Source organism: Engystomops pustulosus, chromosome 6 (assembly GCF_040894005.1).
Source record: "Engystomops pustulosus chromosome 6, aEngPut4.maternal, whole genome shotgun sequence".
NCBI lineage: Eukaryota > Metazoa > Chordata > Amphibia > Anura > Leptodactylidae > Engystomops > Engystomops pustulosus.
This window is the reverse complement of record NC_092416.1, coordinates 101,292,676-101,402,067: the sequence shown is the minus strand read 5'-3', so window position 1 is coordinate 101,402,067 and position 109,392 is coordinate 101,292,676. Positions and strand designations below refer to the sequence as shown.

General features: G+C 42.0%; 1 protein-coding gene across 7 annotated transcripts; it reads left to right on the top strand.

The window, feature by feature from the left end:
- The first annotated feature begins 3,304 nt into the window (after positions 1-3,304).
- LOC140064052 (uncharacterized) lies at positions 3,305-83,221 on the top strand. Of its 7 annotated transcripts, none has more exons than XM_072110487.1 (7): positions 3,305-3,439; positions 10,107-10,152; positions 12,641-12,722; positions 59,559-59,907; positions 60,287-60,339; positions 60,692-61,427; positions 81,686-83,221. In XM_072110487.1, exons 4-7 carry the CDS (start codon positions 59,595-59,597, stop codon positions 82,948-82,950), a joined length of 2,367 nt encoding a protein of 788 aa, XP_071966588.1. In that variant the 5' UTR covers positions 3,305-3,439; positions 10,107-10,152; positions 12,641-12,722; positions 59,559-59,594; the 3' UTR covers positions 82,951-83,221. The 7 variants fall into 7 exon arrangements, with proteins under 7 accessions (XP_071966588.1, XP_071966590.1, XP_071966587.1 ...); XM_072110489.1 differs by having other exon boundaries at positions 12,638-12,722; positions 60,695-61,427; XM_072110486.1 differs by having other exon boundaries at positions 12,638-12,722.
- Positions 83,222-109,392: the final 26,171 nt, after the last annotated feature.

Below are 109,392 nucleotides of genomic sequence, written 5' to 3'. Positions count from 1 at the left end.
TACACTGACCATCACTGAGTATTAGGAGCTGAAGCAGCAATAAAACTATAAAATTGTAAAGCATGGGGTTAAAAATGATCTGTATTTTGTAAACATTATTAGGGGATTAAAATGTCATGGTTAAACCCCTTTAAGTTTCAATGTTATTCAAAGTAGAGGGGCACACTACCATTTTATTACAGGTCTGTATCTGTGTGTGACATCCACAACATTTACTTACCCGTCTGCGGAGTTCACAGAAAGTGCATTGTCCAATGATCACGAATTCTACGGCGATTCATTAAGATCGTGCGACCGATATCCTACATGTCCGCCAGAGTTAACCTTCTTCTTCCTAGTGTATGTAAGTGCATTGGATTGCAAAGCAATTTGAATGTTAAATCCTGCGCTCAGTCCGAATCAGTCGGATCGTCCAAAGGCATGCCCCCCTATTTTTGCCGCATGAAAGCAAGCTTAGCTGCGCCAAAATCCAATTGTGTGTGACACAATCCCCTGCTAAATACCCATTACGGCTGTGCAATCCCCGAAAATGTTGATGCGGACCCTTAGTAAATAAGCCCCATTTTCTTTTAACCCCATAATACTACATCATGTGTCTGCTGCATTGGGTTGGAGAGGGCTCACAGGCTGAGCCCCCTACATAGCTGGTAAATGTTTTTGCAAGCGTTTGCTAAATGTCTGATCAATCAAAATATAATAATGGTTATTCCCAGCGTTTAAATAGTAAATTGAGCCAAAGTCCATTTTGAAAAATAGTCCCAAAATGGTAGCAGTTGCAACAACATCCAAAGTTGCAAAATAAAGGACACCACTTAAAGCTCTATACACTGAAATGTGATAAAGTAGCGCCAGAACATGGCAAAATTAAAAAATTTTGTACAAGAGATTTTAATTTTTGTAAATCTATGAATACATTATAAAACCTATATAAATTTGGTATCCCCGTGATTGTACCAACCCAAAGAATAAAGTAGATTTGTGATTTGGGGTGCTTAGTGAAACACGTTAAATCCAGGCCCACAAGAAAACGTTGTAAATGCATTTTTTCACCAATTTCACTACATTTGGAATTTTTTTCCCACTTCCAAGTACACGGCATGGAATATTTAATACTGTCACTATGAAATGCAATTTACACACAGAGGGAATCCAGCTCAAGGACAAGACTGGGTTGGAGTAAAAACATATTTTTTTCTTTATTGAGACATCAAGGAAATCCACATATATACGATAACAGAGGGAAAATCAGATTTGCTGGATTTGGTGGACTTTGAACGAAGTTTATCCGTGCTTGGACTCCCAGTATCACGCTGCTAAGCCCTCAGGTGAGCTGACTCTCCTTCACACACACACACACACATATATATACACTCACCGGCCACACCATGCTAGTAACGGGTTGGACTCCCTTTTGCCTTCAGAACTGCCTCAATTCTTCGTGGCATAGATTCAACAAGGTGCTGGAAGCATTCCTCAGAGATTTTGGTCCATATTGACATGATGGCATCACACAGTTGCCGCAGATTTGTCGGCTGCACATCCATGATGCGAATCTCCCGTTCCATCACATCCCAAAGATGCTCTATTGGATTGAGATCTGGTGACTGTGGAGGCCACTTGAGTACAGTGAACTCATTGTCATGTTCAAGAAACCAGTCTGAGATGATTCCAGCTTTATGACATGGCGCATTATCCTGCTGAAGATAGCCATCAGATGTTGGGTACATTGTGGTCATAAAGGGATGGACATGGTCAGCAACAATACTCAGGTAGGCTGTGGCGTTGCAACGATGCTCAATTGGTACCAAGGGGGCCAAAGAGTACCAAGAAAATATTCCCCACACCATGACACCACCACCACCAGCCTGAACCGTTGATACAAGGCAGGATGGATCCATGCTTTCATGTTGTTGACGCCAAATTCTGATCCTACCATCCGAATGTCACAGCAGAAATCGAGACTCATCAGACCAGGCAACGTTTTTCCAATCTTCTACTGTCCAATTTCAATTAGCTTGTGCAAATTGTAGCCTCAGTTTCCTGTTCTTAGTTGAAAGGAGTGGCACCCGGTGTGGTCTTCTGCTGCTGTAGCCCATCTGCCTCAAAGTTCGACGTACTGTGCATTCAGAGATGCTCTTCTGCCTACCTTGCTTGTAACGGGTGGCAATTTGAGTCACTGTTGCCTTTCTATCAGCTCGAACCAGTCTGCCCATTCTCCTCTGACCTCTGGCATCAACAAGGGATTTCCGCCTACAGAACTGCCGCTCACTGGATGTTTTTTCTTTTTCGGACCATTCTCTGTAAACCCTAGAGATGGTTGTGCGTGAAAATCCCAGTAGATCAGCAGTTTCTGAAATACTCAGACCAGCCCTTCTGGCACCAACAACCATGCCACGTTCAAAGGCACTCAAAGCACCTTTCTTCCCCATACTGATGCTCGGTTTGAACTGCAGGAGATTGTCTTGACCATGTCTACATGCCTAAATGCACTGAGTTGCCGCCATGTGATTGGCTGATTAGAAATTAAGTGTTAACAAGCAGTTGGACAGGTGTACCTAATAAAGTGGCCGGTGAGTGTATATATATATATATATATATATATATATATATATATATATATGAAGTGCAATTTGTTACGCAGAAGAGCTCATATAGCTCCTTACATGGAAAAATAAAAACATTATGGATTTTTGAAGGTGGGGAGTGAAAAATGCAAAAAGAAAAAGGGCCTGCTCATCAAGGGGTTAAGCAGTCCGTATTCCTACTCCTGTCCATATTTGCGGCCTGTTTTTTCCCATAGAAGGCTATGGAGCTGTGAAAAATACTGATGCCAAATAGATGTCATCCTCATGACTTCTGTAATTGTAAATCAATTGCTAGGTAACACAAAATCTAGTTAATGGAACAATTCAATGACATAATTTGCCATCCTTCTGTATTTTATACAGACCGAAAATATGTTGGAAAAACACTTGTCACTTGGACTGTTTTTTTTTTCCATAAGGGGGAGAAACAGGAGAAAGACTCTACACATACAGAAGACACAAACGGGCAATAGATATTTTGTCCTGTGTGCATGTTGCCTAATTTACACTCAATGAGGAGTTTGGCTATGCAACACTATTATCAATCAAAGAATGAGAAAACTTGCATTGACAGTTAACTATTTTTTTAGTTGCAATATGTTTTTTAAGACTTCTATAGTCATCTGTGAAATGGTTAACAGCATCTCAGAGAAACTACATTACACTGAGTGTAGTCGACTGAGTAAAGGAAGTAGATCAGCCATTGGCTGCACAAAGCATGTGATTCTATGTAACATTGCTGAAATGAAACCTAAGACACAGAAAAGGAAATGATTTGTGTTGTGTTGATTTATCCTGCTAAACCTGTCTCTCAACGCTGAAGAACACCACTGCGTCCTTGTCTGCAGGATAAAGTATGGGAAGTATATACCACTTATTATATAAGTAGCAATTATTTTTTAGCTTACCTACCTTTACCTGAATTTGCTGAAATACTGTAAAATGTGTGTACTTTAATAGCTAGGCGTTTAGAATACTATTCCTATGACATATGTTTAACATAATTCCAGGCATTCTAGTGATGGCAACCAGGACACTTTAGGGAGGGATTATCAAATCTTTGATAGGTCTGATGTTTGTCGCATCTCCTTAATTGGACCATTTTTGTGTCTATTTTTTGGCAGCTGGCAACTCCATGCTGTCCGGATAACATTATGTGCATCTGTGACACTCATGCCAGTGTTAGAGGTGTGTAGAGCAGACCCAATTGCACTTCTCTGTTGCTCTAAAGGACACAAATGTCATGTGATAATGTCATAACATGCCACCCTTGTCCCTGCACAGAACTGCGACCCAGGAGACGAGCTGAATACTCACTAACATATATATTAGACTGCATTATATATCCGCACAATCTGGAAATCAAAATACACAAATATGAACACCAAGAGAATGACAATGATACATATGACCTCTATAATATACAACCCCAAATTCACAAAATGCATAAATGTAGTATAAACCAAACCATGATAGCCTGATACTGATTCCTGCATTGGATGTGACTGGATATCTAAACAAAAAAAGACAGTGGAGGGAAAGGGGTTGAGGATGTCCCACACTTATTGTTATGTATAGGGGCTTTCTCGGGGATGGCTGGTATGCAATAATGCTCTTCTATAAATACCTGTAAAATCACAATAAAATGGATAGCAGTTGTGATAAGATTGCACAGGGGCTACGTCCCACATACAGTGCACGTGTGCAAAGACAACGTTTTCGAGATGAGTGTTAAAGTGTCGGGCCCATGCGCATATGGCTGGTGTCTAGTTCTATATGCTTATTCATCACAAAGTGTACATAGATCAAGTCACCAAGATGCAGAACAACACTTGAGAATAAATAAACAAAATATATATGGTAGTCTATATGTATAAAAAAAGCATGTATGAAAAACATGCCTGGTGCATAGTTACATGGCCCATACCAATCAATAAACATATCAACCCCAAGTGCCAAAATGACATTATGTATATATAATATGAATGATTTGATTCAATAAAGAGTTATTGTCTTTGTTATATTACACATGTATTTTTCTATTTTGATTATTAGAACAATTTTCATGCATCTATCTACATGTGAATATTATCATATGATTGTGCGAGTCATTCCATGTCACACCAGCTACGGCGGTTTCAAGGATTGCTAGGAGATGTACTCTTTTCTATACAGCTGGGAATTGGTGATATGAATGATAGTACCAGTTCTATGCTATGTGCACCAGTGTACGCAGTATGAGAGACATCTAAGGAGTTGCTCTTGCATGTAGTGGACATATTTTTTTTAGAAATGAATTAATAAAATTAAAGTTTTATACCCTACTTCTTAATGAACTGGAAAGGCAGGCTGTCAAAAAAAAAATAACATGTAGATAATTTTGCTAATTTATTAGAGCCTTTGCTCAGTATTGAGTAGAAGCACCTTTTGAGCTAGTACAGCCATGAGTCTTCTTGGAAAGGATGCAACAAGTTTTTCACACCTGGATTTGGGAATCGTCTGCCATTCTTCCTTGCACATACTCTCCAGTTCCCTCAGGTTGTATGGTGAATGTTGGTGGACAGCCATATTCAAGTCTCTCCACAGATGCACAATTGGGTTTAAGTGTGGGCTCTGCCTGGGCCAGTCAAGAATGGTCACAGAGTTGTTCTGAAGCCACTGCTTTGTTATTTTAGCTGTGTGCTTAGGGTCATTGTCTTGTTTTAAGGTGAACCTTTGGCCCAGTCTTGGGTGCAGAATAATCTGAAAGAGGCACACTCTGCCACAAATCCCAGAATGAAGCTCAGCCACAGTGATTTTGGGGTTCTTCTTTACCTCTCTCACCATGGCTCTTCTCCTATGATTGCTTAGTTAGGCTGGACAGTTAAGTCGAAAAGGAGTTGTGTTTGTCCAAACTTCTTCTATTATAGAGGCCACTGTGCTTGTAGCAATTGTGAGTGGAGATTCTTTGTGCCTTGCCACAGCTCCTTGGGCGGTTTTCATACTTCATGGGGGAGATTTATCATAAGTTTCTGAGGTAAAACTGTTCTAGTTGCCCATGGAAACAAATCAGAGTGCAGCTTTAATTTTATAAACAGCTGTGGGAAAATGAAAGCTGAGCTTTGATTTGTTGCCATGGGCAACTAGAACAGTTCTGCTCTAAGAAAGGTTTGATAAACCTCCCCACATGATTCTTCCCTGCTCTGAAATGCACTGTGAGTTCTGAGGTCTGATATAGACAAGTCCAATCAGTTTAATTACACACAGCTGAACTCCAGTGAAGGAGGAGAATCATATCAAGGATGTAACGGTCACACAGACAACTGGACAACTGCGCAGCCAACCTACAGCGGGGTCTCCCGCGCTCCACAGCTCCCCAAGCGCCATAACGGTCATAGAACCGTATTCACACCACCGCAAGCCCAGAAATCTGTGCCTGAAGAAGGTCTGATGTTATAAGACCGAAATGTTGCATTCATTTTGGATTGCCGATTCACTATAATAAAATATGCAAATCAAGTATCACAGGAGTACCAAGTTTTTTTCAAGATTTATTGGGATGACAGCAGGAACACAGAGGAACACTGGCAAAGCTGGCACGGAACTGGAAACACTGCTGGACTGAAGCCCTGGAAGGCACAGCAGGAGTCGTCTGGAAACGCTAAAGGAAAAGGAATGTCTGGAAATGCTGGAGGAACAGGAGTGCCTGGAAATGCTGATGGGCAATCACTTCAACAGGAACCGCTGTGGGAAGCGAGGTGTGGAAACCTTGGAAGTTCCGTTAGAATGCTGAAGTTTCGGCCAGGAAGGAAGGGAGGTGCTGGATTATAAGGGCTGAGCCGGATTAGCCAGCGCCAATCAAGAGGACGCTGGCCCTTCAAGGCTGGGAGAGAGGGCGCGAGCGCCCTAGCAGCGGGAGCGTGCAGCCTCGGCAGCAGGATCGAGGATGCGGCCTAGTCAGGAAGCAGGCTCGTGGAGAGGTAAGGCCGGGGAGCACAGCGCCACACCGTAGCGTGTAAGCTAAATATGAGTATCACAGAAAAGGGTCTGAATACTTATGACCATGTGATATTTCAATTTTTCTTATTTAATAAACTAGCTGTAGCTCTCGGCATTGCCCGGGATAGTAAATAACTAGTCTCGGGCACTCTCATTCCAGTGACTATAAGTCTCGGGCTCTCTCATTCCAGTGATTGTAAGTCTCGGGCTCTCTCATTCCAGTGACTGTTGGTCTCGGGCACTCTCATTCCAGTGACTGTTGGTCTCGGGCACTCTCATTCTATAGACTGTTGGTCTTGGGCATTCTCATTCAAGTTACTGTCAGTCTCAGTTACTCTCATTGCAGTGACTGTCGGTCTTGGGCACTCCCATCCCAGTGTCTGTTGGTCTCAGGCACTCTCATTTCAGTGACTGTTGGTCTCGGGCACTCTCATTCCAGTGACTGTCTGTCTCGAGGACTCTCATTCCAGTGACTGTCTGTCTCAGATACTCTCAGTCCAGTGACTGTCAGTCTCGGGCACTCTCATTCAGTGTCTGTCTGTCTCCGACACTCTCATTCCAGTGACTGTCAGTCTTGGGCTCTCTCATTCCAGTGACTGTTGGTCTCGGGCACTCTCATTCCAGTGACTGTCTCTTGGTTTCCATGGGCAACTGGAACAGTTTTATCTCAGACATGTCAGATAAATCTCCCCCTATGTCTGTATCCCTATCCATCTTGCCTAACACACAAGTTGTCTTCTACTCATTGCCTGTAGTAACCAATCAAAGCTCACGGTCCAGCTTCCAACTGCCACAGCAGCAGCAGACGATGGCTTCTGTATGTGATGGTTAATAAGTGGGGTTTGGAAAGCGCGGGGTGAAAATTTTGGCTCAAAACTAAGAATAAGACTAAGTCTACGAAATTCCCTGAGTCACAGACAACTGTGCAAAATTTGGTGATTGTAAATGTGACGGTACAGATTCCTTTAGCGGACATACATACACACACATTGGCGCTATGGGTAGAAAAAGTGGGCAATTGTCTGCTTTCAAAATTATATAGATTTTACGGGTGCCTTTACTTTTTAATCTGTTTTATTGATATATTTTGCAGGTTGTGACCGTCTTAAAATTTTTATCTGAAAAGCAGATATTTAGTTATTTCAGTTTTAGTGATATGATGATGATTTATTTATGTGAATATATCAATATAAGACATTTGTGAACTCTACACTTGTCCATCTATTACATTTAGGAGATGTGAAGGTAAATATTTTCTGTTTTGAGCACATATTTGGCCATCAAAGTCAAATTTTAATTATTTTTTATAAAAAGTTTCAGTTTGAATCAAAATTGCATGAAGGCGCCTATGTCAATAAACTCTTTAATGCAATTTTAAAAATGGGGCAAGTGTCAGCATTCAGAAAATATGTGGTTTGCAGTGGTTTACTTTAATTCTTTTTGCTGTAACTTCCATTTTATTTGTAAACGGCAAAATTGTAAAAATTGCTCTGACCAATAACATGACAAAATATACAGAAATGCCTGGCAGTGAAAGGGTTAATACCCCTTGGTTGAATTCCTTATCATCTATCTCCTGTCTATATATCTATCATCTAGCTGTCTACTTATCTATCTCTTATAATCTGACCATTTATATATCTCACTTTTTCCCTATCTATTTTTCTATCTTCTATTTCTCTTCTACTGTATTTATCTCTTATATTCATCTACTGTGTATATAATCTACTTTATAGTTCTTCATCTAGAAATTTCTATCATCTTTCATATTTATTTTCTATCATAATAGTTATAATTAATAATTCCTTTATTTATATAGCGCACACAGATTATGCAGCACTGCATAGAGATTACCAAATAAGTCCCTGTCCCCCATGGGGCTCACAATCTAATCAACCTACCAGTATGTTATGGAGTGTGGGAGGAAACCGGAGGACCCACACAAACACAAAGAGAACATACAAACTCTTTGCAGATGTTGACCAGCGCTGTAAGGCTGTAGTGCTAACCACTGAGCCACTGTGCTGCCCATCAATCTCCCTATCATCTCCAATAAAATTCTCCCATATTACAGATTGTTTTACCATACTAAAGGCAGCCTCTTACTGACTGTGACTGGTCATAAAATAGTTTATTTTGGTGCTCCACTTTTAGTTTTGCCCAGGGCTCCACTTTGTCTAGAACCAGCCCTGCCTTTAGAACACATGCATACCTATAATAGGTTAAAAAAATTATATGTATCTATATACTGTCTCAGACTGTCACTGACAGTCTTTTAAAATCTTTTTTGACACTCTCATTCCAGTGACTGTCTATGACACTCTCATAATGGTGACTATCTCTGTCACCGACTGTCACTTCGTCTATGGGGAGATTTATCAGAAGTATCTGAAAGCAGTACAGTCTTTTCTCCAAGGCAACCAATCAGAGCTCAAGTTTCATTTTTGCCTATAGTGGCCAATCACAGCTCAGAGCTCATATTAATCACCTGTGGCAGAACACAAACCAATCACGGCTCAGCTTTCAACTGCCATAGCAGTAGCAGCAGACAATGGCTTCTGTATATGGTGGGTAATAAGTGGATTTTGGAAAGCGCAAGATGAAAATTTCGCCACAAAACCGAGTCTATGACGTTTCCTGAGTAACTCAAATTGAGTATAGGCAACTCAAAGTGCCACACATCCCCAACAAGTTCATGTATGAGAAAACAGATAGGATGTGCAAAAAATGGCTATAAAACCAATTAATTGACAAAAAATAGAAATTTTATTGCATACACTAAGCACTATCATTTAAATCATTTAAAATAAGCACACAAGAATGTTGTGCTGTAAACAGTGCATGACAATAACATGCTCTGTTGTAATATCCCCCCTTTTAGATCATGGTGGACCTCTACTTGGCATCTATTCAGATAGAGAATTATGTAAACAATGACTGACTGTGCATTTGTAACCCTCAATAGAAAAGGTGCAACAGATGTCAATGAATGATACCTATATCCAAGGAAAAAATTCAACAATATGCAATGTAAAAGAAATGATATCACCAAGTATTGTGTGGAGGAGATGCAGTGCCCCACGCGTTCCACCTCTGATGTGGCTTCCTCAGGGTTATAGAGTCTAGAGCCACAATGTAATGTGTGGGTGGGCATATGTACGGATGCAGTGATCGTAACTAAGATACAATATGGGCATGTTGCTAAATGCCTAGTCCGGCAAGTTAAGTATTGGGAATCATGTGATATTCTGTGTGCCTAAAAAATATAGAATTACTGCATAAATAGGAACCCAATACAAAAATGGTAAGGGAAAATAGAAGGAAAATATATCGGTAATCTAAGGCAGGCTACTTACAATAGAAATATACAAGTATGTACATGGTAACTATGGTTAGCATATAAGTACAAAACTGCTGTTAATAGATGTACACACTGATCATAAGGCAATACGTTTAGGTGAGTCACAATATTCCAATGGTGTTCTAGTGAAAAAACCTTGTGTTACTTGATTCCTCTTTTATCTTTTTTTGCCTTATTTTTAGGTGTCTGAAGAAAGGACCAGGATCAGCTTCCTCCAGGATTGTGTAGGTAAGTAATTTTCTTGTAGACGTGGAGCGTGTCCCCATTTTTTGTGTTGAATCACATCCATGAAGAAAGAATTTTGTTGGTGACTGTATATAGCCGTGAAGTTTCTTATTGTGTACTGGTGATGCACTCTCAAGGAAATACACTAGATGAACAAGAAAAAGAAGAAAACAATTAATTAAAAGTGCTTAAAACGACTATATTACACATGCAAACCTTGCCACTATGAAAAGTGTGTCATCCATCTTAGTCCTGCCCTAGAGTGCCCCAATTTTATATATAATCTGTCTCATGTAGGATGGTAATATTTATTTCTTAAATCTGGCAATTTATGCCTGTTCCTGCATCCAGGAACACCCTATCCACCCCATTTACTTGATACCACCACACTTTATGCAAGCGCAGCAAGCAAGGGATAACTATACCTTCTTGTAGAATCCTGTGAACTGTAACTCTTCATTCAATCCTTTTGGTGTCATAGAATTCAAGTTGTATATCCATCTGGATTCTCTTTGGAGTAAGATTGGGGTGACATCGCCTCCTCTAATGTTGGTAACTGTCTTCTCCAGACCATATATTTTCACCCCCTTACATTGGCTCCCATGGAAATTCATGAAATGTGTTGCCACGATGTTAGATTTTTATTCTGTTTGAAATGTTTCTTAGCCATATTTATGGATGAAAAGTGTTGCTGGATTCTCTTCTTTAGTGGTTGTGATGTTTGTCCCAAATAAATTCTGGGGCAGGTACACATTAATAGGTATATCACGTTTCTTGTTTTACAGTTGACGTAGTTTCTAAATTTATAATGCTTCTTGTCGATTGGATTCATCAATGTGTCAGTGTTGGCCATATGTTGGCAGATATTGCACTTACCACAGGCATATGTTCCTTTAATTTGATGTCCTCCTGTAGTATTAGAAATGGGTTGTATAAAGTGACTTCTTGTAAGGTGGTCCTTTACATTTTTGGCTCTTCTGGCCGTAAGGGTAGGTCTTGTGCTGGTGTAACCTTTCAATCTTGGCTCACTCTTAACACATTCCAGTTTTTGCCAAGAATATGATATAAATCCTTCCATTGATTGTTGTAGGTGGTAATGAGTCTTACCTGATTGTCCCTCCTTGTTTTTTTGGGTTTTGGTGTTAATAGCGTGTCTCTGTTGATTTCTCTGACTCGCATGTAGGCTTGAGAAATCACTTTCTTTGGGTAACCTCTTGCTCTCAGTCTGTGTGTCAATTCTTTCGCGTGCATTTTAAAGTCCTGTTGGTCACTGCAGTTTCTTTTCAGTCTTAACAACTGATTGTAAGGTATACCTTTCTTTAGGTGCTGTGGGTGAAAGCTATCGAAATGTAGTATATTGTTAGTATCGTCTTTTTTGCGAAACAGTGAGGTGGTTATTTTCTCTTGACATCTTGATACTCTCAAATCCAAAAATTCCACTGACGTTTCAGAAATGTAAGGGACCAATTTCACATTAATGGTGTTGGTGTTCAATTCTCCAATGAATTCCAAACATTCTCGTGTAGAACCCTGCCATAGAAAGATAACATCGTCTATGAATTGGTACCATTTGAGTACCTTGGATTGATAACTCGGCAATGGGTGCACGTGTGTCTCCTCCCACCATCCCAAGAAGAGATTCGCGTAGGAGGGGGCACAATGCGCACCCATTGCCGTTCCTGATATTTGTCTATAGTAGACTTTGTCAAAAACGAAGTAGTTATGATTTAGTACAAAATAAAGTAGATCCAGAATGAAGGAATCGTGCTTGCGGTCAGAGTTGACTTTTTTGTTCAAGTGATAGGCGACTGCTTTAATTCCTGTATCGTGTGCAATATTCGTATATAACGAAGGGTTTTGGAGTGTACTTCAATCTTTTGTAGCTGTTCTATCAAATGCATGGAGTCTCTTATGTATGATTCAAGTTGTAGAACCAGCGGCTGTAAAAAGAAATCGAGGTATATACAGGCATGTTCATAGAGCCCTCCTATCCCTGCTACAATTGGCCTACCTGGCGGTTTTGTCATAGATTTATGAATTTTTGGAACCAGGTAGAAGGTTGGAGTTACTGGTGCGTCACCTTTTAAATATGTTTTGTTGATTATGTTTTGATGCAGGGCCTCGGTAATCAGATGATCAATTTTGCTGTTGAGTGTATCTGTTGGATTCGAAGGGAGCCTGAAATAGAATTTTTTGATTTTTTGCTTCCATAGCGTAATCCTCCACTGCCCATAATACCACGTTACCTCCTTTGTCCGCCTCTCTGATTATGAATGTTTTGTTGAGGCTGAGTGATCTCAATGCCTCTTGCTCTTGTTTGGATATGTTGTTACCACGATTCTTGTAGTTCGTTAATGTCATGTAGGACTGTATGGAAAAATACATTAATGGCCGGGAATCACCCCAGTGAGGGGGTGGACTGAGATGGTAAGTGGGTGGGAAAATTATTACCTTCTTGTCTGGATAATATGTCCTCATTTTCTTTTAGCAGGTCCAACAAATCTATGAACACTCTTCTTTCCGTCTCCGTAAAGTTATCCGCCAAGGTTGGCTGTTGATACAAGATTTTAAAGGTAAGTTGTCTACAAAACATGTACAGGTCTTTTATAAAAATGAATTTGTCTAGTTTTTGCATAGGAGAAAAGGTTAGGCCTTTTTGTAAGACAGTAATTTCTGTCTCCGTGAGTCGATGTGAAGACAAATTGATGACTTGTAATGTGTCTTCCTTGTGTTTCATCATTACTTGTGTTTCTACCATCGGCAGTACCGTTTTGTTTGTTTGTGGCCTGTTGACGTTTCTCTGTGTTTGGGACCTCTTTTGCGAGTGTTGACTTTCTCTGGGTCTGTATCCACATCGCTGGCATCTGTTGATAAAAAAATTGCTTGATGCTGATTCCATTGGTGTTATTGTATCATTCTGTTTGTTGATTTGAGGAGACTGTTTGCGGGTGAGGTGTTGCCTGATCCTAAGTCTATTGCCTTTGTGGACCCATTTATACTCCCTTTTAAGCTGGTAGTCCCCTCTGTCCCCATTAAATTTTCTACTTTTGTCTTCTTTGATGTCCCTTTCATATTTTTCCAAAGTCTCCTTTAGTTTGCTTTGGATTTTGTAAGTTAAATTGTGTCAATTTGGATTCCAGTGTAAGAATTTTATTTTTTACCTGCTCTAGGAGCGCTCTGTCGTGTGTGAGTAGCATTTGAATTAATATGGTGGAACATTGTGTCAAACCTTATGACAGGGAGTGACTGTGCAAAATTTGGTGATTGTAAATGCCACGGTACAGATTCCGTAAGTGGACATAGACACACACACATACATTCAGCTTTATATATTAGATTAGCAAACATTTCTATCCCTCAGAGGTGTGTATACTTGGTGAGGGCTGTTATTGGAAAATATATATATATATATATATATATAAAATTTTGGGGGTGGAAGGCTCTTATAGAGTACTGTATACTGTTGGGGCTTTATATTGGGTTCTGTGTAAAATTAAAAAGAAGGGCTGTAGATAAATTCCTTAGAGTGTTATATATACCGTATATTCCGACGTATAAGACGACTTTTGAAGACTGAAAATACTTCTGTCTTGTCTGGGGTCGTCTTATACGCCGGTAATTGACCGCCCGCCGTGTATTCACGGCGGCGGTCGGGTCGTGCTGCATGGAGAGGGCTCACGGGCTGAGCCCTCTCCATAGCCGGTAAGTCTTTGCTGCATATTGCAGCAAAGGCTTACCGGTAACACCCGGTAACACCGGTAACACCTGCTAGCACCGATCGCGGGTGTTTTCACAGCGATCCGTCTCCATGGTAGCCTCGGGTCTTCCGAAGACCCGAGGCTATTTCGTTTTAACACCTTCATTACAATGTGCTGATAGCACATTGTAATGAATGAGGAGGAAAATCCCCATATACTGCCATACTGTAGTATGGCAGTATATGATAGGATCGATCAGACACCCTAGGGTTAAAGTACCCTAGGGAGTCTGAAAAATAGTATAAATAAAAATTTAAAAAAGTTAAAAAAAAAAAAAAAATTATAATAAAAAAACCTAAAATTGCAAATCACCCCCCTTTCCCTAGAACTGATATAAATTTAAATAAACAGTAAAAATCATAAACACATCAGGTATCGACGCGTCCGAAAATGCCCGATCTATGAAAGAATGATAACGGTTTTTCAATGCGTTTAACCCCATAACGGAAATAAGCGCCCAAAGTCGAAAATGGCACTTTTTTGCCATTTTGAAAAATATGAAAAAAATCTATAAAAAGTGATCAGATGGCCGTACAGTCATAAAAATGATATCATTGAAAATATTATCAAATTTCGCAAAAAATGACACCACCCAGTATGGTAACATTTAGAGTAAAATGGACGATGGTAATGTTGTTGTTGTATGCCTTATGTTTTCCCGCTATATACCTGCATGTCATAAGAATTTAAATTAAAAAAAGGACCATGTTAAATTCAAATCTGTTTTTTTTTAATTTTTACCAGTGTTTTGTATGCGTTGGAAAAGGGGTAGTCTTATATGGCGAATATATCTTAAACTCTATATTTTAACAGGAAAGTAGGGGGGTCGTCTTATACACCAGGTCGTCTTATACGCCGGAATATACAGTATATTCATTTATTAGGGCAGCTTGGAGAAATCATAAGTAGTCCATGTGTTGGAGTAGATCATCACCTGTAAGGTTCTAGATATCACTAATGTCCATGTCACTGACTGACTTACTAGTGTGTGAGACAGTGTAGTGTCAGTTATAGAGCGTCAGTGAATCAGGAGCACTGTGTGAGAACATTGTTAGTAATGTTGTCGGCATACTTTAATCAGGTGCAGGATTTGTAAATTCAGTATGGCTGAATATAGGAGGGGATTAGGGCTAGGCTTTTTTGGGGGGTGGAGCAGTTTTCCATTTTACCTCAAGCAGCAAAAAGGCTAGAATAGGCCCTGGATGAGAATACACAAACCTCAATGTTCGGGTCTTTACCGAACATTGTGGGTTCCAGAAAGCTGAACTTCAGCTAAATGTTTGGGGTTTGGTTACTTGCATAAGAGGCAGGGTCACATGAGCAACATCCCCCACCCCACCCGGGCCTAGCCTTTTTGGGCTTGAACGGCAGCTTTTTGGGCTTGGAGGCAGCTGGATTCCCTTTCGTGCGTGAGTGGCTGGCTGAGGGTGGCCTAGCACTCGATGGGGGTCACGGTACTAGAGGAACAGACATCGCCCACACCTGACAGGTATCTAACAGGTGGAGTTACAAGAAAGGATGGAAAGGCTGCAGGTGTAGGAAAGCTCTCCCTGGGGCAACCGCAATGTAGGTGTAGGGATCCCTGGATGATAGTAAATGGGGTGCCCTTGGTGTTAGCAGCTTTATGCAGGGATCACTCAGAGACAAGGGATGTCAAGTATAAAACCCACAGGTTGTTTATACTGGAACACAGCAATGGCCACAACAGCAGGAACAATTCAACTTATTCTAGGTTGCTGGTTGAATGGTGTTTGGCAGAGGTTGTTCACAGCTTGTCATAGGTAGCTTCAGGCTCAAGGTGAGAAGCTGGTATGCAGTGCAGTGCACTGCACTCAATCCGTATCTAAACTGCAGAGTCTGTGTAAACTGCATTGTTGTTTTCCTAAATTGCTTTTCGCTCCATCCATATATATACTGCAGAATTTGTGTTTGCTGCATCCGTTTATATCTAAATTATCTTTTTATGCTGTTACTGTGTTCACTCCATCTGTATATATCTAAACTGCTGGGTCGGTGCTTACTGCATCCTAATATATCTAAATGACTGTTACCACATTCACTCCATTTATATATACCGTATATTCCGGCGTATAAGACGACCTGGTGTATAAGACGACCCCCCTACTTTCCTGTTAAAATATAGAGTTTAAGATATATGCGCCGTATAAGACTACCCCTTTTCCAACGCATACAAAACCTTTTTTTTTTTTTAAATCAGATATTTCTTTATTTATTTTCATTTTAAGGAAGGTACAAACATTAAAAGGAAGAAAAACAATCCACCACCCCCCCTCCCATCCCACCCCAGCCAGGGCTATACAAAATTTTGGCACATTTAGCATATAACCATTACCGTCTTAGGTCGCCACGCAGGGCGATAAACAGGTTAGCTCATAGATGCAATAAGCTGTATACTGTTCAATAATGCATATGCTCAATAAACACTTAAAACATCACTTTTTCTCGCCTATTGTCCTATATTAATTTGTAACAGCCTTTCCATTAATAACTCTGCTGATACTACTCCCGGTGTATCCATCCATGGGCCCCATAACTTCTCATATTTACCTTCCGTCCTCCTTTTTTTGTATATATCCCTCTCATTTATTAGCATCCCTTCTACCTTCTGAAGGAATTCCTCCTTTGTAGGGGGGATCGGTTGAATCCACCTCGCTGCGATTGATTTCCTGGCCATATATAGTAACCTCCCTACCGCAGTCTTGCCTAGGTGTTCAAGAGCAATTTCCTCATCACAGCCTAACACACATGTCAGGACATTCCTGGGGACTGAGGTCATATACACCCTATCTATTAGTTCCAGCACTTCCACCCAAAAGGGTTGTATAACAGGACAGTTCCATAGCATATGTGCCATATCTGCTATTTCTTCAGAGCACTTTGGGCATGAGGCGTTTGATCGCACCCCGATATCATACAAAAATTTTGGCGTTCTGTATACCCTGTGGACTATATACAATTGTGAAAGTCTATTTGCTTCTCCCAATGAGATTGCTGGTACAACCTCTAGGATATTACTCCATTGGTCATCCGTCACAGGACCTACATCCCTCTCCCACTTGGCTCGGGCCCGGCTGTGAAAACCATCTAGAAATTTACACAATAACAGCTGATACAAAAGAGAAATAAGCCCTGAAGAAAGCCCTTCCTTAGCAATATTCTGAAGTAAGGGGTCTCCCTTATATACCAGGGGCTCCACTTTAGTCTGGGCTTCAAAGGCATGTTTCAATTGTAGATACCTAAAAAATTCATGGCTATGAGCTGGAATAGTTTCCTGTAGCTGCTGGAACGTCTTGATATGTGAGTCAACTACCAGTTGTGCAATCGTAAGCAACCCCATGCCTTCCCAAAAAGATGCGCACTCCAACGATTGGAATTCAGCCAGTCCAGGATTGTCCCACAAAGGTGTGCATTCAGTATAGCCATTCACTCCCCTAATCTGCTTAACCTTACCCCACACTTTATGGATCATAAGCTGGGTGTTTAGTTCCATTCTACCGGGCTTGAATTTCCCCGCTTCCAGTGCCTGTAGTAGATTCTTAACTCTTAGGTGATGCATAATTATCCGAGAATTCATGTCGGCTGTCCCAGCTACTCCCCATCCTTTAAGATGCTGTGTCTGTGCCGCCAAATAATATAGCCAAGGATTGGGCAATGCTAATCCTCCCTTTATTTTAGATCTCTGTAGCGTTTCAAGCCGTATTCTAGGATGACCTTTGTTCCAAATTAGTTCTCTGAACAAAGCATTTATTTTATGGAACCTAGAAAGGGGCAACCATATCGGGGCATTATGTAGAAGATATAGTAGCTGAGGCATTAATACCATTTTGATAAGGTTCAGACGTCCAATGACAGATAACGGTAACTTACACCACGCTTTAATCTTAATTTTAATCGACTCCAATCGTGGGGAAAGGTTAAGCTCCACAAAATCCGATGGGCGTGTGGTCACCCGGACACCTAAATACTTAAAGGAGTTCACAACAGGAATAGTGGGCGCTCTCCGCTCCAAGTCCTCATTTATCGCATCCACCGCCATTATGGCTGATTTATGCCAATTTATCAAAAGGCCAGACATAGCTCCAAATTGATCTAAAAGACCCATGGCAGCCGTCAGAGAGGTCTCTGTATCCCCCAAAAACAATAATGCATCGTCAGCATATAACGCAACCTTATTTTGCATTTGGCCATATTGAAAACCCCTAATCTCTGGCGAATTCCGTATCGCAGCTGCCAAAGGCTCAATAGCTATAGCAAAAAGCAACGGAGACAGGGGGCAACCCTGTCTCGTGCCACGGAACAACGGAAATGGCTCAGATAATGCACCATTTGCCCTAATCCGAGCCCTTGGTGCCGAATACAGCACTTTAACCCACGCTATAAATTTAGGCCCGACCCCCATGGCCATCATAGTATGCCACAGAAATACCCACTCTATACTATCAAATGCTTTAGCAGCGTCCAGTGTTAAAATAGCTCTTCTCCCTACATTAGCCGATGGGACTTGTAGGCTGAGAAAGAGTCTCCTAATATTGATAGAGGTGGATTTCTGAGGCATAAACCCAGTTTGGTCTTCATTTACTATGGTTGTAATAACTTTGATTAAACGATTGGCCATAGCCTTAGCAAGTAGCTTTACGTCTGATGTTAGCAACGAAATGGGTCTGTACGAATCCGGCATCAAGGGATCCTTGCCTTCTTTGGGCAGCACTACTATAATAGCTTCCTGCATAGATGGTGGAAGTGAACCTTTTACAAAAGCATCCTGAAATACTTCAAGCAGTTGAGGAAGAAGCGCCTCCCCATATTGTTTATACAGTTCGGCCGGTAGGCCGTCTACCCCAGGTGCCTTATCATTTGCCATCCCTCTCACTGCATCTTCTAACTCCTCCAGGCCGAGAGGCTGCTCCAATATATCCTTATCTTCTATAGATAATTTTGGAAGAGCCAGCTTATCAAGAAACTCTACTATATATCCCCTTCCGATGACTGACTCTGCGACTGATAGAGGGTGGAGTAGAAATCCGCTAGCACCTTCACTATTCCTGTCGTATCACAATGTATTTTCCCATTGGTGTCTTTCATAGCTGATATATGAGAAGTCCCCTGTTGTGCCCTAGTGATCACTGACAGCAGGTGTCCTACACTTTCCCCTTCTTCAAAGAAGCGCTGCTTGGCAAACATACGTTTCCTATTTGCTACTTCTATCAAATGGTTGTTTAAAGATGACTGCGCACTCCTTAATCTATTCTGAGTATCTGGGCTTGGATTCCCAATAAACTCCCTTTCTGCTTTCTCCATCTCCATATGTATTGCCTTATCTAGAGCTCTGGACCGCGTTTTGGTGACACTAATATTCTTCATTAACATACCTCTTATGTGTCCTTTAAGTGCTTCCCACACATTGGACAAAGATTCCGATCCCTCATTCTCTTCTATAAATCTACTTATCTCAGTTTCTAGGCCACTAGTCACACTGGGAACAGCTAACCAGAAGGGATTAAGGCGCCACAATCTATTCACAACCCTGGGGGCATCATATATGGATAGCGGTGTCAGTACTGGAGAATGGTTAGACAAGGAACGAGGAAGATATTGTACCTCACCCAATATGGGCATTGCCAGCGAGTTCCCCAGAACAAGATCTATGCGGGATAACGAGGCAAAGGTAGAAGAGCAGCAGGAATACTGTCTCTCTTGTGGATGCTGACATCTCCATACGTCTTGGAGATCAACTTCCTGTAACAGGTGACCAAACGGGGTCCTTCCTTGCTCCGGCTGACCTTGAGCAATTCTACATCTATCTAGGTGATACTGAGGGATATTGTTGAAGTCCCCAACGATCAAGCACGGTATCCCTGGGTATTTCGTAACATATTCCAGTATACGCTGGAGTACTACCCCGGAGTATGGGGGAGGGACATACACAGCCACGAGCACCATAGTACGCAAACCTACTGTGCAATATAGGCATATATATCTCCCTTCAGCATCCACAGTTTTATCCATACACTGAAAGGGTACATTTTTATGCACTAGAACACTAACCCCTCTTGCATATGATGAATATGTTGCATGACACTCAAATCCCATCCACACCTTATGTAACTGAGACAGACGATCTGTAATCATGTGAGTTTCCTGAATGCAATAAATTCCCGGCTGCTGTCTTAATAGATACTGGAATACTCCCATTCTCTTTGTGGGGTCTGAAAGGCCCCTGACGTTCCAGCTAACTACAGGAATATACGTAGCCATGTGACAATGCAGGTATCATAATCATGAACAATAGCGTTCTACCTATCTCATATTGCCATACAAATGTTTTAACCAAATTACAGCCCTGGCTATAAACTTTCAAACTAATACCCTTAAACCTTCCCCTCCCCCCTTGTACCCTTCCCCTTACAGTGAAAAACCTCCCATTTACAATGGGCGAACTCGTAATCCTATACCCGCCAATTGCCTTTCTCTCACCCTCCGTCTTTTTTTTATGTTTCATTGAGGGAATAACATTGCAGTGTAACTTTACCATCAAGAATTATAACATATACAGTGCAGTACAGTGCCCGCCATTTCGCAATCCCCCCGCCACTGACCAGCAGTGTACGGAAAGATTACAAAATCTTACGTTCCCCACAGCCCAATATATCAAAACTTATATTATAACTCAGCTGTAAGTCCGTATCTCGGTACACTCCTATAACGCATTACATCCGGACATCATTCTCAGTCCTGATCCTGTGTCTTCGCCTCCGAAGCCTTTATTTGGGTTTCATGTTGATCAAGCCATTCCAACGCAGCTCCCGGATCTTCAAAAAATTGCGTCTTCCCCAAGGCCACCACTCGTAGTTTAGCTGGAAATATCATAGAGTATATCACTTTCAGATCCCGAAGCCGTCTCTTTATATCGATAAACTTGGCCCTGCGTTTCTGAACTTCAATAGAATAGTCCGGGAATATTGATATTTTGGAACCATTAATAGACAGATCAGAATGTTCTCGGGCAAGGCGTAGGATAGTATCCCTATCCTTGAAATGTAGGACCTTAGCTAGGATAGGTCTTGGCCCGCGACCTGGTTGTAGAGGTCTTGTGGGAACCCGATGCGCCCTTTCTATGGCATACAGTGGAGATTTCTGTAGCAGCCAGTCCTCAATAAAGGCCGTTGAGTTTTGGCCTTCTACCTTCTCTGGGAAACCCACCAAGCGTACATTGTTTCATCTGGCCCTATTTTCCAGGTCATCCGCTTTTGACCAGAGGGCTATAATCTCTTGCTGAGCTCGTCTGGAGGCCTTTTTGCATTTCCCCATATCATCCTCAAAATCCGAGGTGCGCTGCTCCACTTCCGTGGTTCTTTCAGATATTTTATGCACATCATGTCTGAGCACTGTAAGTTCTTCCCTCATACCTCCTACTTGCTGCACCAGGGAGGCCATGGTCGCGTTACCTTTTGCTACAGCACGCATCACATCACCAATAGTGGGTTCCCCAGCTGTGGCAGGAGATCTGTGCTTAGGCCTCTGCTGCTTAGAAGATGATGCAGACTCCTGGCCATCCGAGTCATCTCCATCCGACGCTTGGGTGTCTAGCTCCGTGGGTATCAGCCAGTCCGCCTCTGCCGACTTTGTTCTTTTCCCCCAGCAGTCGAGCAGGCAAAGCGCTCCAGCTTGTCAGCTATTTCCCGCTGGCGTCTCGTGCTGGCTGGAGTAGCTGGAACAGACGCTTCAGCGCCATCTTGGAATTCTAACGCGCGGTTAGTTTTACCGCTTCCTCTGTTTTTGCTCGGCATTTTGAGAGTCCAAGACGGCTAGGTAAGTTGCCAGGTGGGTTACCTCTCGTTATGAGTGCCTATTACCGGGATTGTTGGGCTGCAGGCGGATAATAGACAGGATCCTTGGCGGGAGCTCTGCTCTGCACGTCTTACAGCATGCTTGGCTAGGCCACGCCCCCATGGTCCTTTTTTTAATTTTCTTATGACATGCAGGTATATAGCAGGAAAACTGTCGCTCATAAACATAAGGCATACAACAACAACATTACCATCGTCCATTTTACTGTAAATGTTACCATACTGTACCTTAAATTTTTATTTTATTAAATATTCCATGCCAAAAATTCCAAATGCAATGAAAATGGTGAAAAAACGCATTTGCACCATTTTCTTGTGGGCTTGGATATTACGTCTTTCACTGAGCGCCCCAAATGACATGTCTACTTTATTCTTTGGGTCGGTACCAAATTTGTATAGGTTTTATAATGTTTTCATACATTTAATTTGATATTATTTTCAATGATATCATTTTTATGACTGTACAGCCTTTTGATCACTTTTTATAGATTTTTTGATATTTTTCAAAATGGCAAAAAAGTGCCATTATCGACTTTGGCCGCTATTTTCCGTTACGGGGTTAAACGCAGTGAAAAACCGTTATCATATTTTGATAGATCGGGCATTTTCAGACGCGTCGATACCTGATGTGTTTATGATTTTTACTGTTTATTTATATTTATGTCAGTTCTAGGGAAAGGGGGGTGATTTGAAATTTTAGGTTTTTTTATTATATTTTTTTTTTAACTTTTTTTTATTTTTATTTATACTATTTTTCAGACTCCCTAGGGTACTTTAACCCTAGGTTGTCTGATCGATCCTGTCATATACTGCCATACTGCAGTATGGCAGTATATGGGGATTTTCCTCCTCATTCATTACAATGTGCTATCAGCACATTGTAATGAAGGGGTTAAAACGAAATAGCCTCGGGTCTTCGGAAGAACCGAGGCTACCATGGAGACGGATCGCCGCCCCCGATGATGTCACGCGCCCATGCGCCGCTATCTTTTTGAGGCTGCCTGCAGCTTTGCTGGCAGCCATCGCTGTGAAAACACCCGCGATCGGTGCTAGCAATATGCAGCAAAGACTTACCAGCTATGGAGAGGGCTCAGCCCGTGAGCCCTCTCCATGCAGCGCGACCCGACAGCCGCCGTGAATACACGGCGGGCGGTCAATTACCGGCGTATCAGATGACCCCAGACCAGACAGAAGATTTTTCTGTCTTCAAAAGTCGTCTTATACGCCGGAATATACGGTACTTAAATTGCAAAGTCCGTGCTCACTGCATCCACATATAATTAATTGCTGTTACACTGCATCTATGGACAGGGCCTTATTTGCTATTACCGGACAGCCCCTGTAAGTTCTAGGAGAAGGCTCGTCCTGATCTGTTATGCGCTTCCACTGAAATGCATGTAAACAATGCAAAACTGCAGGTACTTCTTACTGATTGCATGTGTTTCAATGGCAGATCACATATTTTTATTATACACATTAATGTTTTCTATTTTTTTTACAGGTTTTGGGACACTTTGGATTATTTTTCAAGAAGAAGATTTTACAACATCTAATAAAATGATCAATCAGGGGTCTGCAGGAATTTATATTTCAATAAAATATTTTGAAAAGCCAGATACAACCAGCAGCAGCAGCCTAGCAGTACCAGGGCAGGATGAGCCGATTTTACTGGCCTTTCCAGGCCTAGGAATACCAGCCTTCTGCCATTATAGGGCCAGACCATCAGTGTAGATGGTCTGTTCCTGCGGATACCCAGCTCTTCCCAACACCCCTGGTGGCGGTGGGTGCCAGGGTAATTATTTGGGGGTTGGTGCTAGCACTAATCCCCAGCCTTAGTAATGGTCGCCGTCTATAAGATAGCGAATATTACTAAGTCTTCAATGTGGTAAAAATTAAAAAAACTCAAACACAAAGAAAAAAATATTATATTGAAATAAAATCTCCCCACAGACACCTGATTTTATTAGATGTTATAAAATCCTCTTCTTGAAAAATAATCCAAAGGGCCCCGAAACCTGTGAAAAAAATAGAAAATATTAATATGTATAATAAAAATGAGAGTTATAATGCTATTTATTTGTCTTGTAATACTTACAGTGCTACCTTTCTGCGTGAAAACATATAATGGTGTCTCTGCAGTCTTGACTGCTTTTCTGTTAACATGCGCCAATAAGGGACATCTACCAGATTTATTGATGGTCGACTGTCCAAACTTACATGTTCGCTGTTTAGCAAAGTCACTGGTTAATTTAATATATATACCTACTATACAGGGGGGAGAAGGGGGGGGGGGGCTCATTTCGATTTTCGCCTCAGGCGGCAAAAAGGCTAGAATCGGCCCTTGTAGTATACATCTAAATAGCAGAGTTTAATTTCACTCCATCAGTATATATCTAAATTCCAGTCTGTTTACAGCTCTGCACAATATGATGGGTGCTATATAACTAGAACTTTATGTTATATTAAATTATTATATAATATTTTATTATTATTATATATCTAAATTGAAGAGTCTGTGTTCACTATATCTGTTTCTTCCTAAATTGCAGTGTCAATGTTCTCTCATTTTTATACCACGATATCCAGTTGTGGAATCAAGGATATTGTCAGACCCCTCTGAATGGGACCAGATTTCTGACTTTTATGCTTGAAATCAACTGCCGCAATTAAATTAACTCCTGCATTAAATTAACGCAAAACACCGGCGGCTCATTCCCGATCGCAGGCTTTACCATAGAAACGCTGATGTGATCGGGCCGCGGCCTGCCCCGGTGGGTGCGGCTTGGTCTGCGTTTGCAAATGCAGCCAAAATGGCACCACCCTTAAGCCCCTTCTACACTGGCGTTTTTCACGCGCGAGTTCTGCGCGTGCATTTGACGCGCAGAACTTGCATTGCACTCTGTCCCATTGTATTCAATGGCTCTTTCTCCATTAGCGTTGTTTTTGACGCTCGTGCTTGCGTTCGTTTGCACGCGCGTCAAAATCGCAGCATGCTCTATTTTTGCGAGTCACGCGCAATTTTCACGCCCCATTCAAATCTATGGAGATGCATCAAGAACGCATTGCACTCGCAATCATTGCAAGTGCAATGCGAGTGCAATGCGTTTTAAACGTAAGGGTTGCTAGGTGACCAGAATAACAGTATTTCCCTTGATCGCGAACGATCATTTAATTAAAAAAACACAGTGAAGAACAGTGAAGAATAGAATAAAACCAGTGAACACAGTGAAAACAGTGACCACAGGATCATTTAAGTGAAAAACACAGTGCAGAACAAAGTGCAGAATAGATTACAGATGTTTGGCACATCTGCTTACTTGTCGGGAGATACGCGCGGAACGGTGCGGCCAAAATAGCATGTGAAGAACAATATATATGTGTGAAGAACACATTGCAGATGTATTTAAACATCTGCAATTTGTTCTTCACACACATATATATTGTTCTTCACATGCTATTTTGGCCGCAACTGTGTTCACTGGTTTTATTCTATTCTTCACTGTTCTTCACATCTGCTAACTTGTCGGGAGATAATATACACGGGGAACAGTGAAGAATAGATCGCAGATGTTTGCAACTTATCAGAAGACATTATTTTTTAATTAAATAACCCATTTTAATCCCAAACCATGGTCCCTTTGAAAAATGCTCGATTCTCCCATTGACTCGCGCGTGAAAAATGCGCCGAAAACGCAAAAAAAACGCTAACAACACGCGCATGAAAAACGCAAAAACGCTAATTACTCCAAGGAAAAATGGAACAAAAACGCAGCCAAAAACGTCAGTTTTTCACGCATTGCACCCTGACGTGAAACGCAACGCTAGTGTGGAAGAGGCCTTACACTTGTCTTTCAGGATCAGTTAATTGGGGAAAGCTGGGTGTGTTATTTTGAGTTAAGTTTGTGTTAAGCTGTTGATTAAGTGATGGATGGTCAAAACAGTTGGCATCATCCACGAGCCCCTTTATATATTTACCCAGTTCTGATTAGAGGTTGCTGGTAATTTTCCTATGACACTTGTTGCCCATTTCCCTTGTTTGCCGTTTTGTCTATTTGTCTACGACCTCTGCAATGTTTACTTGATCATCTCATCCCAATTTTTGTACTTTGCTGCTATCATTGATTTGAACCACTTCGGCCTGACTTTGCTTGTGTGTCTTTTATTTTGTTTTGTCCTTCTGTATCTTGTAGTTTTTACTTTTCACTCATTTAGTGTAGGGATTGTTGATAATACAGTGTGTGTACATTTCTATATAGCAGGGTTATGTTTATCAATGATGCATCATCCGTCCGCACCAAATGTTTAAACGATGTTCTGCCATGACACCTCTGCTCTGCTGCTGTTGCTGACTGCTCTGCTCCATGATAATACAGAAATATCAGGATGCCACGGTCACATGTACCGCTAGGCATTCGTTCATAACGCGACGCTAACGCACAGGAGGCGGTCCTCGGGCAAAGCCGATTGAAAAGCCGATCGCATGCGTTTCTCCGCAAATGCATGTGCATTCGGGCCGAGGACCGCCCTCTGTGCTTTAGTGTTGTGTTATGAACGGACGCCTAGCGGTACGTTTGACCACGGCCACAAGCCTACTAATGACTAGCAGGCAAAGAACTTAAGGCAAGAAGACCTCTTATGTGAACTATTGGAGCAGAAACCTGAAATGGAGACAACACAGAACAGCAAGGAAGTAATGTGAGTAGAATGAGAATCAGTCCGTAACAGCTGGTTAATAATAATAATTCCTTTATTTATATAGCGTACACAGATTACGCAGTGCTGGACAGAGCTTGCCAGATCAGTCATCTTTTGATTAACCAGAGCAGAGCTTTAGGAAGCGATAGGTGTGGTGCAAATCAATCAAGGTAGCAGCAAGCATAAACCAGAGTTTACACTAGCAATCTGAGGGCGATGCCACCTGTGTCGTTTTGAACACGTTTTTGGTCCATTTTTAAGCAGTCCGTTATAAAAACATGTTTTACCAATTATCTTAATTAAAACTGGTCAAAAACGGATGCGTTTTGAAAAAAAATGCATGCATTTTGGACGGACTGATTACCCTTGGGGTGGTGGCACACATGGCGTTTAGAACAAGTTTTTAAGCAGTCCGTCCAAAAATTCATGCATTTTTGAAAAACGCAAGCATTTTAGGAAAACGTATCCATTTTTGACAGGTTTGACCAATTATCTTAATTCAAACTGGTCAAAACGCATGCATTTTCAAAGAGTGTTTTTTAACACATGCATGTTTTGACAGACGGGCCAAAATGCCATGTGTGCCATCACCCTTAGGCCCCTTTCACACTTGTGTTGCAAATCACGTCAGAGTCTGATCAGGATGTGATCAGGGTTTGTTCAGTCATTTTTCATCAGAGTTTAATCAGTTTTCAATAAGAGTTTGTTCAGTGTCTCTTAATGTGTTTTTCACTCGCAGATAACACGTGTGAAAAGGACTCAGGACTGAGCTCTATCTTTTCTATGGCAACTGATGCATGATAAATGCATTGCACTTTTATGTGTCTCAGAGTGCAATGCGTTTTTGATGCGTCTCCATAGACTTGTATGGTGCGTTTTTCATGTGTGTGACTTGCAAAAGTAGAGCGTGCTGAGATGTAAACACGCGTTAAAAAAACGTGCGTGTGTGCATGAAAAAAAAAGTGAAAAAGGCCATTGATTACAATGGGTCAGAGTGCAATGCAAGTTCTGCGCCTCAAAAGCACGCACAGAACACGCGCGTGCGAAACACAAGTGTGGAAGGGGCCTTAGGGTGAAACACAATGAAACAATCAGCACATTATCAGCTGTACTTTTATGTAGGAAGTTTGTTAAACTTTACAATTTTACAGAAATTAAAACTAAATGGAGGGTCTATTTGGAACTTTAAAAATGTTTCATTAATATGTTCAAATAGCCCTAAAATTTACATTCACTTCTGTTATGAAAAGGTGCTCCTGTTAGCACTTGTGATTTGAATCACATCAAATAATGTACAAATGATATACTTTCTGGTTGCAGGATATGTCCCATATATAAAAGATCCAATATTCAGCAATTAAAATGATTTCTTCTTTTTTATTCCATTGTGTTAAAATTGATACAGTATCAATAATGTTTCACGTAACAGATACGCATTTCCAAAATATTAACTCATGCCTAGCATACACATATAATCCTTCACATTTAACCCCTTAAAGGGGTATTCCCATCTGGGCATCCACATATAATTTAATTCATTTGCCATATGTAAACATTTCTTCAATTGGATGTTATTAATAAAAATGTTCCTGTGTGAAGATAATTTCTCATAAATGTAGTCATGTTGTCCCTTAGAAATGAGATAGCTTCCTCGGATACGACCACCCCGCACTCTGGCAGCGGTGGCCAGACATGAGCTATTGAGTCCTGCCTGACCACATGTATTCAGCAATCATTACCACAGAATGGATGTGGGACCTGGAGTAACTCCCGGACATTTCAAATACAAAAACCTTTAGATTCTTTGTGCACTCACTCCAGCAGAGGTGGTCGTATCCAGGGACACAGTCTAGTTTCTAAGGGACCATAAGACTACATTTATGAGAAATTATCTTCACACAGGTAAAAAAATGTATATATATATGGCAGATTAATGAATCTGGATGTGAATGCCCATATGAGAATACCCCTTTAAGGACGCAGCCAGTTTATAGCTTAACACTCAACCCCATTTGTATTCTGACATGCATCGCTTTATATGGTTATAACTTTCGAACACTTATCTAAACGATTCTGAAATTGTTTTTTCCCCACATGTTGTACTTCATTTTAGTGGTAAGTTGTGGCTGATAAGTTTTGCGTTTATTTACAAAAAAAGGAAAAATGAATAATTTTCCATTTTCCAAAATCATTGCGTTTTCAGGCAGATAGATAGACCACCTAAATAAGTTGCTGAATAACATTTCCCATATGTCTACTTTACATTTTCATAAATTTTGAAATGTCTGGATAATTTATTTTGATGTCGCGCGGCTTACAAATCTAATATCGAATTTCTGTATTTTCAGAATTGACTATTTTGGGGATAAATACTGTTTTGAAATTCGAAATTTGAAATTTTACATATTTAACATCAAGATCCCCCTATATAATCAACCCATTTTCAAATGTGCACCCCTCAAACTATCAGAAACAGCTTTTAGGAATATTGTTAACCCCTTGAGGTCTTCATAGTAATTGAATCAAAATGGAGGTGAATCAAATTTTATGTTAAACGTTCATTCAGCCCTAAAGTTTACACATTTCCAAAAGATAAAAAGAGAAACCCCACCATACAATTTGTGATGCAATTTCTCCTGAGTACAGAGACCGCCACATGTGGCCGTTACTTATTTTATGGGTGCACAGCGAGGTGCAGAAGGGAAGGGGCACCCTGCAGCTGCCAGGATTTTAGTTTTCTCCTAGCCTCCTTTTGTAGGCTATAAAATTTTCGCTTTTTCATTATTGGGCCCATGTGATGGCATTTTTTTGCGGGATGAGATGCTTTTTCCAGTGTTGCCATTTTGGGGTTGGTATCCCCTATTGTTGAAAATTTAGGAACTTTTTTTTAGGGCAGGAGTAGAAAAGTATCAATTCAGTACTGGATTTTTTCCTTTTTTTTCGGTATTCAACGTTTAGCCTAATAATCATGTTATCGTTATTCTATAGGTCAGTACAATTACGGGGATACCATACTTGAATATTTTTTCTTACGTTTTACTAGCATCTAGAGCATTTTTTTAGGATGACAGGTCATCTTTAAGCTAAATTTGCCCATTTTGGAAACTATACCCCTCGATAATTTATCAAGGAGAACAATCAGCATTTTACCCTTATGTGTTTTATGAGGTGCATGTGAGCATATTGCATCTTTATGTGCAAGATTATGGAGCAGAGCTGTGAGTGCATGCAGCAGAGCAGTCTGCATGTGAGCATGTCGCAGCACCTTGTGTGTGCATTTCTATATAGCAGGGCTGTGTTTATCAATGGTGGATCATCAGGCCGCACCAAAATGACTAAATGATGTTCTGCCATGAAGAGCAGTGCAAATGCTGTTGACTCCTCTGCTCCATGATATCTACAGTTCCCCCAGCTGAGAAGAGAAGCGGCTCATTGGGGGTCATTTACTAAGGGCCCGATTTGCGTTTTCCCGACGTGTTACCCGAATATTTCCGATTTAATCTGAATTGCCCTGTGATTTTGGCGCACGCGATCGGATTGTGGCGCATCGGCGCTGGCATGCACACGACGGAAATCAGGGGGGGCGTGGCCGAATGAAAACCCGACGGATTCGGAAAAACCGCCGCATTTAAAAAAAAAAATCTGTTGCGGAGCTTGCACTTATCTTCACTCAGCCCGACTCGGTGAGTGCGTTCCGATGCTTTTCAGCGCAGCAGCGCCGCCTGGTGGAGGACGGAGGAACTACCTTAATGAATCCGGGCCGGACCCGAATCCAGCGCAGAGAAGCGCCGCTGGATCGCGAATGGACCGGGTAAGTAAATCTGCACCATTGTCTTTCTTCTACTTCCTCTCAATGCACTTTATTGTAGCTGGTGAGGGGAGCCAAGAGATTCTCTTTCCATTCCTAGCGTTGAGGCTAAAGCAGCATCATTTAATCCCTCTGTGGGGGAAGAGATGGTCAGGTACTTCATACTTTGTGTAGTTGCATCTTTTACAGGCAGCAGTGAAAGCAAAATAACTAGAAATGCTTTACTTTACAAAGTGTCTTGTCATGCTGTTTCGGGCTCCCCACTTCACCCTATTCAGTATACCATATAGGGCAGTGATGGCGAACCTTTTGGAGACAGAGTGCCTAAGCTACAACCAAATGTATGTTGCAAAGTGCCAACGTGACAGTTTAAGCAGTAACCTATTTATCCCTGCTGTATCACATGTTTTAATTGTGTTGGTGTCCTGAGTTCACCAATATAATAGAAAGATGATGCAGAAATTTGGATTGTAGCTTCCCTCCTGGGTCCCCTGAAGAGGAAGAATTAGGGGATCCAGAGCAGGAGCTCAATGACAATCCACACTCTATTCACACCTTCTTGCTCCTCCTGTAGTCCTGGCAGCCAAGGATGTCACTTTAAAATACCGTAGAGCATGGCACATTCTGTGCTGTATTGGACCACAGGAGAAAGCCTTGAGTCCTATCTGGCAAACTCTCTGCTGGGATGAAGGCCTGGGTGCCTACAGAAAGGACTCTGAGTGCCACCACTGGCACCCGTGCCATAGGTTCGCCACCACTGATATAGGGTCTCCCCCATAGTACCAATCAATTGCCTTACTGTACTTTCCCAGCTATAAATTATTAATATTCATCCTTTCTTTCCTGTCAATGCTTTCCCATACTCATTACTCCCTTACAAAGCAATAATTTTTCATTTACCATTCCTCCTTCTGCTAATAAACAAATAGGAAGGGATAAATCATGCACAGTTATAATAGGAGACTTCAGCCACTTCTGTATCTGGATTACTTCTATGGCAGTTCCTGTCTGGAATGTGGCACAGGCTGTAGTAAATGTGCTATGACTGGCCAGCCAAACACCATCACACACAGACTATGGGGCACATTAACTTACTCAGTCCTGTCGCAATCCCTAATCCGGACGGTCCGACGAAGATGAAGCCTGGAACGATTCACCAACATCGTGAGCCCGAGATCCTGCATCTGTCGCTTCCGCGCTGAGGTCCGCCAGAGTTCACCTTCTTCCCGGTGTATGTGAGTGCATGTCTTGCGACACAACTTGCAATGTTAAATCCCACGCATTGTCTGAATCTGTCGGATCATCCAAAGGTCCGCCCCCAGATTTGTGTAGCGTGAAAACCGGCGCCAAGGGTCCAAAATCCGATCGCGTGCGCCAAAATCCCTGTTTAATGCGGCGCAACACGTAAATCATCGTGAAGCCCGACGAAATTGCGCTCCACGGACCCTTAGTAAATGAGTCCCTGTGTGTTTCTCTAGCTTCTTTTTCCTCCCTAATCAGAGACACCTTTTATTCACCTAAAAAGCACATCAAAGAACATGTGTTTAAAATAATATGTATAACAACATGTGTTTTGCATTGTAAGGGTGCGTTCGCACATTCGATAAGTCCTTGAAAAACTGCATCTGCAAAACTGACCATGTGAACCCACCTTTAATTATTATTACAAAGGTTAATACAAACAGAGACTCATCAGTGATGAATCGGGGGAATGGGAGTAGCACAATGCCCCTACAGTAGCCAATACTGTAACAACAATACTGTAGTCAACATAGTCATAGTCATTAGTTAGACAAGGTGCTCCACAGCAGCCGTATTTGCAAGGGACCCCAAAAGCACAGGAGCCAACATAGTCATAGGGCCCCCCAGCAGCCAGTACATTCAGTCCCCAACATACAGTATAGTCACAGCCACCCAGCAACCAGTATAATTACAGGGACCCCAGAAACCACTATAGTCACAGGGACCCCCATTAGCCCAGTATCCACTATATAGTCACAGGCACCCCCAGTAGCCAGTATAGTCACAGACCTCCCCCAGTAGCCACTATAGTCACAACCCACCCCCCAATAGCCACTATAGTCACAGCCCACCCCCGCAGTACCCACTTAAGATACAGCCCACCCCCAGTAGCCAGAGTAACTAATATAGTCACAGTCCACCCCCTAGTAGCTACAGTAACCAGTATATCAACTGCCCTCAAAGTAAAGTCACAGCCCCACCAGTAGCCATTATATTCAAAGCTCCCCCAGCATAGTCACAGCCCCTCAAGTAGCCAGTGTAGTTACACCAGACCCCTTTGTAGCCAGTATAGTCACAGCCCCCAAGTGAACACTATAGTCACATGGCCCCACCATTAGCCACTATAGTCACAAGGCCCCCACTATTAGCTATTATAGTCAGATGACCCCCGCCATTAGCTAGTTTAGTCAAAGGACTCCCACCAATAGCTAGTATAGTCACAGGACCCCCACCATTAGCGAGTATTGTCACAGGGCCACCACCATTACCCAGTATAGTCATAGGGCCCCCATCATTAGCCAGTATAGTCATAGGGCCCCCATCATTAGCCAGTATAGTCATAGGGCCCCCATCATTAGCCAGTATAGTCACAGGGCCTCCATCATTAGCCAGTATAGTCACAGGGCCTCCATAATTAGCCAGTATAGTCACAGGGCCTCCATAATTAGCCAGTATAGTCACAGGGCCCCCATAATTAGCCAGTATAGTCACAGGGCCCCCATAATTAGCCAGTATAGTCACAGGGCCCTCATAATTAGCCAGTATAGTCACAGGGCCTCCATAATTAGCCAGTATAGTCACAGGGCCCCCATAATTAGCCAGTGTAGTCACAGTCCTGCCCCACCCCCTGAGCACCCAGTAAATTAAAAAAAAAAAAAATTATACTTACCTCCATTCCGGCCGAGGTGTGCAGGCAGACAGCAGCTCACAGGACACTCAGGTGCAGCTCTGCAGGTCTTACCAGGCATCTGCCCTCAGATGCCGACACGATGGCTGCATGCATCAAGTGAAGTTTGACCGCAAAAGAATCAGTCTGGGAGGTATTTAGTAGTTCCGGCGGTGGTGGAAATAGGGGTCCGCCAGAGGATTCTCTGGTTCTCTGGTGGGGCAGTCCCATGCTGTGTGCCCACAAGTTTATGTAGCATAAATGTGTGTGGGTGCATGAAGCAGGGCTTTGTGTGTATGAATGTAGAATGCTGTGTGTGTGCATGTAGTAGAGCTGTGTTTGTGTGTGCATGTATCTCACAAAAATAACTGTCACATGACCTCCCTTTCCACCCTCCAGAGTAAGCCAAAGCAGCAACCTGCCCCTTTCTGTTAAGGAACTCTGAGAAATTACAGAGTTGGACTGTGAAGGCAGACAGGCTTTGTCCCCTCACCTGTAACAGAATGGAGTGTAACCTCCAGGAAACTTTTAAGACACACATGATTGTCTGTTTTTTAGGACCCCCAAACTTTTTTTTGCATAATAAATCACACTCTGTGCCTCACTCCTTTATCATCTTCCTAGTATTGCCCAATAGTATAACAGCCAGATTAACCTCTTTCCTTCCAGGGACATATTTCATACATTCTCACAGGTTGGCACCTCTATGACCAAGGACATATGAGATACGTCCTCCACTCTAGGAGCCATAACTTTGGATCCCTGGCACCTAGAATTTCATATGTTTTTTTAATCTTTTTTCTCCTCCTTCATATTAATCTAAAATTTTCTAGGTGATATTCACATTTAAAGTGACAATTTCGGGTGAGATTTTTATTTATAAAAATCAATCCCGGCTGCACTTTAACATAAGTTATCTTTTAGTTATATAAGTATTCTGGATTTGTAAATATTTTTGTAGAAATTTGGAATTTTCATGTTATTTTTGTATTTTATCACTGTTTGCTGCAAATTTGCATGAAGGTGATGGTGTATATTAATTAAAAAGTTACTTTTCTGTACATGGTAGTGATATGAAAAATTTAAAATAATGATATCTGTATGAATAATGCTTCTTGTTGCAATATAGTATACACATATACTGTACAACATATGAGTAAATGGCTCTCTCCAATGATAAGAATGATGTTTTAGTATTCATATTTTTTAATTTCCACATCTCTTTGTTTTTCATTTTTCAGCTTTCTTATGCCTCTCACTGATTGTCTTATCTGTTTACTTTATGTGTGTTTTCTAAGCAAAAATAATTTTGTCAGAATCAGAGCTTTTTACTTTGTGCATTGTATATTTTTAACACAATTGTAGATTGCAGCCAAATATTGCACCATTTTTGTTTAGGCATTTTTGGGAGTGTAAATTCTTGTTGACATTGTGTGTTGTGGTATATATAAATCTGTTCACTTTAACTTATTATTTTTAGATCCCTATTTATGTGTAAACCTCTGCTCTGAAAACAATTTTTAAAAATAATTTCTGATTGTAACAGTTGCATGATGGTGGTGCAGGCTGTCAACTGTTTATCAAGACAAATGCAATTGTCAGGTTGTCTGCTTTCAAAAAATTTATAGGTTTAAAGTTGCTTTTACTTTTTAACCCCTTAAGGACGGAGGGTTTTTTTCCACTAATTTTTTGCTTTCCACCTTCAAAAACCCATAACTTTTTATTTTTCCATGTACAGAGCTGTGTGAGGGCTTATTTTCTTCTCAGTGACTTCTCAGTGACATTATTTATTATTCCATGCCGTGTACTGGGAAGCTGGGAAAAAATTCAAATATTGTGAAATTGGCAAAAAAAATGCATTTGCTTCACTTTCATGTGGGCTCAGTTTTTACAGATTTCACTGTGCACTCCAAATAATACCTCTGCTTTACTTTTTAGTTCAGTACAATCATGGCAATACTAAAGTCATATAGGTTTTACTGCTTTTTAATTCACTTTCGAAAATTAAACGAATTAGTAGGAAAAGAAAAAAAATGACATTTTCTAACGCTAATAACTTTTTCATACATTGGTGTACGGAGATGTGAGGTGTCATTTTCTGTAAAATGAGCAGAAGCTTTCATTGCTACCATTTTGAGGACTGTGCAACATTTTGTTCGCATTTTATTATGTTTTTTATGTGATGTAAAATGGTGTAAGAGTCGTGTTTCGGACATTTGGGCACTATTTTCTTTTATGGGGTTCACGGCCGCCAATAACCATTTTTATATTTTGATAGATTAGACATTTTGAGACGCTCAAATCCAACAGATGGGGGAGCTAAGGATATGGGCACAAAAATCCAAATGCCACTGCAAAATCCTGTGCCCCAAAATGTAAGTATCAAAAAATACAAATTGGTACTATACTCACAAGCAATTATAAATATTAAATAAATTTTATTACCGTATATACTCGAGTATAAGCCGACCCGAGTATAAGCCGAGACCCCTAATTTCAACACAAAAAACTGGGAAAACCTATTGACTCGAGTATTAGCCGAGGGTGGGAAATGCATTGGTTACAGCCTCCCAGTATATAGTCTGCCAGCCCCTGTAGCATACAGCCTGCCCAACCCCTGTAGCATACAGCCTGCCCAGCCCCTGTAGTAGGAAAAAAAATAACACTGTACTCATCTTTCCGACGTCCCCCATAGGTCCTCTTCTGTCTCAGACTGTCTCAGACAGAAGAGGACCTATGGGCGACGTCAGAAAGGTGAGTTTTGTCTTTATGTTTTTCGTTGACTCGAGTATAAGCCGAGTTAGGGTTTTTGAGCACAAATTTTGTGCTGAAAAACTAGGCTTATACTCGAGTATATAAGGTAGTTATGCAAAAAATTATTAATAACAACAAATTTACATAGCATGGTAGTTGTACAATGGGAATACATGATTAAAAACAGTGCATAGCCACATACTAGATATGTCATTACCATACCAGGATGCCGGGGCTACACAGTGCACACCCGGTATCCTGGTATGGTAATGACTTTCTAGTATTGTTTTAGAGCTGTCCATGTTAGCAAGCTAAGGCTTGTATATAGCTGTCTTCTACCTCTAGTTACTAGGTCTCCTACTCCATACCGATTCATTTTATTCCCTATGGCACTTTGCTTGTTCTATATGTGGCTATGCACTGTTTTTAATCATGTATTCCCATTGTACAACTACCATGCTATGTAAATTTGTTATTAATAATTTTTTGCATAACTAATAAAATTTATTTAATATTTATAATTGCTTGTGAGTATAGTACCAATTTGTATTTTTTGATACTTACATTTTGAGACGCTGCAATACCCAACGTGTTTGTGATTTTTACAGTTTATTTCCTTTTACTGTTTATTGCTTTATTTTATTGAATTCTAGGGCAGTGGTGGTGAACCTATGGCATGTGTGCCAGGGAGGTGGTGCAGAGCCCTCTGTGCAGGCACCCGCACCATCTCCCCTGCCTTATCAAAGTCCATCATTGGAGCTCCGGCCAGGCAGTAAATAGTGTTGCACGCTGAGAGCTCCAATGATCCTGGCCCATTCCAGCCTGAAGCTGATCGCCTCTGCTCTCACTAGTTTTGCCTTAGTGAGACAGTAGCAGCCGATCAGTGCCGGCCCCTCCTCTTCAGTGGAAACAGAATGAGGAGTGAGACAGCTCACACAATGGAGCATACAGCAGCAAAGCACAGAGATAAGAGGTCAGGAGCTGCTGGGGCTGCTCACACAGAGAGCTGTGCACTTACAGAGGTCCTGTCAGGTGGCTTTTGGACACTAAACCAACTATAAATACTTGTTGTTTAGTGTCCCAAATCACCCTGTATGACAGCTGTCTGTGGCCACATATATATTTGCCTTTATCTGAAGTGGTCATCAGCACGAGTTCCATGCTGCATCACTGGCCGCGCTGTGGACAGATGCAAGTGTATAGGTGGCCACGGACAGCTGTCATATGAGTGATCTCAAACCACCTGTGCCTCCTCCCCACAACAACCACGTTGCCCTAAAAACCACCTGCCAAATATGATTCCCCAATCATTCACCATGCACCTTCTTTGTATTTACACTTAAACCCTGTAATGGAAGATAACATCCAAAGTTGAAACTGCCACTTTTTTGTTATTTTGCAACATATAATAAAATGTTAAGAAAAGTGGTCAAAATGCAATGCACATATAATTTGCAGGTTCATTCACATATTCAAACCTATGCAATCAATAGTCAAATTTTAGTATTTATCCAGTGTGTGAGTCCCGGGGCGCCACTATGTCTAAAACCGGCCCTGACTAGGACCATGGATCTGACAGGCAGTTTTATACTCGATGTATACTCATTCCCTTTGGATAGATTCTTTGTTGTGTGGCAGAGAGCCATCCGACAGCTTTAAGAATCCTATCTGAAGAAGATGTCCCATACGTGGCAGTCATCTATGATCAAGGCGCAAGGAAATTATGCTTAGACAAGTAAAGTGACTTTATTACAGTCCACTTTGTCTCAAACAAATGCAAACATTATCCACTGATATATGCACCTGATGTGATGTCACTAGAATTGATTTTTTTACCAAATTACCTGATTGGTCCTTTCGTGAACTGAAGACTACTGGTAATCAAATCATGAGCATTTAGTTTTTTTGCTAGAAAGGTGATTCTTCTTAAAAAATATTTTTATTAGAACCAAGCAGCTGATATAAAGTTCCATCATTGACAGTTAATATGCAAATACAACGCATACATGGGTTACATTTTTTACATTATAAAATGATGTAAGCATCCAGAACAGAGGATGACCATCTTAACAATATATAAAAACTACAGTAATAGGCTCGGTACGTTACCCAGAATGCTTATGTAGTAGTACATCAATTCCTTCCTGTTATAACATTATTTTATTGTCCTAAGTTGGGCACATAATAGTTTTAATCGCTGTTGCGGTCTAAATATCAGGATTCAAGAAAGACATATTGTGGTGAAGCTTTATAATAAGCTGTTTGAATCCACAAATGCCAGTTTTTATAATATGTTTGCTGATTACCTTCCATAAAGTCTACAGACCTTTCTAGGATACAGTTATTATTTACTCTTCTAGATAGCTCCTCAAGGATGGTATTTTATCTGTCTTCCAGAGAGTGGCTATGAGGGTGATTGGAGTAACACTTACATGAAATATATAATTTTAGTATCCCCTCCAGCATTTTTTCCACGTGTTGCCAGAATCTAGCCAGGATTGGGCAGTCCCCGAACATGTGTAGTATTGTACCGAGATTCCTGAGACACCTCCAACATTTGTCTGCGGTATATTTTGGACAATTTACTAGGAGTGTAATAATTTATACTCCTTATTCTTTACATGTATTGCTTCTAAATGGAGCTTGCACTTAGATAACATCCACAGAGATAGAGAAAATAATTTTACTATGACCGGAGCTCCCAATGTTACTCTTCTCCCTCGTTATTCCATCTTTAACCACCGATGAACGGCACTAATCCTCAGGTTCTCCTGCTGAAAGTATGTCACCATTCAGACTAGCACCATCGCACTTTCATTATCCTCCTTTAATTATATTGTAGCTGGAAGAAAAATATGCAGGCAGATGGTGTGGTACGTTCCAAGAAAGTTAAAATTTATTTCAGTTCATCATACTCACAAGAGTCAATTAAAAATGCGCATATCACAAGTCAAAATAGCGGGACGCTAGCTTTCATGTCTGCCCGACCCAGGGTAATCTGAAAATGAATTCCCAGTTCTCAGGCTCTAAAGTATGGTTCAGATCTCTCTCCCGATGTTTTATACACGGGGTCACGGTTTGCTCCTGAGATCCATATCCTAGGTCGCAGACGCACCCATGTGTCTCCCTGTGCCCCTGAAGCTAGTCTACGTCCTCACTTCCCTTCCCTGGCTCCATCGGCGGTCCCCGCTCTCTGGCGCCTATGTACGATTTATAAGGCTCTTTAAGATTTAAAGGGCCAGCGCACCGATAATAAGCACTGGCCGGCTGCCTGCCCTGATAAATTGCCAGCCTCTTCCTGTGTCCCCTGCCGCATCTTTGAAACTCATGCCTTAGAAAAAGCTTGTTCCCTATGTCCTGTGCGTTTTTAGTGATTTCCCATTGTGACCTCGATTCCATTCCTGACTTCGCCCCTGTGCTGCATTTCCTGACCTTTCGCTACGTCCCTGACTCTGATGCCCTGCTGCCTGCCCTGACCCCCTGCCTGTCCCCGACTCTGTCTCTTAATAATGATTCTGTACTTCGCCTTGTCCACCACCGTGGACCAAGTTGTGGCTGTAGAGCGACCTGGTGGTACACGAGCCCCAGAAGGAGAAGAGCCAACCTGTCTGCCATTATTTTAATGTATAATTTAAGGTCTGTGTTGAGTTCTAAAATTGGGCAAAAATTGGCTGGCCTATCTGGGGTTTTACCCGGTTTTGGGAGAGTGACAATGGAGGTAGATATCCCCTTTGGAATGTGTCCCATGGACTTAATTTTTTCTGCGGTAATGGGGGAGGCCATAGTTTCTGTCTGTTCTTGTGAGAGTGCCGGGAGCTTTACTGACTCAAAGAACATTTTAATTTCAGATTCAGATGGTTGAGTGGGGGAGCTATCTGCTTTAAGATTATATAGTGCTGAATAGTATTTAGCCATCACCTCTGCTATCTGATACGGATCAAACACCTTTCACCCTGTGCGTTTGAGATAAATGGTATTCTATTTTGTGCCTCTTTTTTCTTAAAGGAAACCTACCACTTGAAGTGGCAGGTATAAGAAGGAAATACCGAGCACCAGCTCAGGGTGAGCTGGTGCCGGAGCTTATTTTTGTTAATGTTGTAAACCGCTGTATCGTGATTTAAAACACTTTTTAAACTTTATAGCCGAAGCCACTTCGACGCAGGGAGGTACGCGCTCGGCGCTTACCATGCGCGCGGCTCTCCTTAACTTCCTATGTAGCCACGCGCACGGTCGCGCACAAAGTAAGCGCCGAGCAGGTACCTCCCTGCGCCGAAGCATCTTCGGCTATAAAGTTTAAAAAGTGTTTTAAACCGCGATACAGCGGTTTAAAACACTAACAAGAATAAGCTCCGGCACCAGCTCACCCTGAGCTAGTGCTCGGTATTTCCTTCTTATACCTTGCACTTCAAGTGGTAGGTTTCCTTTAAGTTGATTGGTTAAAATCCTACTGGCCTTATTTCCCAATGCATATTGTTTAGCTTTTAGTTTAGCGACATTTGATATTTGTGAGAGTCTAGTCGCTTTAACCCCTAGGCGCACCACGACGTTATACTACGTCCCCGGGGCTAGATGCTTAGCGCACCGGGATGTAGTATAACGTCCAGCATCTGGGACCGGCTCACGGCTCAGAAGCCGTGTCTAGTACAGCTGACACCGCGCTGTAACACCCGCGATCTGAGCCGATCGTGGGTGTTAACCCCTTACACGCCGCGGTCAAGCATGACCACGGCGTGTAAGGGTGTTCCTCCTGTGGATCGGATCCCCCGTGCCGCTTACCGGGGGATCCGATCCTCTTCTGGGCAGCCCCGAAGTCTGCCATGTGCTACGGGGCTACCCGATGTCCCTGCCAGTCAGATCCCTTCAGGGTCTGACTGTAAACTGTCTGAGCATGAGCCTGCATGCTCAGACAGTTTACACTGCTCTACAATGAAGCAGTTCAAGTTCAAGTAAGTAGAAGTAAAAACATGTAAAAACACTAAAATTAACACATTAGAATAAATAAAAAATTAATACATAAAAATATAAGCCCCTAAAATGACATTTTCCCATAAAAACACTTAATAAACTATTAAAAACACAAGAAACCGCCACATATTTGGTATTGCCGCGTCCATAACAATCTGTAGAAATAGGAGAGAAAAACGCAAAAAACGTTCCGAAAAAAGATAATTTTTAATTAATACCTTTAAAAAAATGATCTAAAAAGTGATTTAAAAAATGTTACGCACTCTAAAATAAGACCACTAAAAAGAACAACTGTTCTCGCAAAAAGTAAGCCCCTAACCAGATTTGTCAGCTGAAAAATAATAAAGTTATGCATATGAAAAGATGGTAATGCTAAAATGAACAAAATTGTCTCCAAATTAGTTTTTATACAGTAAAATTGAATAAAATACACAAAACCCCCACATATTTGGTATCGCTACGTCCGTGACAATCTGCATAATAAAACAGAATCATTATTGGACCAGCAAAATGAATCCCGTAAAAAAACCCTCAAAAACGCTGCGAAAAAAAGATAATTTTTAATTAATACCCTTTAGAAAATGCTCTAAAAAGTGATTTTAAAAAGTTACGCACTCTAAAATAAGACCACTAAAAAGAACAAATATTCTCGCAAAAAAAAACCTTAACCAGATTTGTAAGCTGAAAAATAAAAAAGTTATGCATATGAAAGTCAGTGATGCTAAAATTTACATATTTGCCTAATTGCTTCTTATTCAGTAAAATGGGAAATGTTTTTTTAAAAACCTATATAAATAAGGTCTTTTCGTAATCGTGGAGACCCATAGAATAAAAATAATATACTATTTTTACGGTACGGTAAACGGCCAAAAAAAGTTCCAAAAAATTGATGATTTTCATTTCCTCCACCAACAAAGAGTTAATAAAATTTCACCAATTAGCTATAGATGCCCCAAAATTATGTACCAGAAAAGTGCATCTCATGTGGCATAAAAGTAAGCCCCTATAGGTCCACAATAAAAAAACAAAAAAAATTATAGCCTGTACAATGTGACATATCAAATCTGATCTACATGGCGCCTCCTTCCCTTCTATGCCCGGCCGTGCGCCCATACAGCAGTTTACCACCACATATGGGTTATCAGTGCACTCGGGAGAAATCGGGTATCAAACTTTGCGGAGCCTTTTTTCATTTTATCCATTACAAATGCTTAATTTTCCACCCAAAATGAGTGTATTGTGAAAAAAATATTACAATTTGTAGACCACACCTCCATTTTGTTTTAACCCCTATAAAACACCAAGGGTTAACAAACTTATTAATAATGGTTTTTCATACGTTGAGGTGTGTAGTTTCCATAGTGTGGTAATTTATGAGTCTAGCTATTATTTAGGCCTCTCATGGTCAATGAAAAGTTTAGCAGGTTCATCTAAATATTAGTTTTGGTGATTTTCCCAAAAATTTGAAAAATGGCACCCAAATTCTGAGCCTCATAACATTCTAGTAAAATATGTGGAATCTTAAAAAACCATGCCAACATAAAGCAGACACTTGGGAAATGTAAGTTATGAATTTATTTGGGTGCTATGACTATCTGCATCAAAAGTAGGGAATTTTGAAAATAAAGATTTTTTTCCAAATTTTTGCCAAATTTCGTTTTTTTTCATAACTAAACACAAAAGATTTCATCCAAATTTTTAAACTAATTTGAAGTGCAATGTGTCACGAGAAAACAATCTCAAAATCCGCTGGATATCTCATAGCTTTCCAAAGCTATAACCATTTATAGTGACACAGGGCAGATTTGAAAAATGGGGCCGCGTCCTTAAGGCCAAAAGAGGCCGAGTCCCGTAGGGGTTAACTGGGATTGTAGTATGTCTGTGCGGACAAAATTTATTTTTATTTAGAGCGCTTAATAGCGAGAGACTAAACCATTCATGTAAACATAGCTCATCATTAACCTTTTTGTTTGCCACTGCTATGTTTATGAAATGTCACCTCATATATATTTTATGAGCGCACCATAGCCTAGGGCCCATAATCTCAGAGGTTGAGTTTAAAAAAGTCAGACATTCCATTCCGCGCTTTGTAATGAAATTTAGGGAGATGAATCAAAAAATGACTAAGTCCCAATGGATTGGAGTGGGTTTTTGAGTATTGCTCCTCTATTTCTAGATGAACTGAACATAATTTCTAGACACTTTTATCCTACTAAACAGTAAGCGGTGCGCTAAAAATAGGTAAATTTGAAATACATTTTATGAGGGTGAGAGAAAAAGGAAAAATCCTTTTCAATTGGATATTGTAATCTTCACACATTTATATAGGCTTCTTGATGGGTAAAATGTAATAGTTCTGATGCTTTATCCAGGTGTGTGGAATTAGAAGTATCAACTGTTGGCCACATTGGCATATCACATTAATCACTTCAAACTGTTTTTTTTTTTTAATTTGGGCTGTTTCTTGTTTGGAGCAAATACGGAGACTAGTGTGTAAATGGTGTTATTGACTGAGCAGTATCACATATCTCCCCATTGGGTCTAATATCTTGTCTATGAATATACTGTATATGCCACTAAGTTTCTGATTGCTATTAATACCCCTCTTTTCTTGTCTGTTGCTGGAGCGGCAAAAATGATAGGAAAGTATTTGTTTTGTAGGCGGTGTATGTAACCCTGATTTAGATGTGTCTCTTGGGCACAGAATATATCAGCCCTAGATCGGACTGCTCTTTCCACTTCCTCATCCTTTTATACACTCACTGGCCACTTTATTAGGTACACCATGCTAGTAACGGGTTGGACCCCCTTTTGCCTTCAGAACTGCCTCAATTCTTTGTGGCATAGATTCAACAAGGTGCTGGAAGCATTCCTCAGAGATTTTGGTCCATATTGACATGATGGCATCACACAGTTGCCGCAGATTTGTCGGCTGCACATCCATGATGCGAATCTCCCGTTCCACCACATCCCAAAGATGCTCTATTGGATTGAGATCTGGTGACTGTGGAGGCCATTTGAGTACAGTGAACTCATTGTCATGTTCAAGAAACCAGTCTGAGATGATTCCAGCTTTATGACATGGCGCATTATCCTGCTGAAAGTAGCCATCAGATGTTGGGTACATTGTGGTCATAAAGGGATGGACATGGTCAGCAACAATACTCAGGTAGGCTGTGTCATTGTACCGATGCTCAATTGGTACCAAGGGGCCCAAAGAGTGCCAAGAAAATATTCCCCACACCATGACACCACCACCACCAGCCTGAACCGTTGATACAAGGCAGGATGGATCCATGCTTTCATGTTGTTGACGCCAAATTCTGACCCTACCATCCAAATGTCGCAGCAGAAATCGAAACTCATCAGACCAGGCAACGTTTTTCCAATCTTCTACTGTCCAATTTCGATGAGCTTGTGCAAATTGTAGCCTCAGTTTCCTGTTCTTAGCTGAAAGGAGTGGCACCCGGTGTGGTCTTCTGCTGCTGTAGCCCATCTGCCTCAAAGCTCGATGTAATGTGCGTTCAGAGATGCTCTTCTGCCTACCTTGGTTGTAACGGGTGGCAATTTGAGTCACTGTTGCCTTTCTATCAGCTCGAACCAGTCTGCCCATTCTCCTCTGACCTCTGGCATCAACAAGGCATTTCCGCCCACAGAACTGCCGCTCACTGGATGTTTTTTCTTTTTCGGACCATTCTCTGTAAACCCTAGAGATGGTTGTGCGTGAAAATCCCAGTAGATCAGTGGTTTCTGAAATACTCAGACCAGCCCTTCTGGCACCAACAACCATGCCACGTTCAAAGCCACTCAAATCACCTTTCTTCCCCATACTGATGCTCGGTTTGAACTGAAGGAGATTGCCTTGACCATGTCTACATGCCTAAATGCACTGAGTTGCCGCCATGTGATTGGCTGATTAGAAATTAAGTGTTAACGAGCAGTTGGGCAGGTGTACCTAATAAAATGGCCGGTGAGTGTATATGCTGTTAAGCCAATAGGTAACAAATATAGACGGGCTAGATTACACCCCGCGTGGCTTACAGCTACAGTTAAAAGGGCAATTAATGAGAAAAAGAGGGCATTTAAAAAATATAAATCTGACGGGTCACCAGAGGCTTTCAATATTTACAAAAAACTTACCAAAATCTGTAAAAAGCAAATCAGCCAAAATACAAAATCGAAGACAGGTGGCTAAAGATAGCAAAACAAATCCCAAGAAAATTTTTAGGTATATCAATGCAAAAAAAAATGGGTCAGAACAGGTTGGACCCCTTTATTCTGAAAATGGGGCATCAGTGACTGGAGACTAAGAGAAGGCGGAGTTACTTAACCCCTTAAGGACGCAGGGTATTTTCGCTAATTTCTCGCTCTCCATCTTCAAAAATCCATAACTTTTTCATTTTTCCGTGTATAGAGCTGTGTGAGGGCTTATTTTGTGCGTAACAAATTTTACTTTCCGATTATGTTATTTATTATTCCATGCCATGTAGTGGGAAGCCGCAAAAAAATTCCAAATATGGAAAAATTGAAAAAAACTGCATGTGCGTCATGTTCTTGTGGGCTCAGTTTTTACGACTTTGACTCTGCGCTCCAAATAACACCTCTACTTTATTCTTTGGTACGGTATGATCACGTTGATACCGAATTTATACAGGTATTATTGAGTTTTAATACATTTTCAAAAATTAAACGAATGTGTACAAAAAAGAAAAAAAAATTTTTGCCATCTTCTGACGCGAATAACTTTTTCAAACTTTGGCGCATGGAGCTGTGTGAGGTGTTATTTTTTGCGAAATGAGCCGACGTTCTCATTTCTACAGTTTTGAGGACTGTGCGACATTTTGATAATTTTTTATTACATTTTTTATGTCATCTAAAAAGGTGTTAAAGTCGCATTTTGGACATTTGGGCGCCATTTGCCGTTCCGGAGGTCACCGCTGTCAATAACCGTTTTTATATTTTGATAGATCGGGCATTTTGGGACGCGGCGATTCCTAATGTGTCTGTGATTTTTACTATTTATTATATTTTATATCAGTTCTAGGGAAAGGGGGGTGATTTGAACTTTTAATATTTTATTATTTTTTTACATTTTTTAAACTTTTTTTTTTCTTTTTTTTCCCACTATTTCTTAGACCCTCTAGGGTACATTAACCCTAGATGGTCTGATCGCTCCTGCCATATACTGCAATACTACTGTATCGCAGTATATGTCATTTCTGCTCACTATACATTGCAATGAGCCACAGGCTCATTGTAATGCATGTGCAGAAGCCATGTATCCTCGGGTCAAACGAAGACCCGAGGCTACCATGGCAACTGATCGCCGCCCCCCGATTACGTTCGGGGTAGCGGCGATCGGAGGTAAGATGGCGGCTCCCATGCGCCGCCAAATTTAAAGTGCCGCCGGCAAAGTCAAAAGGTTGACACCCGCAATCGGTGCAAGCATCGACCGCGGGTGATAGCGATGGGTCTTTGCTGCGATATGCAGCAAAGCCCATTTCTGTATGAAGAAGGCTCAGCCCGTGAGCCTTATTCATACAACCTTCACAGCTCCATGGCGGATATATCCGTCACGGAGCCTGAAGGGGTTAATAGGTTTTTTATTTAGGTTTATACAATAGAAGAGAGAACTTCTGACTTGGGTGGTGCCAGTGCGGGTCATGCACCCTGTAATATACTAGACTGGCTAAATGTAGACATGATTCAATCTAAGCTCAATTAAATCAATGTGTACAAAGCTCCTGGACCAGATGGGTTACATCCCAGAGTTCTTAAAGAACTCAGTTCTGTTATTGCTGTACCACTGTCTAAAATCTTCAGGGATTCCGTAATGTCTGGTGTGGTGCCAAGTGACTGGCGCAAGGCAAATGTGGTGCCAATATATAAAAAGGGCTCTAGAACTTCGCCAGGCAATTACAGGCCTGTAAGCTTAACTTCCATTGTGGGGAAAGTATTGGAAGGGTTAGTAAAAGACTACATACTGGAGTATGTGACATCAAATAGAATAATAAGTGACAGCCAGCATGGGTTTACTAAGAATAGAAGTTGTCAAACTAACCTTATCTGCTTCTATGAAGAGGTGAGCAGATGCCTGGATGGAGAAGCAGCTGTGGATATTGTGTTCTTGGACTTTGCAAAGGCATTTGACACTGTTCCTCATAGACGCCTGATGGGTAAAATTAGGGCTATTGGTTTGGCAGAAATAATTTGCAATTGGATTGAAAACTGGCTGAAGGATCGTATCCAGAGAGTTGTGGTCAATGATTCCTACTCGGAATGGTCACCAGTTATGGTTATGAGTGGTGTACCTCAGGGTTCTGTGCTTGGCCCACTACTATTTAATTTATTTATTGATGATATAGAGGTAGGAATTAATAGCACTGTGTCTATTTTTGCAGATGACACCAAGCTGTGTAGTGTAATACAGTCCATGGAGGATGTTCATAGGCTGCAGGGTGACTTGGACAAACTGAATGTTTGGTCATCCACTTGGCAAATGAGGTTTAATGTGGATAAATGTAAGGCTATGCACCTGGGGGCCAATAATCCAAAGGCAAAATATGTCCTTGGGGGAGTAAATCTGGGAGAGTCCCTTGTTGAGAAGGACCTGGGGGTACTAGTAGATCATAAATTGAATAACAGCATGCAATGTCAATCAGCTGCCTCTAAAGCTAGTAGGATCTTGTCATGTATCAAAAGTGGTATGGACTCTCGTGATAGGGATGTAATATTACCACTATACAAGGCACTGGTTCGGCCACACCTGGAATATGGTGTCCAGTTCTGGGCACCGGTCCATAAAAAGGATGCCCTGGAGCTGGAGAGGGTTCAACGTAGAGCCACAAAAATGATAAGGGGTATGGAGGGTCTTAGTTATGAGGAAAGATTAAAAAAACTAGATTTATTTAGTCTGGAAAAGAGACGACTACGAGGGGACATGATTAATTTATATAAATATATGAATGGTCCATACAAAAAATATGGTGGTAAGTTGGTAAATCAAATCAAAAGACGAGAGGGCACTGTCTCCGTCTGGAGAAAACATGGTTTAATCACCGGAGGCGACTGGGCTTTTTTACTATGAGAACTGTCAATCTGTGGAATAGCCTGCCTCAGGCACTGGTCACAGCAGGGACAGCGGAGAGCTTCAAGAAGGGTCTAGATGCCTTTATACACCTATATAACATTGATTGTTATGTTATATAGAATTGTTTCCCCTAAATCCCTTCCTCATCCAATCCCTACCCTTCCTTGGTTGAACTTGATGGACAAGTGTCTTTTTTCAACCGTATAAACTATAAACTATGAAACTATAAGCCCTTTGACGTAGACTGATGTGACCCTAATCGCCATGACATGTGAATTATGTGAGTGCTGCTTATTCTCAGGATTAAAACGTACCCACTTTTGCGTATGTACTCACTTTTTACAGTGCTTATGTTTCTTACTACCGGCCATTTAACATGAATACAACAATAAAACAGAAAATACACAGCAGCAATATAGGTTGCCAAACTAAAACATGGTTGGTACCTATTTAAGGATCTATGGGGGTATACAATCACAGATGCCAGACACTGTATGGACTGGTATTACATTGTGACCTGACCCCAATTTTTCAGGACTTCATATGTCTCAGATGTTATTCCTCCCTGGAGTGACCTACTTATCCACCACACGTAGGTTATAGTGATCTTACAGTCAGGTATTTTTCGCCAAGTGCCATTCTTCCTCCACATGTAAGGGAGCTGAAGTTGCAGAGTCGTTCGGGATAGAACTCACCAGAATCAAGTCCCATTCTTTAAGGAACTGCATACGTTTCGCCAGCAATGTAAAGTTGCTTGCCTTCTTTGGAGATGATCATTTTTCTTGAAATCCCCATTTTTAGGGGATACAGTGGGACCGCATGATCTTTGCCGCCTCTTGGAATTCTCTCCTCCTCACCAATGTGGTTGCGAATAGGTCCACATACAAAGATATATCTTTAAATCTTTCAGATATATCTGTGTTATTTTATCCTTTCCCTCATGAGCTTATCTTTAAAATGGTGTCTCAGGCAATAAGGTTACAAAATAGTTAAGAACTCGGATAACACTTCTGGCTTTATGGAATCCGGGATCCCTGAAATGGAATGTTGTTCCTGCGGGAACAATCCTCCATGTCATCAATTTTCAAACGTAATTACCTTACTTTTTCTTCTTCCATATTGTTGCTCACATCCACTAACTCATTGTGGGCTGCTGTAAATTACACCATCTTGGTCTCAACATGTGACATATGTTCAGCCAGGAGACTGCATTCATTTTAAAATACTTGTATAGCAGATTGAATGTTGTTTGTAAAGAAGATCGTAGCTCTCTCAGCAGGGACTTTAGTAATCTTCTGATACAGTCACCGACTTGGCATTCGGTGAGAGAGCTGCAAGTGCTGGGCATTGCTGGCTCACCTGCTGGTGTGCTGCCTGTCTCGTTATGCCTCCTCCCGGGCTGCTGTGTGAGGTGTCGATGTCTGCAGGCAGGGACTGCTGGAATATCCTCACAGCTTGTGAGGGCAGAAGGGGGGAGTTATACACTGATGAGCGCTGGGATATCACCGGGGACCCCATGTATACTTTAAATTATGTGTCAGCTGCTTTTATGTGTATGGTAACTAAATCAACAAACCAAAAATATAAGGGATTAAAAACAAAAAAAAAACAACCGAAGAGGATGGGGCCTCCGTTGATGCAGTGCAATACAAGTCCATTCTGGGGTATCCTATCCTTTGGGTCCAGTCACAAATCCTTATGTGTCAGATGTAGAGATGAGCGAGCACTAAAATGCTCGGGTACTCGTTATTCGAGACGAACTTTTCCCGATGCTCGAGTGCTCGTCTCGAATAACAAGCCCCATTGAAGTCAATGGGAGACTCGAGCATTTTTCAAGGGGACCAAGGCTCTGCACAGGGAAGCTTGGCCAAACACCTGGGAACCTCAGAAAAGGATGGAAACACCACGGAAATGGACAGGAAACAGCAGGGGCAGCATGCATGGATGCCTCTGAGGCTGCTTAATCGTACCATTATGCCAAAATTTTGGGCAACAGCATGGCCATGACAGAGTGACCGAATGAGGCTAGATAGCATCTAAAACATGCAATAATTGACCCTGATACTATAGAAGACGGCATGCAGAGGCAGCGTCAGCAGCGGCAGGCTAGAGAGTGTCATGGCGACATACCCTAAATGGACTCAGGCTTCAAACCAATGGGTGGCAGAGAGGAACTAAAGGAGGTGAGCAAGAAGCGCTGAAATTATTTCCTATGTGAACAAAAGTTTGACGGTATATTTAGTCGATAACACAGCATAGTGGCGACATAGTGACCAAGTTCCATAACGTATCTGGTGAAACACCCGAAAAATTAGCCTGACACGGCTCTTTTGATAACGGGACGACATGTGGAGGCAGCCATGGAGACGACTTCCATGATTAAGAGCGACAGTATGGGGCATTCATATTGCGCTGCTATGATTGCAACTTCAGGTCTCCAGCATGGCGGCGACAGATGGGCCGAGTTCCACTATGTATCTGGTGAAACACCTGAAAATTCTGCCTGACACAGCTAGTTTGATAAGGGGATGATGTGCTGCATATCCTCTCGTGCTCCAGCGTCTGGGGTATAGAGAGTTGAAATGAGACATTGGTGGACGCTGTGGAGGATCGTGGAGGCAAAATGGACAGGAAACAGCAGGGGCAGCATGCATGGATGCCTCTGAGGCTGCCTAATCTTGGGATGGAGCTGGCGGTCCACTGCCAGGCGAGCTTTCGCCTGCCCAAGCCCCTGTCTCTCGGCTCCTCCCCACCCAAAATGGGCCTGGGGACCAGAAGCGTTTACTTTGAAAAAATTATAATTTTCAAAGCAGGCCGGGTCGTTTGAATATTTCACCTAGGAATAATGGAATAGCATAGTGGTTCTATTTTTAATTGTTTTTATGGAAATGGTTCCATGATTAAGAGCGACAGTATGGGGCATCCATATTGCGCTGCTATGATTGCAACTTCAGGTCTCCAGCATGGGGGCGACAGATGGTCCGAGTTCCACTATGTATCTGGTGAAACACCTGAAAATTCTGCCTGACACAGCTCGTTTGATAAGGGGACCATGTATGGAGGCAGTGAACTAGTAGTAGATTAAAGGTGCTGCAGTTAAAACTATGTTAGTTGGAACTTGAGATGGAGCTGGGGCTCCGCTTCCAGGCGAGCTTTCGCCAATCCAAGCCCCTGTCTCTAGGCTACTCCCCAAACAGCACTTCTGAGAACCTTTTGTATAAGATCAAGTGTAGTAGCGTTCTTATAAGTTTGGGTTATGGCGGGTGAGGGGAATGTAAACAGATGCGCAAGAAGCGCTGAAATTATATCGGTAAATGATAAAAGTTTGCCAGTATATTTTGTGGATTACACAGCAGGGTGGCGACAAAGTTAACAAGTTTGATGTGGAAGCCATGAAAACAACCCAAAATTCTGCCTGACACAGTTCGTTTGATAAGGAGACCATGTATGGAGGCAGCTATATGGACGACTTTTGGAGGCAGCTATGGCGATGACGTGTGGAGGCTGCTATGGAGAAAATTTAATTTGGATAGTGCCTGTATGTGGCAGTCCAAAAAAGTTTTCAAACCAGAGGAGCAGGTAGGTGGTCCTCCAGAAAAATTAAATAGATTGAGTGCCTGTATGTGGCACTCCCAAAAATTGCTTAAAACAGAGGACCGGGTAGGTGGCCCTCCAGAAAAATTAAATACATAGAGTACTATAGCTAGAGCCAGTTGGCCCTGGCAAAAAATAGCCAGTTTCCTCTGCGTTAGTGTACAAAGAGGAGGAGAAGGAGGACAATGAGGAGGAGGAGTGCATACATTATTCAGGTTGAGCTTCTTTCACCTGGTGGAGAATGAAAATCCGGAGAAATCCAGGCTTTATTCATCTTGATAAGCGTCAGCCTGTCAGCGCTGTCAGTCGACAGGCGTGTACGCTTATCAGTGATGATGCCACCAGCTGCACTGAAAACCCGCTCGGACAACATGCTAGCGGCAGGGCAGGCAAGAACCTCCAAGGCGTACAGCGCCAGTTCGTGCCACATGTCCAGCTTTGAAACCCAGTAGTTGTAGGGAGCTGTGTGATCATTTAGGATGATGGTATGGTCAGCTACGTACTCCCTCACCATCTTTCTATAAAGATCAGTCCTACTCTGCTGAGACTGGGGACAGGTGACAGTGTCTTGCTGGGGTGACATAAAACTGGCAAAGGCCTTGTAAAGCGTACCCCTGCCAGTGCTGGACAAGCTGCCTGCTCGCCTACTCTCCCTCGCTACTTGTCCCGCAGAAGTACGCCCTCTGCCGCTAGCGCTGTCAGAAGGGAAATAATGTTTCAGCTTGTGCACCAGGGCCTGCTGGTATTCATGCATTCTCACACTCCTTTCCTCTCCAGGGATGAGAGTGGAAAGATTTTGCTTGTACCATGGGTCCAGGAGAGTGAATACCCAGTAATCGGTGCTGGAATAAATTCTTTGAAAGCGAGGGTCACGGGATAGGCAGCCTAGCATGAAATCTGCCATATGCGCCAGAGTCCCAACGCGCAAGAATTCACTCCCCTCACTGGCCTGACTGCCTATTTCCTCCTCCTCCAACTCCTCCAACTCCTCTTCTTCTGCCCATACACGCTGAACAGTGAAGGACTGAACAATGGTCTCCTCTTCTGTCTCGCCAACATTCTCCTCCTCCACCTCCTCCGATATGCGCTGAGAAACAGACCTAAGGGTGCTTTGGCTATCAACAAAGGAATCTTCTTCCCCCGTCCCTTGTGACGAGCGCAAAGCTTCCGACTTCATGCTGACCAGAGAGTTTTTCAAAAGGCCAAGCAGCGGGATGGTGAGGCTGATGATGGCGGCATCGCCACTGACCATCTGTGTTGACTCCTCAAAGTTACTCAGCACCTGACAGATATCAGACATCCACGTCCACTCCTCATTGTAGACTTGAGGAAGCTGACTGACCTGACTACCAGTTCTGGTGGAAGTTGACATCTGGCAGTCTACAATCGCTCTGCGCTGCTGGTAAACTCTGGATAACATGGTTAATGTCGAATTCCACCTCGTGGGCACGTCGCACAACAGTCGGTGAGCGGGCAGTTGGAGGCGGCGCTGCGCTGCCCTGAGAGTGGCAGCATCTGTGCTGGACTTCCTGAAATGCGCACAGATGCGGCGCACCTTCGTGAGCAAATCAGACAGATTGCGGTATGTCTTGAGGAAACGCTGAACTATGAGATTTAACACATGGGCCAGGCATGGCACATGTGTCAGTCTGCCGAGTTGCATAGCCGCCACCAGGTTACGGCCGTCACACACAACCATGCCTGGCTTCAGGTTCAGCTACAGATCAGTCTGCACCGTGATGCCCTGTAATAGCTCTTGGACGGTGTGCCTTTTAAAGCCTAGGCTCAGCAGTTTGAGCACCGCCTGCTGTCGCTTAGCGACGGCACTGCTGCTGTGCCTAGAGCTACCGACTGATGGTGCCATGCCCACGGATGGTAATTCGGAGGAGGAGGTGGAGGAGGGGTGGGAGTAGGAGGAGGCATAGTAGGTCTTTGAGACCTGGACCTAGGTAGGCCCCGCAATCCTCCACGTCGGCAGTATATGACCAGCCCCAGGGTCAGACTCCACCAAGTTAACCCAATGTGCCGTCAGCGATATATAGTGGCCCTGCCCGGCAGCACTCGTCCACGTGTCTGAGGTCAGGTGGACCTTGTCAGAAACGGCGTTGGTCAGGGCACGGATGATGTTCTCTGACACGTGCTTGTGCAGGGCTGGGACGGCACATCGCGAAAAGTAGTGGCGGCTGGGGACCGAATACCGAGGGGCGGCCGCCGCCATGAGGTTTCGAAAGGCCTCGGTCTCTACCAGCCTATAGGGCAGCATCTCCAGGCTAAGCAACTTGGAGATGTGGACGTTGAGGGCTTGGGCGTGTGGGTGGTTTTGCGCTGTACTTCCTTTTGCGCTCCACCGTCTGGGGTATGGAGAGCTGAACGCTGGTGGATGCTGTAGAGGATCGTGGAGGCGAAGATGGGGTTTTCGCACGGGAGGTGTTTGGGCCCGGGGTCCTGGGCAGGGGGCTGACTAGCAGATGACACAGGGGAAGGAGCAGTGGTGTGCCCGGCCGGAGGTGAACGGGCTTGGTGCCATTGAGTGGGGTGTTTAGCATTCATATGCCTGCGCATACTGGTGGTAGTTAAGCTAGTAGTTTTGGAACCCCTGCTAATCCTGGCCAATCTTGGCACAGGTTGCACACCACAGTCCGTCGGTCATCCGGTGTTTCTTTAAAGAACCTCCAGACTTCTGAAAATCTAGCCCTCGCCACGGGAGCTTGACCACGGGAAACATTTGGCGCTGATGCACCAGCTCTGGCCCTGCCTCTCCGTCTGGCCCCACCACTGCCTCTTCCAACCTGTTCTGCTATAGGACTCTCCTCCGTCTCAGAAGCACTGTGTTCACCCGGCCTATCAACCCAGCTTGGGTCTGTCACCTCATCATCCTCCGATCCCTCAGTCTGCTCCACCCTCGGACTTCCTGCCCTGACACCAACTTCACCACTGTCTGACAACCGTGTCTCCTCATCGTCCGACACCTCTTTACACACTTCTTCCACTACATCAATAATGTCATCATCACCCACAGACTGCGACCGGTGGAAAACCTGGGCATCGGAAAATAGCTCAGCAGCAACCGGACAAGTGGTTTGTGACTGTGGGAAGGGTCCAGAAAACAGTTCCTCAGAGTATGCCGGTTCAAATGCCAAATTTTGCTGGGAGGGGGCAGACTGGGGGGAAGGAGGCTGAGGTGGAGGAGCTGGAGGAGTGCTGATTTCGGTGACATGGGTGGACTGCGTGGAAGACTGACTGGTGGACAAATGGCTAGAAGCATTGTCCGCAATCCACGACATCACCTGTTCGCACTGTTCTGGCCTCAACAGCGCTCTACCACGAGTCCCAGTAACTTGAGACATGATGAACATAGGGAGTGTAGCTCTGCGGCGTTCCCCTGCTCCCTCATCAGCAGGTGGTGTCTCACCCCGCCCAGGACCACGGCCTCTGACCCCTGCAGTAGTTGGACACCCTTGTCCACGCCCTCGTCCTCTACCCCTAGCCCTCGGGTTAAACATTTTCCAAATTAAAGTGTAAACTTTAAATTTATTTATTTATTTATTTTTTTTTTAACAAAACGATGCTATCCTTTTGCTATGGCTAGTTTCTAACCTACACTGACAGCACACAACTGGATTTTGTGCTGTGCCTGATGACTTTGAGTTATAAAAAGAAATAAACGTAAAAAAAAAAAAAAATCAGCAGACTGTGCCTAATTCAAATCAAACCCCTAATAAATTGTCACACTTCGGTGTTTGAGGTGGATATGCATGTCACTAAGAGCTAAACACAACGGTCGCAAGTCTCCCAGCAAATTCCTCACAATATGGTACTAGCTGCACTACTAATGCCAGCAAGCCCAGCCACAAGCAAACAAAAAAAAGGAAAATATAACGCTATTGTAGGCCTAAGTAAGCCGTTGGGGTTCTCCTATGGCTATTTTCTAGCCTACACTGAAAGCACACTGCTTTGCCAGATTACTTTGAGCTATAAAAAGAAATAAAGGTAAAAAAAAATAAATCAGCAGACTCTGCATAATTCAAATCAAATCCCTAATAAATTGTCCCACTTCGGTGTTTGAGGTGGATATGTGTGTCACTAAGAGCTAAACACAACGGTCGCAAGTCTCCCAGCATATTCTTCACAATATGGTACTAGCTGCACTACTAATGGCAGCAAGCCCAGCCACAGGCAAACCAAAAAAAAGTAAAATAAAACGTTATTGTAGCCCTAAGAAGGGCTGTTGGGTTCTTGTAGAATCACTCCTGCCTAACACTATTCTAATAGAACACCCTAACGCTTTCCCTGACCAGCAGCAGCTCTCTCCCTAGCAGCATCCAGACAGAGAATGATGCGAGCAGCGCGGGCAGGGGCTAGTCTATTCCAGGGTCACCTGATCTGGCCAGCCAACCACTGCTATCGACGTGTAAGGGTACCACGTCATGCTGGGTGGAGTGCAGAGTCTCCTGGCTTGTGATTGGCTCTGTTTCTGGCCACCAAAAATCACAATGGCGGGAGATGACATTTTCTCAAGCGGGCGAACTATTTGTCCGAGCAACGAGCAGTTTCGAGTACGCTAATACTCGAACGAGCATCAAGCTCGGACGAGTATGTTCGCTCATCTCTAGTCAGATGGTTGCTTTTTGCAGCTCCCTCAGCTCCAAGTCCAAAGTTTAAAATAAAGTACAACAGTAGGTGAGTGTATATGGTTATTCAAAATGACATAGAGTCCTGTTCCACTTGCTCACTGTTAGAACGTTGTCAGACCATAGGTATTGTCAGCTGGAAGCTCACAGCTAACACTAAGTGGGCATGCACAGTGTTTTTAGATGCTGGAGGTACAAGTCTGAAATGATGCGTGTGCATAGTTGGCACTCAAGATCTCACAGTACCTACATACTCCGAGAATGCTGGAGATTCATAGCCGGAATAGTGTACCTGTGCAGTAGGCACTCAGGATCTCACAGTGCCTACGTACCTCAAAATTAGCGGGTTACAAAAAATAAAGTCAGCAATGTTCACTCACAAATGTGCCTGTCTTAACACTAATTTCTGCAACATATATAATTTCAACAATAAATAATAATAATAAGATATTATATATATATATATATATATATATATACACTCACCGGCCACTTTATTAGGTACACCTGTTCAACTGCTTGTTAACACTTAATTTCTAATCAGCCAATTACATGGCGGCAACTCAGTGCATTTAAGCATGTAGACATGGTCAAGACAATCTCCTGCAGTTCAAACTGAGCAACAGTATGGGGAAGAAAGGTGATTTGAGTGCCTTTGAACGTGGCATGGTTGTTGGGGCCAGAAGGGCTGGTCTGAGTATTTCAGAAACTGCTGATCTACTGGGATTTTCACGCACAACCATATCTAGGGTTTACAGAGAATGGTCCGAAAAAGAAAAAACATCCAGTGAGCGGCAGTTCTGTGGGCAGAAATGCCTTTTTGATGCCAGAGGTCAGAGGAGAATGGGCAGACTGGTTCGAGCTGATAGAACAGTGACTCAAATCGCCACCCGTTACAACCAAGGTAGGCAGAAGAGCATCTCTGACCGCACAGTACGTCGAACTTTGAGGCAGATGGGCTACAGCAGCAGAAGACCACACCGGGTGCCACTCCTTTCAGCTAAGAACAGGAAACTGAGGCTACAATTTGCACAAGCTCATCGAAATTGGACAGTAGAAGATTGGAAAAACGTTGCCTGGTCTGATGAGTCTCGATTTCTGCTGCGACATTCGGATGGTAGGGTCAGAATTTGGCGTCAACAACATGAAAGCATGGATCCATCCTGCCTTGTATCAACGGTTCAGGCTGGTGGTGATGGTGTCATGGTGTGGGGAATATTTTCTTGGCACTCTTTGGGCCCCTTGGTACCAATTGAGCATCGTTGCAACGCCACAGCCTACCTGAGTATTGTTGCTGACCATGTCCATCCCTTTATGACCACAATGTACCCAACATCTGATGGCTACTTTCAGCAGGATAATGCGCCATGTCATAAAGCTGGAATCATCTCAGACTGGTTTCTTGAACATGACAATGAGTTCACTGTACTCAAGTGGCCTCCACAGTCACCAGATCTCAATCCAATAGAGCATCTTTGGGATGTGGTGGAACGGGAGATTCGCATCATGTATGTGCAGCCGACAAATCTGCGGCAACTGTGTGATGCCATCATGTCAATATGGACCAAAATCTCTGAGGAATGCTTCCAGCACCTTGTTGAATCTATGCCACGAAGAATTGAGGCAGTTCTGAAGGCAAAAGGGGGTCCAACCCGTTACTAGCAGGGTGTACCTAATAAAGTGGCTGGTGAGTGTATATATATATATATATATATATATAATAGTACTAGCAGGTGGACGTAACTCTGGTGATGGGTTCGGTCCCTTGTCGAATTCCCCGTCACAAGCTACCTTCAGCCGCTGTGCTTCAGCTCCCTTAAGGTGCGGGCAGCGTCTCTCACTCCTTCTTAAAGGAACAGGGCAATTCCCAGCTGGGCTGTAACACCCTATCAGCATGCACCACCCAGCATATAGTCCAGCATGCCCTACTCTCTGCGCCTGAGAAAGGTTGTTACTTAGGTGTAAACTTTCTGTATGTTGTGTGTCTCTCCTTGTCTTCCTGTGTGTGACCCCAACTCGTCCTCTGGCTCTGTTTATGCTCCGTGTTCCCTGGGATCTGACCTTGGCTTGTATTCTGAACCTGTGCTGCCTGCCACGACCATCTTTTTGTCTTCATTTGTGCTTGTACGCTGCCTGTCACAACTCCGGATTGACTCTGACCTCCCGCTCTGCCTGACTCCTTGGTACCATGTACCGGTCTCATTGCCTGCTGGGCCATCTGCTATCCACACTGGGACCACCACGAGAGGTAGCGACCTTGCAATATCTCTGCAGCTAAGTCTAGATCCCTGTATGGGGGTAAAGGGGTGAATACCAGAGAGGTCCAGGAGTAACACCCTTATTGTGTGGCCCAAATACAAATCAGTTGGATTGCACAGTGGGTTCACAACCCGCTGCTTGTCACAGTGGAGAAACTAATGAATACATACAATAAAAGCCTAGACATAATTCAAATGATAAACAGATAAATAAAACAATATGTAAAAATGTATATACTGTAGTATACCATGCTATTAAGTACAGATATATTGTATAATACATTATTTAAAATAGTATAATATAAGAGCATTTGTAAAAATGAGGGGGCGATATTATAATTAATATGATATTTTAGAACTCATAATAAGGTTGAGATGGCAATGAAATAGCAATCACAATATATTATTTTCTAAACTTTCATTTAATCCAGCTGGTAATAAACTTTGCCGTTTAAAAATCCAGTACATCTCTCGCTGTTTCAAATAGTTAAAACTCTGAGGCAATATGCTCAATTGGTCAATTTATTCTTCATAATTACATTAATGATACATGATTACATTTGCGTGCCTTGATACACTATGTAGAGAAAGCTGTTTACAATGTTATGCTTATGCTTATTAAGGCGTTCCCTTAATGTTTTTTTAATAAACCAAAAATATATAATTTTATATTAGACACTAATAAAGCTGGTTCAGTATAAGACTGTTAAGTAAAGCTCTTTAACTTTACACTGCCTAAATTTTGATGCCTTAATGTATTTAATACTGTGGAATGTCATTTGTGTGCTTTACACTTCAACTAGGAGAAGTCTTGAATTCTTTCTAGCAACATGAAGGGTGGGCTCCAAAAAATTTTTTCTCTAGTGCGCCAAGGTTCTCTAATTGAACAACGCCCAAGTGTGACTGCTTCTCTGTACTGCTTCAATTTATACTCCAGGTTTTCAATATGTTAGGTCTTTTTAGTCATGTTTGAGAAATGTTTCTCCTAAATTATATGTTTCTCTTAAATGAAATACATTTTATCACTTATTTCATAAGTTTCATTAATATTTTTTTCTTTTTTAAATTTTTGCTTCTTAGTTATACCCTTATCTACGTGATTTCTTCAGTTCTGCCATGGATGAAATTCTAAAGTCAGAGATCTTCCTTGTAGTATATGAAAAAAAAGAGGTTTCACTTGAAGAATTTGGGGGGCTATTTCGTCAGGTCCATGGTTATTATCTCAATTTGTCAAATTATGGTTACTCCTCACTGAAGACATTATTACATGACATGAATGATTTGGTTGAGTTAAGGACCATTGATGGAATAAATATGATAAGATGCAAGTCACGCTCAAGTCATCATGTAGTTGTTGCAAATGGGAACAATTTTCAAGCACAGCAGATCTCAGGGATTTCAAGCATACCGTCATCTGTACTTACCTCAGGTAGGAATAAACTTGCAATAGAATCAGCAATGGAAGAGGTAGGTAGTGCCCCTACCTACTTTATGGACAAAAATGTATGCAAATTGGCATTTAAAAGTTGCAAATTTGTGATTTTTAAAACAGTTTTCTGCCATAAGAAGATGATAAATCTTCTCTATTATACAAGTTAACTATAGATCCCAATAGCATAGTGATCAAGTTTCTTTCTTCAAAGATTTTGTTGTTGTATGCAATGAAATCCAAGAGTATCTATTACTGTAATGTCTATACATAAATAACACAATTAATATTAAAAACATTCACATAAACTTTGTGAGATACTGTAAATTAATTTGCAATGATAATGAATTCAAATAATGAATTAAATTATGTCTGGTAGGCCCTGTTATAAAGAAACCTGGGGAAACACAACCTATACAGAACCATATGAAGGTAAACATTAAACTTCTAAAACAAGACTCCTTTAGATTTCTTTGGCTGTATGACCATCCATTAGATTCAGAACTATAAAATGAATTCTACTGTAACTTTTTTCAGAATGTGGGATAATCAAAGCAGGTGTAGTTTATTTTTATTAGTTAAATATCCTTAATTTTTGCTTCTTTTAGTTTAGTTTTGGAAGTAGAAGTAGGTCCTACATAGACCAACATTGATTGTTCCACTTATAAAAAATTGATATTCATTTCTGATAAACCAACTAATCAGCCTTTTATTTAGCACTAACGTCTACTGTATACCTATTATTTAAATGTGAGTGTTTAAAGAAAATAACTTTTCTTTTTAGCAGGTCAGAACCTCAAAATCTACAACAGCCAACAAGTCCAAAGATGCATCAAAATCAAAATGCTCTCTACTTGCACAAAAAACTGATCATGCAGTTGGTTTTGTACATTGCCACCAACCAAAAAAAGATGGATTTTCTAAAAGCCTTAAAACTCCAACCATCAATCCTGTATGTGCAGGACAAGCTAGTGTTGCTACTGCTTCAAGTGCTGCAAAGAAAAGTAGGGCATATCAAAGAAGACAAGAAAGCAATGCCACATCTTCTAATCCAAAATCAGAAAGAAATATAACATCACTGCAAAATGTCAAAGCAGCTCAAACAAGGGCTGGACCAAACAGATCATATGCTTTTGTCTGTGCAAGCAATGTAAGCAAGAACCAGATCTTTCAAAATCAAAATCAATTGAATCCTAATCATATTAAATTCAGTGCAGATGTCATAGTGAATACTGCCAATGTCACCCTATCTCATCCTAAAGAACCCAGAACCTCAATACAGCCCAGCTCAGTTATCAAAGAGAACATTCAAACACTATTGAATCACCATGCAAATGGAATTTCAGTATTTCAACTACAAAAATTATACCTTTTTATGTTTAATCAAACACTTAAATCTAAGGGCTCAATTACTGTGAAACACCTCTTACTGGAACTAAAAGATGTGGTAAAAACAGAAGGTGTTGGTGTCCAAATGCAAGTGTATCCAGTTTCCGCCACCTCTGGCAAGGGAAATCACGGTAATTCTCTTATGTACACATCTTATGAAAATCCTACATGTATATACAGATGTAGCAAACTTTACTTGAAATTTATAGTATTTTTTTGTCCCAATTAGGGTTTGAGGATTAGGTTAGTTTTGAGGTTTTCTGAGGAACTCTCTTAAAAATGTAATGGTTATAAGGAAAAGGTGGTTTATGCATCATTTAATGAAGGAAAAAAGAAACAAATGCCAGACCTGTCTCTGCCAAATGTCTCAAAATCAGGGACCAAATTGAAGGGACCAGTTTATCAGTAGATAGTCAGAGCATTAAGACCAAAGAACGTATTGATAGATTACCAAAACTCAAAACAATGAAGCCCAACTTAGCCAGGGACACTATAGTGAGATTTGATTGTTTTACGAAACAAAAGTTCATACAATCTATACAACAAATCCCTAAGCTACCAGGACATATCAGAAAGTTTACAATTTTGGAGACTTATCCTTAAATTCATTTTTTGGATTCTGACTTGCGTCACTTTATATGGTTATTACTTTTGAACTCTGTTACTTATCAAAGTGATTCTGAGTGTTTTTTCTTCACATGTTGTACTTCATTTTAGTGGTAAATTTTGACTGATAAGTTTTGCGTTTATTTACAAAAAAATGATTAATTTTTGGAAAAATTCGCCATTTTTGAAATTCGAAATGATCACGTTTTCAGGCAGATAGATTTACTACCTAAATAACTTGCTGAATAACATTTCCCATATGTCTACTTTACATTTTCATAATTTTTGAAATGTCTGGATAATTTATTTTGATGTCACGCGGCTTACAAATAGATTATCGATTTTTCCGGATTTTCAGAATTTACTATTTTGGGGATAAATACTGTTTTGAATGAAATTTTACATATTTAACATCAAAACCCCTCTATATAACCAACCCATTTTAAATCTGCACCCCTCAAACTATCAGACACAGCTTTTAGGAAGATTGTTAACCCCTTGAGATCTTCATAGTAATTACATAAAAATGATAGTGAAATTTAGAATGGTCTAATTTCCAAAAGATAAAAAGAGAAAACCCACCACAATTTCATGTTATGAAATTTCTCCCGAGTACAGAGACCCGCCACAAGTGGCCGTTACTTGTTTTATGGGGGCACAGCGAGGCGCAGAAGGGAAGGAGGGACCTGCAGCTGCCAGGATTTTAGTTTCCTCATTGGCCCCTTTTGTAGGCTATACAATTTTCAGTTTTTCGTTATTGGAGCCATGTGACAGCATTTTTTTGTGGGATAAGATGCTTTTTCCAGTGTTACCATTTTGTGGTTGGTATCCCCTATTGTTGAAAATTTAGGAACTCGTTTTTGAAAGCAGGAGCAGAAAAGCATCAATTCTGTACTGGATTTTTTACTTTTTTTTTACGTGTTCGCTGTATAGCCTAATAATCATGTTATCTTTATTCCATGGGTCAATACAATTATGGGGATACCATACAGGAATATTTTTTCTGTTTTACTAAATTTGGCAAATAAAACACTAACGTGGGGAAAAAATCTATCATTTTTGCATTGCCGTCTTCCAAGTGGCATAACATTGTTACATTTTAGGCTACGGAGCTGGTTGATGGCTTGTTTTTTGCGGGACATGTTGTACTTTGCAATAGTAACATTGTGGAGTACATATGTTTTGTTGATCACTTTTTATTGCATTTTTTGTGGGATTCAATAGGTAAAAATCATTTTATGGCGAGTTTTTAAAGTTTTTTTTTATGGCGTTCATCGTACGGGTTCAATAATTACTTAATTTTATTCTATAGATTGTTATAATTTAGACTTGCTATGATTTAGACTTTTTTGGGGCTTATGGGCATTTTTAGTGATTTATAAACTTTTTTTTTTTTAACTTTTTTTTTAAACTTTTTTACTTGTTCCACCATGCGACATGAACAAGCAATCATCTGATTGCTTGTTCATGATAATACTCTGCAATACTTATGTATTGCAGGGTATTAGCAGTGTCAGTCTATGCACATGCATAGGCTGACACTGAGCCTTTAAGATGACGTCACAGAAGGCACTGCCTTCAGGCAGCTCTCGGGTCCCAATCAGGATTTATTATTTTCTTGTAGATAGAGAAGTTAGAAGTTCTGCCTGTGAGCTAAAACATCGATAATGTGATCAGTCAATGCACCAATTAAAGTATTTTACAACTACTGGACCACTTTGAATACAGGTCCGCTCATCGCTAATTAAATTTTATGTATAATCATGTGGTAATGAAATGATGTTGGTGGTGGTTAACCCCTTCCTGACGCGTGCTGTAATAGTACATCATAGCATATTGCAGCTGATACCCTGTTGTAACACTCTTGACAAGAGATTCCGCTAATTGCAGGTGTTAACCCCTTACACGCTGCAGTGCTTACTAGGGGTTTTGATCCTCCGATGGCAGCCTCTGGGCCCAAGAGGGGCAGGACCGGGCTGTAATCCACTAAGCATGCATAGCATGCTCAGTGGAGTACATTGCACAATGCAATACATCTGTATTGTACTGTGTTGGCTCTATTTGAGCTTGAAGAAGCTGACATTTCACAGTGACACAAACTGAGCATCACATGATGGGCACCGAATTTGTGCATTTCCAAAAATAATTGCAATTTCCATCTTGGGCATCCATTGCACATCATATTTGGAAACCAACTGTATGTTCTTTATGCTCACTATACCACTTCATGATAAACATATTTACACCTTGCTAGATTCTCCATGGGGTGTACTTTCCAAAATGGGGTCACTTTTAAGGTTTTGTACCACTAGGGCTCTCCAAATGCATCCTGACATATGTAAATTATTTCTGTTAAATTTGGTTGCGTACCAATACAACATTTTATATCCACATGGCATTTCTACATTCGTTTTTAGGAGTAGTAAGTAACTTTTTGGGCAAGATTTTCACCTTTTTCCTTTTTGGGCCTAAATTATCCTATACCTATAGGGGCAAATACACATATTATACCTTGTTAAATTCCCCAAGGGTTGTACTTACAAAAATGTTGACACTCGTTGGGGTTTTCCTCTGTTTTGGTACCACTAGGGCTCTCCAAATGCATCTTGACACATGTAAAGGATTTTTATCAAATATGTTTTTTTAACCCCTAGGCGCGCTAGGCACTACATGCTTAGCGCACGGGGATGTGCTATAACGTCCTGCTTCTGGCACCGGCTCACGAACGGAGCCGGCACCAGAAGCAGCGGCTGTCAGCTGTCAATGACAGCTGACAGCCTGTGCTAACACCCGCGATTGGAGCCGGCTCCGATCGCGGGTGTTAACCCCTTTCACGCCGCGGTCAAGCATGACCGCGGCGTGTAAGGGTGCTTGCGCTATGGATCAGATCCCCCGCGCTGCTTTGCGGGGGATCCGATCCACTTCTGGGCAGCTCCGAGGACTGGCATGTGCGCCAGAGCTGCCCGGTCTCCCTGGCAGTCAGACCCCTTCTGGGTCTGAATGTAAAGTGTTTGAGCATGCGCAAGCTTGCCAGACAGATTACACTGCTCTACAATAAAATAGTATTGTATAGCAGTGTATTGAACTTGAACCAGCGATCAGAGCATCGCTGATTCAAGTTCAAGTATGTCTAAGTAAAAAAAAAGTGAAAAACACAACACTACACATTAGAATAAATAAAAAATAAATACATTAAAATATAAGCTCCTAAAATGTCACTTTCCCATAAAAACACTTAATAAAGTATAAAAAACACAAAAACACAAAAAACCTGCATATTTTTTGCCGCATCCGTAACAATCTGTATAATAAAACAGAATTGTTACTGGACCCGCACGGTAAAAGCCGGAGGAAAAAAAAAACGCAAGATCATTTTTAATTAATACCCTATAAAAAATGCTCTAAAAAGTGATTTAAAAAATTGTTATGCACTCTAAAATAAGCCCACTCAGAAGAGCAACTCTTCTCGCAAAAAATAAGCCCTTAACCAGATTTGTCAGCCGAAAAATAAAAAAGTTATGCATTTGAAAAGATGGTGATGCTAAAATGAACAAGATTTTCTTCAAATCAAGTTCTTATTCAGTACAATTGAATAAAATACACAAACCCCCCACATATTTGGTATCGCTGCGTCCGCAACAATCTGCATAAAACAGAATCGTTATTTGAACCGCAAAGTGAACCCCGTAAAAGAAAACCCCAAAAAGCTAAAAAAAAAAGATCATTTTCAATTAATACCCTATAAAAAATGCTCTAAAAAGTGATTTAAAAATGTTATGCACTCTAAAATAAAACATAAAAATTTTCCTAAAAATTGATGATTTTCATTTCCTCCACCAACAAAGAGTTAATAAAATCTCAACAATTAGCTATAGATGCCCCAAAATTACGTACCAGAAAAGTGCAAACTGCACCTCCATTTTGTTTTACCCCCTATAAAACACCTAAAGGATTAACAAACTTCTTAAAAGTGGTTTTTCATACGTTGAGGGGTGTAGTTTCAATAAAGGGGTAATTTATGAGTCTAGCTATTATTTAGGCCTCTCAGTGTCAATTAGAAGTTGAGCAGGTCCATCTAAATATGGGTTTTGGTGATTTTACAAAAAATGTGAAAAATGATACTTAAATTCTGAGCCTCATAACATTCTAGTAAAATATGTGGAATCTTAAAAACCATCCAACATAAAGCAGACATTTGGGAAATGTAAGTTATGAATTTATTTGGGTGCTATGACTATCTGCATAAAAAGTAGAGAATTTAGAACGTTGAAAATAAAGAATTTTTCCAAATTTTTGCCAAATTTAGTTTTTTTTTCATAACAAAACGCAAAAGATTTAATCCAAATTTTTAAACTAATTTGAAGTACAATGTGTCACGAGAAAACAATCTCAAAATCCCCTGGATATCTCATAGCGTTCAAAAGCTATAACCACTTATAGTGACACAGGCCAGATTTGAAAAATGGGGCCGCGTCCTTAAGGCCAACAGAGGCTGAGTCCTGTAGGGGTTAAAGGCCAACATCCCTCTTACCCTCTACTGTTTCATAGTATTATAGTATATAAGGCCAGAAAAAGACACAAGTCTATCAAGTCCAACCTTTAAGAATTAACCTGTGATATTTTTTCTCTCCAGAAAGTCATCCAGGCCCCTATTGAACATGTGCGCCCATACAACATTTTATTTGCATGTGTAGGGTACTTCCATACTCGGGGGCAATAGTTTTAAACACTTTTGGGGGTTCAGCTTTTTTGAGCTTTTTTCTATTTAGGGATAGTATACCTGGGGCAAATAAACATATTACACCTTGTTAAATTTTCGAGTAGGTGTACTTTCCAAAATGGTATCACTTGTTGGGGTATTCTGTTTTGTACCGTTGGGGTTCTTCAGATGCACCCTGACAAATGTAAAGGATTTCCATCTAATTTGGCTTCTAATAGGCAAACATCTCTCTTTCTCTTCTGAGCTCTACTGTGTACCCATACAACATTTTATATGTACATGTGGGGCAAATTTATGCTAGGGAGAAATAGTTTTACACATTTTTTTTTAATCTTTTATCCCTTGTGGCTTACAAAAATTTTTGGTGAAAAGTTTCACCTTTTTCCATCTTTGGGGCCTAATTGGATCATAGACCTGTAATGGCAAAAACTCATACTTACTTACACCTTGCTAAATTCTCCAAGGGGTGTGATTTTGAAAATGGTATCCTTTGTTGGAGTTCTACTCTGTTTTGGTACCACTAGGGCTCTCCAAATGCTTCCTGACACATGAAACGTTTTCAGCCATATTTGTCCTTCAAAAAATGAATGGCACTCTTTCCCTTCCAAATGCCACCTTGTGTCTGTACAGCAGTGTACCGAGACAAAATGGGTATTTTCATACTCAGACGGACTTGCCCTAAGTATTGTGACATGCATTTTCCCTTTTTAACCCTTGTTTAGGTGCAAATCTTATTGTTCAATGAATATATTGTTGCATAAAATGAAATTTATCATTTCACTTACATTTATATTTCACCGTTATGAAACGTTCATAGGATTAACAAACTTCTATAAGGTTGTTTTTGATATCTTAAGGAGCACAGTTTCTAAAATGGTGTGATTTGTGGGGATTTTCTATCAAGTAAGCCTTATAAAGTCACTTCTAACTTAATTTATCCCTACAAAAATAGATTTTGATGATTTTCCAAAAAATCTGAAAAATCACACCTAAAGTTATAAGCCTCCCAAAATCCCCAAAAAATTAAATTATGTTTGAAAAATGATGCCATGTTAAAGCATACATATGGAAAATGTTAGTTATCAAGCTATTTTGTTGATAAAACTATGTTTCCAAAAATAGAAAATTTTTAATTTGAAAAACATAATTTTTTTCCCACATTTTCACCAAATTTCAGTTTTTCATAAGTATGTTGCCTCAAATTCTCAACCTACATAATTTAGAATGTGTCACGAAAAAACAGTCTCAAAATCACCTAAATATGTTAAAGCATTCCTAAGTTATGACCACTTATAGTGACGCATGTCAGATTTTTTTAAAACGCAGCGTCAGGAAGGTGCAAAATGGCTAAGTCCTTAAGGGGTCAACACATAAACAGGTAATAAAATAAAATGTTATCAATACAAGGGGGATAAATTGCCATTTTAAAAGAAATACAGGCGGTCCCCTACTTAAGAACACTCGACTTACGTACGACCCTTAGTTACAAACGGACCTCTGGATATTGGTAATTTATTGTACTTTAGTCCTAGGCAACAATAAACAGCTGTAACAGTTATAAATGGTGTCTGTAATGAAGCTTTATTGTTAATCCTGGTTCTTATGACAACCCAACATTTTTAAAATCCAATTGTCACAGAGACCAAAAAGTTCTGGCTGGGATTACAATGATAAAATATACAGTTCCGACTTACATACAAATTCAACTTAAGAACAAACCTACAGACCCTATCTTGTATGTAACCCGGGGACTGCCTGTAGTTTACGGACTAAGTTCAACAAAGGTCAAGTCAATGGAATAGTCTGTTAATATGCAGAGACTTTAATAGACTCCATGTAGGTGATTGAATTCCTGAACATCCTGTTGCAGGGAGTATGAAGAGGGTTTACGGGCTGAGTCTTCTTCATAGTCACCGGGTGTTTACTGCATAATGCAGCATACACTGGTTGCAAACACCCACGATCAGCGCTGGCACCAATCACAGGTGTTAACCATTTTAATGCCAATGGCAATGTTGGTTCCAACTGCCACACTGGTGATGTAATGGGGGTGCACTAATCGGTATCCATGACTGCCTGAAGTTTGTGTTAAACTCCCAAGCCTGTATTTAGACAGCATCTGTAATGGTCTTTGAGTAACAGACTGATACAGATGCACAGCAAAGTCCTCATCTTTTGCAATACAGTAGTATTTCTGTATATGGTGGGAGTCATCAGATGTCCTAGGGTTCAACTAGCCTAGGAGGACTAAAAATACTGTAAAAAAGATTTAAAAAGTATAAAAGATTACAAAAAACCTAAAAAATCCCACCCTTTCCCTAGAACTAATATATAAATAAACAAGTAAAATCCTTAACTAGTATCCAAAATGACAGATCTATTAAAATATAAAAATGGTTATACCTGGTGGTGAAACCCATAATGGAAAATGACACCAGAATGTCTGAATTGGCACTTTTTTGCCAATTTGTATCTCATAAAATTTTTAATAAAAAGTCATTTAAAGGACATACAGTCCCTACAATGGTAGCAATGAAAACGTCATCTCGTCCCACAAAAAAAAGATACTTTACACAGCTCCAAACACCAAAGTATATAAAAGTTATTAGCATGAGAATAGGACAAAAGATTAAACATAATAAAACCTATATAAATTTAGTATCTCTGTGATCGTACGGACCAAAAGAAAAATTTTGAGGTTCTATTTGGAGCACACAGTGAAAGTAAAAACTGAGGCCACAAGAAAAAGACATATGTTTTTTTGTTATGGTATATGAACCTTAAAGCTTGTATTATATCCGTAGATTTGTGTGTTGGAAACATATGAGGATTCAGACATTGTCAATATGTAATACTTGTAACATACAAAGATATACAGATATTCAGATGAATATACTAACTTATGTTCTAATGTACATATAGACTATGGAAACACAAGCATGTATCAATCACGATCTGATTCTTTATATGTATAATTGTTATTATTTTAACCGGTTCGCGACCGCCCGCCGTGTATTCACGGCGGCGGTCGCGTTCCGATGCATGGAGAGGGCTCGCGGGCCGAGCCCTCTCCATAGCCAGTAAGTCTCTGCTGCATATTGCAGCAAAGGCTTACCGGTAAAACCCGTGATCGGTGCCGGCACAGATCGCGAGTGTTTTCTTGCAGAACGCCGCCGGCAAAGCCGCCATCTTTCCGCGGTTCGCCGCTCCCCGTGACATCATCGGGGAGCGCCGATCCGTTGCCATGGTAGCTTCGGGTCTCACGAAGACCGGAAGCTACTTCGGGTTAACTCATTCATTACAATGTGCTATCAGCACATTGTAATGTATGAGGAATAAAATCCCCATATACTGCCATACTGTAGTATGGCAGTATATGGTAGGATCGATCAGACAACCTAGGGTTAAAGTACCCTAGGGAGTCTAAAAAATAGTAAAAATAAAAATTTAAAAAAGTTTAAAAAAAAAAATTATAATAAAAAAACCTAAAAATTCAAATCACCCCCCTTTCCCTAGAACTGATATAAATATAAATAAACAGTAAAAATCATAAACACATTAGGTATCGCCGCGTCCGAAAATGCCTGATCTATCAAAATATAATAACGGTTTTTCACTGCGTTTAACCCCGTAACGGAAAATCGCGTCCAAAGTCAAAACTGGCACTTTTTTGCCATTTAAAAAAAAATTTAAAATTCTATAAAAAGTGATCAAAAGGTCGTAGAGTCCTAAAAATAATATCATTGCAAACATCATCAAAATTCGCAAAAGATGACACCACCCTCAACTCCATAAACCAAAGTATGAAAAAGTTCTAAGCACAAGAAGACGGAAAAATTAAAAAATAATTTTTGTTCATGAGGTTTTAATTTTTGTAAATGTATGAAAACATTATAAAACCTATACAAATTTGGTATCCCTGTAATCGTACTGACCCAAAGAATAAATTAGATGCATCATTTGTGGCGTAAAGTGAAAGCCGTAATATCCAAGCCCACAAGAATACGACACAAATGCGGTTTTCACCATTTTCTCTGCATTTGGAATTTTTTTCCCGCTTCCCAGTACATGGCATGGAATATTTAATACCATCACTATGAAGTGCAATTTGTTACGCAAAAAACGAGCTTTTTACGTGTAAAAGTAAAAAAGTTATAGATTTTTGAAGGTGGGGAGTGAAAAATGGAAATGAAAAAACGGGAAAGGGCCCGGTCCTTAACCGGTTAATAAAGCAATTTGGAAAAAAAAAAAAAATCCTCTTTGCCCAGTGTGACAACAAAGTAACACTGCAACCCAGAACATGTTATGGCGTTCTTACTCAAATTTGTATGAACCGTGGAATGTTCTGTTATGGCACAAAAGCACATATCTAAAAGTGACTTTTGATATCTCATTAGCTTACCGACATGTGACGTGATACTACGGTTGAGCCCTCTCCATCGCCAGTAAGTCTTTGCTGCATATTGCTGGCACCGATTGCGGGTGATTTTCTGCCAATTGCCGCCGACGGCTTCAAAAAGAAGGCGGCCGAGGTTTGATGCTCCCTGTGATGTCATCAGGGAGCGGCAATCCGTCACCATGACAGCCTCAGGTCTTCCAAGGTCTGCTTCGTTTTAACCTTTTCATTTCAATGTTCTATCAGCTTGTAGTATGGTGGTATATGGTAGGATCAATCAGACAACCTGGGGTTAAAGTATCCTAGGGAGTCTGAAAAATAGTAAAAATAAAAATAAAAAAAGTTTTAGAAAAATGTACAATAAAAAAATATAAAAATTCAAATCACCCCCTTTCCCTAGAACTAATATAAATATAAATAAACAGTGTTCAAAAATGCCCGATCTATCAAAATAACTGTTTTTCACTGCGTTTAACCCCGTAACGGAAAAAGCGTCCAAAGTCGAAAGTGGCACTTTTTTGCCATTTTAAACAATATTAAAAAATCTATAAAAGTGATCAAAAGGTCGCACAGTCCTAAAAATGATAACAATGTAAATGTCATCAAAAGTCGCAAAAAACTACACATCTCAAAGCTCTTTATACCAAAGTATAAAAATCGTAAGTGATCAAAAGGTCGCACAGTCCTAAAAATGATAACATTGTAAACGTCATCAAAAGTCGCAAAAAACTACACAACTCAAAGCTCTTTATACCAAAGTATAAAAATTATTAGCGACAGAAGATGGAAAATCCTCCCCAAAATTTTTGTACAGGAGGTTTTAATTTTTGTAAATGTATGAAGACATTATAAACCCTATGCAAATTTGGTATCGCCGTAATCGTACTGACCCAAATAATAAAGTAGACATATCATTTGGGGTGTACAGTGAAATCCGTAAAATCCAAGCCCACAAGAATACGGCTCAAATGCGTTCACCAATTGTACTGCATTTGGAATTTTTTTCCCGCTTCCCAGTACACAGCATAGAATATTAAATACCAAAATTTTGAAGTGTAATTTGTTGCACAGAAAATAAGCCATGACACAGCTCTGTACATGGAAAAATAAAAAAGTTATAGATTTTTAAAGGTGGGGAGTGAAAAATGAAAATGCAAAAATGAAAAAGGGCATCTCCGGGAAGTGGTTAACCCCTTAAGGACGCAGGGTATTTTCGCTGATTTCTCGCTCTCCATCTTCAAAAATCCATAACTTTTTCATTTTTCCGTGTACAGAGCTGTGTGAGGGCTTATTTTGTGCGTAACAAATTTTTCTTTCCCATGATGTTATTTATTATTCCATGCCATGTAGTGGGAAGCCGCAAAAAAATTCCAAATGTGGAAAAATTGAAAAAAACTGCATGTGCGTCATGTTCTTGTGGGCTCAGTTTTTACGACTTTCACTCTGCGCTCCAAATAACATGCCTACTTTATTCTTTGGTTCGGTACGATCGCGGTGATACCAAATTTATATAGGTTTTATTGCGTTTTAATAAATTTTCAAAAATTAAACGAATGTGTACAAAAAAGAAAAAAATTTTTTTGCCATCTTCTGACGCTAATAACTTTTTCATACTTTGGCGCATGGAGATGTGTGAGGGGTCATTTTTTGTGAAATGAGCCGACGTTCTCATTGCTACCATTTTGAGGACTGTGCGACATTTGGATCATTTTTTATTACATTTTTTATGTCATCTAAAAAGGTGTAAAAGTCGCATTTTGGACATTTGGGCGCCATTTGCCGTTCCGGAGGTCACCGCCGCCCGTAACCGTTTTTATATTTTGATAGATCGGGCATTTTGGGACGCGGCGATACCTAATGTGTCTGTGATTTTTACTATTTATTATATTTTATATCAGTTCTAGGGAAAGGGGGGTGATTTGAACTTTTAATATTTTATTATTTTTTTACATTTTTTAAACTTTTTTTTTTCTCTTTTTTTCCACTGTTTCTTAGACCCTCTAGGGTACATTAACCCTAGATGGTCTGATCGCTCCTGCCATATACTGCAATACTACTGTATCGCAGTATATGGCATTTCTGCACACTATACATTACAATGAGCCACAGGCTCATTGTAATGCATGTGCAGAAGCCATGTATCCTCGGGTCAAACGAAGACCCGAGGCTACCATGGCAACCGATCGCCGCCCCCCGATGACGTTCGGGGGAGCGGCGATCGGAGGTAAGATGGCGGCGCCCACGCGCCGCCAAATTTAAAGTGCCGCCGGCGACTTTGCCGGCGGCAAAGAAGAGGTTAACACCCGCGATCGGTGCAAGCACCGACCGCGGGTGATAGCGATGGGTCTTTGCTGCGATATGCAGCAAAGCCCATCACTGTATGAAGAAGGCTCAGCCCGTGAGCCTTCTTCATACAACCTTCACAGCTCCGTGGCGGATATATCCGTCACGGAGCGTGAAGGGGTTAAGGATAGTTATTTATTTGTTTTGTAAGGGAGTACCAGGGGTGCACCTAGCCTTTCTGCTGCCTGAGGCGAACTATAGAAAAACGCCCCCCCCCCAAAACTTGTAAAATATCAAGGAGTGTCAGGACCAGGCCCAATGTGAAAAATGTCAAAATAAAGCAATGCAAAATACATAACTATATAATACACACAGCGAGCTACTACAAAGAACAATATACATAAAACAATCCGCCATATAATATAAAATGAATACAGTGTGCCGCCATATAATATAAAATCAATACAGCGTGCCGCCATATACCATATAATACATACAGCGTGCCGCCATATACCATATAATACATACAGCGTGCCGCCATATACCATATAATACATACAGCGTGCCGCCATATAATATAAAATCAATACAGCGTACCGCCATATACCATATCATACATACAGAATGTCGCCATATACCATATAATACATATAGCGTGCCGCCATATACCATATAATACATACAGTGTGCTGCCATATACCATATAATACATACAGCATGCCGCCATATACCATATAATACATACAGCGTGCCTCAATATACCATATAATACATACAGCGTGCCGCCATATATCATATAATACATACAGCGTGCCGCCATATACCATATAATACATACAGCGTGCCGCCATATACCATATAATACATACAGCGTGCCGCCATATACCATATAATACATACAGCGTGCCGCCATATACCATATCATACATACAGAATGTTGCCATATACCATATAATACATACAGCGTGCCGCCATATACCATATAATACATACAGCGTGCCGCCATATACCATATAATACATACAACGTGCCACCATATATACCATATAATACATACAGCGTGCCGCCATATACTATATAATACATACAGCGTGCCGCCATATACCGTATAATACATACAGCGTGCCGCCATATACCGTATAATACATACAGCGTGCCGCCATATACCGTATAATACATACAGCGTGCCGCCATATACCGTATAATACATACAGCGTGCCGCCATATACCGTATAATACATACAGTGTGCCGCCATATACCATATAATACATACAGCGTGCCGCCATATACCATATAATACATACAGCGTGCCGCCATATACTATATAATACATACAGCGTGCCGCCATATACTATATAATACATACAGCGTGCCGCCATATACCATATAATACATACAGCGTGCCGCCATATACCATATAATACATACAGCGTGCCCCCATATACCATATAATACATACAGTGTGCCGCCATATACCATATAATACATACACTGTGCCACTATATACCATATAATACATACACTGTGCCGCCATATACCATATAATACATACAGCGTGCTGACATATACCATATAATACATACAGGGTGCCGCCATATACCATATAATACATACACTGTGCCACTATATACCATATAATACATACACTATGCCGCCATATACCATATAATACATACAGCGTGCTGACATATACCATATAATACATACAGGGTGCCGCCATATACCATATAATACATACACTGTGCCGCCATATACCATATAATACATACAGCGTGCCACCATATACCATATAATACATACACTGTGCCACTATATACCATATAATACATACACTGTGCCGCCATATACCATATAATACATACACTGTGCCGCCATATACCATATAATACATACAGTGTGCCGCCATATACCATATAATACATACAGGGTGCTGCCATATAACATATAATACATACAGCGTGCCGCCATATACCATATAATACATACAGCATGCCTCCATATAGTATATTTTAAATGGTGGCACGCTAAATGTACACACATACATACAGATATATATGTATATATATATATATATATACACACAGTATATACAGCAAATATACAGACATACATAGATATATATATATTTACATATAAACATACACATATACATACAAATACACACAGACAAATCTATACATACACACACATATACATACATAGAAGTTACCTTTACTCTTTTTTCTTCTTTTCTCTTTGGCCTTGTCCTCTGGTGGAAGGGGGGGGTTGCCTGGGATGTCGGAGCGGGGGGGCGGGGGGAGTTGCCGGGGATGTCGGAGCGGGGGCGGGGGGGCGGTGGCAGTGACGGACCGAGGGGGGTTCCAAAACGGAGCGTGAAGGGGGGGGACCAGCGCGGACATTGGGCTGGGGCGGGGAGTGGTACTTGTTCCGGGCCGGTGGATGAGCTAGGCGGTGCTGCGGGGGGTGGAAGTGTCAGCGGGCGCACAAGGGGAAGTGTAGGGCGGTGCGCAGGGGGAAATTTCTGTGGGCGCGCAGGTACATATGACAGCCGCGCGCGTGTTGAATGGATGGGCGGGCTGTGGGGGCAAGTGACGGCCCGCGCGCAGGTACATGTGCCGGCCGCGGGCGGGTGGATGTGATGGGCGGCGGGGGGTTCGGGGAGATGTACCGGCCGTAACACATTCCGGCGGACGGGAGCCCGAGGCCGCCCCCTAGTGTAGCAGGAAACACGCCGCTTGAGGCGAGAATCTCAACTCGCCTCATGGCAGGTGCGCCCCTGGGGAGTACACAATATAATATACAATATATACACTCACCCTCCACTTTATTAGGTACACCTGTCCAACTCCTTAATTTCTAATCAGCCAATCACATGGCGGCAACTCAGTGCATTTAGGCATGTAGACATGGTCAAGACAATCTCCTGCAGTTCAAACCGAGCATCAGTATGGGGAAGAAAGGTGATTTGAGTGCCTTTGAACGTGGCATGGTTGTTGGTGCCAGAAGGGCTGGTCTGAGTATTTCAGAAACTGCTGATCTACTGGGATTTTCACGCACAACCATCTCTAGGGTTTACAGAGAATGGTCCGAAAAAGAAAAAACATCCAGTGAGCGGCAGTTCTGTGGGCGGAAATGCCTTGTTGATGCCAGAGGTCAGAGGAGAATGGGCAGACTGGTTCGAGCTGATAGAAAGGCAACAGTGACTCAAATCGCCACCCGTTACAACCATGGTAGGCAGAAGAGTATCTCTGAACGCACAGTACGTCGAACTTTGAGGCAGATGGGCTACAGCAGCAGAAGACCACACCGGGTGCCACTCCTTTCAGCTAAGAACAGGAAACTGAGGCTACAATTTGCACAAGCTCATCGAAATTGGACAGTAGAAGATTGGAAAAACGTTGCCTGGTCTGATGAGTCTTGATTTCTTCTTCCACATTCGGATTGTAGGGTCAGAATTTGGCGTCAACAACATGAAAGCATGGATCCATCCTGCCTTGTATCAACGGTTCAGGCTGGTGGTGGTGGTGTCATGGTGTGGGGAATATTTTCTTGGCACTCTTTGGGCCCCTTGGTACCAATTGAGCATTGTTGCAATGCCACAGCCTACCTGAGTATTGTTGCTGACCATGTCCATCCCTTTATGACCACAATGTACCCAACATCTGATGGCTACTTTCAGCAGGATAATGCGCTATGTCATAAAGCTGGAATCATCTCAGACTGGTTTCTTGAACATGACAATGAGTTCACTGTACTCAAATGGCCTCCACAGTCACCAGATCTCAATCCAATAGAGCATCTTTGGGATGTGGTGGAACGGGAGATTCGCATCATGGATGTGCAGCCGACAAATCTGCGGCAACTGTGAGATGCCATCATGTCAATATGGACCAAAATCTCTAAGGAATGCTTCCAGAACCTTGCTGAATCTATGCCACGAAGAATTGAGGCAGTTCTGAAGGCAAAAGGGGGTCCAACCTGTTACTAGCAGGGTGTACCTAATAAAGTGGCCGGTGAGTGTGTATGTGTGTGTGTGTTACTGGGGTGACGCTGTGTATATATGTGAAATTAGGGGTTTATTTTGTGTAATTAGGACATAGTTTTGTAATTAGGACATGGTCTGACCAGTGATTTGTATAAGGGCAAAACTATGTCCTTATCATGAGAATCTATTCCTCTCTTGATATATCCCATAATTTTATTTACCATCCACCATTACCCCCAAGTCTTTTTCAACTCCAGTTTTACCAAGTAATTGACTGTTTAGAACATAATTATACTTTTTTGTTTCCATGGCCAAAAGGGCATAACTTTATATTTATCTACATTAAACCTTATCAACCATTTTTTACCCACTTCTCAAGTTTCCACAAATCCCTCTGTATTAATTACTTTACACAGCTTAGTACCATCTGCAAATATTGAATCTTGACTGTGTAAACCCACTACAAGGTTATTAATAAAACTATTAAAAAGAAGTGGCCCCAATACTGACCCCTGTGTCACTGGTAACATCAACCCAATATGAGAATGTACCAATAACGACAACCCTGTTTTCTATCACTAAGCCAAACACTTACCCAAACACACAGATTTCCTCCTAGTCCCAGCAGTCTAATTTTATGTACCAACCTTTTATGCAGCACTGTGTCAAATGCCTTTGAAAAGTCCAGATATTCAACATCCACAGCGTCCCCCAGATCCAGTCTGGAACTTATTTCCTCATAGAAAACAGATTAGTCTGACAGGACTGACCTTTCATAAACTCATGCTGATGCTGGGTTATAAGGTTATGTACAGTCAGACAAAAAAATAACAAAAGAAGCACAGTGTAACAGTTGTAGAATCTAGTGACAGTGATATCGACCAATGTAGCCAAAGGAAGGCCTCTTACTGATAAACTACAAAATACCAAATAAATAAAAACAAGAGGAAAGGACAAGGCTTCAATGCAACAACATAAAAGGGAAAATCTTTATTTAGTAAACAACAATGGGAATGCATAAAATAGACTGAGAAGCATCTCAGAAAAGATACAAAAAAGCACGCCAGGTAATATGTCCTAAAATACATGAACAAATGTAAAATGTACAATATAAGGGACCCAAACATGTAATGAACAGTAATGAACGACAATGGGTGTAAAGTAATAATGAGGTAGAGCCCTTTTATAGCTAGCAGGTATACTGTAATAATAACAGAGGTCACAGACGCCAAATGATAAACATGGATAAACACATACAAATAGTGCAAAATGAGTGGAAGCTAGTGTGACCAAGAGGAGGACATGATATTACCTGGCGTGCACCCCGACGCGCGTTTCAATCGCAGCAGGTCTTTGCCAAGGGATCCTTGATGTACAGTCAAGGGATGTACAGTCAGATACTCCAGATACTTATTAAAAAAACATGATGTAGCCCCCTATATTTTCCTTCACCAGCCAGATACAACCAGCAACAGCAGTCTAGCAGTACCAGAGCAGGATTAGCGGCTGTTATTGGCCCTTCCTGGCCTAGCAAAACCAGCCTGCCGCCGTCTGAGGGCCAGACCTTCAGTGTAGATGCTCTAGTTTTGCTGGTATCCGGCTCTTCGCAACACCCCTGGTGGCAGTGAGTGCTGGGGTAATTATTTGGGGGTTGGTGCTAGCACTAAGCCCCAGCCTTAATAATGGTTGCTGTCTATAAGATAGCGAATATTACTATATATCTTCTATGTTTTAAAAATAAATAAAATTATTTTATTGAAATAAAAACTCCCCCAGATCCCTGATGGACTATTTTATAAGATGTTATAAAATCTTCTTCTTTAACCCGTTCGCGACCGCCCGCCGTGTATTCACGGGCTGAGCCCTCTCCATAGCCGGTAAGTCTTTGCTGCATATTGCAGCAAAGGCTTACTGGTAACATCCGCGATCGGTGCTAGCACCGATCGCGGGTGTTTTCACAGCGTGGGCTGCCGGCAAAGCTGCCGGCAGCCTCAAACAGATAGCGGCACATGGTCTCCATGGTAGCCTCGGGTCTTCCGAAGACCCGAGGCTATTTCGTTTTAACCCCTTCATTACAATGTGCTGATAGCACATTGTAATGAATGAGGAAGAAAATCCCCATATACTGCCATACTGTAGTATGGCAGTATATGATAGGATCGATCAGACAAGCTAGGGTTAAAGTACCCTAGGGAGTCTGAAAAATAGTATAAATAAAAATAAAAAAAAGTTTAAAAAAAAAAAATTATAATAAAAAAACCCTAAAATTTCAAATCACCCCCCTTTCCCTAGAACTGACATAAATATAAATAAACAGTAAAAATCATAAACACATCAGGTATCGACGTGTCCGAAAATGCCCGATCTATCAAAATATGATAACGGTTTTTCAATGCATTTAAGCCCGTAACGGAAAATAGCGCCCAAAGTCGAAAATGGCACTTTTTGGCCATTTTGAAAAATCTAAAAAAATCTATAAAAAGTGATCAAAAGGTTGTACAGTCCTAAATATGATATCATTGAAAATATTATCAAATTTCGCAAAAAATGACACCACCCACAGCTCCGTACACCAAAGTATAAAAAAGTTATTAGCGCCAGAAGTTGGCAAAATCAAAAAAATTATTTTTGTACAGGAGGTTTTAATTTTTGTAAATGTATGAAAACATTATAATACCTATACAAATTTGGTATCCCCTTAATTGTACCGACCCAAAGAATAAAGTAGACATGTCATTTGGGGCGCTCAGTGAAAGATGTAATATCCAAGCCCACAAGAAAATGGCGCAAATGCTTTTTTTCACCATTTTCATTGCATTTGGAATTTTTTTCCCGCTTCCGAGTACATGGCATGGAATATTTAATACCATCACTATGAAGTGCAATTTGTTATGCAGAAAACAAGCCGTCACACAGCTCTTTACGTGTAAAAATAAAAAAGTTATAGATTTTTGAAGGTGGGGAGTGAAAAATGGACATGAAAAAACAGGAAAGGGCCCGGTCCTTAACCAGTTAAAAATAATCCAAAGTGTACAGAAACCTCTGAAAAATATGTAAAACATGTTTGTGCATGATATAATTAAGAGAGCTATACTACTACTTCTTTGTCCTCCAATACATACAATGCTACCTTCCTGCATGGAAACTTATAATGTAGTATCTGCTCTCTTGGCTGCTTTTTTATTTACATTAAATTGTGTAAATGCATTCTTTTTACTATATGGGACAGCTACCAGATTTACTGATTGTAGATTGTCCAAACTGTTTAGGCATTGGTTAATGTAATTGTGGATGAAAAATAAGGCCTTTTTTAAACTATTATGCAGAGAGGGGGGCAGTATTTAAATTTTCGCCTCAGGTGGCAAAAAGGCTAGAATCGGCCCTGGTGTCTGTGAGCTCCGTCCTGAAATGCAGAGGGTGGAGCTAGAGTGCAGGGAGAGACAGAGAGAGACAGAAATCTTAGCTGCACGACCGTCACACAGAAATCCAAGATGGCTTCCCCGACTCTAAGTTAGAAGTTACAGGGTCATGTCTAGGGGCAACTGAAATTGTGTTCACCAAGAAAGATAGAGACAGGTTGGAATTATATCTCTGAAATGCTGTATTTTTGTTAATAACATTGAATTAGAGAATGTGTTATTTTGTTATCCTGAGTATATTTAAGAAACTTGTCTTTGTGGGAATACCCCCTTAATGCATCATTGCCTCAATTGGTATGCAATTGAAGGTTAATAATCTTGGATGCAATTAATACTTTAATTACTACTGTTTAATGCATACAATAAGTAGTTACTAAATAAATATTATACTTTGTTAAATGAACATATGGGGAGAGACTTATCATAAACTGCTGCTCTATGCGCTGGCATATGATAAAGCCCTCAGACTCATTTACATAATAAAGAAAAGATGATTTTAGAATTGACTAGATAAAGGCTGGAATGGAATCCTTGTGAGCTGCTCTAACAGGAGGTGGTGACAGAATTAATTACAGAGACCTGATGACAGTTTTTCTTTAATTGTTAACTTTCAGTGAATAGAAATCTGTCCATGGTCGTGTGATGGATACACTGGTGCTTTAGCCGTTATATTACATGATTCTGATTACTCTCTGTGATAATTACGGCTTGTGCACCTGTGTGTCCATGCTGGGAGTGGGAGGTGACATCACACGAGAGGCGTGAATTCACGCCTACCACGTTATGCATTCCTCCCTCTCCCATACTGGAGAGGTGAGGTCACGCAGAAGGCAGAAGGCATGAATGATTAGCAACAGGGAGCGTCAGGCATCTTGTCTCCTCGCAATGGGCTGCTTTTTATAAGTCTCTTTTTTAGGTGATTTCGGCGTATGGGTACTAGAAAAATAATGTTACTAATCCAGTCTTGTATGTTTTTCAGATGCTAAACTTAAAGGAACTGGCTCTCTGTTTACTAGCAACTTTCAAAAAGAAGTGTGTTCTTCTGACTTCTTGAACACACAGAATGATCAATTACAAAAGGCTGGACACCTTCTTCATGATGATCAAATGTTGTCCTCAGAACAGAATCCAGTGAGTCCTATGGATCAGCATATTGCAAAAGTAATGCAAATGGAACACAAACCACTAACTCCACAAAATGTTGAAAAAATGCCCTCTAATGGACATTATGTTGCATCTCAGGGAGAAGAGCCCTTTGGTTCTATACCAGATACAAGAGTGTTGCCTGCCCATATTAATGCAAAACTTCATCCCAACAGCAGTGTTCAAGATGAAATCCTTGAAGGTACTAGTAGAAAAAATGGACCTTCACAAAATGTACTTCAAGATTCTGAATTCCATGTTAAACCTGGGCTAATTTTACACTCAACAGGTTTTACATTTGTAATGAGGCAACAGGCAAATGGACCTCAATACCAAGTGAGTGAAGTGGATTTTGCTGATACCACAAATAATGTTACTGATCATAAAATGGCACGCCTTAACATAGACATGTTGAAGAGTCCAAAACATTCACAGGAAAGGACATCCAATTCAATTGTGTCCCTACAGGACACAAAACCCCATCAGTTGTCAGTTCTTCATGCCGATAACACAAATTTACAAATGCACAATTCAATAGACACCATGGAAACATGCAAGCAAATAAAATTTGGAGCTGTACAACCAAGTAATAGCTTCCAAACTGCAAATAATTGCAACACAACAGAATATCCAACATCATCTTCTAGAGATGACATACAATCTGAAACTGTCCTTGTCCAAAGAGAAAAATTGCCTTTACTACAAAACTCATGGAGCGGTCAAAACAGTCAACAATATAAAGCAAGTGTTTCTCTGCCTGCAAATGACCTAGTCAACACTAATGATCTTATTGTCCATGGTGCTGAGCAAGCTGTGCCAATGTCATCAGATGTAAAAATAGTGGTCAATACATGTACCAGCAAAGAACAAAATAACAAATCTACCATTCAAATAAAGCAATTTGATGAAGTTACAAATGCTGACAGAATTCAAGCATCAGGATCAGCACAAGAAACTACAGGCTCCCCCCAAAACATTGCCACGCTTCCTAAAGTTACAACAACAAAACATGAATTTAAAAATAATCTGGAAAAAATTTCAAAACAAGATGAAATTAATTCATGGCAAACAAATCAGGAACACATTTGCTGCATTATATGAGACAAATTTAACAGTTCTATCAAAAACGAATCCCATATGGAAGTACATTATTAAAATGTATGTACATATGGACCTGTTCAGCTCTTAAATATCTTTGAGGGGTCTATATATTGAAAAAACTGCTTCCTTCAAAATATTGACAAAATGTTATGTAGTACACAGGAATTAAAATTGAGATGAAATGTAAAAATGTAATTGTTTTTGCAGATCTTCATTTTTATTTATTTCTCTGTGTTAGTACCAGATTAAACCTTAATATTTAGAACCCTGATTCTATTGTTGAACCATATTTATAACTAGTGTTCTACTCAAAACCAAGCCCAGGAGTACGTTGAGGATTTTGGGACCTTTATAGATTTTGTGATGAACACCCACTCTCAAGTTATGTCACGGGATGCACTTATGCTGGAAATTATAAAGAGACGGTAAATAGGCACCTGTTACAGATTACACACTGAGCTAAATGATTACTTAAAGTCAATATTGGTAACACTATCTCTTTTATAACTTAAGTCCTACAAAGATATTCTTAGATTATTAAGTTTTAAACATTTAATACACTAATGTGCACTGCATACATAAAGACATACAATTGTCAGAAAAAAAATTACAAAGAATATACACACAATACATACACAAAAAGTTATAAAAATGGATACAAAGAGCCTTACTACTGAATTAGGTGAAGGTTACTCGCCACTGTGAAACCCAGCCACAAATTCTTGGGCAGCTTTCAACGTGCCCAATATGACTGGTTATTTTAGCTAGATTCAGGAAATTCAAAATACATGTAAAATCATTTCCCCTGACAGTATCCTGTTAATCGGGCCTCATAACTACAGATTATGAGTTATTTGATAGATATGATTTCCCATTGTCCTGCTGTTGCACTTTTCGGCGGGATTGAAGCTACACCAAACTCGCTCAATCTTGCTGATGAGATCATATCTTTGATTCCATGCACAAGACACATGCTCTCCAAAGTGAGGATGGTCACACTTCCTGCCTAAGCAGACTTACCTTGAGTCTTTTGAAAACATAGATCCCTAGGCCCCAAGTTTGCTTTATGACAAATCCTGCCTGGCTTCTACAGTGTAATTAAGATATGCAAATGAGACATGTACTAGAAAGGATGATTTTATGGCTGACTGTGAGATACCTGTCCAGCAAACAGCACAACCAGACTTGGTGCAAGCTGGGTAAGTGGTAGCAAATTCACCCTGCAATGTTCCTGCAGACTACCAACTGCCGACAATAAGATAAGCTGCCCTGATAAGAGTGAACCTTTGACTGGTAGCTGCTAGATGGAGGATCAGACAGGTAACAAAGAATTAGAGACAGATCAGTAGTCACACTAAGATACAGAGAGATAAACAACAGATATAAACAATTGGAATAAGACAGAACCGGGTCAAAATTATGATTGTGTTGAAGGCAAAGAATTGTGTCACTAGAGGGAGGTCGAGAAAACATAGCAGAGATCAGATACACTCAATAGCAAAGCAAAAACAATATGAAAATATTTAGGGAGACTGGTAGAACCAGTAAGGTGTAAAGGGACTGGGCAGAGTGGACAGGCCATCCATCACTCTGGTAACCTTTGCTGCGCAGGGCTGGGCTTTAGAGAGCTGGGTGTGGCTCAATCAATCCCAAACACAAAAAAAAACTTTAGCTACAGTTCACACATGCAAAACATGAAGGAAAATTAATGCCACCTAAGCCACACTTTGCAGACAGTGGAAGATTTTGGCATGGATGTTTCACTGAATGTGAATCACTGTTTTCAGTGGAAAAAAGTGATTCAAACAATCGGTTTTGGCCATTTTTGTGCTATTACCAAAGGATGTTTTAATAAATTGTGCCATAAAAGTAAGAAACAAAATGTTTCCACTTACATATAGTTTTAACATGGTGTTAAAGAAAAGATGCATTTTTTGTTCTATGGAACATGCATTTGATATACAAAAACAGTAACTCCATTTTGGACACTATTTCTCTCAATTGTTTTTCAAATAGGTGTTTTTATAGCTTTCGAGTAAAATTTATAGTAAACCGTAAAAAGTTATATTGTATCATGACAGTACTCTTATTTTTGGATTATAAAACTAAAAGAAGCACCCCAGATTAGACATCAAAAAAGGTAAAACATATTTGACAAAAATTAAACGTCACATCACCATTTTTTTGTAGAAATCTTTTGCCATTGGTCTTATTTCCATAATTTGTTTTACGTTTCAATTTTTTTACAGATGTGAGAAGTTTTCAAGTTTTAGTAGCAACTTCTCAGATTTTCTAGATATTTGAAAAATGCTAAATTTTTGGTGACCAATTCAGTTTGGAAGTTCCCTATAAAGGCTTATGTACTATATACTCCCACAAGTAACACCATTTTATAAATTCAACATCTCAAACTATTCAAATCAGCATTTGGAATGTCTGTTAACCCTTTAATTCTTTCTAAAGAAACATAAAAAAATCAGGACAGGACTGAGAAGAAACAAGAAACATTTAGCTTTTAGAGCACCCTTTTCACTAGACAGCTGTTGGGGTGCCCCTGAGGTACCAGTACAATAGAAACCCCTGAATAGAGACCCCGTTTTAGGAAAGGGCACACCACAAAGAATGGGGCAATGTAAAAATTGCATTGTTTTCTCAAATGTGTCATTGTAGTGACAAAAGAAATAAGACCAACTCATGCCACTGTGGATAAACACCCCAGAAATCATTCTGTGTGTTATTACGGGTATGGTAATACCCTTATACTGACAATAGGCTACAAGATGGAGACACGGCGGGGCTCGGAAGAGAATGGCATTTAGAGCACAGACATTTAAAACAGTACAGTAAAAACACCTGAGAACTGACCCTATTCGAAAACTACACCCCTCTATGAATTCATCTAGTAGTGAGTATTTTAACACCATGGATGGACCTCAAGGATGATGCATAATGGATAGTGAATAGTACAAAATATCCATTATGTCTTCTTGTGCCCATCTCCTGCCTGCCAAATCATGATGCAGGTTCTCCTGGGTATAGCAATACCCCATATGTGGCAATAATCTAAAGGCTGGGCTCACAGCAGAGCTCAGCAGGGAAGGTGGAGCATGATGTATAAGCTGTGTGAGAGTGCATTGTTCAGGGTACAATTATATATCCTGGGATGTGTGATAAATCCTGGTTTCTCGGGGTACCTGTCACTTGATGCCCCTTTTGCAGAACACCCTGCTCTTCTGCATCCTTCTTTTGCTGGTAGTTTGTGGAACTTCTCCTGGAAAGTTCCTGATAGCGGGCTTTTTGACTAGTCCCATAAGAAGTAGTATGCCCCAATACTTCTCCATCTCTGCTGCACTTAGAGGGGTCCACCTGTGGGGAGGGTTGCATGTAAAAAGAAGTGGGATTTTGGGCATTATATTGTACATCGTAGAGATTGGACCAATTAGGTCTTCACTGAAAAAAAACTTAAAATAGTCCACTGGTCCGAGCCCTGCCATGTCTCTGTGTATCCCAGGACTGGCCATAAAATCAGGGACCTGAGGGGCATAGTTACTGGGGTTCACCCATGTGGGTTCAGAAGTCCCTGACACTTCAGCAGAAGTCCCGGGCACTTCAGCACTACTAAGAAAGTGCCATCTCGGGGGTTCCTCAGAGTCGCTTTGTGAGGACAAGGTGAACAAATAAAATGGACACTCGTCCCCACTAGCAGACTCTGTATCGGAGGCCACATAATTATATACCTCCAAGTCAGTGTATGACTTCTGGGACATCATGTGGGGGGGATAGTACACAACCTACACAGAACTACACCTACTCCTCCATAAAATGTCTGCTCCTCCACACAATGACTGCTCCTCCACGCTACTCCTACTGCTCCACTAAACGCCTCCTCCGCCATGCTACTACTCCTCCACGCTACTACATCTCCTCCTCTATGCCACTACTACTCCTCCTAACTACTACTACTCCTCCACGCTACTACTACAACTCCTGACAGATCGCACTGTGTAGTTATGGGGAAAGGGAAAACATACAAGGGGGGGGGGGTAATTTTGTAATTGTGTCTTAGGGTACAGTAAAGGGTACACTTCACTAGCACAACTCTCTCCAACACCACCAAACACAGAATAGCAATGTTGGAGAGCATGGGGCTAGTAAGATCAGTCCCTCAGCGCCACAGATCCCTGTCATTGGCCAATCTGTTTTGATTGGTCAATGGCGACAATCGACGTCACAGGACCAATCAAATCATCCCTGTGGTGTCATCTGAGGGGTGTCGGCTGGCGATGCCGACACCACGCACCAAGGTGTCACACTGTTTTGCGACAGGGTGATGTCCAAAATGCAAGCAGCGCTTGCGTCCGATATATAGGAACATTAAGTCACTGCACTCAGTGCCCGATATATCGGACATGGAACGCTAAGGGGTTAGTAAAATGCTTCAACTTGAACCAGCCATCAGCTGCCATCTTACATACAAAGTCCAAAGTCAATGGGACTGCAGAGAAGCCTGTAACTTGGTATCTATCTGGTGTTTGCCAGATAACAGATGGTAGGAGTAGAGATGAGCGAGAACTAAAATGCTCGGGTGCTCGTTACTCGAGCCGAACATTTCCCGATGCTCGAGTGCTCGTTTCGAGTAACGAGCCCCATTGAAATCAATGGGAGACCCGAGCATTTTTCAGTAAAATTACAAACTGAACGAGCACAGTGAAAGAACACAGTGCAGAACAGATTGCAGATGTTCGGGAACATCTGCGATCTGTTCCGGAGACACGCGTGCAGAACGGTGTTCTCCGCAATAGTATTTGAAGAACAATATGTGTGAAGAACAACTTGCAGATGTTTGGAAACATCTGCAATGTGTTCTTCACACATATTGTTCTTCAAATACTATTGCGGAGAACACCGTTCTGCACGCGTGTTTCCGGGACATCTGCGATCTGCTCCGGAGACACCCGTGCAGAACGGTGTTCTCCGCAATAGTATTTGAAGAACAATATGTGTAGAGAACAACTTGCAGATGTTGCCAAACATCTGCAATGTGTTCTTCACACATATTGTTCTTCAAATACTATTGCGGAGAACACCGTTCTGCACTCGTGTCTCCGGAACAGATCGCAGATGTTCCCGAACATCTGCAATCTATTCTGCACTGTGTTCTTTCACTGTTTTCTTCAATTAAATGATTAAATAAAATGTTTTAATTGTATTTTTTTACTGTTCTTCACTTCTTTTTTTTTAATTAAATGCTCGTTATCGAGCAGGACAAATACTCGTCCGAGCAACGAGCCGGTCCGAGTATGCTAATACACGACCGAGCATCAAGCTCGGACGAGTATACTCGCTCATCACTAGGTAGGAGGAAATAGGATGGATTAGTAAAGAGAGAGATGAAATATCATGTAGCTAGAGAGTGTGCTGGGCTTGCCTAAAGAAATGGGTTTTGAGAGCATGTTTGGAGGTTGGGTATTAGTCTGATAGTCCAAGGAAGGGCATTCCAGAGAATTGGTGCAGCTCGGGAGAAGTCCTGGAGACTTGCTTGAGAGGTTCAAATTAAGGTAGAGATAAATCTAACATCACTGGCAGATCGAAGAGAACGGGTTGGGCGATAGATTGCATTATGCAGAGCTTTGTGGATGAGGGCTATAATTTTAAACATTATTCGGAAGAAGATGGGCAACCAGTGCAGTGACTGCCACAAACTGGAGGTATCCATGTAGCATTTGGTCTGAAAAACAAGCCTGGCTGCTGCATTAAGATTAGATTAGAGAGTAGAGAGTTTAGTAAGTGGAGACAAATTAGTAGGTAGTTATAGTAGTCTAGTCGAGAGTGAATCAGAGCAACAATTAGCATTTTAGAAGTTTCAATTGTAAGAAATTATCAGATTCTGGAGATGTTTCTGAGATGCACATGGCAAGAGCGATCAAAAGATTGAACATGTGTTGCAAAGGAGAGGTAGTCCAGCCCAACCCCAAGACATTGGGGCAGATTTACTTACCCGGTCTTGTCGGTGCGTCGTCCGACGAGGATTCGTGTCTGCCACAATTCACTAAGGTCGTGCGCCCGTGTTCCTGCATCCGTTGCTTCTGCGCTGAAGTCCATTGGAGTTCACCTGCTTCTTCCTGGTGCATGTGAGTGCTTGATTTTGTGGCAGAATTCTGTTTTTATATTCTGCGGTTTGTCCCTATCCGTCGCGTTTTCCCATGGCCACACCCCCCGATTTCTGTTGCATGCAAGGTGGCGCCGTTGTGCCACAATCTGATTGCATGTGCCAAAAACCTAGGGCAATTCGGCGCAAAACGGAAATAATCGCGAAACCCGACGAAAGTGCGGCGTTCGGGCCCTTAGTAAATGTGCCCCATTGAGCCTGTTGCTGTGGTGTTATGGTGATCCCAAATGACCAAAATGGAGAAGTCAGGGTTTGGTCAGTTGGTAAATGGTGGAGAGAAGTTCAGTCTTAGAAAGATTAAGTTTCAAGAAGACAGAGGACATGATGTTAGGGACAGCGAGACAATCACTAGAGTTCTGAAGTACGGCAGGTATGACTTTACGTGCTGAATTATATAGTTGGGTATCATAAGCATAAAGATTATATTGAAAACCAAACATGTTTATGGTTTGTCCGATGGGGGCAGTATAGAGGGAAAAGAGAAGAGAACCTAGGACTGAGCCCTGAGGAACCTCAACCACCATGGATTCATTATAAACAGCCCCCCTCACCAGATGCTTCCAGGTTGCTGGGGACTGTAATCTTGCCAGGTGGGGGCTTCCCCCCAATAGCTCTGGTCCCCGACACTTGCCCAGGTATGCCAGGTGCTGGCTCCGGCCATGAGAAGGAGCAGGAGCATGGCTCTCTCAGAGAGAAGAAGTGCTAACAGAAAATTCCAAGCACACATCAAGTGGATTAAATTTGCTTCTGCTGCCAACAAAGTTTTTGTGTTACGTTGTTTCAGCAGTTTTTGCCTTTGTCAAATACATGTGCCGCATATGAAAGAAGAAAGGCTGCCAGAAATACCGTTCACCTTTCCAAGGGAAAATCCATATCTGACTCAGCCATATTTTACTTGAGGGCACGGTGTGTATGACAGCCTACAGGAAGGGGGACAGCCAGTTCGGGATGGGGAAAATTTTTATTTAAAAAGAAAATTGTCGGAGCAGGTGCCAGATGCATCTGCTCAACTCATGCTCCACATACTACTAACTCCGCTGAGGTAGGATCCAGCTGAGGTGCTGGCTTACCTAAGGAAGCAGAGCACAAGAGCTCTCAGCTCCTATGCTCTTCTGCTCTACTGCTCTCTGTCAATCACATAGACAACAAGCTTGGAGTTTGCATGATCTTAGCTGCAGCACAGTTGACATGTGATGTCATAATTTGTTGAATGTGCAGGAGCTCTAAGCAGCCGAGAGGAGTAAAAATGCTTTTTTACTTATCTTTTGGCTACTGGGGCAGCACTGGCTACTGAGGCAAGGCGCAGACAGCACTGGCTTCTGGGGAAAAGGGGGCAGACAGCACAGGTCACTGGGGCAGCACTGGCTATTGGGTCAAGGGGGCAGGCAGTACTGGCTACTGGGGAAAGGGGGCAGGCAGCACTGGCTATTGGAGCAAAGGGGCAGGCAGCACTAGTTGCTGGGGCAGCACTGGCTACTGGGCATGAATGCAGACAGCACTGTTGACACAGGCTCCTGGGGGACATGGGGGCATGCAGCACTGGCTACTGGGAAATGAAGAAAGGCAGAACTGGCGACTAGAGCAGCCATGGCTACTGAGGCATGTGGGCAGGCAGCACTGGCTTCTAGGCCAGCACTTTCACTACTGGGCATGGGGAAATCAAAAAAGTACAAATGGAGGGCGGCACCTCTGGTGATATTTTCTAAAAAAAAGTGGAAAGTGAACCAAAACCCCCTTAGGGCTGCTTAACTGGTTACCACTTGGGGTTATGCCAAATACACCATCAGGGGTGCATTTATATTGTAGATTCACAGTCTTAAAACTTGTAGGATGGGGACTTAAAAAATCTGCGACTTACCACACACCCGAAGTCCCAAAAATACAGGGGCCTGGTAAATATAAGCAATGAAATAAGGATAATAAAAAAAGGCTAGAAAAATAGCCCTGAAGTCCAAATATGAATTGGAGTTTCTACATCAAAATCCTGACTCCACTCCAGTAAAACAAATTGAAGTTTATTAAAAAATAGGATTCGAGAAACAGCCTTATAAAATCATATAAAAGCTTATAAAGTTGTCCTTTGTTAACGTGTTTTGGGGATGTACCCCTTTCTCAAAACCATAGGACTAAAATGAAGTGCTTAGTAGTAGGAAGACTTATAAATACAGAAAAGCATGTATTTATAAGTCTTCCTATATACCCCTGAAATGTGTTAACAAAGGAAAACTTTATAAGCTTTTATAAGGCTGTTTCTCAAATCCTATATTTATTAAACTTCAATCTGTTTTACTGGAGTTGAATCAAGATTTTGATGTAGATACTCGAATTTATATTTGGACTTTAGAGCTAATTTTCTAGCCTTTTTATTATCATTATTTTGTTGTTTACTGGGCATGGGGGCAGACAGCACTGGCTGCTGGGGAAGAACTGTGACTGCTGGGGGGCAGCACGCTGCTCCTCTCTATACATATAGAATAGGGTGATGGAAGGCACAGCACTGGACTGGGGGGTACGTAAAACTGCTTTCTTCTATTGAACCCCCATACTCTGCTTGCACAGCCACTTTAATTATGGACAGTTAGTGGATCAGTAGTATCACGGGTGCTCCTGCCACCCATGTCTTGGGTTGCAGGCGCTACAGTGTGCCTGCCTGTGCCCCTGGTGCCTGGGTACACCAGTCACCTCTCCTTGATCCAGCGGTGGTCTCCTTGCTCTGAAACACTTCCCCGCCTCCTAGGGCGCGCGCCGGCTCTTTAAAGGGGTTGTCCGGGTTTTAAAAACTAGTGAGGGCCAGGCTGGGGAGGGCTATTTAAAAATAATAAACATCCACTTACCTCCTCCGGCGCCACCGATGTCCCGCGCCGCGGTCCCTTCGATCCGTGCCCCTGTTTGTTTACAGGGGCACGGAAGCCACGCACAGGGAGCTTCCGGTCCGCGTTGTGGCCGGCTCCTCCCATCCGTCCCTATCTCTCAGCGCTGGGAGATGGTGTTGGATGGGAGCTTCCGGCCGGCTGTGCGCCCTTTTAATGAAACCGGCGCACAGAGAAGACCAGCCGCGGAGCGGGACATCGGCAGCGCCGGACGAGGTGAGTACATGTTTATTATGTTTAAATAGCCCGCCCCAGCACTGCCCTCAGTCATTTTTAAAACCTGGATAACCCTTTAAAGATTTAAAGGGCTAGCATGCCGAAGATTGGCACTGGCTGCCCACCTGCTCTGATAAATTGACAGCCCCTTCCTGCGTCCCCTGCTGGATCTTTGTGCCTTGTGCCTTAGAGAAAGCTTGTTTTCCATTTCTAGTGCATTTAGTGTGATTTCCTGTCATGACTCTGATTCCTTTCCTGACTGTGCTCCTCTGCTGCCAGCCCTGACCTTCTGCTTTGTTCCTGACTCCGATCCCATGCCACCTGTCCTGACCTACTGCCTGTCCATGACTCATTCTTAGCCTTATGATTCCTTTGGAGCAACCTGGTGGTATCCAGCTGCAGCAAGTCCAACCCACTTTGCGGCGGGCTCTGGTAAAAACCGGTTGCCACTTAGATTCCGCTCCCAGGTGTTGGCTTGCATCATAGCCCGCAGTGGTAAAGTGGGTCCACTACCCTAATCCTGACAGTAAGATCAAGCCATGGATCCTACCAAGGTTCCGTTACATGAGCTGGCTGATCTCACCACCATGTTTTCTCTAAGTTGATGCTGATATTAATACTATGATGTGATAACAGCAACATTACCTGCAGGATGAATCAATATAATTGTTCTCATAAAAACTTGTTTCTTTCATGCAAAATTATGACATTCTATTGCTGCTTATTGGTGATTTTACCTTTATAATATTAAGTGTATAACTTGTATTTTTAATATCTGTAATTCTTTGATTCTATTTTGCCCCCACCGTATTGTGCCAGGCAAATTTTACCTGGCAAATGGTTTCCAAAATAGCTGTATTTTTATGATTATTGTAATTATAATGAGTATTTATTTTTTCTACCTTCCATGATTGTTGTTATGTGGAATCAATTTTCTTTGGTCTAAATGTTTTAAACATATTCCACATTTTTGAATATTTTGATTGGTTTGCAGTGCTAATAGCAGTCTTTTTTGTGTCTTTTTGGTTTGACTGGTTCTGTTCTCAACTGGCTTTATTACTGAGAAACCGTTTCTGCTAGAGGTTGAGGCCTCCTCGGTTGGTGCTGGAGCCGTTCTTGCCCAGAAAGGGTCCAAATGTTGAATACCTTACCTGTGGCTTCTTCTCAAACACCTTCTCAGCCACAGAGAGGAATTGTTCCATAGGCAATCGGGAGCTTCTGGCCATAAAGCTAGCTTTGGAAGAATCGTGTGATTTTTTGGAAGGAGCTCTTCATCCAGTCTGTATCTACATAGATCACAAGAATCTCCTATATCGCCAGACCACTCACTACCCTTGAACTTCTTTATACATTTACATCCTGCAGAGAAGAATGTTAGGGCTGATGCCCTCTCTCGTGCCCCAGATGTAATTGGGGAAGAACCAGCTCCATGACATATTGTTCCTCCTGAACGGCTGGTTGTTACTGCTCCTGTGGACTTACAGCAGCTTCCTCCTTGCTAAACCTATGTCCGACCTGCTCTTTAGAAGAGGATACTTACTTGGGGACATTGCTCTCGTGTGGCTGGGTACCTTGGGGTGCAGAGATTTGTTATTCTCATATCTCATTTCTACTGGTGGCCAAATCAAGAATATACAAGATTTTGTTCCTGCACTTCCTGTGCCCATAACAAGTCGTCACATCTCAAGCCAGCAGGTCATTGCTGATACCTAGTTGCCCATGGACTCATATATCCGTGGACTTTGTTACGGATCTTCCACCTTCTTCCGGTAATACCTTCATCTGGGTGGTCACAGATAGAGATGAGCGAGTATACTCGTCCGAGCTTGAGGCTTTTTCGAGTATTAAGGTACTCAAAACGGCTCGTTGCTCGGACGAGTATTTCCCCTGCTCAAGATCGAGCATTTAATTAAAAAAAACAGTGAAGAACAATGAAGAATAGAATAAAAACAGAGAACACAGTGAACACAGGATCATTTAAGTGAAAAACACAGTGAAAAACACAGTGAAGAATAGATTACAGATGTTCGGCACATTTGCTTACTTGTCGAAAGATACGCGCGAAACTATGCAAACAAAATAGTATGTGAAGAACAATATATATGTGTGAAGAACACATTGAAGAACACGGTGAGCAGGACAGAGACATCGGGGAACAGGACAGAGACACCGGGGAGCAGGACAGAGACATTGGGGAGCAGCACAGAGACATTGGGGAGCAGCACAGAAACATCAGGGAGCAGCACAGAGACTTCGTGGAGCAGCGCAGAGGCATCGTGGAGCAGCGCGGGGGCATCGGGGAGCAGCGCAGAGGCATCGGGGAGCAGCGCAGAGGCATCGGGGAGCAGCGCAGAGGCATCGGGAGCAGCGCAGAGGCATCGGGAGCAGCGCAGAGGCATCGGGGAGCAGCGCAGAGGCATTGGGGAGCAGCACAGAGGCATTGGGGAGCAGCGCAGAGAGATCGGGGAGACTTCAGTGGAAGAAGAGGAGCGGATCCCGGGACAGCGTATCTATCGACAAGTAAGCAGATGTGCCGAACATCTGCAATCTATTCTTCACTGTGTTTTTCACTGCGCTTTTCACTTAAATGATATTGTGTTCACTGTTTTTATTCTATTCTTCACTGTTCTTCACATCTGCTAACTGGTCGGGAGATAATATACGCGCGGAACAGTGAAGAATACATTGCAGATGTACATCTGCTAACTTATCAGAAGACATTCTTTTTCAATTAAATAACACATTTTATTCCCGAACCATTGACTTCAATGGGGCTCGTTATTCGAGACGAGCAATGAAGCATCAGGAAAAGTTTGTCTCGAATAACGAGCACTCGAGCATTTTAGTGCTTGCTCTAGTCACAGACTGTTTTTTTAAGATGTCCCGCTTCATTCCTCTGCATGGTATACCATCATCTCCTCATCTTCCAGCCTGTTCTTACCCCACATCTTCCAGCTTCATGGACTCCCTCTGCATATTGTCTTGGACCGAAGGGTCCAGTTTGTTTCCCGGTTTCTGGCGTTCCCTGTGCAGCCAACTTCAAGTGAAGCTGGATTTCTCCTCTGCATACCATCCACATTCTAATGGACAAGTGAAGAGAGTTATTAAGAATCTGGGCTGCTATTTCTCCCATTTTTGTCTCCTCCAGACAGGATGACTGGTCCACCCTATTGCCATGGTCAGAGTTTTCCTCTCTCTCTGTGCCTTTTGATGTTCCTGCCGTGGAAGATCTTAAGTCCATCTGGGAGCAGACTCATCTTTCATTACTTCAGGTGTCTGCTCGAGCCAAAGCCCAGGCCGACAAAAAATGCAGGCCCCCTTTGATCTTCTCTCTGGGTGATAAAGTGTGGCTGTCCTCCAGATATGTCTGGCAAGAGTTTCCGAGCTACAAACTTGGTCCTTGTTTTTTGAGTTCTCTTGAGGTGCTGAAGCGCATTAACTCCGTGGCCTATAAGCTTCGTCTTCCTTCATGAACATCCCAAACTCCTTCCACGCCTCCCTTCTGAAACCTGTCATCCTGAATTGCTTCTCCCAGCAGTTACCACCTCCAACTTCTGAGTAGGATTCCACCAACATCTATGAGGTAAACCAGGTTCTGGATATGAAGTCGGTTAGAGGGAAGCGGTTCTTTATTGTTGACTGGAAGGGGTCCGGACCGGAGGAGAGATCTTCTTCAGCGGTTTCTTCAGTCCAAGAAGAGGGGGAGGCCAGGGGGAGGGGTACTGTCATGGGCGCCCCTGCGACCCATGCACCTCTCCTCATTCCAGAAGTGGTTCCTGTACTCTGTGGTGCACGTCCTCACCTCCTAGGGAGGGCCGCCTCTGTAAGACTTAAAGGGCTAGCACACCGATGATTGGCCGTCTGCCTGCCCTGATACATTGACAGCCCCTTTCTGTGTCCCATGCTGGATCTTCTTGATTCAGTTCCTGGCTATGCTCCTATGCTGCCAGCAATGACCTTCTGCTTTGTTCCTGACTCTGATCCCATGCCGTCTGTCCTGACCTCCTGCCTGTCCATGACTCTCTCTCAGCCTTATGGTTTTGTACCTCACCTTTGCTCCCACCGCGAGAAAAGTCGCACCCGCCGCAGCAAGTCCAACCCACTTTGCGGTGAGCTCTGGCACAAACTGGGTGCCAGTTTGGCCCCTAACACTGACCGAGACACTACAGAGGGCCCGCAGGAGTGGACCCAGGAGTGTTAAGGACTTGTCAGCTGTACTGTTCTGCTTCCAAGTCCTCTCCTGCTCCTGGGACAGTTCTGTCCCTGGTCCAGATGCAACCAGCAGGGGCATAACTAGGAGAGGCAAGTACTATTAGCTGTATGCTCCAGGGCTCTCCAGAATTGTCTCCTATGGGCTCTCTGGTATTATTGTCTGTTCTGGGAGTCTTCAGTATCAGTATTGTTAGTCTTCTCTGGGATATGCTTTATGGTCTCCAGTACTATTATTATCTGTTTTGCGGTCTGCACTATTATTGTATGCTTTGAATGCATTCTTGAGTGGTCATTAATTGGGATGGACAGGACAAAGAACTTGGCTGACGCTTGCTGTAACATACTTTAAGAAATAAGAACATGTGACAGGAAGTCAGGGGGTATGGCTTCCTGGGAGCTAGGAGAAGGAATGATGGATGTCTGACTGCACATGTTATAATAAAAGAAGTTTCTGATGAAATCCATCTCTACCTGCTGCTATCAGATGGAGACATTACAACTGGCGATGAGGATGGGATGGGTGTCCTGCTGCAGTGAGTACTGACTGCCATTCTATGTGTGTTCAATGCCAAGGTGTGTGAGATAAACACCTACAGACAGAGATAGAAGATCTGCATCGCTGAAACTACAGCAGAGATACTTCTTCACTACTCTACTAAGCAGAGCTAAGATTGTGGATATCAGTTACATGTGTTCCCCAAATTTGATACTACTGATACCAACAACCTGTCTCACAACTGGAGAAAATGGTTAAGCAGATTTGAGAACTTTCTGGAAGCCATCAAAGATGATAAAATGAAATGAGCTTTACTTTTGCACCATGCAGGCTCAGAAGTCTCTAACATATACTGCACACCACTGCTGCAGACACTGACACCTACAGCAGCTGCTGCAAAGCTCTAACAGATTACTTCAACCCTAAACAAAACTTAAGATTTGAGAGATACAAGTTTAGAATTAGCAAGCAGCTTCCAGAAGAATCCATGGATGCCTATGTGACACGGTTAAGGTTAAGTAATTGTTTCTTGCACATCTTGAACAATAAGACGCAAAGCGCTGCAGCAAGACTACTCCATATGATTTTCTTAAACATGGCCTGTGCCATAAAAAAAGCACATCATCTGGCCACTACAGTGGAAAAAGAGATACATAGCATTAAATTTAAAGCTACAGTAGCCAAAAATACTCAGAAACAGAAGAAATGTTACCAACGTGGAAATTAATTTCCTCACTCAAATAAATGTCTAGCTTTAGGGAAAACATGCAGCAAATGTAGCAAAGATGTAGCAGGCAAACACGTGCTCCTCTCTATGCCTCCGGACACCAGACATGGCTCTCACCTTTTCACAATCCAGCGTTGGCTCTGGCAGGCCAATTCCATTAAATTCCCAGCCCCTTCCTGTGTTCCCTGCCTGATCTTTGTGCCTTGTGCCCTTGAGCAAGTTGTGTCCTCCTGCGCTGCTATTGTGATTTACCATTGTGACCCCAGTTCCGTTCCTGACTACGCTCCTCCGCTGCCTGCGATGACCTGTTGTTAGATGATAATGCATACTATGTTTTTCAGGTTATATGCTGTTATACTGAAAGATTGTGGGGCAGATTTACTTACCCGGTCCATTCGCGATCCAGCGGCGCGTTCTCTGCGGTGGATTCGGGTTTTTCCGGTGATTCACTAAGGCAGTTCCTCCGATGTCCACCAGGTGTCGCTGCTGCACTGGAGTCCACCGACGTCCGTCGGAGTTCACAATCCTATTCCTGGTGAAGGTAAGCGCATGTCCAGCGACACTTTTTTTTAAAAAATGCGTCGGTTTTTCCAAATCCGTCGGGTTTTCGTTCGGCCACGCCCTCGATTTCCATCTTGTCCATGCCGGCGCCGATTCGCCACAATCCGATCACGTGCTCCAAAAACCCTGGGCAATTCAGGGAAAATCGTCGCAAATCGGAAATATTTGGGTAACACGTCGGGAAAACGTGAATTGGGCCCTTAGTAAATGACCCCCTATGTGTTTGCACTGAGAGATATCACTTTTTTGACTGTCACATGATGGATCTGCGTGTCCCGCATTATGTCTGTAACCTGTTCTCAATAAAGAATGATACAAACATGAACTACGATAATATCCGACAATGTGCTATTTTGATCCAGCTTTATGCACCAAACTGACTGTGGATGCATGGCCAATAGAAGTGAACGATGGAGTCGACTTCAAGGATGTAATTACTAAATCATTCACAGACCTGGTAAATACAGCAATCCAGCTGACTATATTTCAAGACATCCTACAGAAGTAGATCAAACTACTTAGTGTTAAACTGAAGAATATATCAACTTTGTTACAGCTCATACAATTCCAAAGGCCCTCTAAGCTGATCAAGTTGTGATCATTATTCAGAATGGCAAATGGCATGAGATTCAGAGAGCAAAATTTCCAGACCCTGAAATAAGTCTCAAGGAGCCTAAATCCTTTTCATGTGTGAGAGCAGAACAGTCAGTCACAGAAGAGTACCTTATTCTCAGAGGCACCAAACTGGTTGTTCCTAAAAAAGTGCGTTGCTCGGTAATACAGATTGCTTATGAAGGGCACCTGGGGATAGTTAGCACAAAAAAACTTCAAAAAGTGTGGTTCCTAAACATGGATCAGCTGGTAGAAGACATAATAAAGCATTGCCCCATCTGTCAGCTGGTAACCCATTCATCAAAACCTGAGCCCTTGCAAATGTCTGGGAAGAAATAGCAGTTGATATCTATGGCCTACTGCCTATTACATTCTGGTAGCAATTGATGAATATTCAAGATACCCTGCTATTACATTTATATCTTTGACCTCGGCAAGCAGTGTAATTCCAGAGTTGGACAATATTTTCTCAGCATATGGTATTCCTAGAGTATTTAAATCAGATAATGGACCTCCATTTACTGTACAGTTCTCTGAATATCTGGGGTTTACACACAGAAAGATAGCGCCGTGCTGGCCACGAGCTAATGGAATTGTGGAAAGATCCATGTGCGCTTTAGAGAAGAGAGTTAAAGGCTCTTGGGGGCTCAGAGCACATAACACTGAAACAGGTGCTCTACAGATTTCTGCACAATTACAGGAGTACAAAAACATAAAAATATACAAATGCCAGAGTAGACAAAGAAGTGTAGGTACATATGGATTCACAATATACCAAGACAAAATAAATTTAAAAAAATAAACTCATAAAAAGAAAATTGTGTTATGCATAGTACAGGAGTTGCTAATACTACAATATCCAATGGCAAAATATCCACAATAACAAAAGGGGAAAACATATCTGACTCATTCAAATAGCATGTAGTTTAAAGTCAAAATTTAAACCCATTGGTGTAAGTGTTTCAAGGGTGGAGATCCGGTTTATTTAGTAAATATTCCCAATCTCCACCTCTGTGTAGAGGTGAAATATGGTCAATAAGGCAGAACATGAGGCTCTCAACCTTTGATTTTACTGTAGAGTAGTACAATCACAATAAGACAAACTGAGCCAGCAGGCTTTACCCTGAGAATGGCAAAATAAAGTAATGTAATGTACAGCAGATAGGAGGAGATATTGCTGCCTGCCTGTAGAGGGATTACCAGGGAATCATGACATTTTCTAAAGAAAGAGAAATGAATATAGGTTGAAATACAGGTTGGTATAAATAGCTTTTATGATTGTAAAGTGTAACCGTCATTCTGAGCAAAAAAAACTAAAAAACATAATTCTGCTCCAGGTGTCCCTGGGAATCATTCCTCAAAGTATTTTTCCTCTCGGTCCCCATTTAGTACCTTTTTTGGCCCATAGAAACCATGGTTTCCAGTTCTGAACTATAATCAGCAAGATAGAGGGGTGGGACCTGCATCCTGTCACTTCATCACAAGTATGGGCTGCTGACCACTGAGACCATAGCCTGTGCACTTAAGATACACCCACACAGGCGAGTGTGGAGCTTCTAGCTAAAAAGGATGAACAATATACAATATAAGTGAAAATGTGAAGGTTTATTCAATGACATGAAACGTTTCAGTATTTTAACTTTTGCAATTAGAAAAGAGTGAACAATAGAGATGAGCGAACATACTCGTCATTAGCATACTCGCAACTGCTCGGTGCTCGGACGAGTATTTTGACGCTCGAGAAAATGTCATCTCATGGCGTTTAGATTTTTGGCGGCCAGAAACAGAGCCAATCACAAGCCAGGAGACTCTGCAGTACACACAGCATCACGTGTCGATAGCAGTGGTTGGCTGGCCTGATCAGGTGATCCTGGAATAGACTAGCCCTTGCCCGCGCTACTCGGATCATTCTCTGTCTGGATGCCGTTATGGAGAGAGCTGCTGCTGGACAGGAATAGCGTTAGGGTGCTAGTAGATTATTGTTAGACAGCAGTGATTCTCCAAGAACCTTACTGTTAGGCAGGAGTGATTCTCCAAGAACCTTACTGTTAGGCAGGAGTGATTCTCCAAGAACCCAACAGCCCTTGTTAGGGCTATATTAGCGTTCTTCAAACGTTAAAGTGACACACTCAGTTACAGCACAAAATCCTTTTGTGTGCGGTCAGGGTAGGTTAGAAACTAGCCATAGCAATCATCTTCTGTGTTGCTGTCTGATTTCCTCTGCACGTTTTGTTCTATAAAAAAAAAAAACACAAAAAATAAATAAGAAAAAATAAATTAAAATAAAAAAAAACACAACCCCCCCCCCCAAAAAATGTTTACAATGTACTGTTTTGTCTATATATTAGACTTTAATTTTGAAAATGTTGAACCCAAGGGCTAGGGGTAGAGGACGAGGTCCTGGGCGGGGTGAGACATCACCTGCTGATGAGGAAGCAGGGGAACGCCGCAGAGCTACACTCCCTAGCTTCATGTCTCAAGTTACTGGGACTTGTGGTAGAGCACTGTTGAGGCCAGAATAGTGCGAACAGGTGATGTCGTTGATTGCAGACAATGCTTCTAGCCATTTGTCCACCAGTCAGTCTTCCACGCAGTCCACCCATGTCACCGAAATCAGCACTCCTCCAGCTCCTCCACCTCAGCCTCCTTCCCCCCAGTCTGCCCCCTCCCAGGAAAATTTGGCATTTGAGCCTGCATTCTCTGAGGAACTTTTTTCTGGACCCTTCCCAGAGTCACAAACAACTTGTCAGGTTGCTGCTGAGCTCTTTCCCATTGCCCAGGTTTTCCACCGGTCGCAGTCTGTGGGTCAGGATGACCTTCTTGACGTAGTCGAAGAAGTGTGTAAAGAGGTGTCGGACGATGAGACACGGTTGTCAGACAGTGGTGAAGTTGTCAGGGCAGGAAGTCCGAGGGGGGAGCAGACTGAGGAATCGGAGGATGATGAGGTGACAGACCCAAGCTGGGTTGATAGGCTGGGTGAACACAGTGCTTGTGAGACAGAGGCGAGTCCTATACGAGAACAGAACGGGGCCAGACGGAGAGGCAGGACCAGAGCTGGTGCATCAGCGCCAAATGTTTCACTTAGTGAAGCTCCCGTGGTGAGGGCTAGATTTTCTGAAGTCTGGAGGTTCTTTAAAGAAACACCAGATGACCAAATTACTCAGCCTGGAGATGCTGCCCTATAGGCTGGTAGACACAGAATACAAAAAATGGGACCAGCACTGCACAAAATGAGGTCAGGTAAAGAGTCTACAGGTCAATGCATGTAAAAATAGCTCAAACCACAAGACAAAGAAAGGATACATGCCAAGTGACCAAGACAATACATTCTTTATTCATATATCAAAAAAAAAACACCACAACACAAGAAGAGAATAAAAACCATTAAAAATGTGAACAATCACAGAATAATCTACCACAGGAAAACCAGACATAGTATCATAGTATCATAGTATATAAGGCTGGAAAAAGACGCAAGTCCATCAAGTCCAACCTTTAAGAATTAAATAAATGTTTTATCCCCATAACCCGTGATATTTTTTCTCTCCAGAAAGGCATCCAGGCCTCTCTTGAACATGTACATAGAGTCCGCCATAACAACCTCCTGCGGCAGAGAGTTCCATAGTCTCACTGCTCATACCTTTGTCTATGTTGATGGTAAAATCGCCTCTCCTCTAGGCGTAGAGGATGCCCCCTTGTCCTGGTCACAGGCCTAGGTATAAAAAGATCTTTGGAGAGATCCTTGTACTGTCCATTCAGGTATTTGTACATTGTAATGAGGTCTCCCCTCAGTCGTCTTTTTTCTAAACTAAATAATCCCAAATTTTGTAATTTTGAACGGCTGTTCAAGGAAAGCATGCATGGCACAGGATGTACACTGTGTAGCAATGCCACTTATGGAGTCCATTGTTCTAATAGGGATTACAATAGAAATATGCACAGAAAGAAGGAAAGAAGAATTTACAGTCAAAGTAACACAAAATACAGCAGTTACCTGCTGAAGCATCTCAAACTTAAGTCCCTTAAACCTAAGTCACACTTAGGACTCTGCACACACTTCGGATCAATGCACACTCGCCACATGTTTGGTTTTCCTGTGGTAGATTATTCTGTGATTGTTCACATTTTTAATGGTTTTTATTCTCTTCTTGTGTTGTGGTAGTTTTTTTTTTAATATATGAATAAAGAATGTATTGTCTTGGTCACTTGGCATGTATCCTTTCTTTGTCTTGTGGCTATAGGCTGGTAGAGACCGAGGCCTTTCGCAACCTCATGGCGGTGGCAGCCCCTCAGTATTCGGTCCCCAGCCGCCACTACTTTTCCCGATGTGCCGTCCCAGCCCTGCACCAGCACGTGTCAGACAACATCATCCGTGCCCTGAATAACAACATTTCTGACAAGGTCCACCTAACCACGGATATGTGGACGAGTGCTGCCGAGCAGGACCACTATATATCGCTAACGGCACATTGGGTTAACTTGGTGAAGGCTGGGACCGAGTCAGACTCTGGGGCCGCTCATATACTGCCGACACCGAGGATTGGGGGACCTACCTCGGTCACGGTCTCTCAGGCCTACTATGCCTCCTCCTTCACCTCCGAATTACCAACCATGGGCATGGCGCCATCAGTCGGTAGCTCTAGACGCAGCAGCAGTGCCGTCGCTAAGCGACAGCAGGTGGTGCTCAAACTGCTGAGCCTAGCCGATAAAAGGCACACCGCCCAAGAGCAATTACAGGGCATCACGGCGCAGACCGATCTGTGGCTGGCACCACTGAACCTGAAGCCAGGCATGGTTGTGTGTGACAATGGCCTTAACCTGGTGGCGGCTCTGAAACTCGGCAGACTGACACAAGAGCCATGCCTGGGGGGTGAGGAGGAAGAGGAGGAGAATGTTGACGAGACAGAAGAGGGGACCATTACTTAGTCCTTAACTGTTCAGCGTGTATGGGCAAAAGAAGAGGAGTTGGAGGAGGAGGAGGTAATGAAGAGTCAGGCCAGTGAGGGGAATGAATTCTTGCGTGTTGGGACTCTGGTGCATATGTCAGATTTCATGCTAGGCTGCCTATCCCATGACCCTCGCGTTCAAAGAATTTATTCCAGCACCGACTGGGTATTCACTCTCCTGGACCTACAGTACAAGCAAAATCTTTCCACTCTCATCCCTATAGAGGAAAGGAGTGTGAGAATGCATGAATATCAGCAGGCCCTGGTGCACAAGCTGAAACAGTATTTCCCTTCTGACACCGCTAGCGGCAGAGGGCGTACTTCTGCTGGACAAGTAGCGAGTGAGAGTGGACGAGCAGGCAGCTTGTCCAGCACTGGCAGGGTTACGATTTACAAGGCCTTTGCCAGTTTTATGTCACCCCAGCAAGACACTGTCACCTGTCCCCAGAGTAGGGCTGATCTTTACAGAAAGATGGTGAGGGAGTATGTAGCTGACCATACCATTGTCCTAAATGATCACACAGCTCCCTACAACTACTGGGTGTCAAAGCTGGACATGTGGCCCGAACTGGCGCTGTACGCCTTGGAGGGTCTTGCCTGCCCTGCCGCCAGCGTGTTGTCAGAGTGGGTTTTCAGTGCAGTTGGTGGCATCATCACCGATAAGCGAACAAGCCTGTCGACTGACAGCGCTGACAGGTTGACACTTATCAAGATGAATCAAGCCTGGATTTCTCATGATTTCCATTCTCCAGCAGGTGAAAGCAGCTCAACCTGAATAATTCTCATGTATGCACTCCTCCTCATCATTCTCCTCCTCTTTGTACAATAATGCAGAGACAACTGGCTATTTTTTTGCCAGGGCCAACTGACTCTAGCTATAGTACTCTATGTATTTAATTTTTCTGGAGGGCCACCTACCCGTTCCTCTGTTTTAAACAATTTTTCGGAGTGCCACATACAGGTACTATATCTATATAATTTTTCTGGAGGGCCTCCTACCTGCTCCTCTGTTTTGAAAACTTTTTTGGACTGCCACAAACAGTCACTTTATTTATTTAATTTTTATGGAGGGCGACCTACCCAGTCCTCTGTTTTAAAAATTTTTTGGGACTGCCGCATACAGGCACTATCCAAATTTAATTGTCTCCATAGCAGCCTCCACATGTCGTCTTTATAGCAGTCTCCACACTTCGTCTTTATAGCAGCTTCCACGCTTTGTCTCCATTGCTGCCTCCACACGTCGTCTCCATAGCTGCCTCCAAAAGTCGTCCACATAGCTACCTCCATACATTGTCCACTTAGCAAACGAACTGTGTCCGGCAAAATTTTGGGTTGTTGTAACGGCTTCCATATCAAACTTGTTAACTTTGTCGCCACCATGCTGTGTTATCCACAAAATATACCGCCAAACTTTTATCATTTACCGATATTATTTCAGCGCTATTTGCGCATCTGTTTACGTTCCTCTCCCCCGCCATAACCAGACCAATTACTTATAAGAACAGTACTACACTTGATCTTATACAAAAGGTTCTTAGAAATGCTGTTTGTAGCCCTCACCTGCTTTGAAAATTATAATTTTTTCAAAGTAAACTCTTCTGGCCCCCAGGCCCATTTTGGGTGGGGAGGAGCCGAGAGGAAGAGACTTGGACAGGCGAAAGCTCGCCTGGCAGTGGATCGCCAGCTCTATCCCAAGATCCAACTTACATCGTTTGAACTACAGCAACCTTCAACCCACAACCTATAACCTTTTACCTCTAAAATCTGTCTTTTCACTCCTCTTTTCTCACCTCCTTACGTTCACCTCAGGTGCCATAACCGTCCCCATTGCCTCCACACGTCGTCTCCATAGCATCCTTCAGACGCCGTCTCCATAGCTGCCTCCACACGCCATCTCCATAGTTGCCTCCACACGTTGTCTCCATAGCAGCCTCCACACGTCGTCTCCATAGCTGCCTCCAAAAGTCGTCTCCATAGCTGCCTCCCCATGTTGTCCACTTATCAAACGAGCTGTGTCAGGCTCATTTTTCGGGTGTTTCTCCAGATATGTTATGGAACTTGGTCCCTATGTCGTCACCCTGCTGTGTTATCGACTTAATATATTGTCAACCTTTTGTTCACATAGGAAATCATTTCAGTGCTTCTTGCTCACCTCCTTTGGTTCCTCTCTGCCGCCATAACCAGGCCAAATACTGATACGTACATTGATACACGTTATCCTCGCCAAAAGGAATGTTTTAAATTGGTTGAAACCTGAGTCCATTTGGGGTATGTCGCCATGCCGCTCTGTAGCCTGCTGCTGCTGCCGCTGCCTCCACATGGCGTTCCCTATAGTGTCAGGGTCAATTATTGGGTGTTTTAGATGCTATCTCGCCTCACTCGGTCACTCTGTCATCGCCATGCTGTTGCCCATAATGGTGCTATTAGGCAGCCTCAGAGGCATCCATGCATGCTGCCCCTGCCGTTTCCTGTCCATTTCCGTGGTGTTTCCATTTTATGAGGTTTCCAGGTGTTTGGCCAAGCTTCCCTGTGCAGAGCCTTGGTCCCCTTGAAAAATACTCGACTCTCCCATTTACTTCAATGGGGTTCGTTATTCGAAATGAGCACTCGAGCATCGGAAAAAGTTTAACTCGAGTGACGAGCACTCGAGCATTTAATGCTCGCTCATCTCTAGTGAACACCAATACAAATCATAGGGGGCATGGACACATTGTACCCCCACTAGATTAAATAGATTGTTCCCAAAATCAAACCAAAATGTAGAAAGCATAAAATGATACTTTATTACATCAATTAAAACAAATTTATTGAAAAAAAAAACACATACACAGAAAAAGCCCTCCAATGCTGGCCGCAGACTAACATGGCCGCGTGAGGAAGGAGCTCCGGTCCAGTCTCCCTCACCCAGCGACAGTCACCAGCGACAGGACGGCGATGTGCCCAACAAAACCCCCGGCCCGACTCCCGGTACCACAGAGAGGAAGAGGGGAGCTCGTGAATCGGCAGGTAAGCCGATAGAACATTTCTTTAACGGAGCCCCGAATCGAGGCCAAAATGGCGCCGACCAGCATGGCACGATCGCGCCACAGAAAACAGCAGCCTCGGTCCCGACCTCAAAGCTGGCTCCCACCACTAGGAAGGGGGCAAAGATCCCCCCTATTAACAATGACCCACCGAGCAGGTGGAATAGAGACTCACCAAGCCCACGATCTCTGCAGCTCTCCCCAGCAGCATGCTACCCTTAACACTACAGATGAGTGGCAGCTCAGATACAACATGCTCCCCTCTCCAGCAAAATCTGTCTGATGTAACAAGATCAGCTTCTAGCAGTCCTGCTAAACAAAAAGCTAAACACCATAACTCCCCACAGGGAGACCAGTCTAATTCCTCACTATCTGAAGGTTCTGATTCAAACAAACAAGAATTAGATGGCTTTTCAGCATTTCAAGCCACAGAAAAGTTGGTTTCTGAGCACACTCTCAAAACCATGCTAGAAGCCTTACGTAATTCTCTACAGAAAGATATCACATCATTAGTGAAACCAATTCAAACATCCATCCAGGAGCTGGGGGATAGGGTATCCCAATCAGAAGACAAATTAACCTCATTTGTGCAAGCGCATAACGAACTTGTGGACTCTGATAACTCACTGGAAGACTCAGTGTATGCAATTCAGGCTAAAATTATCGACTCTGAAGACAGAGATAGACGCAATAATGTCAAATTCAGAGGCATTCTAGAAACCGTACCTAATGCTCATCTAAAAGCATATATACAACAACTGACAAAAACCCTTCTTCCAAACCTGGCGGAATATGAACTCTGTATAGACAGAGCACACAGAGTGCCAAAACCTACCAACCTCCCAGACTCGGTACCGCGAGATGTTCTGGCAAGATACACATTTTATCATGTGAAAGAACAACTACTGACGGAGTCAAGAAAACTACAAACCCTCCCGGCCCCCTACGACTCTGTAAAGCTCTTCATGGATCTTTCCACAGCAACCCTGCAAGCTAGGAAGAAGATGTATCCTGTCACATCACTTTTGAGAGAGAATGAAATCCCTTATAGATGGGGTTTCCCCACAAAAATCCTGGTGAAGTGGAAAAACTCCATTGTGGCTATTAAATCAATAGAAGAGGGTCTGGAGCTGTTGGAGACTTGCGGTTTATCAAGAGAAGAAAACCTAAACCACCACGTCAAAATTGCCTAAACCTGGAATGGAAAACCAAGTGACGGATGACCACCTCTCAACTGTCCTGTTGAATATCCCACAGACAGGGAGCCTGCCGGCCTCCTATCACGCTTCCACTTGAATGGACTACCCCAAAGATGTACTCGTCTTCACCGGTACCAAAAAACTTGTTAACTGTTTATATGTTCTGTTTTTTCATGTTATGTATTATATTCACTTTTATAGGCCTAGTGAACTACAGTCTAAACAAAACATATCCAAAAGTATTCCACCTGAATTTGTATAAAGCTGTTGATGGAACATATAGCACTATGTATTGCTTTAGATTAATTAAAATACATGGGGTTGACAATCCTGTCACTTAATGTAAAGGGGCTAAACTCCCCATTCAAAAGATCGCTATTGTGGAGGGAAGCACGAGAGGAAAAATGCGATATATTGTGCATCCAAGAAACACATGCTAACTCTTTGAATCCACCAAAAATATCGAACCCGTTATACCCACATATCTTTATGTCCACCTTCTCCCAAAAAAAAGGGGGGTCCTTATTGCCCTCAAATCAAATCTATCTGTATCAATCACTCACCTAGAAATTGATCCTGACAGCCGATACATAATACTTGTATGTGATATCAACAGCACAACATATACTATTGTAAACTTGTACGCCCCTAATAGCGGACAAATCTCCTTTATTAGACGCCTATTGAAAAAGGTGAACAAAGTAAAAAAAGGCTACCTTATGTTATGTGGAGACTTTAATACTACAATACACCCCACAGAAGACACCACATCAATTAGAACATATAGACCCCACTCTTTAAGCAACATTTTATGGGAAAACGATTTACATGACATATGGAGAATACGGCACACTTCCGAAAAAGATTTTACTTATTTCTCACCTAGGCATAAAACATATTCCCGCATCGATATGTTTATAATTAACAAGAACCTAATAGACCAAGTGATTTCTTCCTCTATTGGCCTTATCAAATGTTCAGACCATGCCCCAGTGAAAATTACAATATCTCAACAACATACAGGTCATAAGGACTACATTTGGAAAGCAGATATGTCAACTATTGCTCACCCACTCAATTTAGCCAAAATAGAACTAGCCCTCAGAGAGTTTTTAACCTTTAACGATAACGGAGAAGCCGATATCTTCTCTATTTGGCTTATGCACAAAGGTTACATCCAAGACGATCTAAAAAAACTAGAATACAAAATTAAAAAAACAAGAGAAGCAGAAATAAACGTGTCTTTAGGAAAAATACAACAACTAGAGAACATTAACAAGAGATCTATATCCCAGGATGCTCTTGCAGCATTAAATAAAGAAAGAGACTACTTGAGAAATCTTCTACTTCACAAGCATGCACGCATGCTACACAAGCTCAAAATAAAGTACTATTCCCAAGATCACAAAGC

Bases quoted from the DNA above. Each gene is read 5' to 3' on its own strand.
- LOC140064052 (XM_072110487.1), top strand. From the start codon at position 59,595: ATGGATGAAATTCTAAAGTCAGAGATCTTCCTTGTAGTATATGAAAAA. The intron at 59,908-60,286 runs GTAGGAATAAAC...TATGTCTGGTAG, and splicing joins GTCATCTGTACTTACCTCAG to GCCCTGTTATAAAGAAACCT. The intron at 60,340-60,691 runs GTAAACATTAAA...TTTTCTTTTTAG, and splicing joins CTATACAGAACCATATGAAG to CAGGTCAGAACCTCAAAATC.